Source organism: Heloderma suspectum, chromosome 12 (assembly GCF_057233095.1).
Source record: "Heloderma suspectum isolate Gila_16-S chromosome 12, 16-S_ref, whole genome shotgun sequence".
In the NCBI taxonomy this organism is placed as follows: Eukaryota; Metazoa; Chordata; class Lepidosauria; order Squamata; family Helodermatidae; genus Heloderma; species Heloderma suspectum.
In genome coordinates, this window is record NC_139469.1 from 10,452,881 (window position 1) to 10,591,837 (window position 138,957).

Consider the following 138,957-nt stretch of genomic DNA (forward strand, 5'->3'; position numbering starts at 1 on the left):
GCGACGTCTTCTTGGCTGCGAGACGAGCACATCTGGATCTCCCATCCAGCTCCTTGGGACTGAATCTCATGGAGAGCATGCAAGGGGCAGCCTTCCCCAACCCCGCGCCCTCCAGATGTGTTGGACGACAACTCCCAGCATCCCCTGGCTGGGGGATGCTGGGAGTTGTCCAACACATCTGGGGGGCGCCCGCTTGGGGAAGGCTGCAATAGGGCACAGAGAGAGAGAGAGAGCGCACATTTGTATCTGCCTAGAGGGGGTTTCATTTAATATACTTTTAAACTGCCCGCTAACCAACGTTCTCAGGGCAGCGTACAATACATTAAAAATAGACAGTACAAACATAAAAACAAAACAAAAACCAGCACAAAATAAAATCCGCAAAGAATAAAACCATTACAGCATCACACACACAAATTATAACCAGCACCAGAATAGAGTACTAAAAGCACTAAACACAGTTCTTAAAATGCCTGGGAGAACGAAAAGGGCTTCACCTGGTGCCAGAAAGCAGGCGCCATAACATAGGCCCCAGACCAGCCTCTCTAGGGAGAGCTTTTGAGAAATGGGGTGCCACTGCTGAAAAGGCCCTTTCTCTTGTAGCCCCCTCGCCTCATTTAACGGGGCATTTGAAAGAGGGCCTCAGACATGATCTTAATGTCTGGGTAAATGTGGGAGGAGACATTCCTTCAGGTAACCTGGCCCCTAAACCTGGTTTGGGGTTTTAAAGGTTAAAACTTGAATTGGGCCCAGAAATGGACTAGCAGCCAGTGCTGATGGAGGAGTACTGGCATTATATGATCACATCAGCTAATCCCAGTTTGCAGTCTAGCTGCTTTATTTTGGACTAACTGAAGTTTCCGGAGCATTTCCAAAGACCATTTTAACTGTTTTTGTTTTTATATTATGTTTTAATTAAGATTTCATTTTTAGCCTGCATTGTATTATTGTTAGGTGCCCCGAGCACCACGTTTCGGCAGTAAGGTGGGATATAGATTAAATAAATAAATAAAATTTGACATGGGAAGAAAACAGAGTGAGGAGAGGGGAAGACAGTAGGGCGGGGAGGGTGTGTGTGTGTGTGTGATTTTAGTCCCGAGCGGCTGTTTTTCCTTCAAAATAAAACTGGCCACGTTAAACACAGTGTGTTAAAAGCTTGACTAACGTCACTTGTAGTTTGGCCCGTCATGGGGTTGGGCTGGAGGTTTCATGGAAAAGGGTGGTTTTGAGGAGGGATGTTAGGGAAGGAAGAGAGGTGGCATCTTTCAGGCTTCCTGGGAGGCAGTTCCAGGCAGAAGGGGCAGAAAGGGAGAAAGGATGGAGTCGTTTGAGGGAGGAGTAAACCTTCCAAGGGTGGTGGAATTGGAGAGGTGGGCAGGGATAGAATCAGGATATGGAAGAGGAGAGAGAAGGGGGGCAAGCCAAGGACATCATGCCATGGAGGGTTTTGAAGGTAAAGCCAAGAGGTTTGTGTTCCTTCTGGGGACAGGAAGCCTAGTTTGGAATCTGAGGGAGACATAACTTAACTTGATCTGCTGGTGGCACCCTGGCTGTGGAATGAGCTCCCTAGAGAGGTTCGCCTAGCGCCTAAATTGTTCTCCTTTCCCTGCCAGGTGAAGCCCTTTTTATTCTCCCAGCATTCTAGTTTTTTAGCTCTGCTGTTTTAAATCTGTATTTTAAATCTCTGCAATTTTGCAAGGTTTTATTCTGGTTGTACTTTTATATTGTAGTTTTAAGTTTTCCTGTTTTTTATTGTTTTATGTTGTTCCTTGTAGTTTTAATTTTTGTCAGCTGCCCAGTGAGCTTTGGCTATTGGGCGGTATAGAAATGAAATAAATAAAATAATAATAATAATAATAATAATAATAATAATAATAATAATAAAAATACTGGTTTCAGTAGTGTTCAGGGTAGTTAGATTAAAGTGATTAAAGGCAGCCGCCGGCGAGATCACATCACTCCAGTGCTGAAGGAGTTGCACTGGTTACCAGTTGTTTTCCGGGCCAAATTCAAGGTGTTGGTTTTGACCTTTAAAACCCTATATGGTTCCGGCCTAGCCTATCTTAAGGAGCGCCTCCAGCAACACCAGACAGGCCGCTTAACAAGATCAGCCTCGGATGGCCTTCCCTCTGTCCCATCAGCCAGGACAGCTAGACTGGTGGGGACGAGGGAGAGGGCCTTCTCTGTGGTGGCCCCCACTCTGTGGCACTCCCTCCCTAGGGAACTCCGTCATGCCCCCTCTTTAATGAGCTTCCGTCGTGCATTAAAAACATGGTTGTTCAGGCAGGCATTTGGGGTGGGTTAGGGTATTTAAAAAAAAAAAATTATGGTAGAATTTTATTGTTTTAAATTGTTTTATGGTGTGTTGTACATCGCCCAGAGTGGCTGGGTGACCAGCCAGATGGGCGATTAATACATTTAATAAATTAATTAAATAAATAAATAAATAAATAAATAGTTAGTACAAACAAACATTTAGTATGTGGCAGCTTATTATGGTGGGTGCTCGGTGAGCTGGTTATCAGGGATGTAACAGCAACTTTTGAAGTGTAGGCGCTCATCATGACAGCGCCCATAGCCACACAGAGTCCAAGGAAGTGTTGTTCCATATAAACTATCCAGTTCTAGCAGTTTTCATCTCCCTTAGGAGCAGACCTTTTGTAAAGCGAATGGGTCTTAATTGCCCATTCCAGAGCAAGCCACCCGAAAACTGCATTAAAAGAGGGCTACTCATAACAGCTACCATGAGAGCTGTTAAACTTAAACCCAGAGCCTGAGAGGGGTGGCAAAAAGGGGAAGGTCTTTTACGCTGATTTTAATTTGCATTGCAAGTTGTAATTTGTAGATGAATCAACTGAAGCTTTAGTTGATTCATCAGATGGGGGTCGTATGAATTGTGCCCTTCACAATTATTAATTGCTTCACATGTTTATTTCTGGGACTCTCTTGGCTTCCACATGTTACCGCCGTAGTAAGTGATGACATTTTTTAAAAAGATGACCTTTGCTTTCAACAATGAGTGATAGCTTTGTTTATTAAATTGTTAAGTAATCTCAGACTTCTTTCCAGATCAGGAAGAGGCTCCCACATGGAAGCTTTGGTAATATGCAAATGTATTTCAGTTTAATTGATCAGTAGAAAGACAGGTCATGAATGCTTTAATTGATCGAGTGCCCTAATTTACATTTGTTTTATGGTACATGAAACATGATTGTAAGCTGTTTGGAGGGCTTCTGTTAGGGCCAAAAGGTTGGGGTATACATTGAAAATTACAAAACCAGGTGCAGAAATCCAGGCCACGTGTTTGTTGTCTGTGGGTACAAGCATTTATTAATATGGGGCACATATATGTGTTAAGATAACCAACATTATCTAAACACACATACATCTGGTGTACAATACATCTGGATCTCCAATCCAGTTAGTTGGGACTAAATCTCATTGAAAGCTTGCAATAGGATATATGGAGAGGGAGGGTGGGAGGGAGGGAAGGAGCGCACATTTGTATCTGTCCCAAGGGGCTTACAATCTAAAATGTAATAGAATTGTTTGTTTCTTTTATTGGAGTGTTTTTGTTTTTAGTTTCATTTACTGTATTTTTTTACACACACACACCCGATAACCAATGTTCTCTGGATGGTTTACAGTACATCTGGATCTCCATGGCTGGCTAGGGAATGCTGGGAGTTGTAGGACTTTTTTTTCTGTCAGACCATGCATAGGATGACACCCTTATTTATTACAACTATTTATATGCTGCCTTTCTGGATACAATCTTCCCAAGGCAACTTACAAGCAACATAACATTGGACGGGTGGAGAGTGAGAGAGAGAACCACAGTACACAAAATAAAATTAATTTTTTTTATAAAATCATCAGGATCCTTCCCACAGGGGCATTGGTGGAAGATGTTGCCCCCTCTGGGGGGATAGGGAGACTCCAGCTGGAACAGGAGCAGGTATCATTCTGCCTCCTTCTCTTTCTCCTAGAATCCTTCCCACAGGGCACTTGATAGCAGATGGTTTGGGGGTTGGGGCGGGGGGAGTTCAACAGCAGGCCCTGAAGTCTTTTTTGCTGGCCTCTCTTTACCTGAAACAGACTCTCACTAGTTGATCTGGGTCTACCAAACTTCTGGTCCTGCTGCATTGGATCCAATACTAGGGCGGCCACCCGTCCTCTTTTACAAAGGACAATCCTCTATTTGAAGGGCTGTCCCATCAAATTCTGGTTTAAAGATAAAGAACCATAAGATCTGTTGCTCATCCGTAGTGAGCACCTGGACAGACAGGCAAAAATGTCGCCTGGTCACACATTATGGTGGGATTTACTGTGTTTCTGTTTACAGTATAGTAATTTGCATCTGTACATATACATTAGCATATGAAAATGTTATGCAAAATTGTGCCAAATTCTAGCCACACACTTCGAGGGTTCCTAGGAAAGAAGAAAGCAGTTCCTTGTTCTCTACGTTCTCCCTCAGAGCTGGCGCTTCCATAAGTCTCAGGCAGCTGATCTGGGGTTTCATGAAAGGGCAGCAAAGAGATACTTAATCTAAAGTATTAATGTTGTTGTTGTTTTTTACTGCCAAGGACAGGGAGAGGCATCTGTGGGATTTTTTTTTTTTTGTGGCTCAGGTACCAAAATGTAACTTGAACAGCCTTGGTTCTTAGGCACTTTGGGTAAAATCCAACACAAGTCCTACTTAGAGTAGACCCATTGAAATGAGTGGGATTTAGTCATGACTAACTTTAGTTCTATTCTTCCTTGACTTGGAAGGTGAGGGGTGGGGTCAGAGGTGCCGTTTGCTGCTCTGCCTCAGACAGCAAAATGCCCAAAGTATCTTGGGCTGTTCCTGGCTACAATGGAATGTCTTTGTATAATTCAAGCCTTAAGGAGCTTGCCAACATTTGACACTTCTCCCCCCACCCCATTTCTGAAGACGAAGAAGAAGAACAGCAGCAGCAAGGGTCTGGGGGAGGCAAGAACTGAACCTGGCCTAACACATTTTTACACAATTGAGGCGAGTTCCTCAAAGTACATTTTTTGACAAGCATGACTGCTTGGAATGTCGACTGGTCCAAACAAGTTCCACTAGTTTCTTCATAAGCCCAAGGGGCTGGAAAGAATGAATGGTGAAATGCAGGCTGTTTTTAGTCTCATGTATCTTTCTGCAAAACCAAGGTGTGAGGCAGGGATAAATAAAAATATCAGATGCCCTTGTCTGCATTCCACTGTGATCTAAGGTATGGCAGGATGGGGCCTTTTTGGTTGCAGCATCACAATTGAAGGATTTCCCCCCACTCCCGCTGCGGGAGAAACCAGTCCGACCCCATCTTTGCTGTGAGGTCAAAGCATGGATCTTTCACAGTGCATGTATACACATTGCAGAAGATTCACCCTTCATGGAGGCGCCCCACTGCTGCTAACACCAAAATCTGGAACACCCCATGTAGGTTATCTCACCATTCACTTCCACCGCTGTCATAAATCTACACCCCTTTTTTTTAGTGTTTGAATGCTTTATTAACTCTTCTTAGAGATATTTTTAAAGGCAGGAAGGTGGTAGATAAATGCTTCTATAAATAAGAATGTAAAACCACTGGTCTGTTATCTTGCCAGCTTTGGGGTTGCAGAGAATCCTTTCTTAGGCAGAAAATGATCTATATCACTTGGCTGGGGGGGCAGATGTCCTACTTTAAAGGACAGTCCTCTATTTGAAATTGTCCTTTATTTGAAAGGCTGCCCAGTCCAAGTCTGGTTTAAAGTCAAAGAACCCAAAGAAGGGAGAACAAGGGCCTTGAAGGTGCCCGGCAGCTCTTAACACTTTGGACAGGAAACTGAGCAGCAGGCACACAGGTCAGCCTTTCCCATTATGCTGAGATGTATGGTTTATTATTATAGTAGTAGTATTAATATTAGTATTATTTTCCTGCTTTTTTCCTCCAAGGAACTTAAGGCGGCTTACATGATCCTCCTCCTCTCCACTTTGTCCTCACAACAACAACCCTGTGAGGTAGGTTAGGCTGAGAGTCAGTGACTGGCTCAAACTCACACAGTGAACTTCATGGCTGAGTGTGGACTAGAACCCAGGTCTCTCTTGACCCAGTCCAACACTTTAACCACTACACCACACTGGCTTTCAATGTATTTAAACTATAGTGATTATGTATACATTTTTCATTTATACATATTGTGGAAGATCACTCTTCACTGGGGCATCCCACTGGTACAAACACCAAAATGTAGAAGACACCCCACGTAGGTTACCTCAGGTAGATTATACCTAGAAGAGACGGCTATCAATGGCTACTAGTCCTGATGGCTATCTGCTACCTCCAGTATCAAAGGCAGTGTGCTTATGTACACCAGTTGCTGGGGAACATGGGCAGGAGGGTGCTGTTGCACTCATGTCCTGCTTGTGGGTTTCCTGTGGGCAGCTGGTCGGCCACTGTGTGAACAGAATGCTGGACTCGATAGACCTTTGGTCTGATCCAGCAGGGCTCTTCTTATGTTCTTGTCTCACCATTCACTTCCACTGCCCTCATAAATCTACACCCCTTTATTTAATATACGTCTTCTACTTAAGGTAGCTGGTTTCACACACAATACAAAGACCTCAAACTTTTACCTCACAAAAATCAGTTTCTTCACATGTGTACATTAACATATGCAAATCTTACACAAATCGGTGCCCTCTTTTTTGGCAATGTGTAAGTGGTCACCCTACCCTTGGCGGAGAAGCCCCCCCAAATTCTGGATCTGGGACTGCTTCAGGGCCCGCTCCTCCAGGGAATGACACCTACAGATTTGCCCCCCGAGGCAGAAAGTACTTGCAGAACACAGAGCAACTTTCTCTTGAGAAGAATTTAGCCAGTTTAGCTGGGAAAGGACTACAGCAGTGGATGAGAGGAAAGGGCGGGTGGGGGAGAAATGTTGAAAGCTACAACACCATAAACTTAATAAGCTCCAGAGCTTAATTTGCAATGCCAGACAGAGCTCAACTGGTCCTTGTGCACAAACAGATGCTAAGCTCAAGAAAATAGGAGCTGAATTGACAATTTGGATCAGAAAGAAGGAAAAGATGGCAAAGGCTGTTCCAGCAGCTGACCTGAAGCGGAAATAGTTTTCTCCTCGCTGACTTCTATAATTATGAAGGATTATAAAGTACTGAAGTGTTGTCTGGAACCCACAGCAGATAGGACCAGCATGGGATTAAAGCATTACTGGACACCAAGACATGGCCTAGAAAGAGAAGCAGAGTTTTTAAATACTTCCTCCAAGGAACAGATCTCTGCTATTTAAGAAACCCAACGTTAAAAACAGATTGAGTCTGGTGTTACTGGAGCTTACAGGATTTCACAAACCAAGTGGAAAAGGAACATATCAGTAGCAGAGGAAAATATCTCTGAAGCAGCACATACAGCCCTTCAGGAGCCCCGAAAGATGTTTCTTAGGAGAGGGGAGGCTTTTGCCAGTCCCAACACATTCTTGAATGAGGACTCCAGCCTGTATGTGGTAAAGGCTTTATATTTTTGGGAGCTGAACCCTTAGCAGAACAGTTTGTCCTCAAAGAAGGGCGGGTGAAGGGGAGAAGGAGGGTCAAGGAAGGGAACTGGGTTAGAGTGTAGAATGTGACGGTTGCAACATCAGATGGGTAAGAGGATGGGAATGCAATCCCGTGGCTTCCGAGCTTCTTCTCAAGCAACTCTTAAGGGTCTTTATTCATCCGGCTAGGCCTGGTGCCTGTGAATGATCTTAACTGTTTATGCGTGAAGACAAACATCATATTTAAAGAGAAGTCACAGCTGGTTTTTCACTGCTGTGCGAGCCCAGCATGTTCCTGGCTATGCAATTTGCATGGCAGATTTACATTCTGTCAAGTGAAACACTGGGTCAGCCACCAGTTGTGCCCCTCCCATGATGCTTTGGGTGGGCTGGCTGATAAATAAATGCGCAGTGTGTACAGTTATACGTTCATTTAATTAATTTTTTTTAAAGAAAGGAAATGTTTTAAACACGGTTGCAAAATTGCTAGAGGATTGGGCCAGAAGTGTCTTGGTGACATCACAGCTGCTAGCCAATCCGCTCTCTTCACAGCCAGCTTTCACTGCAGACCTGCACAACGGTGGGGGGGTTTTCCGTCTCCAAGAGCTTGATCCTGGAGATGAAAAGGTACGTTTGCACTGTACACAGTAAGGATGCTTCCATACAGACCCCACTATACAAACACTGCATCTGGTTTCACTCTATGTCCAGACATTATGAAGAGCAAAGGGGGTGGCCCAACTGCACAAGCAACTCAAGTCGTTCCTTGAGGTCCCAGTTTTTCTTTTGTAGGGCCCCCCGTGAAGCAGCGTATGAGCCGAAGTATGCCACCCCAGTGTCTCTCGCAAAGCTCCAGATGGTGCTAGAGCTCCCAGCCTCAAATCATGCTCAGTAGAAGCAGGCTGTGTTGATGTAACAAGCAGCATCTCTGCCTGTTATGCAGGAGACCTGCATTTGTTTCCCGTGCTTTAAAAAATCATTTATTTATTTAAAGCATTTTTATCCTGCTCCTCAGCCAAAATAAACTCCCAGTGTGCCTTATGTACAGCTAATACAAACAAGACAGTCCCTGCCCACAGTCTTGGAGCATTTCTACACAAGGCTTTTATTGCACGCTCATGATTGGTCACTCACAGAAGTTTGCGGGTCCTTTACACAACATTGTCAACTTCCAGGGTGTCTCCTGCGCTTTCTGACCTTTATCCCACTTTTTAAAAGATCGGAGATAATCCGATAAGAAATGTTAATCTGATATATCAGGTGTGTGTAATGACAGAGCTTGGCTATAACTACAGCACCATCTAGTGGCTGTACATGAAACATATAGAACTTGCAGAGACAGACAGCCCTGAAAAAAAACAGCCTGCGCCAGCCTGCGCAAGGACCTGATCTTAATCCTGCAAAGAATCTGGAAGCAGAAGCCCCAGTAAGTTGTAGGATAAAAAGCCTGATGCAGTGAAGCCCTTACAATCTGAAAGACACAACACAAAAGGAAAATGGGATGAGGAGGGAAGAGGGAAAAAGCAAACTCAGGCCCCAGTTCTTGAAGCTTTTATGGGGAGGGACCATAGCCCAGTGGCAGAGTACGTAAGAGAATAAGAACTCTCTCTTTCTCTCTCTCTCTCACATGCACACACACAACTAACACATTACAGCTACATTCCTTAACTTGGGAATACGCCTCCTTGAACTCAGAGGGATTTATCTCCAAGTAAACATTGGACTGAACCATCTGCAATATTGTCAAAACTCTGCAGAAAACAAGGATGCTCTTGGGGAGAGATAATATGCAGCTTGGGATGGGAGGCAAATAACCCTTTCCCACTGGGCAGAACAATTAGGTGTCAGCCCTTGGGACTCCCCAAATGAAAAACACACCTGTCATTATCCTAATCAGTCCTTAGAGAGACAACATGATTATTCCCAGTAACACAGCTATTAGGGACTCATTTACCTGACTGTTTAAAAAAAATGAAGGAAATTTAATTCTTAAAAAACTAAGGCAGGCTTCTCCAACCTGCTGCCCCTCCAGATATTTTGGACTTCAACTCCATCAGTCCCATGGTCAGGAATGCTGGGAGCTGTAGTCTAAAACATCTGGAGGGCATCTCCAAGCTTTATCCCTAGCATGGCCAGCCCTGCCATTAGGCAGAGTGAAGCAGTTGCTTCAGGCGGCAGATGCTGAGAGGCGGCAGCACAGTGTTGGAGGAGAGGCCTGTGGATCACACAGCTTGCCCTGCACCCCAAAACTAGGCTGTGGCCTTCAGGTGTAGTGGAAGATGCTGTCCCATTAATGAAGAAAGAGTAAACGACCCATCCAGTCGATTTTTGGCCATGGAATGAGAGCAGGTGCCATCTTGTACTTTTTTGGCCATGAAGCGGGAGTGGGCGCCATCTTATTTATTTATTTATTTATTTATTTATTTATTTCATTTCTATACCGCCCAATAGCCGAAGCTCTCTGAAGCTCAAAGTACAAATCTTGTACTTTGCCTCAGGCGGCAACATAGCTCAGACCAGTCCTGATCCCTAACAACACTTGGATTGAAAATAACATAATTTTACTTCAGTAAACGTTTGACTCAGCACTGGTGGGGCCTCCGTTTGGAGCGGGGAGCTCCTTGTGAGCAGTGCATAAAGACAAAAGGTGTTCTTTCCTTGCTCCAACACAAGCTGGCTTCTGACACCTAACATTTGTTGTTTATTGCATTTATATTGGGGTGCCGAACTCAGGCCCAGGAGCCAAATCCAGGCCCCTGGGATTTCCCAGAGGGCACTGCCCCCTTCCCCACAACCACCAAACGTTTGGAGGTTTCTGGCTTTTGTGCAGTATTCTCCTCGTTCTGAAAGGCTGAAATGTTTCCCGGAAGGCTTAGGGTGCAATCCTATGCATGTTTAGACAGACAAAAGTCCTCCGACTCCTGGCTGGGGAATGCTGGGAGTGGGAGGATTTTCGTCTGTCTAAACATGCATAGGATTGCAGCCTGAGTTCTATTTTTATTATTACACTTTTATTATTATATTTTTACACACACCCCTTTTCCTCTTGCAAGGAACCCAAGGCAGCATACATGGTCTTAGTGGCAAACTTTAAGATGAAGTTTGCAGATATTTTGGCTTTCTGCCCCCCTCCTTTGGCCTAGCCCCCCCCACACTGGAATGCAGCCCCCCACCCCACCCCCAGCTTCTCCTAAATGGAATTCATCCCTCCGTCTGAAAGGGATTCTGCCTGTGATTTAGAGAAAGCATCAACATGTATTAGGATGACCAATACATGACAGGGCTCAACACCCCCTTCTCTGGCCAGAACTGCCAAGCACTGAAGGAGCCACGGCTACTTTCATATTTGCTTGAGGAGAATTCCCTACAATTCTCTTCAAGGAACAATACAACCCTGTCTCCCAACCAGCTCTTGCTTCTGCCCAAAGAAACTGGGTGTTGCCTTCCTTTTGTATCCAAACTCCCCAAGGTATGGCAAGGAGGTGTAGGCTGTTCCAGACAAAGTGAAGTGCCCACGTTCTGGCTCCTGTGCATCAGTACAAAAGGCAGCTCTCGGTCTCCCTGGCTGTATGCACAGGTAACAGGCTGGGGCTGTTTAGGGCTTCCTCCTCTTCCAGCTTAAGGAGCCTGTTGGTAAAATCCATCCGAGAGAGAGAGATTCTCAAGCTGACTCCCCCATCTCACCGCCAGTGTCCCCAGCTGCTCTTGTTTCTCCTCCTTCTCCTTCCCATCATTGCTCCCGCTTGCTGGCTTGGCAGACAGGGAGCAAGTCGGCCATGGCATCTCCTGCTCTTTCTTCTCGCCAGCACCATGATCTGGGCCGGAGCAAGAGGCAAGTGGACAAGCAGGTTGCAATGGTGAGGAAGAGCAAGACTAGGGGATTTTTGTCAGTGGGCCCCTGCTGGGGTGTGGGTCCTAGGCAGTTGCCCAACTATACCTACCCTTGACGCTGGCCCTGGCAGCAACAGTGCACTGCCGGAGGTAAGTGGTGTGTGGCGGGGAGGTCCTACGAAGCGGTACATTATCCCATGGAAAATGGTTGCCTGTCTTCCCCCTTGGAAGACTATAGCTTTGTACTTTTAGCACACAATCCTATACATGTTTAGACAGAAAGAAGTCCTACAACTCCCAGCATTCCCCAGCCAGCACTGCTGGGAGTTGTAGGACTTTTTCTGGGAGTTGTAGGATGTTTTCTGTTGTAGGACATTTTCTGTCTAAATATGCCTAGGATTGCATCCTTAGAAGGTGTAAACGAGTGAGAATGACCTGCCCTCTGAGTTAATCCACCCTTAGTGTTTCTGCAAAAATCGTCAACTTGTGTGACTCCTTATAGGTGGGAGACAAGCCCAGAGCAGTGACTCCTTCAGAGATGCAACAGGCAGCCGCCTCTGATCGTAGCTAATTCTAATAGGCTTTTGCACTGGTTGTGATTGAATAATCGAATAACATCCAAAGCGAAGATGCAGAAAAATTACCAGCCTCATCAGGGGAGGCTGACTGGAAAGAGGCAAGGTCAAAGGAGTGAACACCTGCAGAGATGCAACAGGGAGCCTCCACAAGTGGGCAGGTAATTTGGTATCGCAGGAGCCTTCCAGGATTTCATTTCTTGCATAACAGTAGCCGTTCTCTCTCAGCACACTCTTCTGACCTGGCATACACCGTGTGACTACGGACTTAGAGGGTGTTAGGAGGTGCTGGGGCTAGAACTGGGGACCTATGAATCTGGGAGCTGCTACTGCTTCATGTGGGGAACCATGAGGGTTGCTCCCTGGCCAGCGAAGACAGCATTCATAGATTCCAAGTTGACTTCGTCCACGCAGGCCGACCATTGGCAACCCCCTGACCTGGAAGGGCTGTAGGGGCTTCCAAGTCAGGCTGGGACTTGGTGTGGGCAACAATGGCATTCAGTGTACCTGGCTCCTGGCTTGTGATTCCTGGCTCCTTCTTCTTCCTGGCTCTCACGCTGTAACTGCCTCTGGCTCAGCACTGACAGTAGATGAGAAAGGTGGTGCCTCTTTCCTCAGTACATGACATGATCCAGCCCAACTCTCCCTATGTACTAGTAGGGCCAATCCTTACTTTTTGCTCCCTGTTCCTAGTAAAATACTGACTCTGTTTTTGTCTGTATGATTGCCTTTTGCAGGTGTCTTATTAAAACTTGGTCAGGGAGAGTTGCTAGGGTTGCAGTTCTTCAGGTACCAGCCCCTCCCTGGTCTCTAGCAGTTCAATTTCTGAATGGGGTGGGTGACAGGAATGCATCTTGTCTCTAGGGCACATGCATCTCAGCTGCATGCACATGAACATTAAGGCATTACGTAGTGCACAGCCCGCCACAATCTGCAATGCAGCTGCCAATGTATATCACTCCCTCCAACAGCAAATGCAGATAGTGCGTGCCAAGAGAAAAGGAGCCAAAAGAGGGCCGCTGAGAAACAGCTTCCAGGGTCCATGGTGGAAGCTGCTCATATTGCAAGTTTTGTGTGTGTGCAGCCTGTTGCTGGTTACTTTCATTTTCTTTCTCTCCGGGGCTAAGCGGATGATTGCAGAAGGCTCTCTCGTCTGCAGAAAGCCTTGGAGTCAGCACTTCTTCCTAGGAAGGCGGTAAAGCGCACAGAGAGAATAACTGGCTGTGGTCACACGCTGCAGGAGGAGGGGGTGGCAGCGGCAGAGAAATCTATCATCTGTAGCTGAGCCCCTTTAGGGGAATTCAAATAACATGTTCGTGCAACGTATCCATTACCTGCAATCCCATGCCAAAAGCTACCGAAGCACTTCTGCTATGCCAACCAAGCCCCCACTGGGACCTGGCACCGTTTCAGTTTCCAAATATTCCGAACCCCTTTCCGTTGGTAAGGAAACCGCAGGGAGATCTATGGCCAGCGAACCTGACTCTTGGCCACAGCTAACCATAGAGCAGCTGCACTTAATCACAGAACGGCTGCGGACGTTCTGAAGAAGTAGCGGGAGTGGAAGCGCAAATGAGTTGTGCTTCCAATGCAACTCAATGTTGCATTCAGGGAATGCACAAACTTCCGTTGTGGAAGCGGACAGCATGACAGCACATGTTATTTGTGGAAAGTTACACTGCAACACTGACTGGCAGCAGCGGCTGTCCAGGATTTCAGGCAGGATTCTTTCCTAGCCCTACCTGGAGATGCTGGGGATTGAACCTGGGACCTTTGGCATGCAAAGCGGGGGCTCTACCACTGAGCTACGGTCTTTGCCCAAGGAAAAATGTGACTGAACAGCAGTTCCCTCAGAGCCAGCTCTGCCATTAGGCAGAATGAGGCTGCCACCCCAGGTATCATGAAAAGGCAGCAAATTGTTAGTTATTTAATTTGTTATTATTGTATCTGAACTGCCAGGGAGGGGAGAAGTGCTTGTGTGCAATTTTCTTCCTCGGGTACCAAATTAACATGGCTCCAGTACTACACAACTTGACTGCCACACCTCAGGCAGCAAAATGTCTTGGGTTGGACCTGCTCCCATCTGAGGGTTACCAGGTCTATTCTGGTTGTAGTAGGAAGATGGGAACGCATTCAATAGATTAAGTAAGAAACACGTAGTAGCAATCAGCTTTGAGAGCCAGTGTCGTGCAGCAGATAGAGCAAGTGTTCAACTTAGTGAAGACCTACGTATGGAATCCCTGCTTAGCTAAGTACTTTTCAGCATCAAAATTTCTCTCTCTCAGCCTAACCTACTTCACATTCTTTTTGCCATGAGGATAAAATGGGATAACCCCCATCTATGCTGCTTTGGCTTCCTTGGGGTTGTGATTTTTTTCTCACAGCTGTTGTTGTTAGGTCATCAATGTGCATGACTCTTTCCAGAATCACAAGAAGACAGGTCTCTGCCCCCAAGGAGTTTACAAACTCAAATTCCACACCAGGGAGGTAACAAAGGGAGGGAGGAAAGCAGAGGCAAGGCTAAACAGGAGGAGAATATGCATTCAGTTCAGCCACACATACACAGGCAGGGATTAGGACAAATTAATCATAATCATCTTCACAGCACTTTCAAGTGTTCAAAGCACTTCACATGCATTATCTTTACAACAGCCCTGGAAGGAAAGTCGGTCTTATTATCCCCTCCCATACTGCAGATGAGAGGACTGAGGCTAGGGGAAAATGGCGTACCTAAGGCCTAGTGAGTGTAGAGCAGAAGCAAGATTCAATCCGTTACGAATTGGTGCCAGAGTTTTTTTGTTTTCCTTTCCCCCCCCATCCCTTTTCCCTTTTGTGTCAGGTCTCTTTAGACTGCAAGTCGGAAGGCAAGGAGTGTTTTGTTTTTATTGATCTGGGAGTAGAGTGGCAACTTGTGAACCACCAAAAAAGAGGACACGCATCTCCAAAAAGGGAGGACACATATTTGCACATGCTAATTCATATGTATAAATGCAAATGTTGGAATAATAATTATACTTGAAATAGAAATACAGTACATCTCACCATAGTGTGGACAATTGCAACCAGTTGATCTGTGTGTCTTGCTCAGTCTGCTGTCCAGCTGCTATTAATGGGCAATTTCAAGGCCCAGCTCTTCCTTCTGATTGTTTTTTTTTTTACTTTAAACCAGACTTGGGCCACGTTTCCACAAAAATGGAAGAGAGACGCAAACAAAGGAATAATGGAGTTTTCATGAAATTGGCATGGCTCCGCGCATGGCTCCACGAAGGACTGCACCGCATCATTATAAATCCCTGACAGAAACAAACTTCCGGGTGGGGTGGGGGGATTGGAAGTGAATGTCACCAGACTGGCAGGGGCTGCTCAACCAATAGGAGAGGCTCCCCCCTCCAGGCTCTACTCCCCTTAATGGCAATCTTGGGAACAAGCCTCAATGGCTGCAATGGGATTTACTTCTGAGTAGACTTCCCAGACCCATGCCCTATTCTGCCCATGTTTTTTTCCTTTCCCTCTAAATACCAGGCTACCGCATTAGCAGGCACCCTTGAATAAATGTGTGATAGCGCAAATGCGTGATAGTGCATTTTCAAGGACAAACCTCACTGAGTACAACAGAAGTCAACAGTCGCCCTTGAACTAATGCACTAATGCGCTATTGCGTGATTGTGCTATCATGTGATAGCGCAAATGCATGTTAGTGCCATTTCGTGATAGAGTGATAGAGCAATAGCAAGATACTGACATGGAGGGTATGCGCCTTAGCATGTAATATATGAAAGCTGAACTATGACGCTTGCGAAAGGGGTCCGAGGGACACAAAGGAATATTAGCTGTGGATCCTCCCTACATGTAGTTTTGGGGAAGTGACCTGAGATAAAACTTATTTCCAGGCTGTAGTGGGAGCACTTGATAACCCACTTATACACACTAGTGATCTTGCGCTTATTTTCAATGTATTTTTTTAAAGTTGGTCCCTCAGTGTCCTGCTCCAAAATGGTGTTGAAACTTCCGGAAAACAGGGATGGAAAGGATTGGGTCAGTGAGGTCACAGGCAGGTGAGCGACACACCCCCATGGGCAGGACTATGCGAGTGATGGAACACACTCCAACAGGACCATAACCGAGCCAAAGTAAAGAGGAAAAGTCGGACTATAAACAGTCTCAGAAGAACCAGTTTTTCTGCGATAAACTCTGGGATGCCTGCTGGATGGCCACGATGTCATGTAAACCGCGCGACCTCAACACGCAGCCAGGCTGGAGTAAATCGCCGGTGAAAACACACCCTTGGACTGGGCAGCCCCTCAAACAGAGGACTGTCTTTTGTAAAAGAAGATACATGGCCACCTTATGACTGGGAGCCTTTTAATGGTCTGGGAGCCTGGAAAGAGTGAGATATAAATGCTTTAGGGCGCAATCCTATCCAGATAGTCGGCAGCCTCTGAACTCAGAAGCTGCTGAGTATCCAGTGCAGGGCAGGAGGAGAGCAGCAGCTCCACGCTCCAGCTGCCCTGCTTTTCTGCTAGACAGGCAATTTTGCCTGTCTAGCAGCGGCACCTCGGAGCTAGAGGGAAGGAGATTCATGCCCTGCTTGTGGGTTCCCAGTTGACAGCTGGCTGGCCACTGTGTGAACAGAACACTGGACTAGATGGACCCTTGGTCTGATCCAGCAGGGCTCTTCTGATATTCTTATGAGGTTGGGGTGGCCATACGAAATGGCGTAAGTCAGCCACCCTGGTCTCCTCCCCTCCCTGCCCCCAGGAATGCCCCCTTTCACCATCTCCGCAATCCATTTTCCAAGTGCGGAGAGGTAGCCAGCGTGGTTGTCTCCGCACTGGCTACAAGGGGGAGGGGGCAGGGAGTGCAGTTTCCTGGCTCCGAGCTGGAAACCGAACTATCCTATCCCCCCCGCTCCCGCCCCACCCCTCCTCTCCCAGAAGCGACTGCTCTTCCTCAGAATCAGAACTACTCTGGGATTCTATGGGCTTAGTGTCCACCCTGACACAGACGCTGTCTAGGGGGCATAGGATCACTCTCCCCGATAGATAAAGCATGGACTACCTGATTTTCAGGCCATCTGTCAGCCAATACACTGCGCCAGCCTTACCAAAGGCATCATGGAAAAATGGTGAGATACAAATGTAATAAACAAACACAGGTGGTTGTTTTGACTTATAAAAGCTCCTCGAAAGTCTAGAGCTGATACATACATGAGAAAGCGTATCTCCACATATTATTATTTGCTATTACCTTTGTATCCTGCTACATTTCCAGTAGAGCAGATGAGATGCACTTCTTGCTTTCGGGTGTCGGCTAGGGAGTCCCTGGTTGAAATCTCTTCTTTGTATGAACTAAGAAGTGGTAGGGTGTTGTTTACAGGGCCTCCAGTGAGGCCAATCCAGTCCAAATCCTTAGAATGCTTTGTCTACGGAGGTCCATCTGAGCCTGGCCCTGCAGGTATTTAGAAAGGCAGCAAACATATTTCTGTTCAGACAGGCATTTCAGGAGGGGGTGGAGGCTGGATGGGCTGGAAGATTTATTATACCTGGGCCATAGACTTTTTTTGTAGATAGAGACTGCATATTCCTCCAAAAATAAAAAAAAATAAAGATCACATTTCAAAAGCAAAATATTAAAACATTAGAAGAATTAAAAAGTTGCACTGGAGTTTGGGGTGGGGGTGGGCAAACTCTGCATTTGTACAGCAACTTGTCATTTCAGATCTAATTCTGGGTGTTGGCATTCCAAAGAGGTTCTGGGGAAAGCGCCTGTCTCAAATTAAACCCTCCTTAGACCTGGAAAGAAAGAAAAAACATGCCAATTGTGTAAGAGTCATTCCTTGGCTCCTGAACTTTGTCATGCAATTTACAGATCAAAGGTGCTTCATTTATCAATAAAACTATTTTTTATTGTTTCCTGAGAGCCAAGGATCCATATCTTATTCCAACTCCCTTTGGCAGACCTTCAAACTCCTACCTCTTAGGGCTTATCTAACCCCCTTACCACACTGGAACCTTATCTCCCGCCTGGCAATTTGTTTTTGGTCTACACTGTTTCCTTTGAAGTGTGCACAGCTGCCACTGAAGTTCTGTAATCAGTAATATAACTGGCACTGAAAATAAAGCAAGAGCACCTTGCAAGAGCTCAGCTGCCAAGATCAAATCAGAGCTCTCCTTGCATGAGCTCACCTGCAAGTCAGGATGAACATCACAACTTGTATATAGCTGTTCTGTTTTATCTGCTGCTGGTGCTGCTGCTGTTTTTTCTAACTGGCTATTTTATAGGTCCATTTTTCATCTGCTTATTTTACATACTGTTTTATATTTTATACAATTGTATGTATACACACACACGTGTGCACACACACACATATGTGTTATTAGCTGCCTTTGGCACCATTGTTTTGAAAGGTGGGATACACATTTAAATAATCACTCCCTCTAATAGTGGATTCAGGTGGTGAGTGCCAACAGGAATGAAGCCAAAATTTGGGGTAACACTGAAGTTTGCAACATGGGGAAGACAAAAACATGGAAGAGGTCACCACTCCAACCCAAAACAGGCCAATGAGTACTGAGCATGCTCAGTAACCACTGAGTGTCAGCTGAAAAAGAAAAATGGAAGGAGTGGAATGCCTGGCTGGCTGGAAGCCTGAACAGGAGCAGTGTTGTTAAGAGGGAGTCTTTATTTATTTATTTATTTATTGCATTTATACCCCGCCTTTTTTCCTCTTGCAAGGAACCCAAGGCGGCTTACATTATCCTCCTCCTCTCCATTTTATCCTCACAACAACAACCCTGTGAGGTGGGTTGGGCTGAGAACGTGTGACTGGCCCAAAGTCACCCAGTGAGCTTCCATGGCCGAATGGGGACTAGAACCCGGATCTCCCAGCTCCTAATCCAACACTCTTGCCACTACACCACACTGGCTCTTAATACAATATTAGTTGATAACAACAACAAAAACAATAAACAGAGCAGAAGAATACTCCAATACGTTGCTTAGCCTCAAATTATTGCACTAGGTAGAGTATAACTTTTTTTGTTGCTCTTAGCATATATTAAGGAATATAAACTGAAAACATTATCTGAATGCCAAATATTAAAACAGCAATTACTGTTGCACTTGTCTCAGTGTGAGTCAGAGGGCTTTAGGTTCGATGGGGAATTTCAGGTGTGCTGTTCCTGCTGAAAGCTAAAATTTGGCACCAGTATAGTCTAAAACACCTCGATTACTCAGGAAAAAAAAACCCAACCCTGAAAGGTAGCAGGATTAATTCATCTTTCTCCTAAAGCGGAAACATGAAATGCACCAAAAATGTTTAAGGCACTTCCATATCACCTGCAGAAGCTGAACTGTGGTACACATGTAGTCCTTTACACCCTAATAAGTAGATAAGTCGGAAAAGGTGCCATGTGTACATCTCTCCCTCTAATGAAGAACACAAAAGTTCTCTCTCTGAGCCCCCAATGGTTAAGCTACTGTCCACCACACCGGCTGAAATTTGGTAGATATACAGACCCCATGATTTCTAATATCTGAAAATTGGGGACGGGGGTATGTCTAGCAATCCAGTTTAAAACATGAGGTTTGCCTCACAATAGTGGGCAGCCCTCCGAGCAAAACAACCCATGTGACAGAACGCTGGGCTGTGGGCACTCCATTGCCCATTCATGCCCTTGAAACTGAGAGAAGGGGATTTCTAACACTGTGTCCAGAAAGGGAATTTGTAACACTGTGCCACGCTCAAAGAACAGTGTAGACCAGGGATGGGGAACCCTTTTTCCAGAGGCCACATGCCGGGTGGACCCAGAGCAAAACGTGGGCAGAAGCAGACCCAAAAGTGAGTGTGTGCTTCTCTCTCTCTCTCTCTCTCTCTCTCTCTCTGCCACTTCCGGGGTCTTGAGGGCCCTTGGGCAAGACACACTCAATGAGCCCCCTCCCACAGTGAGTCTACTTTCCCACCACCATTGTCGCCCTCCTCCTTCTCATCATTGCCACCACTTGCTTGCCATGCAGAGAGCCAGTATACAAGCAGGCACTGCTGCTTCTCCTTCTCACCATCACCATTGCCTGGGCCAGAACGAGAGGCAGCTGAAGAAGCAGGTTACAATGGTGAAATATTGTTAATGGGCCCCTGCTGGGGTACAGGCCCTTGACAAGTGCCCAACCATACCTAACCGTGCTCTCTTCCAGCCCCTTCTCTCGGGCGCTCTCTCTCTCTCTCTCTCTCTCGCTGCTACCCCTTTTTTCTCCCTCCTTCTTCCTCCCCTCCTAGCAGGTTGCTAAGGAAGAGACAGATTACTCTTGCCAGAGGTCTGAACTGATCACTTGCAGGGGGCTTCCTCCCTCTCTTCCATCATTCCATCCATTTCAGCCTCCCCATTCTCCATTTGCCCCCTTCCTTGCAAGAGGTCTGAACTGATCGCTTGCAAGAGGGCTTTCCCCTTCTTCCCTCTATCACTCCTCCGTTTAGGGTTTTTTCCCACTGTTTTCTCCCCCTCCCTCCCTTCGCTCTGGGCTCCCCACACCTGCCTGAAATGAGGTCGAGGCTCACAGGGTGAGCACCCCTGGTGTAGACAAACTGAAATGGGTTCAGAGGAGGGCAATGAAAATGGTCTGTGATCTGGAAAATGAATCCTCTTAGCAAAGGCCGAAGGGCCTGGGTATGTGTTGCCTGGAGAAGAGAAGACTGAAGGGGGACACGATAAAAGGTAAAGGTGTCCCCACCCAGTCGTGTCCGACTCTAGGGTGCGGTGCTCATCCCCGTTTCTAAGCCGAAGAGCCAGCGCTGTCCGAAGACGCTTCCGTGGTCATGTGGCCGGCATGACTGAACACCGAGGTGCACGGAACGCTGTTACCTTTCCCGCCGAAGCGGCACCTATTTATCTACTTGCAATTTCTTGCTTTCGAACTGCTAGGTTGGCAGAAGCTGGGACTGAAGATGGGAGCTCACTCCGTCACGCAGCACTCGGGTCTCGAACTGCTGTCCTGCCGACCTTCCAGTCTGCAGTTCAGCGTCTTAACCACTAGGCCCCTTCAAAGACCTGAAGCAGGGCCAGCGTCAAAGGTAGGCACGGTTGGGCACATGCCGAGGTCCCAGTCCGCAGCAGGGGCCCACTGGCAAGATCCTCCTGGACTTGCTCCTCCTCTGCACCATTGTGAGCTGCTTGTTCTCCTGCCCCTTGCTCTGGCCTGGACAATGGTGGTGGGGAGGGGGAGGAGCAGGAGATGCCATGGCCTACTTGCTCCATGGCTCCCTGGCTGTCAAGCAAGCAAGTGGTACCCATGATGAGAAAGACGATGAGGAGCAAGAGCAGCTGGTGACAGTGGTGGTGAGAAGGTAGACTCCCTTAGGGAGGTGGCCCACTGAGAGTGTCTTCCCCAAGGGCCCTCAGAAAGGTGGAGCCAGCACTGACCTGAAGGGTTGTCGTATAGAAGAGGGCAGAGGCGTATGCTCTGCTGCCCCAGAAGGCAGGACTTAGATCTAATGGGCTTCAGTTACAGGAAGGTAGATTTCAGTTGAACGTTAGCAGAAACATCTTAACAGAAATAATCTCTTGGGGATGTTCTAGCTTTGGATTTTCTGCACACAACAAGACCTCCTCCGACTCTGTGATTCCAGCAGCAGCCGGGAAGATGGATCTATGCATTGCAGAATGCAAGCTTTAGGGCACGATCCTATTGGGATGCCCATCAGCCACCGAGTTTGGAGGCTGACGGGCATCCTATGCAGAGTGGGAAGAACATGGAGGCGATCTTCACCTCCACACTCCTCCCACTCTGCATTTTTGCTAGATGGGTTTTTTCATTCGTCTAGCTGGGACTCTGTGGAGCAGGAGGGAGGGAAGCTGGGGAGGCCTGCAGAGTCTTCATAAGCCAGTCTCCCCAGTCCCCTCCCCTCCCAAACCACCCCCTTTCCCTCCTCTCCAAGGTCGCAATCTTGGAGAGGCAGCCAGCGCAGTTCTCTCTGCACTGGCTGCAAGGAGTAGGGGCAGGGGTGGGGAACTCAGACTGCTAAATCTGAGGTCGGAGTACTGTCTCCAACCTCTGATGCAGGAATCTGAACTATCCTATGACCTCCCAGACGCTGTCTAGGAGTCATAGGATTGCTCTCTAAATTTATTAGACCAATAATATTACTAACAGCACGAAAAAGAGGAAAGAATCAGCCTTAATATAGTATTTTTCTTGAGTTACCCTAGTAATCTTTACAAAACTAGCCTGCTCCCGTCCCCATGTTGCAAACATTTTTCTTTCTAAAATTTACCTTTATTCAAAAATATATGTCAGTACAACAGAAGGCATCCGCCTTTAAGAGAAATAAACCCTTTCATTTCACATGCCAGTTTAAAATATTGCAAAAACAGCTATATACACTGATACCTATATTATAGTTTCACTTTCAAAAATTAGGAAAAGAATGCCAAATCTTAACAAATCTTTTCATGCTTTGTCTTCAGTTTCTTAATTGAAAGATTTTGTTCAATTTACATATATAGTACTACTTGCTATACACTGGCAATCCCATTCCCTACTTGAAGCGATGGTATTGTTGGATTTTTCCAGGTTTTATCTACAACAATTTTCTTTACTTTTTTTTACAGCTGTCAATGGCTTAGTTATGACAGGATAGCGCGTTTTGGGGATGGATGCATTTAAAAGCCCAAACAAACCCATTTTGGGATTTAAACTGTTACATGTTTTAATAATTTATTGTGGCCAGTTTCAAGCTTTCGAAATGACTTAGAACTTTAAATGTCAAGACATCCTGCATAGAGTCAGTCAGATGGTGTTTGCTCTCTATCCTATAGCCTCTAGTGACATCTGCTGGACCTTAGTTCTGTTAATTGTTTAGTCTGTAATTCTTGTAGCTGAAGTAGAGGAAGAAGACTAGCCAGCCGTGGGAAGGGTACAGGGATTCCCATTCATTGCTTTCTCCCCTGCCCCCTCCAGTTGTTTCCAACACAGATGTATAAACACTGCAACAGCAGCAAGGGCAAGAACATACCCCAGTACATCTCTGGCCATAGCTGAGTGTATTCAGCACTAAAAATCAATGAAAATTCTGCACCACAATAACTGAAATTCTTCATTAAAAAAAAAAGACCCGAATTCTGTGACCTATATAAATGTATGTATTTTATTTGTTTGTTTATTTATTTAACTTTTTTTTAAAAAATCCCATTCCTCAGCCAAAAAAGGCTCCCTTGTCTAAACCTTGTCTTTTGATTCAGAGGCTACCTAACATGACAATCTAAAAAAAACAACAACACCACAATAATAAAAAGGATAATAACAAAACAACAGGAGTCAAAGGGCCATAACTCTTAAGATCAGTAAATAAATGAACTGAGCAGCAAAAACCAATTGAGCAGGTGGGATGGGTTCAATAGCTAGTAGCTACCAGTCATCAAAAGCCAACGGTGCACTTTCTAGCCATCAGTGTCCATTAAAGAACCATCTTTAGGAAACAGCTATAAGCTTAGAGAAAAGTCATATTTTCCCTGTTGTTGTTTTTAGAACCCAGGGATCTACAAACCTCCTCGGGCAAGCGTTCCCAAATGTTGGTGCTACCACTTAGAAGACCCTGCCTCACCATACCATTGACACCCCAAGCTGGCCCTTTGAACATAGAATGCTGCCTGTTACCATGACTGGGTTCAGACAACATGATAACCCACACTCAAGGGTTGAGTATGGGTTGATTGTGGGTTGTCCTTGAACCATGAGTTGCTGTTGAAATATGGGTTATTGTTTTGTCCAAACCCAGCTGTGCTAATGACGATGGTTTGTTAACCACAAACAAACCATGAAGAGAACCCATGGTTTGTTGTTGGGTTGCGAACTGTGGGTTGTTCATAGTTAACAATCCATGGTTTGTTAGTGTGGCTGGGTTCAGACAACAAATAACCCACATTTCAACAACAACCCCACAGTTCAACAACAACCCACGCTCAACCCTCGAGTATGGGTTATCGTGTTGTCTGAACCCACTCGATGCGAGACTTTTTCCTCCTAAATATTGTCTACTCTACTGGCAGCAGCTTTACAGGGTCTCAAGCAGAGAAGGGTCTTTCCCATGCTCCATTATCTGATCGATTTTGCCAACTGGACCTAGGAAATTCCTCATGCAAAGCAGGTGCCCTACCGCTGAGCTGAGAAAGACATTAGTCAATTATCCTAGAGCAGGGATGTGTTGAACCTCAGGTATGCAGGCCAATTCCAGCCTGCCTGAGGTCCCAATCCAGCCCTCCGGGATTCCCATGGCCCCACTTTCTTTCCCCTGAGCACCAATCACTTGCTGTTTTCCCAGTTTTTCCATGCCTCCACTCCCCATTCTAAGAGGTTGAAATGGCTCCCCTAAAGCTTAGTTACGGGCAGCAAGAGCTTTAAGCTAAAATATGCTGGGTTTTGGCCCCACCCCTTTTGTCTTTGGCCATGCCCACCACTGGAATGCGGCCCCCGAGAGCTTCTCCAAAATGGAGTTCAGCCATCGGGTGGAAAGACATTGAACATCTCTAATTTAGCGGTTAAAAAACAACATCTGGGCTTGGAAACATGTTGAACCGTGACTGGAAATGAACTGGAAGCCAATGCCATTATTGAAAAATGGGTATTAGCAGCCACTTCCTGCACTAGTTGTAGTTTCCACACGCTGTTCAAAAACAGCCCTGCAAATATTATGTTATAGTAATCTAGGGTGCTTCCAGATGGAGGGCTCCTAGGGCTACCTTCACACGGAGCTTTTATCCTGCCATTGAGATTGCTCCGTCATGGAAGTTTGTGGGCCCTTTAGATGATGTCGTGAACCTCCAGGGCGTCTCCCCCGCTAAATGACCTTTATTCCGTTTCTAAATAGATCGGTGATAATGAGCCATCAAATTACCCCCCTTGTGTTCCGCTTGAGTTCCCTCTGTGAAAAAGGAAAAGCTGCAAGGAAAGGGGCTAGACCAATAAAACATATGGAAGACTCAGATAAGGGGGAGAAGGAGGGGGAAAGGGGGGCGGGGAAAGGAAGCACACGTAAAGGGAGTCCATCGTGGTCCTGCATTTAAAACAGAAGCAGAAAGCCTTGTTTTAAATGCAGGATTTTAGGCTGGTGTAGAGATGCTGCTAGTGTTACTGATTAGAAAGCAGTGTGCAACTATTCCCTCTTTTTCTCCTTGACGGATTTTCTGTGGTAAGAAAAAAGATGAGAGAAGTGGGTAAGAAAACACTGGAGGGTTTCAAGTGGAAAATGACGATGTCTGCACCGCCCCACCCCCTGTGAAATTCTGTCAATGAGGCAGGGTCATGGGAGTGATAAACGCCTTCTTTGGAAGCTCCCCTAATCTGGACAGTGCTGGATCCAGGCTTCTGAGGGCCCTTGAGCAAGATACCCTTAATGGGCCCCCTTCCTCTATAAGTTTACCTTCTCACCACCATGGTGACCAGCTGCTCTTGCTCCTCATCGTTTTTCTCATCATTGCTAGCGAGTGGTTGCTTGACAGGTGGAGAGCCAAGGAGCGAGGAGGACGTGCATCCTCTGCTCTTCCCTCTCACCACCTCCGTTGTCTGGGCCAGAGCAAGAGGCAAGGCAACAAGCAGGTTGCAAAGGTGGGAAGGAGGAGCAAGTCCAGGGGGCTCTCGTCCGTGGGTCCATTTTGGGGTGTGGGCCCTCGGCACGTGCCTTGACGTCAGCCCTGATTCCAGCCATTTCCAGGGCATGGGTGACTATGGCTTAGAGGTCATTCCTCAGCAAGGAAAGGATGAAGCGGGTGAATTGGCCGGAGCTGGAACAATGACCGTCGGTACCTTAAAATGGTTACGGTACTTAACCATTTTAAGGTAAATGGTACTTTGTCAGCACCCACAAAGCTAAATGCTGCCACCTCCGCATAATCTAGGTCAGCTTTCCTCAACCCGGTGCCTTCTAGATGTGTTTCCCTCCAGCATCCCTAATGGCCAACACATCTGGAGGGCGCCACGTTGGGGAAGGCTGATGTAGATAAATCAGACATGGTTTATATTCCTTCTGCTAGTCACGGGGAAGAGCAACGTGGCGCGTCAGGCAGGGAAGCTTCAGCCTCCAACTCCTGCAACTCTTATCCAGTCATTCAAGATGTGGACCTCTCTTGCAGTGTTCTCGTAAAGGGAGCAAAACTAGGCCATTGTATCTGAGGGAAGTGCAGCCAAATTACAAGTGCGAGGAAAACGGGGGGCGGGGAGGGGGAGGGGAGCTGTTTATCCAGAGCTGTTTCTGATTTTCCTCATTCAGATATCAGCAGGTTCGCTGGGCCCAGCTTCATTATGCAGACAGAAGCAATTAGAGGCCTCCCTCCACCCGCCCCCCCTTCACCCGTCTCGGCATGTGATGCGGGTTTTCATTCTCTCAGACCATTCCTCCCTCCTGATACATGAGATGAATAAGAAGATGATTTACGTGGCTATTGGCTCGCTCCCTCTGCCTGTGGCTCACATTACTCCTGTACAATGCCATTTGTGAAAATAAACATTAAAAAAAAATACTCACATCTGACCCCGTCCATTTAATCAGGGTTTTTAGGGGCAGGGCTTGTAGACTGAAGGTACAAGGCGGGTGCTGTTAGAGGGAGGGGGAAAGAGCGGGATTTGCTCGGGCAGGTAGTAATTTAGGTTTGCCTGCTTACAAGATACTTCTTGATAAGAGAGAAGCTCCAAGATACAAATATTCAAGTTGAGCAGAGGTGGAGAGAGCAATCAAATACCTGGAATGTGCTAGTCTTTAAAGCAACATCAAGTTCCCTAAAATTGCCTTGAAGCTTCCTGGCACGGCCAAAGCTACTGCCCACCCCACCCTAGCTAGCTGCAAGATTCAGACTTCTCTCCGCTGACTAGGCTTTCTTCACACCAAGCTTTTATCCTGTGATTGAGATGGCTCCTTCACAGAAGTTTGCGGGCTCTTCACATAATGCTGTGACCCTCCAGGCCATCTCCTGCACTAAATGCCCTTTGTTCCGTTTTTAAACAGATCGCAGATAATGAGCTATCAAATTACCCTCGCTTGTGTTCCACTTCAGTTTCCTCCATGAAAAGAGTTAAAGCGGCAAGAATAAGACTGAGATCAATGAAAGATAATGGAAGACTCAGATACGGGGAGAAGGAGGGGGAAAGGGGAGGGGGGAAAGGAAGCAGGTGAAAAGGGGAGTCATGATCCTGCATTTAAAACGGAAGCAGAAGACCCCATTTAAAATGCAGGATTTTAGGCTAGTGTAGAGAGGCCCCATATTCCCCCCCTACCAAAACTGTTTCTCGCAGCACCCTCTCTGAACGGGTGTGATATGTTCAATAGCTAGTAGCCACCAGTTCAGAAAGCCTTCAGTGCTTATAATAAACAACCATCGAGTCCTAGCTATCAATACCCTTTAAAGAAGCATCTTTAAAGACACTGTAGGAAAACGTAGAGAAAAATAGCCCCATGTCGGCTATAAATATGGTCCAGTGCCCCACGTCCCAACCCACATCAGGTCTGCGATTGTCACAGGGCACTTAGAGATGGGAACTCTTCACAAGCACATTTCTCATTTCAAGACTAATGAAACAGGCTCAGGTTAGCAGCTCTTTTAGCGTAAGACTAACGTATGCCCTTAATTGCGACGGTTGAGCAAAACCATGTACCGTTTAGAATCTTAATTTTGCCTCCAGGTTTCTCATCTCCGTTAGGGTGGCATCCATATTCATCAACCCCATTACCCCAGCATGCAGCTTGTGATTATCCTGCTACCTTTGCTCTCTTTCCCTGTGCATTTCAAACACACCAAAAAAGCCGCATACATAAAGCACATTGTGCATGCAAATAATGCTTCCCTCCCCCCACACACACACCCTCCCCCGTTTGATCTCTCTCCAGAGTCCCTTTTTAACACAACTATAGATCGGTAAGTCAGCCAAGATCTGCCATGCCAAGCAAACTTTGCTGCCTATAAGAAGAGGTTGGGGAGGGTCTTTACTTTGCCTCCGAGAGTCATTAGCTCTGCACATTTGCATTTTGCAAGGCGTAGCCAAAAAACAAACAAACTATGCTTTCTACAAATTGGGCAATGGTATTCCCATGCAGGGATGAAGAGTGATCAGAAAGCTTAGACCTCAGTGCTACACAAAGGCCTGAGCGCTATGACCAGAACCCACCCACCCCCTACCAAAAAAAGAAAAGAAAAAGCAGCCTCTGTTATTGAGAATCTGTCCTTGAAAACTGTCATGAACGAGTTTCAACTCCTGTGGAATCCACAGCCCATCTCCATTTCTTCTTTTGGGGGGGATGCTTAAGAGGCCACTAGGGTGGTCAGGTCTCCTCTTTAACCAACGGAGGAGAGTCCTGTGTATGAAAGGCTGCCAAAGGATCGTCCTCTACTTGGAGGCATCCTCTATTTGAAGGGCTGTCCTGGCCAATTCTAGTTTAAAGATAAAGAACCATAAGACCCTGTGGAGGCTGGTGCTTGTCGGGGCTCGTGGGGCAGAGGGCAGGACAGATACTCAATGTTCTACTGAAATTGTTGGAGGAGGACAGAAGGTCACACGTGGCACTCCGCAGTTGCATGCCATGCATGGAAGCAAATATACCTGGTTGTGCGGGGATTTCTCTGCCATAAATGGATGGGGAGAGGTAGAGGGTCGCTGCCCCATTTGCCCCAAATATAGAACCGCCTCTGATAAGAGCTATTGCCTATCTGCAGCGAGCAGCTGGACAGGCAGACAAACAGGTCACCAGCTCACACTCTTCCACAATATGGGAAGATGTACTGTATTTCTATTTAAATTGTAATATTTATTTCAAAATTTGCATCTCTGTTTGTTTGTTTGTTTGTTTGTTTCTATACTTCCCAATAACCGAAGCTCTATGGGCGGTTCGCAAAAACAAAAAACGCAGGATAAAACAATATAAAATATAAAAGCAATAAAGCCACAATACAACAACACAACCAAAATAAAACCTAGCAGCAATGCAGAGATTTAAAATATAGATTTAAAACACCAAAGCTAAAAGACTAGGAAGCTAAAATGCCAAAATACTGGGAGAATAAAAAAGGTCTTCACCTGGCACCAGAAGGAGCACAACATAGGTGCCAGGTGAACCTCTCTAGGGAGCTCGTTCCACAGCTGGGGTGCCACAGCAGAAAATACCCTCTTCCGGGTAGCCACCCGCCTCACTTCCTTTGGCAGGAGCTCACGGAGAAGGACGGCTGAGGATGATCTTAGGGTCCGGGCAGCCACACATGGGGGGAGGCGATCCTTCAGATAACCTGGTCCCAAGCCGTTTAGGGCTTTGAATGTTAATACCGGCACTTTGAATCAGGCCCAGAAATGGACTGGCGGCAGTGCAGCTGGAAAAGTACTGGAGTAATGGCCAGTCACTGTTAACAATCTTGCTGCCCTATTTTGGAGCAGCTGAAGTTTCCAGACCATTTTCAAAGGCAGCCTCACATATAATGCATTGCAGTAATCCAGACCATTGCAGTAATCCAGAACATGGATAACTGTAGCTAGGTTATCTCTGTCCAGATAAGGGTATAGTTGGTATACCAGTCTAAGCTGATAAATTATAAATTAGCACATCCAAAACTTACACAAATGTGTGTCCTCTTTATTAGCGACACATTTCCTCTTTTTTGACGATGCGCACGTAGCCACACTATTAGGTAAAGTGAGGTGGACGCCTCAGGCAGCTGATTATGGGTGTCTGAAAAAAGCAGCAAATTGTTAGTGATTTAATTTATGATTTTTACTGCCAGGGAGGGGTAAACACATTTGTAGGATTTTCTCCTTCAGGTGCTAAAATAATTTGACAGCAATATGTCTCAGGCCGGCCCTGTCCAGACCCTAGACAGCAGGTAACCAGAGTAGACAAGACTGAGCTAAGTGGTCTAATGGTTAAATCAGTGACCTGGTTGGCACATAATGCTCACCCATGATTTATTTAATGATCAACCAAACCGTGGTTTGTTTTCTCAATCACTGGGTTGTTTGTTCCCCTCCTCCTTTACCTGCTCCCTCCCTGTATCCCAAATACCTTTGTGGCACTGTTGTACTGGCATGTAGAGTGTCCATTGGGGGTGGGGGTACCACTCTTGCCTGCCACCTCTGTAGCTTGGTGAAACAACCCATGAACAACCCATGATTCTAGGCTCACATGTAACAACAATCCATAATTTTAAAAAAACCAGAGTTCACAACCCAACAAACCATGGGTTCTCTTTCTGGGCTGTTCATGGTTAACAAACCATGGTTTGCTAGCACAGCTCGGTTTACACATCACGACAACTCGGAATTCAACAACCCATAGCCTAAATAAGCCATAGGTTAGCTTTCTGTGCAAACCAGGTCAGTATAAGTAAGTTTCGTATGGTGAATTCCATTCCCTCACTATTCTTCAGCAGTTGTTGAAGACGGTCTGATTTTGGCAGGCTTTTTGTATACGTCTGTATGTTTTGGTTTTCACTGCCAGCCCTGGCTGATTGTTTTATATTGACAAGGTAGAAATAAAGAAATAAATAAGTTCAAGTACGAGATTGGGCACCTTTCAGTATAGTGCAAAGACCTAACCATCTAGGCTGGTCTTTGGGGGCTCAAGCCTAATGAAACTGGCCTCCCGCCATCGTAAAACAAAAGTAAATAATAAATCCAGTAACTACCAATTTCCCGCCCTTTGAAATAAGGCCCCAAATCGCATGCCTGAGGTGGACGCCTCACCACAGTGTCAAACAGGACCCCAAAGCTTCACATCGTGCCTCAGACTACCTCATAATAGGTCTAGCTCTGTCAGGAACAGAGCACAAGCAAAAGAAAGAAAGAAAAAGGGTTGTACCCTACATGTACAACATGTAGGTGACCTGGTTTTGCACATATTTCACTTACTGTGATTTACTGAGTATCCCCACCCTTCACGAAGGGTACTTTTACTTGATGACCTAGTATCAGGCAGGTAGACAGAAGGCCTCAGGAAAGAGTGAACAAAAATGAACATTGTACTATATCTTGAGTCCTTTATTTTTTTTTCTCCCCCTCCCCGCAAATTACATATATAAGACACAGCTGGCGCTTCTCTGAACAATGAAAATAACAAGGGAGAAAGGCGAGCGCAGTTAAGTCGAGGCTTGCGTGTCTGTTAACAGTTGTCAAATCATTTCTGGGATGGGGCAGGAGTCAAGGGAGGTTACCAATCAACCAGGCCCAAACCAGACAAAACTATTTCCACATGCCAACAAAACAAAACACACCCGCATGCACACGCAAAACACAGTGTGAGAAGGATTTTCTGGAACCGTTTTGGAGAGTTCCTGCACTGCTTTTCAAACACACGCACACACAAAACCCAAGAATGGCTGGAAAATCCGCCCAAACAACATTTAAGGGTTGGAATCTGACCGCTGCTTGGTTTCCCACACTTCTGCTTTTCCTCCCATTTCAGGGAGGCAAGTGGAGATTCCTGCCTTACATAAGGCTCCCAATCTGGAATCTGAGGAGATTATAGATATAGATAAAATGTAGTTATTGTCTGAGGCCTACATTTGAGCATGCAAGTTGACCAGTACTGGGACTGGAAATCTGCTTCTTTTATTTCTTCAGTGGATTCAAAGCATGGGAGTGCTTGGATTGAAACAAGACCAAACTTGCTAAAGGTTGAGAGGGAGAGAGAGAAGAAAGAAATGCTTAGTGGCATTTCTCCAGGTCATTTCACTGCCATGTGTCCAACGCCTTATCACGCTTTCTCAGGACTGAGGGCTTTTTGGCTTTATTAACTTCATTTGGTTTGCAAAAGCAGCTGGCTGACAAGTGGGCTTTTTATTTTATTGTTTTGGCTCCTGAACTTTGCCTCCATTTTACTGTGGAACTTGAGTGGCTGTGTGTCCTACTTTACATACAACAGTCCTCAATTTGAAGGCTGCTATTTGAGTAAGGTGCGGGGGAACCACACAGGGGTAGCAGTGTAAAAAATTGTGCAAGATGTGAAGAAAGTAGATCAGGAGAAGTTTTTCTTCCTCTCTTACAAGACTAGAAATGTCCCATGAAAGTGAGTGGTGGGAGTTCAGGACAGATAAAAGAAAGTCTTTCTTCACACTGCGCATAGTTAAACTATGGAATTTGCTACTACAAGATGCAGTGATGGCCACCAACGTGGATGGCTTTAAAAGGGTACTGGATAAATTCATGGATGGCTACTAGTCATGATTGCTATATATTACCTCCGGTAACAGAGCAAGAATTCCTGTGAACATCAGTTGATGGAGATCACAACCAGGAGCGTGCTGTTGTGCTCATATCTTGCTGGTGGGCTTCCCTGAGGTATCTGGTTGGCCACTGTGTGAACAGAATGCTGGACTAGATGGACCCTTGGTCTGATCCAGCATGGCTCTTCTTATGTCCTTATGAGTTTTGGGTGCTATTTAGGGTGGCCACATGAATCGCCAAAAAAAGCGGGCAAAAGAGGACGGTGGTTTGCATAACATATGCTAATCTATATGTATAGACCCAAATTTAGAAAGACCTATTATAATTTAAACAGAAATACAATAAATATCACCATAGTACAGAAGACTGTGACCAGGGGACCTGGGTGCCTGCTTCTTCAGTCTGCTGTCCAGGTGCTAACTCTGGATGGGCAACAGTTCTTATAGCTTTTTAAATCTTTAAACTAGATTTAGACAGGACAGCTCTCCAAGCAGAGGATGGTTCTCTGGCAGCCCTTCAAACAGAAGATGGTGCTCTGTAACAGAGGCCACCTAGCCACCCTAGCTGCCATTTTAAGGGCAGCAAAGTAAGAAACAGACAGATGTGACTTAATGGGACAGATCTACCACTGGTGTAGGGGAATATGCCTTATAGCATGTAGAGTTCATAAGAATGTATTGTATTTTGTAGACAGGACTAGTTCTATGTCTGTGTTATGAGATAACTATGCGTAATGGATTGTATTCTTGGAAATTAAGGAAGGCTGCCATGTGTGGGTCGGTCAAGGAGAGAAAGCCGTCAGCTGCTCAGCTTACCGGGAAAGCTCCTATCTAGGTGTTGCTGGTGTCGATGGCAGACCCATCTGTGTGGAGAACAGTGGGAATACTGGTACGACCAGGTCTGAAACCATGGGTGAGGTCATCAACATCGTAGGGCTTGTAATAGACCAGGCTTAGATTTGCTTAGCAGAGAGATCCTGGGAGAACGAGACACCTGCCATTCGTGCTTAGGCTGGCTTCACCCACCATGCCTTCCATTTAAGTAATTATGGAACTTTGATACTGACTATTAGATTGAGAGGAACCTAGGTTTACTATGCTAACAATATGCTGGCTACTATTTTCATTATACTTTTAATGATCATAACTTGTGTGCATTTAGGGATGTTTGTAATCTGCCTCATCTTAGCTAAAGCTTGTTATTTTCTAAGCCTGTTTGAGCAATTATTATATTCCTTAATACCAGCTTTGTGTTGTCTGTCTTGAGAGAAGTTTCAGGGACCACTACCCATGAAGTGGGCTCTCCCACGCTGGAGGCATTCAAGATGAGGCTGGACAGCCACCTGTCAGGGATGCTCTGACTTGTATTCCTGCATTGAGCAGGGGGTTGGACTCGATGGCCTTGTAGACCCCTTCCAACCCTACTATTCTATGATTCTATGAAGCTCAAAGCACTCGGTTGTAAATCTATCACCGACTGGGGTCTGTCCTTAAAGCCGCTGTACGCTCTCTTGATCTGGTGAGTCTCAGACACACCTGCTCAAGGTTGGGAAACAAGCTAGCCAGATGGATGGAGGGAGAAGAACGTACTCGTCTCACTGGGACGTCTTCTGCACAAGCCACATTGGAACACATGGATGATGTGCAACAGCATGGTACCCCATTCCAATTCGTGGGAGAGGGTGCCATTTGTGTGTGTGTGTGTGTTTTAACTTCAGGTAATAAGATGTCTTGGCTGGCCCTGAAAAGTTTGGTTCCACCCCCCCCCCCCCTATTCCAAGATGAATCGCCATTGTGTGAGAGTCCTGGTGCAAGAACTGCAACTTCCTCTCTGTCATTCAGTCAAACACTGTCTGTAAAAATTATGTAAAAGCAGAGGGCTTTCTAAAAAAAGAAAACAGATGCTGCCCCTGAACCCAGCTGCCATAAATTGCTGGGGAAGAAAATTGGGGCACCATTCTCGGTGTCTCTGGAGCAATAAATCCTGAGAAGCGTCAGACTGGAGATGCATGTTGTTAAAGGCCCCTCCCCAAATCAATTGTTTTACAGCCATAAATTGCACCCAGCAACACTCAACACTTAACACCGGCTACTTCAAATTGCCAAACAGCAATCACACGCAAGAGAGTAGCCCAGGGCTGTGTCCACCTTGTCCTGCTAAAACAAAATTCCACAACAATTTAAGTCAAGTTTTTGGCTAAGGAAATGGCTCAGCAACAATTTGCCCCCATCTGAAGGCTGTTTGGAAACTGCAGCTGGTACCTAGAATGCCTATTGGAAGGTGTGGAATAGTAAGAATGCAAAACATCTGCTCTGAAATACCTGCGCTGGTTACAGTTTAAAGAGCTGGTTTTGACTTCTACAGAGCCTTCTGTGGCACAGAGTGGTAGGCAGCAGTATTGCAACTGAAACTCTCCCCATGACCTGAGTTCGATCCCAGCGGAAGCTGGGTCTCAGGTAGCCAGCTCAGGTCAACTCAGCCTTCCATCCTTCCGAGGTTGGTAAAATGAGTACCCAGCTTGCTGGGGGGAAAGGTAGTCACGACTGGGGAAGGCCATGGCAAAGCACCCCGCTATAGTCTGCCATGAAAACGTCGGCGTAAGCGGTGTCCCTCTAGGGGTCAGTAATGACCCGGTGCTTGCACAGGAGGAACCTTTCTTCTTTGACTTTTACAGCCTTAGGTAATCTGGACTCAAAATATCTCAAGGAATGCCTTCTCCTTTACTACTTGACTAGAGTTTTAAGCTCTGGCAATAATCCAGGCTCTTTCCTCTGAGGTAAGATTGCTATCTTTCCCAGTAGTAATGTATGGCTATGAGAGCTGGACTATAAGGAAGGCTGAGTGCCGAAGAATGGATGCTTTCGAACTGTGGTGCTGGAGAAGACTCTTACGAGTCCCCTGGACTGCAAGGAGGTCAAATCAGTCAATCCTAAAGCAAATCAACCCTGACTGCTCATTGGAAGGACAGAGACTGAAGCTGAAGCTCAAATATTTTGGCCACCTAATGTGAAGAGAAAACTCCCTGCAAAAGACCCTGATGCTGCGAAAGACTGAAGGCAAAAGGAGAAGGGGACGGCAGAGGATGAGATGGCTAGATAGCATCACCAATGCAATGAATATGAACTTGAGCACACTCTGGGAGACAGTGCAGTGCAGGACAGGAAGGCCTGGCGTGCTATGGTCCATGGGGTCACAAAGAGTCGGACACAACTGAACGACTGAACAACAACAGCACAAGATTGCTATCAGCAGAGCCTGCTTCTGTGGTGGCCCCAGAATTCTAGGAATGTGTTCCCCTGGCTGTCACCGAGAAGTCCCTATGTATTCTCTTCCTGGTCCCTTTTTGAAGGCAGGCAATTCTTTTTTGAGATGTTTGGAGATTTTTACACTTACTTTTATGTAGTTTTAAATAAGAAGAGCTGTAGCTCAGTGGTAGAACACCTGCTTTAAGGCCCCAGGTTCGATCCCTGGCAACTCCTGGTATGGTTAAGAAAAGAATCCTGCCTGAAACCCTGGAAGAGGTGCTGCCAGTCAGTGTTGACAATACTGGGCAATGGTCTGACTCAGTATAAGGCAGCTTCCTATGTTCTAAAACGCCTGCATTTAAAGATAGTTTAAGTCTACAATCCTAGGCATGTTTAGACAGAAAAAAGTCCTGCATCTTCCAGCATTCCCCAGATAGCCACGCTGGTAGTTGAAGGTCTTTTTTTCTGTCTAAACATGCCTAGGATTGTGCCTGAATTTGATTTATTTGATACTTGTGCTTCTAATTTTTTGTAAATTTACCTTGTCAACATTCTTGTCAAAAGGCAGCCTAGAAATACTACAAATAAAGACATAAAAGTGCCTCTGTGTTGGGCTTCCAGCTAGATCTCATCCCTGAAGCCCAGCAGAGCTGCTTCTGCTTTCCACACTGAGAGCAGGGGGGCTGAAGAGCGTGTTGCTGGGGCATTAGAGCTAAAACAGACCAGCAGAGGCCTCATATGTTGCATCTCTTGATGGGCCACTCTGTTTCATGCCACAGGTGTGCGATCAAGTAGGTTAGCCTATTCCTGGACACGTTAGAGCACCCTTCCCCAACCTGGACCCCCTCCAAATGCATTAGAATACAGATCCCATTATCCTTAGCCAGCAAAAACCTTTGCCAGCCTGGCACCCTCCAGATGTTGCTGGACTTACCACCATTCTCCCTCACTGTTGTTGGCTAAGGCTGATGGGAGCTGTAGTCCAGCAACATCTGGAGGGCCACATGTTCCCCACCCTATGCTAGACACACACACCCCCGCCGCCACCTCATAGGGTAGCCATGTGTCTTTCTTTGCAGTCCTCTATTTGAAGGCATCCTCCTATATTTGCAGGGCTGTCTGTTCCAAGACTTCTTTATGTCTGTCCCAAATCTCCTGCCATTCAGCTGCATTGGATGAGCCTGGGTTCTAGTAGGATGAGAGACAGGGGAAACCTTTCTCTATCCCCTTTTGCCACAGCAAGCATAATGTTATGAACCTCTATTATCATGTCTCCCCTCACTTGCCTTTTTCCTAAACTAAAATTCCCCAAACATTGCAACCTTTCCTCATCAGGGCGTTGTTCCAGGTGGTAGTTCCACCTGGGTCCAGAGGGAGCAATACAAGTGAACAGACCGTGGTGAGGAGCAGGTGTGCCCACTCCTTAGAATATCTTACCCAAGGGCTCCCCACTGCCCCCCAAAAATCTTGAACTGGCACAGGCTGCTGCTTGTATAGACCAGGCTGTGAGTAAATGGCATATAGTAAGAGTTGTCCATTGCTCAATTCAAAGTGACGGTTTTAACCTGTAAAGCACAGGTGCAGATCCTCAAGCTCGTGGACCAAATCAGGCCCACTTTAGGCCAAATCCAGCCATCTGGGTTCCGGACACAACCCTTTCCTGCAACCACCGACCTTTTGGTGGTTTCCCAGCTATTGCTAATTTCCTTCCCCTCTAAAAGGTTCATGCTTCTCCTAAGGCTGCGTTACTGGCAGTCAGAGCTTTAAGCTACAATATGCTGGTCTTTTTGTGCTTTTGGCCCATCACTGCAATGCAGCCCCTGAGAGCATCTCCAAAATTGAATTTGGCCCTCAGGCTGAAAGAGGTTCAACACCCCTGCTATAAAGCCCTTCATGGCTTGGGGACACAGTATAAGAACATAAGAAGAGCCCTGCTGGATCAGACCAAAGGTCCATCTAGTCCAGCATTCTGTTCCCACACTGGCCAACCAGCTGCCCATGGAAAACCCACAAGTAGGACATGAGTGCAACAGCACCCTCCTGCCCATGTTCCCTAGCAACTGGTGTACATAGGCATACAGCCTCTGATACTGGAGGTAGCACATAGCCACCAGGACTAGTAGCCACTGATAAAAGGGAAAAGCTCATAAGAATGTAAGAAGAGCCATGCTGGATAAATACAAGGGTCCATCTAGTCCAGTATTCTGTTCACACAGTGGCCAACCAGCTGCCCATAGGAAACCCACAGGCAGGGCATGAGTACAACAGCATCCTCCTGCCCATGTCCCCTAGCAACTGGTGTACACAGGTATACTGCCTCCAATAGTGGAGGTAGCATATAGCCATCAGGTCTAGTAGCTATCGATCGCCTTCTCCTCCAGGAATTTCTCCAATCCCTTTTTAAAGCCATCCAAAGTGGTGACCATCACCAATTCTAAAGGAATACCTCTTCCTATATCTCCCTGCCTGTGCCCTGAGATTGTCATCTGAAGCCCTGCTTTGAGTGTCCCCATATTCTGACATTGGATGGGTGGATACATATGAGCGGGCCTTTTTTTGTGGTGGGTCCAAACCATGGTTGTGGCCTTCCAATGGTAGGGGCCTTCCCTAGAGAGGTCCACCTGGTGCCAACTTAGTGGACGTTCTGGTGCCAGGCAAGGAGATTTTTATTTTCTCAGGCCTTTAAAAATGTTTTCGCTTGCTACTTGTTTTACCCTCCATGATCCGTTCTAAAGCTGCATTGTAAAATTGCCCTTCTCCGTGTCACCTTGGTATTTACCTTCTGCTTTTACAATGTTATTATTGCTGCTTTGAATCTTTTTGTTTTTAAGTGATGTTATTGGTTTTATTGTGTTTCTTTTTATTATGTATGTTGCCCTGAGAGCTTTGTCTATAAGGAGAGTCATAAAATCAATCAATCAATCAATCAATCAGGAAAGTCCTGTTTGGCAGTGGTGTAGGACAGCCAGGGCTCCCAGAGTTGAAACACCAGGGCTTTTTGATTAGCAATGATGATTTTGTCATCTGCCACCCACTCAGGCTTCCCTGTTCCCTCTGAACCTAGCAGCAATCCTCACAATAGCTGGGGAGAAATGATTTTTCCCAGCAACAAGGTATTGTTCCCTGTTGTAATGCAAAGTATTTTGGGGTGGGTTAGTCATGAATGCGCAACTAAGAGCCATTAGCTTTACAAAAGACCTCCTTCCCATGGTGATAAAAACTGCTATAACTGGTTTGTGGACTTTGAGTTAAAATGCTTTTTCTTGATGCTGGGAAAATGAACTCCTGGAAAATATTGAGCTGGTGGTGTTGTGCTGTTTGGGCAGATGTTGACCAGATTCGGAAAATCAAACAACCCATGGTTAACAAACCATGGGTCGTGAGCAAGTGTGCGTCAGAGAGCGTACTAGTTCTTGCCTGCTTCCGCTTTCTGAAACAACCCAGGAAAACTCATGGTGTATTGTTGGATTAAACCTTTTAATACAGCTAGGCTCCTGGGTTGTTTCGGAAAGCAGAAGCAACAAGTGCAAAGAAGGCAGCACGCTCGCTAGCCTCTGCACAGCCACAACGAACTATTTCATTTTGAAATAAAGTTAACAAAATAAAGGCAACAAAAAGAAGAACGTACATAATAATAAATCAAAATCACTAAAGAAACAAAGGAATCCCCTAATTATACATCGTAGTCCATAACTGATATGCTTGTGGAACATCTACAGTAAAACAGCCTAAGGAGGAGCTCAGTACCTAATGAAGGTAAAAATAAAAGTCATACAACATCTAAAAGGAGCATGTGTGAGTGTATGTCATTTTGTGCCTGTGTATATATTAATCATAGACAACTGTACTTGGCTGGGATTTATCAAAAGTTTGAAGGGCTTCAACACAGGAAATAAATGGAAACCACGGTGCCATGATATCATTCTTCGAGTTACGATTCCCAGAGTTTTAACCCAACAACAAACCCTGGGTGTTCCTGGGTTAGCCGTTATGTGTGACTCGGGATGTTGTGTCCCCCTCTTTCCCTTGTTCATGCAATCTTGGGTCTCTCCAGCCGAAATCCAGCCTGCCACCCACTACACTGAACTTTGCCGACTCGCTATTCTGTTGCTGTCAGTTCATCCTAATAAATTGGGTTTTATGCTCTCTACTGCTGCTCTTTGCGGGGGTGGTGTGTGTGTTCGCATGTGTATACACACATCTAGATACGGATCAACACATCTTGATACATAATACATCTTGTGCATCATCTTGCCCCCTGCTAGGCACTACATGCTAGATGTGCTAGCTCACATCTCCCTATTTACAGACGCAGCATGGAGGGTACGCATGTTCTCAGCGCTCCTGCAGGCGAAGGGGATACTTCCTTCATATTAAGTACCTTATCAAATTGGCACCGGTGGACGCACATCCTCCGCTCCACTTCGCACCAGCTGATGACTTAATAACAGGCAGTGCTGGCTCAAGGTTCGCGGGGCCCCTTGGGCAAGGCACCCCTCCCTCAATGAGTCTGCCTTCTCATCACCAGTGTCACCAGCTGTTCTTGGTCTTCCTCCTCTTTCTCACTGTTGCTCCCACTGGCTTGTTCGACAGACAGAGAGCCAGGGAGAAAGCAGGCCGTGGCATCTACTGCTTCTCCTTCTCCCTACCACCCTTGTCTAGGCCAGAACGAAAGGCGGGCGAACAAGCAGGCCGCAGTGGTGAAGAGGAGACGAGCGAGTCCAGGGGGCTCTTGTCAGTGGGCCCCTGCTGGGATGTGGGCCCTTGGCAGGTGCCCAACCATGCTTGCCGTTGACCCGACACCACTACAAAAACCTGTGGAAGCAGCAATTGTTCCTCACAATGCTGTGAGAATTGTGGACCTCCAGAGTGTTGTTGACAACAGAGATGGGGATTGACCGGAGCAGACAAGACTTCTTTAAAAGGATGGGGGTCCAGTCAGGCAGTAGCAGGACTCTGGCAGCTGCCCAAGGATGTTGCCCCCTGATGCTGGACCTGTACAGAGTTCCTTCTGGTCCAAAGCAGAGCCTCTCCCACTGACTCCAGTGGATGGGCAGGAGTATATGGAAGAAGGAGCCCCTTTAGGTATCCAGGACTTGGGCTGTTTTAGGGCTTTAATTGGGCCACTCCGATTGAGCAAGAACAGACGTCATATGCTCCCTGTGGTCTGACCCCACTAAAAGACTGGTTGCAGAATTCTGCACCTGTTGCAGAACTGTCTTCAAGGGCAGCCCCACATACAGAGCGTTGCACTGCTCCAAACACAGGAGTTTACTGACACGTGGATGACTGTAGCAAGCTCTGCATCTGAGAGAATGCAGGGGGTTGGTTAGCTAGGCAATCAGCTGTGGCTAAGCACTGGAACTGGACATGGGTTGTGGGGCTGAACACAAGCTCCGATTAAGCCCTGGTCTCCAGCCAGGTCATGCCATGCTCTCAGATAGCCTCTCTGAGCGGAGAGCTTTTTTGACTCTCTGGGCAGAGGAGGCGACCTCCTAGGGCTGCACAATTCAAGGGGCGCTCAGCATGCCTTGCTGAATTGAATCGCTAGGACCCATGGCTGGATGCAACACCACTGAGGGCTCTCGGGCAGGGGGGCGCTTCCAGCTTGCATGTGGCTGACCTTGCCAGCCTGCTCAGGATGATCAAAACCCTTGGCCCCTCTCTGCTCTGATTTAAGCCAGGCTGCTCAGACTCTACGACGTTTCCCCAGCCCCCAGAAAAAAGGAGCATAATATGGAAGAGAGAATGACTTCGTTCTCACTACTCCTCTAGGCTACATGAACCACAGAATTTTTCTTTCTCCTTGCCCCCCCCCTTTTGGGGGGTTAACAATTAAACTTAAATGTTCCCAGCCTTTGGAGGTGATGAAGACTCCCCCTGGCCTGGGGTCAGCCAGCTTTTGCGCTGTCAGGAGGTTATTGCAGCCCAAAGGACAATTTAACCAGACATTTTTGCAAATGGAAAGTTCCTACCACAGGGCTATTAAAATTCCTTCTGACAATGAAATCCCCAAAGCTTTCATTTGTAAAAGAAGCCAGGGCAGCGATTGCTTCCTCTGCTTCTCCACTGCCTCTTTTTTCCTTTCTCTTTTCTTCAAGCCCCCTCAGTTTCACTTTCATAAACGCCAACTGTTTCCTGGGGAATGCCCTGATTCTCACTTCTACATTTTGGGGATGCTTTATTTAAAATGTTACTAGTGTGACTTGGTAGTTAACACACTGAGCGGATTGGCAAGTGCATCTTGACTCTAGTGCACATGTAGGTAAATATGTGCGCAGGAATGCTAAAGCATGACCCCCTACTGCACCGGCTGCAACTTTCCATCTTGCAGCTAGAAGCATAGAATCATAGAAGAGTAGGGTTGGAAGGGGCCTACAAGACCATCAAGTCCAACCCCCTGCTCAGTGCAGGAATCCAAGTCAGAGCATCCCCGACAGATGGCTGCTGAGTTATATTTTTTGAACTTGCTCCTGGTGGTTCCACATGGACCTATGCCCTGACTGGAGTCCACCAGGAGAAGAGCCTTTAGCGTGGCAGCCCCCTTTCTTTGGAACTCCCTGCCCCTGAAAGTCAGGCAGGCACCAACACTGCGTTGTTTCCAGCACCTCCTGAAAACAGCACTCTTCCAGGAGGCATTCCTTAATGGGCCAGTTACAGTTTTTATTGGCATTGTGTTTTTAAACTCTTAATGTGGTGTTTTTAATCTTTTTATGCTTTTACCGCTTTATCTTTTGTGTTCACCGCTCCGATATCTGTTCTAGCTATGGAGCGGTATAGAAATATTGTAAGTAAGTAAATACATAAATAAACTGCTGGTAACATACTGGCCTCAGTTGGCCATCAATGGAATAAATACATTAATTAATTAATTAATTAATTAATTAATTAATTGGGGGGGGGACAATTCTCACAACCCAGGATAACTGCTTCAAGGATTTCCTCTCATTATTGCACGTTGCTGAAGGCTCTGTCCTCCCATACTGTTTAACTTTGCTGCAGCCTGCTCTACACTAATTAAAAATGTAAGAAGAGCCATGAATGTAAGAAGAACATAAACAACGTAAAGAACATAAAGAAAATAAGAGGAACATAAAGAATGTAAGAAGAAGAGCCGTGCTGGATCAGACCAAGGGTCCATCTAGTCTGGCATTCTGTTCACACAGTGGCCAACCAGCTGCCCACGGGGAACCCGCAAGCAGGACAGGAGTGCAACAGCACCCTCCTGCCCATGTTCCCCAGCAACTGGTGTATATAGGCATACTGCCTCTGGTACTGGAAGTAGCATGTAGCCATCAGGACTAGTAGCCATTCATAGCCCTCTCCAGGAATTTGTCCAATTCCTTTTTAAAGCCATCCAAATTTATGGCCATCACTACGTCTTGTGGAAGTGAGTTCCATAGTTTAACTCTGCGCTGGGTGAAGAAGACCTTCCTTTTACCTGTGTTGAATCTCCCTCTAATCAGCTTCATGGGAAAGCAAAAACAATCTTTGTTCTTTGGGTTAAGTATATCTTAACCCAAAAGAGCCAGTGTGGTGTAGTGGCTAGAGTGTTGGACCGGGAGCTGGGTTCTTGTCCCCACTCGGCCATGAAGCTCATTGGGTGACTTTGGGCCAGTCACAGACTCTCAGCCCAACCAACCTCACAGGGTTGTTGTTGTGAAGATAAAATGGAGAGGAGGAGGATTATGTATGCCGCCTTGGGTTCCTTAAGGAGGAAAAAAGAGAAAAACATAGTTGTCCTACAATGGCTGAATTCAGCCTACACAGACACTCCCCCCACCCTACATAAGAGAGAATGACTTCCACTTACTTCTATGAGAGAAAGTAAATAAGTTGCAAACAGTGGCATGAGTTTGAATCCTGTCGCCTTGCCCCTGACGTCTGGGGACATCAGCATCCTGGTATCCATAATTGCTGCTCCTTTATTTATTTCCCACTAGAGGGGAGCAATCCTGTGGCCCTTAGACAGCCTCTGAGGGGCCATAGGATATTCCGGATGCCCAGCTCCGAGGTCAGGGACAGCGCTCCAGCCCTCTGGGACCACCAATCATTTGCTGGTTTCCTGGCTTTTCTGCAGCCCAGCCCCGCCCCAATTGTAAAAGGCTGAAATACCTCTCCTATGGCTTAGTTCCAGCAGTGAGAGCTTTATGCTAAAATAAGCTGGTATTCTTGATATGTTGGTCGCACCCACCAATGGAATACACCCCATAAGAGCTTTTCCAAAAATGTCATTTGGCCCTCGGCCTGAAAGTGGTTCAAGGCCTTGCCTTTACTTCTTTTAAACTTCTGGGGGCATTTCCACAGGAGTCCAGCATTCCATCAAAGCCTAAATGGACAGTTGGGTTTTTTTACATCTTCTAGCAAGGACACATTTCTCCAGAACTGTCACCACCGAGTTTGATCCAAGAGCTCTAAAAGAAACAAGAGCCACAGGAAGAACTACTTTAAAATGATCCTGTTGGCACAGGCCAAGGTTCTGGGTTCTGAATTTAGTTTGCATTTAGGGAAAGGATTGTAGCTCAGTGGTAAAGCATGCACTCTGCAGCAGGAGACCCCAGGTCCGATCAATAGCATGGCAACTCTAGTTGAAATGGGCCAATGGCAACTCTTCAAATGGGAAACGCAAGTTATGTAGATAACCCCTGCCTGATTTCTTAGAGAAGCACTGACAGAACAAAATAATCCTCAACGAAATGGACAAATGGTCTGACCTGGTATAAGGCAATTTCCCATGAGTTCCCCCTGGTTAATCTGGGCATGAAGCCCTTTTCAAGAAAGTGTGTGAGTGAGAAACCTACTCTTGGCTGGATCTTTTGTATGAACATGGGTGCAATGCCACTAGCCATTCAGACATGAACAACTTATGTTTTCACAGGCCAAGATTATGGACAAGAAGCAGACAAAGGGGCTGTTCACACAACACGCTAAGCCACACTCAGTGGTTGAGTGTGGGTTGTTGTTGAACTGTGGGCTATTTGTTGAACCGTGGGTTAGTGTGTTGTCTGAACCCAGCACATTTTCCGCAGGGTGGCTTGTTAACCATGCAGGGTGGCTTGTTCACCATGCGCAGACATTGGTTTCATTTCGGTGCCAAGTTAAATCATGGTTTTTCACTAAAGCCTTTGAGGATTAATTGAGTTCCCTAAAGTTGCACACTGTTTTAACTGTTTTATTGTTTTAGATAGCTGTTTAAATTATTAATTGCTTTATATTGTTTAAATTGATTTTATCTGTATGCCACCCTGAGATCTTAATGATACAGGGCGGGATGCAAATGTTTAAAATAAATAAATGTAGTGTGGCTTGTTAACCACCCTGATCAACCCAGCAACAAACCATGGGTTTTCACAGTGGCTTGTTCGAGAAAAATAAGCCACACTGCAGAAAATGTCCTGGGTTCAGACAACATGGTAACCCACAGTTTGACAAACAACCCGGAGTTCAACAAACGACCCACACTCAACCACTGAGCGTGGCTTAGCATATTGCGTGAACCCAGTAATTGATAATATTTTAAAAAGAGATTTAGATTTGCTTAGGCAGGTGGCTTTTTTCACTATTTGGTTAAGGTGGGAATACCAAGCAAGGCCCTCCAAGTGTATTTGTTCTAAATGTGCTTTTTTTCAGGTCATTTCAACAACAATAACGTCTGAAGCGGCTTCAGTCGCCTGGTGCTAGGCTGCTCAGGTGCTGGGACAACTTACCTGTGTTTCTTCTGCAGCCATCAGGTGTCCCCTTCCAGGTTGGGAAAGGCTGGAGAGACACCTAGGGTGGCCAGATGTCCTTTAACAGATGACAATCCTCTGTTTGAAGAGCTGTCCTGTCCAATCCCAGTTTAAAGATAAACAACCGTAAGAACTGTTGCCTGAACAACAGATGGAACAGGCAGGCAGTCAAGTCACCTGGTCGTAGTCATCCATGCTGCAACAGGATGGACTTTATTTTCATTTAAATTGTAATAATTATTTCTAAATTGGCATCTTTACATATACATTAGCATATGCAAATTTTATGCAAGTCGCCACCCTCTTTGGGGGGCAATTCGTAAGTGGCACCCCTAAAGAAATCAGGAACAGAAACAAGCTCACCTTCCCACCTCTTTTGGGGGAAAGGGTGACCACCCACTCCTCACATCAGTACTGCATGCAGAAAGAGCGATAATGTGTATCGGACCTCACTCTAGATTTTTAGGGCTGTTTTACTGATTCCTGTTCTGTTTGTTGTTTTGCACTGTGTTGTATTTTATTATTTTTAATATTTGTATTGTATTTTATATTTTTAACTGTTCTAGGGCACTGCTAGCAATCTGCCCAGAGAACATTAGTGATAGGGCGGATTAGAAATGTAATAAATAAAATCAGCCACATACCTGCATTTACACACAGATGCAAGTTCCTGCAAGCTGCATGTAGGGTTAAAAGCAGGCTTCAGTCCTCATTAAAAAACTCATCTTCAGGTTCTTGGCTGTTTTCTTAATTTTTTAAACAGCCCTTCAAAATAAAAGCTTGCTTTTCAAATTCAAAGCATTTACTGTTTCTGCTACACATTCCCTGGGAAAGCTGCTCTAATATAAACACACACACACACACACACACTCATATATATACCTACACACACGCGCGCGCGTGTACATTTAAAACAGCTCCATACAATAGCTTGTATTTATACTTCAAAACAGCTGTATAATTGTAATCCCCTCCCAACTCACCCTTTATTACAATGACTAATTAGCCAGTTTCCAGCTTGGTACCCTGTAAACAAAATATATTTTTTACCAACTTGCAAATCACTTTTGCATAAGGGGCCTGGAACACTCTGGCCTGTTTGATGCATTCTGACATTAATTTGATAACAGTGTCTTAACAAGAAATCTAGTCTCCCTGGCTATAAATATATGTTGCCTTCCCCACGTACTTTTATCTGTCCTGTGAAATAACATTATCCCCCCCCCGCTGTAATAACAAACACCCAGCCCACTTATGAATGCCCTTCATGTCTTCTTTCCATGTTTCAAAGCAGATGGTAAATACAACACTTATTTAGGATTACCCTTATTTTTTTAAACAACAGTAACAACAACAAAAGTGGAGTGTGTGTGTGGAAATAGCAGCAATGTTCCAGATCCCTGATGATTGTGAGTAGGGTGGCCATATATGAATAGCTTAATGAGAGGAAAAACATCACACACACACCCCCCCGAAAGAACAAAAAGATACAAATGTGTATAACATTTGCATATGCTAATTTGTCTAGCCATAGGTGCACATTTAGAAGTAGTTACTATAATTTAAATAGAAGTACAATACATCTTACCATAGTGCCCTCTGTGCCTGCTCAGTCTTTTGTCCAGGTGCTGCTAACTATTGATGGACAATTTAGGAATACTGACTGGGTTCACATGGTCGGAAGGCACATGAGGCAGCCACCATGCTGAAGCTAAGCAGGTCTGGGTCTGGGTGGTGCTTGGAGGGGAGACCACCTGGGAACCGCATGTAGCCCCCTTGAGTTCCACGATGGAAGAAAGGGGGGACATAAATGTAATAAATACAGTGATCTGGGTAAGAATCCACCCAGAACCCATGTTACTCATCGCAACAAGCCCCCCTGACCAGGTTCTCACGCACACATACCAGGGGGAGGAATAAACCATTGTGGCTTATTTCTCCCTCTGTGATCCTGCAAACCAATTTACAGAGTCATGCCTTTGGTACATCTAGCCCAGTACGGTCAACACTGACAGGCAACAGCTGTCTAGGGGTTAAGACAGGATTCTTTCCTAGCCCTGCCTGGAGATGCCAGGGATCAAACCTGGACCTTCTGCATGCAAAGCAGGGGCTCTACCCCTGAGCCACGGCCCCTCCCAACTTCAAGGCTCCTGCTGCTCTCTCTTCAGATGGCTCTGAAGACTTTAAACCAGACTTGGTCTTGGCAGCCCATCCAATAAGCAACAGCACCCTGCCAGCTCTCCAAAATACAGGAGTGTCCTCCGTACAGTAAATCACCCAGCCACCCTAGTCTGAGAGCAGGACAGGGAAGAGCTCCACAGTGTCAAAGGGATGGCTAAAGGCGCAACCCTACTGCTCCTTTGAGCACACTTTGCTTCTTCACATGAAAACCACAGGCATGGTCTTTTCTGTGGTGGCTACAGACATGGTCTATTCTGTGGTGACGCCACAGTTGTGTGACATGCCTGGGTGACATGTGTGCCTGCTCAGTCTGCTGTCTAGGTGCTAACTGTGGATGAACAACATTAACACTTCTGCTCTCCCTTCTTAGGGTACTTTAGGTTTTAAACCTCACATTGACTGAACAGCCCCGCAAAATAGAGGACTGTCCTATACAAAGTGGGACATATGGTTCCCTGTTGCTTTGAAGCGGCACACCTCTGCTCAAAGGCCGCCTCTCCCTCTCTGGTGTTTGGCCTGTAACAGTGCAATACTAGTCATGTCTACTCAGAAGTAAGTTCAATTGAATCCACTGGGGTTTATTTCCAGATGAGTGGGTATAGGCTTACAATGAGTGAGCTTACAATAAACACATAAAAGCAATTTAAATAAAAAATAGAACTTACAGCCATCATATTAAAAGCATCATAAAATACAACAGTGAAACAAAACTCACACAGCACCCCAAAATTACAGCACATATTTTAAAACTGAAAGGCCCAGACTGCAGGAGTTTGTTTGTTTATTTATTTACTTATAGAATCATAGAATCATAGAGTTGGAAGGGGTCTACGAGACCCTCGAGTCCAACCCCCTGCTCAGTGCAGGAAGCCTGATTCCCAAGCGGTCTCCCATCCAAGTACTCACCAGGGCTGACCCTGCTTAGCTTCCGAGATCAGGCACAATAGCTGCATAATAGGCACATTTACAACATTTGTGTACCACTCCACATCCAAACATTTTGGGGTGGTGAACGGCAGATAGGATAAAAGAATACAAACACCATGTTAAAATAATTACTATTTTTTAAAAAGAAACAGAGTTCTGATAAAAAAAAACGAGTTCTAATAAAACTGCAGCTCAAGGAAGAATCACTTAAAAGGCCTAGGTGAACAGAAAAGGCTTCCCCTGGCGCTACGGTGGCCAGGTGTCCTCTTTTACAGGGTACAGTCCTCTGTTTGAAGGTGTTCTCTGTTTGCAGCGCCGTCCTGTCCCATTTTGGTTTTAAGAGAAAGAACCACCAGAACTGTTGCCCATCCACAGTTAAGCTCCTGGACAGCAGACTGAACAGGAAGGCACACAGGTAACCTAGTCACGGTTTTCCAAATATGGTGAGATACACTGTATTACTATTTACATTACAATAATTATTTCTAAATTTGCATCCATACATATAAATTAGCATATGCAATTTGAATGCACATTGGTATCCCCCTTTCCCTCTTTTTGGGGCAATTCATGAGTCCCCCCCCCCAATAACACAGGTGCCATGTGAACCTTTCTGGGAAAGCTGCTTTAATTAATTTAGGCTGCAATTCTATATACACATACCTGGGAGTAAGGCCAGTTGCTCTCAATGGAACTTACCGTTGAGCAGACATGTAGAGGATTGCACTGTTAATGAATTAACAGCACAGTCCTATGCATGTCTCGTCAAAAGTAACTTAGCCCCACTGAGTTAATTCGACTTATTCCCAGGAGTTTATCTAGCAGCAGGCCAGGCCCACGCACAGCAGAACTGAGAGCAGGCAAATGCGTGTTTCCCAGCCCAGAGCAGAGCTCGGGGAGCTCTGAAATGCAGTGCAGGAGCGAGAGGGCCCTGCTCCGTTAACCAGGCAACGGCTGCTAGCATTTATCCAGGACCCAGCCAATCCGGATGCTTCATACTGGCTGCCAATCCCAGGAGACAAACTTGCATAGCCTTCTGCACCTGAATAATAATAAAAATAATAATTATATTATTATTATTATTATTATTATTATTATTATTATTATTATTATTAACATGTCTATACCGCCCCATAGCCGAAGCTCTGAAAAGGCCTCTGACAGTCAAGTGACATGTTACTTTTAATATGTAGTATGCAGCTGTGTCTGTACTTTGAGGTGAGCGGACACAAACCCCAATGTGACGAGACAGGGCATCTGTCCCCATGTCTGCCCCATTCACATATACAGCAGGCAGTGGCCTAGGGTGGCTGGGTGGCCTATTTTACAGAAGGCAGTCCCCTATTTTGGGGGTGCAGAACCTCCGGCCAAGGGGCCAAATCTAGCCTCTTGGGGTTCCTTAGAAGGCCCTGCCTCCTTCCCCAGCCTCCACCTTTCCTCCAAACAACAATCTTTGGGGCTTTTGTTTCCTGGCTTTTGTGCAGGTTTCCTACCATTCTAAAAGGTCAAAATGCCTCTCCGAAGGCTCAGTGACTGGCAGGAAGATCTTGAAGCTGAAATATGCTGGTAGTGTTGGTTTTTTGGCCCCGCCCACCCCTTTTGCCTTTGGCCATGCCCACCTCTGGAATGTGGCCCCCGAGGGCTTCTCCAAATGGATTCGGCTCTCAGGCTGAAAGCGTCTCTTTGCTGGCATCCTCTCTTTGAAGGGCTTTCCTGCCCAAGCCTGGTTTAAAGATGAAGAATGCAGAGAAAGGAGAGCAGAGCAGAGGCCTTGAATTTGCCCACCCCCAGCCAGCACCTGGGCAGCAGACAAAGCAGGAGGCACACAGCTCACCTGGTCACAGTCTTCCCCACTAGGCTGAGATGGACTGTCTTTCTGTTTCAGTGACAATGCATCTAGATATATAAATTAGGGAGCAATCCTATTGGGACAGGCGGCCGCCTCCAAACTCGGAGGAGACCGCCTCTCCAATGCACGGCAGGCGGAGCGTGGAGGGGATCTTCTCCTCCGCGCTCCAGCCACCCTGCATTTGCGGCTAGATGGCCAATTTCGGCTGTCCAGCTGCCGGACTTTGGAGCAGGGTGGAGGGGGAGGCCAGATGACATATAGGAAGCGTTGTACCCATACTTCTGCACTCCCTGCCCATAAGAGTGCCCCCTTTTGCCCCGCTCCACGTTGCTCATCCGAGCGCGGAGCCTAGGGATGATCCGCGCCGCCTACGAGGCGGCGGGGGAGGGGGCAGGGAGGAGGTTTTCCAGGAACTGAATAATCGCAGGCTCCAAGGTTGGTTCCTGGAAACTGAACAGTCCTACAGCCGTCTAGCTACCGTCTAGCGGCCAAAGGGCTGCACCCTTAACATATGCAAATGTTATGCAAAGTGGCATCCACTTTTGTCCTTTTTTTTTTTACTGATACTTAACTGGCCACCCTGACGGGTGCTGATTTGTATGTGAACGGGGCAGAGATGTGTTGTGGGCAGGTGTGGGCGGGGTCTATTTGCTAATATGAAAAGGGGCCAATGAGAGAGAAGAGTGACATCTGGGTCCTCCGTCCCGCCTTATCTCGCTGTGCTCCATGACATTAATTTAAGCAGGTCCTGCCCAGTAGGGATGTACGAAAGTCACTTACCGTTTCGTGGATTCATTCGTGGCGGGGGGGAGGCACTCCGTCCCTCCCCCCGGAATTCTTGACAGGGGGAGGAGCACCAGTCGCCCCCCCGGAATCCTTCCCAGCCGGCTCCGCTCCGCGGCAATTCCGCGGAGCCGCCAGCCGGCTCCGCCCACGGCCAGACATCTGGCCGCTGGGCAGCAGGGATGCAAATGGCAGTGGCCGTAGCCGCCGCCACTTGCGTCCCTGTAGTGAGCCGTGATAGGCTACATAAGTATTTACGTAGCCTATCACGGCAGGCTTTAAAAACAAAACCATGTACACAAATGGCGGCGGCTACAGCGGCCGCCATTTGCATTCTGTATTTTTCGCCGTTTTAGCCTACGTAAATATTTACATAGGCTATTACGGCGAAATAAAGGGGAACGCAAATGACGTCGTGGGCGCCATTTGTGTTCCCCTTTTTTTGGCCATAATAGCCTGCATAGATATTTATGTAGGCTAAAACGGTGAAAAATACAGAACGCAAATGGCGGCCGCTGTAGCCGCTGCCATTTGTGTATGCGGTTTTTTTTTTAAAAGCCTGCCGTGATAGGCTATGTAAATACTTACGTAGCCTATCACGGCCTCCGCAGGGACGCAAAAGGCATCCCTGCGTTAGCCGTGATAGGCTACGTAAATACATATGTAGCCTATCACGGCCGTGAAGAAGAAGTGGATGGCGGCCGCAGGGTGGCCGCCATTCGCAAGTTGGCGCCGACGGGAGCAGGTAAGTGCTCTGTTTCACGCAACTTTCGTGGGTTGGGAGGGCAGGGGCTTCATCCCGCCCGACTTTCGTGGGTTGGGGGAGGCGGGGGCTTCATTCCGCGATGGATTTCGGGGGGCTGAATGCACTTGCATTCGGCCTCACCGAGATCCGTCGCAGAACTCTCTGACATCCCTACGCCCAAGGTATTTCCCTGCCTGAGGTGGAGCAGCAAACGGCATCTCCCCACCCACCCAAAATACCCGTAGTCCCTCTAGCATAATTCCCAAAGCCAGGTGAGTTATTTTGGCACGTGAGATGGAGACATCCCACAAGCACCATTCCCCATCTCTGGCAATAACAATGCACTGATAACAAACCGGTCAGCTAACAACTTGCCGCCCTTTCACGACACTGAAAATCAGCAGCCTTGAGATGGCCGCTTCACTCTGCCTCCCTGTAGGACATGTCCCTAGGGTGGCCAGGTGGCCTACTTTGCAGAGGACAGTCCTCTGTTTGATGGGCTGCCCCATCCAGCTTAAAGCCAAAGAACTCTAAGAAGAGAGAGCAGAACAGAGGCCTTGAAGTTGACCAACCGCAGGCACACAGGTCATCCAGTCAAGTTTCTCCACTGTAGTTGAATGTCTTGTATTTCTGTTTAAGTAAAGGCATGATCCTATGCATGTTTAGACAGAAAGAAGTCCTACAACTCCCAGCATTCTGCAGCCAACCATGCTGGGAGTTGTAGGACATTTTTCAGTCTAAACACGCATAGGATTGCACCCTCAATTACTATTGCTAAATCTGCACATATACATATACATTTGCATGTGCAAATGTTATGCAAATTGGTGTCCTCTTTCCTGGTGATGCATTTCCTCTTTTTTTGGCAATGCATAGCCAGCCCTGAATTCAGGAAAGGCTTTTATCACTTGATTTTGCAGCTTGTATAAACTGGTCCTAGGATATGCTGTGACCTGGCCGATCCCTATACAATATTGAATGTGAAGAGAAGGCAATGGAAGTCAAATGCATACCAACTAACCGTTTTAGGGTATAATCCTATATATGTTTAGACGGAAAAAAGTCCTACAACTCCCAGCATTCCTGGGAGCTGTCGGGCTTTTTTTCTGTCTAAACAAGCACAGGGTTGCACTCTTAGGGTGCAATCCTATGTGTGTTTAGACAGAAAAATGTCCTACAACTCCCAGCATTCCCCAGCCAGTAATGCTGGCTGGGGAATGCTGAGAGTTGTAGGACTTTTTTCTTTCTAAACATGCATAGGATTGCATCCTTAAGCTTTTATAAAAATTCACTGCCCGTCAAATAGAGGCATTTTTGAGCATTCTAGCCTGTGAATATAAAGCTAATCCTTTTAAACACAAAAACCTCACAGCAATTTTCAGAGTTTTCACTGACCTCATCCCCGAACCACCACACACACACACACACACACACACTTCTCCCACCACCTTGGGAAGGAGCAGAGTACCTTCCTTTACTTCAAGGAGGTGGAGTGGGGGGAGAATGCCGACTTCACAAATACAGAAAGAAAGCAAGCCCAAATCCAATGTCCTCATGGTTTTGCACTATGTTACTTGTCCAATGGATTAGCAATGCCCAATTTAACATTCACAGTGCGTAGATGGAGGTTCAGGAAGAAAAAGCTCTCTTTTTTTTTTTTAAGGCAAAGGGGATTAACTTAAATAAATAATTTAAAACCAAGGCAGCAAGCATGCAGGCTTCCATCGAATTAACATAAAAACGCTACACTTGAGCGTTTGAAAGCTAAATGGAAAAACCCACAGCAATTAAATTGCGATCCCTCTGCCTGGCTTCAGAACTAACTGTGCGGAATTTTCTTGGGGCTTAAATGTGACTTTGGAGGTCATTGCTGGTGTGCTGTGGATCTTTTGAGTGCCAGGTAACATCAGCAGAGAATATGATAACATGGCTCCAACTCCTCCCCTTTTCTGCAGCTTCTCCTTCATAAATCCCCTTCATAAATCCTTCATAAACAGCCACTGTTTTGTCCTGATTTTATTTGCCTGTTCGAAATGCCTTGTTAAGATATAGTCAGTCAGAGCGCTTGGGGCCAAAGGAGCAGATGCTTTACATCAGGGGTGTGGAACCTGTTCGAGCCCAAGAGCTGAATACCATTTCAGAGAAGCTCCTGGGCGCTGCATTCTAGTGGTGTGCAGGGCCAAAGGTAAAAGGGGCAGGATCAAAAGTACAAGCGTAGTGTAGTTTAAGGGTGCAGTCCTATGCATGTTTAGACAGAAAAAAGTCCTACAACTCCCAGCATTCCCCAGCCAGCCATGCTGGGAACTGTAGGACTTTCTTCTGTCTAAATATGCATGGGATTGTGCCTTAAAGCTCCTCCTGCCGGTAACGAAGCCTTAGGAGAGGCATTTCAACCTTTTAAAATGGGGAAAACTGCACAAAAGATGGGAAGCCACCAAACCGTTGACTGTCAGGGGAAAGGGGTGTGTGGCTCTCTGGGGAATCCTAGAGGTACTCTTGGAGGGCCGGGTTTGGCTCCTACACCGGAGGTTCTGCACCTCTGTGCTAAACTTAGGATTGCGATTAATGTATCTAGTTTTACATATTTAAAGAGCAGCCGTGCCCAGGGTGGGGGAAGAGAGGCAATCACAAGTGTGGCACACAGACAGGTGTGTATGTGTGTGATGCTTTCCCCCACACCATAAATCCCACCAACAAAACCCTACGCACCTGGGAGTAGGGTGGACACTTACGTATTATCCCCAGAATGGGAAATGCATCACCACTACCCCTCCCCGAAAAAAAAGATGTGCAATTTTAATGCAAATTTATAGATTAAAATTTAGTAATTTCTAAATTTGCATGTATATATATAGATGCAAATTTGGAAATGCTAAATTTTAATGTATATGTATCGATACAAATTTGGAAATAATTCCTGAAATTGGAACAGAAATACAAGACATCTGTGATGTTCCTGCCCCAGGTTAAACCTTCTTCAGCTTCCACCTCTTGAAACTGAAAAAGGCCCCCACCCCCCTGGACACCTGCCTCCACTGCGGTCAGCTGTCCTCACTGACGCACACAACTTCAGCCTCTTTTACCCTCTGGGTTAAGGAGACACCCAGCTTGCCTAACTGGTTCCCTCTACCCAATACAGAAGTAACAACGACATAGGCTTTCTAATGGTAGCACAATAAGCCAGACAAACACATGGGATTTTGTATTAAAGACAAACAAACAAATTGTATTGAAAACAAAAAAGGGTTAAATATACTACTATGAATACGTCTGTATTTGGCCCTAAACTACCTACTTTACTCCTTCTAAATCCTGGTTCCAAACCCCCACTAACGAGATGTAGCATCTTCCATCCCTAAGGCCTTCTCTGACTAACTAACTTGCAGCTCTCTCCTTTTATACCTCCGAATCTCACCCAAGCCCTGCCCACCTTTCACTCACTCTCCAACTCTCTAGTCACCCTAACGTACCTGCGTCACACGTAACAACGCAAGCGCATGCATGAATATGACAAGCATATGTCACAACATCTCACAGTAGCGGGAATGACTGCGACCAGGTGAGCTCTGTGCCTGCTGCTCCGTCCGCCGCTGTCCAGATGTTGCTAACTGTGGATGGGCAGCTTCAAAGTCCCTGCTGTTCTCCCTTCTTAAGCTTCTTTATCTCTGAAATGGACTTGCACCGGACCACCCTTCAAATAGAGACATAGGGCACATGGCCACCAAACCCAGGAGCAGAGCCGCCATTGGTGGCCCGATGGCAGCTTCCCTCCAGCAGCACATAACAGCTTTTCTGGTCAGGGGGCTTTTGTCAAGACCAAGGCAGGGGAGAAGAATTAACCCCCCTCCTCGCACACCATAGTCCTGGTTCTGATCCATTCCCGCACGGCCAGTTAAAAAAAAAAACTAAACTAGATATGTTCAGTGCATTTAACATACCGTCTAGCTAACAGCTGTCGTTTTTCAGGCTTCCCGAGACCTCGAGAAGTGGACAACGCATTGTCATTCCTTCTTTCGGAGGTTTACCTGCGAGTGCTGCCATTTATGTAGCCAAAATGGTACCACCAATGCGCAAGATACAGAGGTACCAGCAGGCCCTGGGGTTCCAAAAATCTGCGAGGGAAATTCACCCACCCCTGCAAGTGGTGTGGAAGCAAAAACTATCCAATGAGGAATGAGTGTGCAGCAGCCACAGAATGCTGGCTGACTGATAGGGGGTGAGGGAAGAGAGATGGAATGACAGGGGATGGAGGAATGAATGGAACAGAGTGGCTGCAATCCCAATCACGCTGCAATATTTTGTGGCCGGTCTCATAGAATAATAGGGTTGGAAGGGGCCTACAAGACCATCAAGTCCAACCCCCTGCTCACTTTGATTCCCCCCCCTCCCATGCACATAAATGCATACGCATGAGCATTAAGGTGTCTTGCACTGGTCAACCTGCCATTTCACATACTGGAGCGGGAAGGCTCTACACTTTACTATGTGGAAAGGTTACAACATCTGAGACCTAAAGGAAAGGCGAGTGAGGGGAGACATGATAGGAGTGTTCAAAATTATGCATGGTGAGGAGAAAGTGGATAGGGAGACATTTTTCTCTCCCTCTCCTTCTCTCTCGCATAATATTAGAACCCAGTGGGGTCCTCCCATGAAGCTGATTAGTGCAAGCTTCAGGACAGATCAAAGGAAAGACTTCTTCACACAGAGAATAGCTAAACTATGGAATTTGCTACCGCAAGATGTAGTGATGGCCACCAATTTGGATGGCTTTGAAAGGGGATTAGACAAATTCGTGGAGAAGAAGGCTTTCAATGACTGCTAGTCCTGATGGCTGTATGTTACCTCCAGTATCAGAGGCAGTCTGCCTATGTGCACCAGTTGCTGAGGAACATGGGTGGGAGGGTGCTGTTGCACTCTTGTCCTGCTTGTGGGCTTCCCTGTGGGCCGCTGGTTGGCCACTGTGTGAACAGAATGCTGGACTAGGGTTGGTCTGATCCAGCAGGGCTCTTCTGATGTTCTTATGAGCTTATTCCCTTCTATGGATGGCTACTAGTCCTCATGGCTCTGTGCTACCTCCAGTTCCAGGGGCAGTATGGCTATGTACACCAGTTGCTGGGGAATATGGACTGGAGGGTGCTGCTGCACTCATGTCCTGCTTGTGGGTTTCCCTGTGGGCAGCTGGTTGGCCACTGTGTAAACAGAACGCTGAACTAGATGGACCCTTGGTCTGATCCAGCAGGCCTCTTCTGATGTTCTTTGCTTTGGCAATGCAGGAGACGCAACTGTGGAGTGCAAGAATACAGCATACAAAGCTGAGCCTTCAGTAATGTGTGTGTGGTGTGTGTGCTCAGATGGTGAGCCTTGCCGTGAGAATGGGGGCATTACAACTTGAAGCAAGTCTCTCTTTTTGCCAGCAAAACATCTTGAGACATTTGCCAGTATGAACTGAACCTTTGCATCAAGTGTCAAAGCCAGGGGTGGGGAGAGGGGGGAGAAAGAGAGAGAAGGGAGAATGGGGGGGAGGTAAGAGAATGGGTGGTGGAGGTGACGAGCATGTCAGAGGTCAGCCCTATTGAAAACAACACACATCGGCACCGATATTTCATTTCAAACTCACGAAGGTCAGACTCCCCCCTTGTTGCTTTATGGCTGAACTCCCTGCTGTTAACCACCAGCAATAATGTAAAATGGCAAAGGCTTTGCTTGTCCTTTTTATTATTAATTTCAACCACAAGGAGCGGGGGGAGCAGGGGGAGGGGGGGCGAAGAAGCCTTCAAAGGAAAGCTAGAGTGTTGTTGTTTTTTAAAGCGGGCGGTAGGGCATGCGGGAAGAAAGGAAAGAAAAAAAGCAGACGATGGTAGGGAAAATGCTGTCTGGGAAATTAATGGGTAAAATGGTTTTCATTAGTTTCAGAGGTGCGTGCCTCCTGCCGCCCCCCTCCACATGCAGCTGCAGCCTGTGTTCTGCTTTGGCCCTCTCTGCCCCCTAAAAAATTAAAGAGGACCCAAGGCAGCCTCCCTCGGCTATTCATCATGACTCCCTGGGTCTCATCCCATCATCCCGTTTCTATGGAAATGAGGGTTTTGCCGGAGAGCTGCCGGGTCCGTCTATCGCATCCGATCGACCATCTCACGGACCTTGCAATGAAGGGCAGCTTCCCCTGGCAATATCCGAGAGGCATGAAGAATATTGCTCCTTTGACAGGCTTGGAGGAGGGGTGAAAAGGTGGAGGCGCACACGGGCAGGCCCAGCTGTGAACAGGGCATGATGAATATGGATTGGAGCATTGATAAGATGACCCTGTGTCCTTTCCACATCTCCAGAGTTTGGCTCAAGCAAACCCATGACTTTTGCAGTAGAACCTGGTAACCTGGAAACAGGCCAGAGGCTGGGCAAAGACCAAGCACCTGTTAAAGCAGCAATGGGGAACCTCTGGATGTAGCCCTTGGAGAATTCCCATCTGGACCTCAAGGCCTCTCCTCCTTGGCTTCTGTGCTGGCCGAAGAGTGGTGTGCGTGTGGCTTCTCTTCCTCTCCAGCCAAACTGGAAATGCAGCAAAGTGCAGGTGCTGGGCCCCCAATCTGAATCGTGCTCCTGGCAAGGTGGTGGTGGTGGTGGGTTAATCTTTTGTTATTAGCCTGGCCACATCTACTTTTTAATATAGTTCTGGCCTATGGGGGGGCACTTAATGAATCACCAAAGAGGATAGCAATTTGCATAAAATTTCCATGGGCTAATTTATCTGTACAGATGCGAATTTAGAAATGATTATGATAATTTAAATAGAAATGCAGTAAACCTCACCATAGTGAGAAAGGCTGTGACCAGGTGACCTGGGTGCCTAACTGTTCAAGCCTGCTGTTCAGGTGTTAACTGTTACCTGTCCAAAATGTCGACCCCGTGTGTGGGTGCTGGACAAAAGGCAAACTCCATAATCAGAAAAGGAATTGAGAATAAAACTGCCGATATCGTAGTGCCTTTATACAAATCTATGGTGCGACCAAACTTAGAATACTGTGTAGAGTTCTGGTCACCGTACCTAACAAAATATGTTGTAGAGCTGGAAAAAGTGCAGAAAAGGGCAACTAAAACGATCAAGGGGCTGGAGCATCTCCTCTATGAGGAACGGTTACAACAGCTGGGATTGTTTAGCCTGGAGAAAAAAGGAGAGTAAAGGGAGACATGATAGAGGTGTACAAAATTATGCTTCGTGTGGAGAATGTGGATAGGGAGAGATCTTTCTCCGTCTCTGAAAATACTAGAACCCAATGGAGTCCTCCCATGAAGCTGATTGGTGGGAGATTCAGGACAGATAAAAGGCAGGACTTCTTCGCACAGTGCATAGTTAAACTATGGAACTCGCTACCACAGGATGTAGTGACGGCCACCAGTTTGGAAGGCTTTGAAAGGGAGTTAGACAAATTCCTGGAGCAGAAGGCTATCAATGGCTTGTAGTCCTGATGGCTGTATGCAAGCTCCAGTACCAGAGGCAGTATGCCTATGTACACCAATTGTGGGGACTATGGGCACTGTGTACTTGTGTCCTGCTTGTGGTTTCCTGGTCAACAGCTGGTTGGCCACTGTGGGGACAGAATGCTGGACTAGACGGATCCTTGGTCTGATCCAGCAGGACTCTTCTTGTGTTCTTATATTCAGGTTTTAAGTGTTCTTTATCTTTAAACTGGAATTGGACTGGACCTTCAAATAGAGGATAACTTCAAATAGAGGATGGTCCTCTGGCAGCCGTTCAAAGAGGGCACCCGGCCACCCTATAATCTGGCCACACTCACCCCTACCCACTGCTGGCATGTGGGGCCCCCAACGCATTACCCCGTGGGAATGTGGCCCTTGGGAAGGCGGAGGGGAGGAAGGTTCCCTACCCTTGCTCTAAAGGGGGAGATCTATTTCTCCCAAGCACCTGACATTGTCTGGCATGGAGACAGGCCCTTCTTGCAGACGTACCCTTGAAATATTGGAAGGAGTTCTAGCTCAGTGGTAGAACCCAAGCTTTGCATGAGCATGGGCCCAGGTCCAAGTCCTGGCACCTCCTGGTAGGCAAGTTGGGAAAGACCCCTGGGGGATACCCTGGAAAGCAGTGTAGACAATACTGGGCGAGATGGACAAATATCCCCAGTCACGCTAAGGCAGCTTCCTATGCTCCCATCTGGTGCACCTCCAAACTTTGGGGCACAGGGGGCACGACAGATGCTCAAGGGGGTTATATGGGAATAGAGTTATGAGTGGACACAAGTGATTCCTCTTTCTTCTGGAGGTGGCAGTAAAGATAGGTTTCTGTTTAAAATATGAGCTCAATCAAGCATCTACTTGGGTCAATCCCCCATGGGGCTGAGTTCAGGGGTGCAGAACCTGAGTCCCGGGGTCCCAATCTGGCCCACTGGGGTTCCCCAGAAGGCCACGCCCTTTCCCCGACCATCACTGGTTTGTTGTTTTTCTGGCTTTTGCTCAGAAAACCCCCATTGTAAAAGGTTGAAATGCTTCTCCTACGGCTTAATTACTGGCAGTAAGCGCTGTAAGCTAAACTGTGCTGGTGTTTTGGGAATTTTGGCCTCAGTCCTTTTGCCTTTGGCCCTGCACACCCCTGAAATGCAGACCTGCCTCGCCGAGAGCTTCTCCAAAATTAACTTCCGCCCTAGGGCTGAAAGAGGTTCAACATCACTGTCTTAGAGGCTGGGAGCTCCTATTTCAGTGGGGTGGTGAATCCGCTCTGGGTTTCACTCAGAACTCTAAAGGAGCTATCCATGGTGTTGAACCCATTTTGGGGATAGGGTTCTGCACTTTGGATAGCTCCTATAGAGGTCCAGCTGAAACCCAGAGTGGATGCAGCGCCCCACTGAAATAGGAGCTCCCAGCCTCCGCTGCTTAGAGGGTAAAAGGGGGAAAGCCGCTTTTCATAGAAATCAACCCAAGCACAAAAAAGGAAAGTGGAGAAACACACACACACTCCCCCAAAACAACGCCTGCACCTCACTGCTGACTCCACTTGGCATCCCATCCTCTTCTCGGCACTCTGAACATATGGCGTTGTGCTTAACAGCCCTCGCCCCATCAATTGGGGACCATTAGGGTGGGTTCTTTTCCCAGCGTAAATGTTGCCGAATATAAATTGTAATTAACACCGATGCCAAAATGGCACTTAGAGAAAATAAGCACATTATTAACATCTGCTGAATCCTGCCTGGAGAGCAGCAGCGGCAGCCGAAACACTCCTTTGCATTAAGAGGATTTGTGGCAGGGACTGCGCACAGGGTAAGGGTGGGCAGGGACAGAGTTCTCTCTTCAGTTACCTTGGTGTTGCGTGCACACTGCTGTATTGAGGCACTGGTGTGCTCCAACGTGTAGTCAAATAGTGAATTTTTCTCTTCTTTTTAAAAGAAGGACATGCTTATAGTTATTTATTTATTGCATTTATATCCTGCCTTTTTTTCCTCCTTAAGGAAGCCCCAAGGCAGCTTACATTATCCTCCTCCTCTCCATTTTATCCTCACAACAACCCTGTGAGGTAGGTTGGGCTGAGAGTCTGTGACTGGCCCAAAGTCACCCAGTAAGCTTCCATGGCCGAGTGGGGACTAGAACCTGGATCTCCCGACTCCCAGTCCAACACTCTCACCACTACACCACACTGTACAATTTCCACTAACAAGACAGTCTATAAAGATAGGGCAAACAGCACCCCCCCCTTTTTTCCCTCCACTTCTAAACCAAACCACCTTTGTTTTGCCATGACTGACAAAAAGAAGCTTCACACAACATGCAATTAACTTATGGAACTCACTCCCACAAGAAACGGCCTCTAGCTTAGAAGCGTGTCGTTTTAGGCAATGTCACGAGAATAAGGTCTAGCAATGGTTATGAGCTGTGCAAGTTCAAAAATGGAACCTCCACTTACCAAGGCAGCCTACCTTTGAATACTAGATGCAGGACAAACAACAGGGGAAGGATATCATCTTTGTGCCCTGAAGCATCTGGCAAGCCATTGTCAGAAACAGAGCGCCAGTCTCAGATGGACTTTGGGTTTGATTCAGCAAGCAGTGCTGAAAAGCAGTCTAGCTTACACCAGCCTTTCCTGACCCAGGTGTCTCCAGATGTGTTGGTCTATACAACTCCCCTTGAACTCAGCCTAGCATGGTCAGTGCTCAGGGATGATGGGAGTTGTGGGTCCTCTGGAGATGTTTTGGCCCACAATAGGGAGGCTGTTCTACACAAAGCTCGCTTAAACTCCACAAGAGCAAAAGCGGAATTTGGGGGAACTGCAGAAAGTAAGCAAAGTGATGAGATTACTAGTTGGCAGAATTTGTTTTTGTAATTTTTTTCACCACATTGCATGAACATTCTCCGCTTTTGCTATTCAGGGAGGAGGAGGAGCAAATCCAAAACGAAGAAAGATGACATATGGTGCTTTTTTTCTTTAGAAAAAAAAGGAAAGTAAGGCAATGAGTACTGCGTCCAGTTCTGGGCACCACACTTTAAGAAGGATGCAGACAAACTGGAGAGGGCAACGAAGATGATCAGGGGACTGGAAACAAAGCCCTATGAGGAGAGACTTAAAGAATGGGGCATGTTTATCCTTGAGAAGAGAAGACTGAGGGGAGATATAATAGCGCTCTTCAAGTACTTGGAAGGCTGTCACAGAGAGGAAGGCCAGCATCTCTTCTCTATCATCCCAGAGTGCAGGACATGTAATAATGGGCCCAAGTTACAGGAAGCCAGATTCCGGCTGAACATCAGGAAAAACTTCCTGTTAGAGCAATATGACAATGGAACCACTTACCTAGGAAGGTGGTGGGCTCTCCCACACTGGAGGCCTTCAACATGAAGCTGGACAGCCATCAGTCAGGGATGCTTTGACTTAGATTCCTGCACTGAGCAGGGGGTTGGACTCAGTGGTCTTATAGGCCCCTTCTAACCCTACTCTTTTATGATTCTTCTATAATACTGGTTGATAAATTTACATGCGGGACCTGCAGCAAAATGTTGCAGCATGGAGTATTCCTGTTTAGGGTTCCAGCCCTGCCCACTTGCAGGGTACTCCATTGCATTACCCCTCTCTCCTTCCCCCTGACCCCGGTTTTCCATTTCTCCTTTAACAATCAATTGGCATTCTGTGCCCACTGAGCATGCTCAGTCTTAATTGGGCTACTTTGGGATCCCCCCCCCCGTAAGGATTTTTCTAGTTTTTTATACTTCTGCAAACTTGGGGGTCATCCAAGCCTGACAATACCTCCCTCTCGTGCATGGATGGTGCCGTTTTGGCTATGTAAGGTCTGGCACTTGAATGAGTTCAGTATTAGGATATAATAGGATGTGTGGTGTGGCGCACGTACACGCATGCACACACAGAGAAATGTTTTTTGCCCTCTCTCATGATACTTGAACTTGGGGTCTTCCAATGAAGCTGAATGGTGGGAGATTCAGGACAAACAAGGAAGTATTTATTCACACAAATATGGAATACTCTATCACAAGATGTGGTAACAGCCACCAACGTGGACGGCTTTAAATGGGGATTAGACAAATTCATGTAGGAGAAGGCTACCAATGATGGCTCTATCGAACGACAGTTGCTGGGGAACAGCAGCAGTTGAGGGCTCTTGCCCTCAAGTCCTGCTTGCGGGCTTCCCATTGGGGGGCATCCAGTGGCCACCGCAGGAAACAGGATGCTGAACTAGGATGGTCTGATCCAGCAAGGCTCTTCTTACGAGAGAAGGAGATATGCAAGACGCTCAAACCACATCCTCTGAGTGCTGGAGGTCTTATTCCACTGCTCTGGCTGCTGAGATTGTATCAGGCACAGCCCAGGCCCTTTCAAACAAGCTTCAACACCAGAAGGACTAGAAACTTAGTTTCATTTGGGAGGAACGGCTCAATACCACCCTTCCACAATGTTGTGCTCCCAAAGTAAATCACACCCTGCCCCCAGAAGCTGCTGCTAACTCTTTAAAAAATAATAATAAGCCGTGAGAGATCCTATTCACAGATCTCCCAAATCATGACTAGTTGAGCCCCAAGATTCTCGGGAAACTGAATCTTGCAGCTAACACCACATCCTGGGCCCTGGCTGTGCTCTCACAGATTTGCAGAATACACACTCCCCTGCCCAAGACCCACCCCTGTGCATATGTGAGCACAGCAAAGTTCAGCACGCTGCAGCGGAGGCTGGTGGCTCCGATGTCAGTGGGACAGTGAATCCGCTCCTTCAGAGTTCTGACTGAAACCTGGAGCGGATTCAATGCCCCACTGACATTGGAGCCACCAGCCTCTGCTGGCACACCGGGAGTAACTGCCCTGCAACCAGGAGAAGCCCAAGACCTGCCCCCCGCCCCCCGCCCATCAGAGAAAGCTGCAAAAGCAAGAGATTTCTGACGGAAGGGTTAGGCAAGCGATCGGCTGGTGCCCAACCTCACCCCACACGAACCCTAGCCCAGCAGGAAACCACGTGCTTTGTCCGTTCAACCTCTGGCATCTCCAGAGATAAGGATCAGGCAGCTGAAGGCAGAAAAGCCTTCTGCCGATTGCAGCAGACAGTACTGGGCGAGTTGGACTAATGGATGTGACTTGATAGGAGGCAACTTCCTCTGGTTTCTCTCCTCCCACACCCCAGTAAAAAAGGTTACTAAGATAGCCAAGGTGTGGACAGAAGTGTTTATATACCATCTTGACAGGTAAATCCACTGTTAATCCAATTAACACAGATAACCAGCGTCACATTCGAACACACACATTGTTACAGATACTCAAGCTGGCCCATGACTTCAAGCACAGAGTAGCAGAAGCAAGGCATTGAGAAAAAGGGGCAAGGGAGACAGCTGCCTCTCCCCGCCCACGCTGCGGCCCCCTTTGCAAACCATGCCCTCGCTGACTGTCCTTTCCAGAACACCTAACTCTGCATCCAGGAGAAGCGGCGAGCACGGTGATGCTGCTGCTGTCGTTGGCCTGCGGTTGAAGCCAGCTCTTCCCATGGGACACAGAAAGCCAAAGGGTATTTTAAAGGATTGCAAAGGTCAGCATGGCAAGTGCTGGATAACACAACAGGACGTCCCCTGGAGGGGAAAATCAGCCCTGAGTTATCCTTATGGCAAACGGTTAAATGCTTAAACGCCCCCATGAAGGGGTGCTCAGCAAAGGCGGCATTTTGGCAAGACGTAAATAAAATGGAGTCAGCCCAAGACACACTCTCAAGCGCTACAGACTTCTGAAAAGAGAACGGTGCCTGCTTTCAAAAAGCTCAGCGAGAAAGGATTTATGATTTGGGGCTGTAGGAAGGAGGGGGCTCTGCTCACACTAGCAATTTGGAAGCAGACCTTAATACTGCCAGCCCCTGAGACAAGAAACCATCCTCTTTTAAAGCTCAAGGTTGTTGCCAAATGATAGGAGGCCCTTGGAGATGCACTGGGTAACATTCGGAGAAGTTCTCTTGTGGGAGCCCCACTGGGAGGAATGGGCGAAGCACAAGAGCCCTCTTTCACACAGCACCCATGTCTTTCAGTGGGGCTGGGGCAGGAGGATTTCTTGGTGCTTTGCACCCACGCGTGAAACAAAAAGCCAAGCTGGAAAGGGAAAGCAAACTTTGGAATGACAGAGAAATCTTTTAAGCGTCCGTTTTGTGTGGCCAGTGTTTGCACTGCTCCTTCCGAGCATTCATCTTAAGGCCCACTTTAACTAGGAGGACATTAACACCAGGTTGGAACTTCCTAGGACTCTCCAGCACGGCAGCTGACTGCTCTCCAGGCTGGTTTCTCTAGCACCCAAGCAGAGGAATGTCCCAGGAAAAGGCAGCTGCCTCTGGATATCCACCGGGCTAAAAAGCTGAAAACTGGATTTGCACCCAGCATAGCATCACCTACCTGTGTAACCATCCCTGTCAAGACATGTGGACAGGTAGTGGACTGGTTGTGCAATTCAAGCACGTCTGAATCCCCGATAAATAAAGTTTAGACACATCCTCCCTTTGCATTTATGTATGAAGCCCCTTAAGACCCTCAAGCAAAGAATAATCCTTGAAGCACCAAATGAAAAACCAACTGGATCCAAGAACAAGTGACCATGGGGAAGAGGAAAAGGGGAGTACATTCTTTCAAGTTAAATTCCTCTTACCTTTCGCTACGCTTAAAGTTAAACAAGAGTTTATATATTAAATAGCAAGGAAATAACCCTGAACGGAAGGCTCCAATGTTTTCCAATTGCAACCCACCCTGAGTTCTTTGGGGACAGGGATGGGCTAGAAATTAAAATGAATAAATATTAGATTTCTTTTTTTCAAGGGCAAATTTTGCCCAAAAGGGATCTGTAGGCCTGCTCAGTGTCCTGGCAAGTTGGCCCTGCAGCAGCACCAAAATTGCACAGCATTCGAACGAGGTGGCCACAAGGCTCACAAATGGGAACTCCCAGCCAAGGAGAAGCAAGCTTGCTCGTGCTCGCACCAAACGCCCTGCACCGCTGCCATCACCACCACAGGTTTGGCGGCTCCTCGGCCACCCGGCTTTTGAACAAGGTGATCTCGTCCAGGTGCATCATGGGGACATCTCGGATGACCTCAGTCAAGTCCTCGTGCAGGAGAGGGAACACGACGACATTCAGGGCGGGCCGGTCGGCCTGAAAGCTGAACCAGACACAGAAAATATTAGGGCCGGAAAGGGAAGGAGAAAGGCAGACTGCGGAGGAAGGGGGCCGGCAGTCTCAAGGAAGTGTTTGCCTGGGGAACTGGAAGTTTGGGAGGCCCCCAGCTTTTATACGGTGTGAGAAAAGGGGTGAGCGTTTACCCACCATCGGAGGAGCCCACCCTCTGCCTTTCCTGGAAGCATCAGTGACCTGGTTTGCATGTAATGACAACCCTGCCGTAGAACCAGGTCAGGCCCTTTGTCCGCCTCACCTAGTGTGGCCTACTGGGACTGGCAGTGGCTCTCCAGGGTGCCCCTGGCATAGGTGTCCTTTGTCGCCTGCTACCCAGTCCCAGCCAGCCATACTTTCCTCCAGGAAATTCTATTCCATTCTTCTGCCACCTCAAGATGCTTAGCATTCTGCACCCATGGAGCATACTCAATGGTGTGTGTGTGTGTGGCCGGGGGGGGGGGGGGGAGGGTAGGGTTATGACATGGGTGGACAACCTTCAGCACGCGGTGGTTCCCAATCTGGACTGCAGAGAGCTGAGCCTGTGGAGGCTGACGGCTCTGATTTCAGTGATGCTATGCATCCATTCCAGGTTTCAGACAGAACCAGTCAGAACTCTACAGGAGCTTTCCAAGGCCCTTCTGTAGGCAAAACAGCTTTTCTACCATTCAGCTCTAGGCCCAGCCGTGAATCCTGGCCTAGGTGTGTGAATTCTCTTCCTACTCCCCCCACCCCCACCTGCTACTAGTCCCTATTCGTGATATTTTATTCATTGCCCCCTCAATTCTGTCTCCCTTCCACAACTCTAGTACCTTCTGTCCCTGATTTTCTACCATGCCGCTAATTTTACGTTATTAAAACAAAAAAGTGGACCACCATAAATCTCCCCCCTCCCCTCCCCACCCAGCCCCTGCCAACTGTGGATGTAGAATTAATGCAAGAAGACTGCACCAGCAGGGTTGTAATTGCAGAGGCAAAGAAAAGGACTGCTGCAGTTAAATCCATACACAATATTTACCAAAAGGAAAGGGGGGGAAATCATAATTTAAAGCTGGCTTAGACAGCAAGCCCTATATAATGATAGTCACATAGAGAGGCAATAGGACACACAGCAGGAGGCTGAAGATAAGGCATGCTGGGAAAGAGAAAGCGGGCTCACACAAAGCAAGTTAAAATATTTGGTATTGATCGCCAGAGGCGACAACTGTGGGTCACGTCTATTTCAGCAGGGGAAGAGAAAGCTGCGACAACCAGAGTGTTGGGAAAATACCATGGGGCTATCGTCACTTGTCGGACTACAGCACCAGCTCCCCCAGCCAACGCTGATTCTTCTCCAAACTGCTGAAAGCTGGATACACACTTCTCCTCCTCCCTCAAATGAATATTGGAAACGTGTGTGGCTCTGCCACAAGGAAGGCTGGATTCTTTGGGAGCAGGATGGAGAAAACAACTGCCTGCCATCATGGGAACTTGCTCCTTGTGGCTTTTCTGCATGAGTCACTGTTCTGGAGCAGGCATGCAACAGAGGAGAGCCTCCTCCTCCTTTGAGGGCAGGATTCTGCTGCATTGGCGGTGGCTGAACGATCCAATCACATCTTATGCGGGATGATCATGCAGGACTACCCACCCCCAGAGTTGCAAAAGGCACCCTCCTCTCAGGGCTTTCTGGAGCCTGGCATTACTGAATCCCTCTCTTGGAGGACAGAGTTTGGGAATTACTGCTTTAACTCTTGCAAACCTGCCCAGGGAGAGCTTGGTCAGGCTCGTCCATTCTGTAGCAGGTTCGCGTCTGCAAATTCCATCTCTGCCTTCAGTCTGTCTCATTAACGACACAAGACACACGCACACACGCTAACGCATGCATCTTGCTATTTTCAGACAGGCAGGGAGGAAAAAAGAACATTTTTTCCTATACTGCAAATTTCAAAATACTTATTTAACAAGCTGCTCCTGCCAAAACATGGATTATACTCAAGGATATGTATGCTACGCCCTACCGTTTGGTTCCAAGAAAAGTCACATTCTACAACCCATATAAATGATACCATTGGAGCAATAACTCAATTTGCATAATTTATTCTGTGATTTTTATAATTTTGCATAACTTATTCTGGTTTCCCAAGTCACAGGACAGGCAAGGACCCTGAAGCCAACAGCTACACCTCTTAACTGCTGAAAACCTTAGTCACCTCTCTGGCTTCTGAGATTTCAGCAGAGATTTCAGCAGGCACTGCGTACCTCTGCAGACATGAGGTCTAGAAGCTTGTGATCGCATTTTTACATGGAAGCTGAGATTGCTCAGAAAGCTCTATTTGGTGCCACTACTCACCACCACATTCTACACAACTCCAAAATCACAGCATGCACACAACATACGCCTGATTATGGTTGCCCCATAGTCTCTAAATTTCCTAAGATTTATTTGTTTTGATCAAAGGCCATTGCTTGAACTTAAAGATACTGCGTATGAGAAACAAATTCTTCAAACTCTAGAAGGAAATGCTGTCTTTCATCTTTCTCTGGGGACTCTAGATTAAGTGCACAGTGACTACTGGGCTAGTGTTATAAACCAACCCAAAGGCACACGGAAGTGAAAAGGAAGAGGCAGAATATCTGTTCTAATCTCTCCTTGGGAGCTGGCTCTTTCCTCCACACCTGGATGAGTTTCAAGCAGGATCCGCCTCCTCAAGCAGGCAGCAGGCCAGGAAAGCCTGCCAGCACGTGGATGCAGGCGGGTGAATGCCACACCTTTGGCCACACTTCTGCCCCGAGGGAAGCCAGCCAGAAGTGGCAAGTGCTGCTTTCTCACATGGCCTCGGCTCGCCAAACCCAAACCCAAAAGATAAGCGTTGCCAGCTGAACTTCACAACTCTATTTTCCTCCTTGAGTAAAAGGGAGGAAGTATCGGGATAATGGGACCCCACACACAAAAGGGCAGGACTTCACGATTGAAGAACGATGCAGTAGCCCCATGTCAACAGCAGCCCCATGTCAAATTCTCCCTCTCCATAGCACACACTTAGAGCATGTCCTGATGTCATTGTGCTGTGCTTTTTCCATGCTCCCACCCAAGCAGCAGCCAATGCTATGGAGCGGGGCAGGGAAATGCATAACGTGGCGACGTCATGACACGGGGCATGTTGCGCTACACATTACAGGGGAAGAAGGGATGAGCACAGGGCTGCTGCTTTCAGCAGCAGCCCTGCGATTCTTATAAGGTGAGTCCCAGCTCACAGAGCGGACTTCCCCAAACTGGCACCCTCCAGGTGTGTTGGACTACAACTCCCATCATCTGTTGGCTGGGGATGATGGTGCTTGCAGTCCAACACCCCCAGAGGGCACCAGGTTGGGGGACAGCTGCCTGAGAGACTCTCTTCTGCTACTACAAAAGCAGGGCTCAGCAAGCTGGTGCCCTCCAGCTGGTTTGGGTTCCCACAATCCCTGGCACACTGGTCATGCTAGCTGGGGCTGATAGGAGCTGTAGTCCAAAACCTCTGGAGGCCACCAGGTTGCCTATCCCTGAACATTGACCAAGAATACGCTTTTAAATAGGGTTAAACAGCATGCCATACAACAAACAGCAAGAGACGAGGAGGGACACGGGACACCAAGTTATATTTTAGACTTATTCTGGCCTTTAGATTCTAAGATTTGGGGGAGAAGAGGAGGGAAGAAAGTAGGCAAGTTCATTCTCAAATAGAGAATATGAAAGGGGCTGCCTGGTGATCCAAGTATAATTCTGCTAGGAATCCATTAGAGAGAGATCCGGTAGACAATGTGCTAACTTCAGCACAAAAAGAAAACGAAAAAGTGTTAAGCTAAAACCTGGAAAGAATCCCACTCTACTGAATGAATGGATGATCGAACTCTGGGGCAGTGTGTATGGTCCAGCTAATGCATTTAATTTAGGTACAAAAGGGAGAGTTTCCTCTTTCTTTAAATAAATGCACTAAGTTCTTGGCCTTCTGGAACACACTCAAGATTCTTGAGCGCATCTACTACAAAATGGTAAACGGATCTTTAGCTTACACATTTTTGTGATCTTTTGATTGGCGTAATAAAGATATTATATTAATTCGGATTTGACAATTGATCTTTAACAGTATAACACTCATAATTGGTCTTTAACACTCGGATTTCATTAGGTTTGGAAAGAGTTGCTCGCCTGAAGTAAGAGTTCAGGTGACTGAAGAGGGAGAATTTACTTAAAATACCACCACAACCAGTGATATATGTCATCATTCGCCAGCATTCTACATAGGACAAATAGGTCAGTCTCTACATAAAATAATAGACACAAATCTGATATCAGGATTGGAAATATTCAAAAACCAAAAGGGGAACCTTTCAACTCCCAGGACACCCTGTCAACCACCTTAGGGCGGCCATTCTTGAATAAAGGAATTCCAAAGACAGATATCAACATGAAATTGCTGAAGTACAACTCATCAGGAGATGCAACTCTATTCCTGTGGTTTGAATAAAGACAAAGGAGTTTTTAAAATCACATTAATATGTTAATTGGTTCACCATTGCAATGATGTCTGCGCTATCACGCAATAACCTTTCGCGAAAGGCAACTGTTAAGATAATTATCACTGTCTGTACTTTTTGCATTTTGATTCCCTCTGACAACAGTTTACACCTCCCTACTCCCACCACTGCCAGAATGTGTATGTGTATCTTCAAATTTCAGGAAAACACTTCATTCATCTTATGAAGTGGGCTACAGTCGATGAAAACGTATGCCAGAATGAACCTGTTAGTCTTTAAGGTGCCACAAGACCCTTTGTTGTTTTTTCTGCAATAGACTAACACGGCTTTCCCTCTGGAAATTGTCACAAGACTCTTCACTGTTCATGTCCAAAGTTAGGTATATACAAGTGGCAGGTGTGCCAAGTACTAGGTGCTTGTTGGACTACCAAATCCTTACTTTCAAGGATGGGTTGCCATGTAAAGAGTAGAGGCAAGGACTAAACACATCACACTTTCTATTCAGCACAACCATAAGAAGCAATGAGTGTTACACACAACGCATGCTAGTTCGCTTCAGCTGTTTAACAGCTCCGTCTTGAATGGTACCCACAAACCCTGGAGATAGGGCAGCCCCACACACTATTATGCTGCAAGCACAACAGCTGCATGTACACTGGCATTTCTCACTGCAAACCTTGAGTCTCAGAGTTGGAAGGGACCTTGGAGATCATCTAGTCCAACCCCCTGCTCAATCCAGGCTCTGCACTGCAGGGTGCAGCTACAGTGTCCCTGACACATGGCCATCTAGTTTCTGCTTAAATATCTCCAGTGAAGGAGAACCCGCCACCTCCCAAGGCAGTCTGGTCCATTGCTGAACAGCTCTGTTAGGAAATTTTTCCTAATGTTAAGCCGAAATCTGCTTCCCTGTGATTTCCATCTGTTGGTTTTAGTAGGAACAACGATAAAATCTGCTTCATCTGCATGACAGCCTTTCCAATATTTGAAAACCACTATCATGTCTACTCTCTTCTCCAGGCTAAACATACTCAGCTCTTTCAACTGTTCCTCACAGGCCTTGGTTTCCAGACCCCCTCATCATCCAGGTTGGTCTTCTCTGGATACGCTCCAACTTGCTAACATCCTTCTTAAAATGGGGCACCCAGAACTAGACACACTACTCTAAGTGCGCCCTAACACAGAAAACATGTGGAACTATTACTTCCCATGGTCTGGACACTATGCTCCTGTTAATGAAGCCCAAGATTGCATTAGCTTTCTTAGCTGCCGTATCACGTTGCTGGCTCATATACAGTTTGTGATCCACATAGACACCCAGGTTCTTTTCACAGGTACAGCTGCCATGCCAGATCCCCCCCATACTATACTTGCATCTTTCATTTTTTGTACCTATGTGCAGGACTTTATCTCTCTAGAATCTTATCTCGTTAGATTCAGCCCAGCGTTCTAGCCTGTCTAGATCCTTTTGAATATTGGTCATGTCTTCTATGGTGTTAGCTTGTGAGGTCCCAGAGGTGTTTACACGGATACAGGTCCACAAGTGTGTGATACTCACACTGCATCTGAAAATATTGCTGTTCATACCGGTGCTTGCCCTGTAATGTATGGAACTGCCCTTGCACACTCGTAAAAACTAACTGGATTGTCACTGGCAGATCTGTTCACTGGCCTGCAGCCTCAGAGACACTCTCACGATTGCTTACATTTCATATCCCCCCTAACACGTTTGTGGTCATGTATTTGAGATGAGTGAAGTGTGGCAAAGATGTGGATTATTTCCACTCTATCGCAGCAGTGCCTGGCAGGGTGTAGAATGAGGACTCTCTTCATCTCTCTCGGTGACTGCAAGGACAGAACCCAGCTGTGCTGTTATACACGATTAATGCATACAGAATAATAATGTTCAAAAGAGGCTATAAACCCGCTCTAAAATAAAGAACTGATGGGAGCTGGGAAAACCCAAGTTCTCCATCAAAATGTTAAGCCTATGTTTCAGTTGTAGGAATTCTTGTCACAAAATTGCAGTCTTGAAAGGCGGCTAAGAAATGCATTAAACTACATAAATTAAATTCAGACCGCCAGGGGGTGGGGGTGGGTGGGAGAGGGAAGCTCATAGGATGGATTTTTACAGAATTATTATTAGTGCATTTTTATGTTGCTTGTCCCATAATGATGCTCAATGCGGCTTGCAGGGAGAGTCGATATATAAATTGTCATAAATATATCAAATCCATTAAACACATTTCATAAACATTTCAGGCTGGCTGACGTGTTAGTCTGTTGCAGCAAAAACAACAAGAGGGTCTTGTGGTACCTTAAAGGTGAACACATTTATTCTGGCATAAGCTTTCATGGGCACTACCCACTTTATCAGATGCACAAAGGGGTAACCTCACGTTGGCAGGTTTATATACACATGCTGGGGCGTGTATGTGTGTATTGCAAACAGTGTGATCAGAAGGAATTTCATAAACTAGCATTTCTGGAATGCTTCCTCATATTGAAGAGTTCCCTGCATACAGAAAACCAGCACGTCAGGGAGAAGACTTCTAGCCCAAGCTTCTCCCTAATATGCACAGGGACTATTTCTTTATTTGGTACAAAGGAGCATTCAGTCGTACCGCTTCAGCGAACCCAAGGCCTAAGGCTGCCGGGAGCCCCCTAATCACATTCAGTCTCCTCCTAATTTTTGTTTGACACATATTGGTGGGGTGGGGGGAGTATCCAGTAAGGATTCCCAGGGGAGGGGGGAGCTTCTGAGGAAGTTATGAGAGAGTGGGATACTGCCAGAGCTTAGATTTGCAAGCCTAATATCCAATTCATACCCAAAATATAGATGTTGATAGCTCCAATCCATCCTCCAAACCGTATTTAACTAGGGAGCCCACGATCAGCCCAATACCCCCAAACATTCAACATGTTGCATTTGTGTTTAGAAAGCAAATAAGAGATCCCTAAGCAGTCTCAGCACAGTGCAGACTATTTACCAGTTAAATTCAGTGCTGGGTCTACTTTGGGGTGAACAAAATGCATAAATTTTGGGAGCTCTGCAAATATGGACGTTAAGCTGATCCATACATATTTGCGAATTTTGCATCATTGTCCCCACCTCTGCTAGACACTGGGGTGGGAGCACAAGATGCCATACAGGGAACAGATACTTGAAATCCTACTCATCTGTACTCTGGCCTGACATTTCACCTGGCAGATTTGCACCCATTAAAAAAAAGACTAGAAACCTAATTTTACAGGGGTGGGAGAGAACAGGTTGCAAATTCCACACCTGCGTGGAGGGAATGGCAGGAGAATACACATAGAGCCCTGGCTACATTGCGGGCTCCTGGTAAGACATCACTCCTTTCAATAGCAAACTCTGCTGGTGAGTGCCAACAGGATTGCAGCCAAAATGGGGCCACTGAGAAAGAAGAGAGCAGTATCAGCATTCCTGGGAGAACCCTGAGGTTTGCAGAAGTACCAAAAAATAGTTCCATAAAAAGGCCTAAGGAGGCAAAAGCATCCCAAAACAGTCCAATGAGGACTGAGCGTGCTCAGTAGCCATAGAACATCGATTGTCAACTGGAAAAAATGGAATACTGGAAGAAAAGGAGAAAAGAACAGAATGGCATGCTTGAGGAGGGTATGGCTGGCAGGAACCTGAAACAGGAGTACTCCTATTAGGAGGTGAGAATACATTTCAATGCTTTGTTGCTGGTGGCCTATTTGCATATAGCTGGTCAGCAGATCTGAGCCTGCTTTTGGTGGAAGGGGCAGAATTCCAAATAAGTTAAACCATCAACCAGACAGAAAACCCAATAAGCACAAGGCCTCAAGTTGCAGTCCACCTGTCACCATCAGCTATCCTGACCTCTTAGTGGGGAAAAACAATGCCGTATTGAACCCAAAACACCACAATTGGTCTTCCAAACCTGGATCCTGTCTTGTCCGTCCCTTGCATTAACTAATTGAAACATTCTAGCACAATCCTGAAAGTGCCTCCTCTTGGGAGGCAAAGAGCTCCAATTTCCCCCTAACAGTGCCGCATAACATGCCCCCACAAGACGCTGGGGAATGATGGCTGGCCTGGGAGCCATTGCAGCACAAGCCAATTCCCCTGGGGCTGGCATTGTCCTATGGACTTCTTTGGAAAGTGCATGCAGGGTACGGTCCAGCAGCTAGCCCTTTAGAACAGGGGTGGGAGCCTCTTTCAGTCTGAGGGCTGCATGCAATTTCAGGGAAGCTCTCGGGGGCCACATTCCAGTGGTGGGTAGGGCCGAACGTAAAAGGGGTGGGGCAACCCACCCCACCCCAGTATATTTTAGCTTAAAGCTTTAGGAGAGGCATCTCCACCTTTTAGGGAAAAAACTGAACAAAAGTCGGGAAACCACCAAATGATCGGTGGTTGGAGGAAAGGGGGTGGGGCCGGTGAAGTGGGCGTGGCCATCTGGGGAACCCTGGAATGCCCGACTGGGACCCCAGGTGGGCCAGATTTGGTCCCAGGTGCTGAGGTTCCCCACCCCTGCTTTAAAGTAGGAGCCTTGCCTAGCTGCATTTATAAATTCATCAGTCGCCTTTCGGTTCAGCTAGCTGCCCCTACCCACGGGGACTTGCAATTAAAAACTTAAAACCATGTTAAAGGTTTAAAAAATCCTGGGCCCATTAAAGCGTTACCACCATTGCTGCCTTTCAAACACGAGTGCACATGGCTTGTGGAGGGACCAAAATGCATGCAGATTCATTAAGGTTGACAACCACTTAAAAAAAAAAGTTTAGTTGATTAAAGTTAGTGCTGCAACGTCTAGGTGATTAATCAGAGACGTGAATTAATTTTTTAAAACCTTTTGATTGATTAAAAACATACCCTTGATTAATCGGCAGCAGATTTTAATTTTTAAAAAATAATTAATAGAACATACTAAAACTGGGGCCACGGTGGCTTAGTGGTTAAGACACTGAACTGCAGACCGGAAGGTCGGCAGGACAGCAGTTCGAGACCCGGGTGCCGCGTGACGGAGTGAGCTCCAGTCTTCAGTCCCAGCTCCTGCCAAACTAGCAGTTCGAAAGCAAGAATTTGCAAGTAGATAAATAGGTACCGCTTTGGCGGGAAAGGTAACAGCGTTCTGTGCACCTTGGTGTTCAGTCATGCCGGCCACATGACCACGGAAGTGTCTTCAGACAGCGCTGGCTCTTCGGCTTAGAAATGGAGATGAGCACCACACCCTAGAGTCGGTCACGACTGGGTGGGGACACCTTTACCTTTACTAAAACTGTGGGTGGCAGGCACCATCTCAGAAAAAGTATTTCCTTGAGAAGAGGCATCCCTACTTCTCTGTCTAACTCAAACAGCAGGGAATGCCTCTTCTGAGTTGCTGCCTGCTGTGAAGTGTGCATGCACCAAGTGAAGGATGCTCTTTGCTTCCCTTCAGCAGCATAGTGTTATTCAGATGAAGAGCCAGTGTGGTGTAGTGGTTAGAGTGTTAGACTGGCACTCAGGAGACCTGATTTCTAGTCCCCACTCTGCCATGAAGCTCACTGGGTAACTTTGGGCCAGTCACTGACTCCCAGCCTAGTCTACCTCACAGGCTTGTTGTGAGGATAAAATGGAGAAAAGGTTCATGTACACTGCCTCAGGCTCCTTGGGGGAAAGGCAGGATTTAAATGTAACAAATAAATAATAAATATATATTCCATAAAACATCTAAGGGCACAATCCTATGGCCGCTAGACAGTGGCTAGATGGCCATAGGATTGGTCAGTTCCCAGAGAACCGCCTCCCCGCCCCAACCCACCACCTCGTAGGCGATGTGGATCGTCCCCAGGTTCCGGGCTCGTAAGAGCAGCACAGAACAGGGCAAAAGGGAGCGTTCCCAGGGGCGGGGAGTGTGGAAGTGCCGGTACGACACTTCCTATGCACTGTCCAGCCTCCCCCAACCCATTCTGAAGTCCAGCAGCTAAACAGCCAAAAAAAGGCCATCTAGCCACGAATGCAAGGTGGCTGAGCATGGAGGACAAGATCCCCTCTGCACTCCTCCCACTGTGTATTGGACAGGCGGTCACCTCCAAGTTCAGAAACAGCCACCTCTCCATATAGGATTGATCGACTGATTTCTTTAATTGGGTGACAGCACTGATTAAATTTCTTTCAACCAATTTAATCATTTTTTTAAAAAAAACTGTCACTAATCAATAAATGATACATTTAAAATGTGGCTATTGCCAAAAAATCAGCCTATCTGAATCTGGGAAGAGAACCTGGGATGAGAACCTGGGATTTCAGTAGCAGTATTCCTCAAGGATCACAACCCTATTCAAGTCATCCTATTGCTACTTCCAGGCGGGCTGGGGGGCGGGTGGGGGGAGAAAATTGGGAGTTGGCCTTGGATGTAGAAATTGCTCATTACATAACTGGTTGATTGCACAGGTGCTAAGCCTCAAGCATGGGAAACTGCTACCTTGGCTCAAGGAATGTCTTCACGGATACAGATGTGCATACTTCTGTCTCTCTCTGCCAGTTCAACTACCCACCCACTGCTAGCAATGGCGTCATGGTGATTTCTTACAGGCAAAACGCTTCGAGGATAAATGGCGCTGGACAAGCGCCAAGTAGGATACCCAATAACCGCACCCCGAGAAGCCAAACGGGAGCAGGTGACTGGGGAGAGCAAGGATCAAAGGGAAGCAGCCAAAACAGCCCGACCGAGTCACAAGGCCAGGTTTTGCCACAACAAGCTCAAACACACTGGGAAGTTGTTTTCCAACATCTTCCGCAAATTAAGAAGTTATTTCAATAATTGGCCAATTACGCTTAATTTCTACTTGGGAAACACATTACCGCGACGGTTGATGTCTCTTGTTCTGCCCTCCCTTCCTGCATACATAGTGGCACACGTTTACAGAAACAAGGCGCAACGGCAAAGTTTCTGACGTGGAGGAAGGAGGGGGACCGGGAGAGAGAGATGGGGGGACGGGACACACCATGGAATGCCCACTGTGTTATTCCACTGCCTTGTAAACTTTGCCATCCAAAATTCCTTTGCAGAGTCCCTTCCATAGAGCACATGTGGAAAGGTGGAAGGATAACAGAACACAGGAAGCTGCCTTCCACTGCCTTCCACTGGTTCATCTAGCCCAGTATTGCTGACACTGGCTGGCAGCAATGTCTCTCCAGGGTTTCAGGCAGGATTCGTTCCTAGCCCTACCTGGAGATGCCAGGGATCAAACCTGGGGCCTTCTGCATGCAAAGCATGTGCTCTGTCACATTGAGCTATGGCTAACAGGTGAGGAGCATCTGCAAAGGGCACAGAAACCCCGAAGAGGGCCAGGGAGAAGCTGAATATGTAACCCAGGAGCAAGTGGTGGGCACCTCTGGCTCCTCAGTTTATCTCAAACCGGGAACAGGCCGCAGAGGAAGCCAGCCTCAGGCAGCCAGCATCCATCTGCTTTGCAGGAGCACTATGCATGTGTCCCGCTCCTGTGCAAAACAAGGCACTCTTCTCAAAGGACCCGGCAGGATGCATGCATAGCTGCCAGCGGCCCACTGGAACTATGTGCTATTAGCAGTGTACTTTAGCAACTCCTGGGCAGGGCTTCTAGAAGTCAAGACCTGCTGGATTTTGCACTCTTTGTCCTTCTTGTTGCTCCTTCTATTTACCACCCCCTAAAACACTTCCTTGTTGTCCACAAGTATTGCAAAGCACTGTCTGTCTGCAGGTATTGCAAGTCCCAGCCAAAAATATTGCAAAAATTAGAAACACAACTGGAATACACGCAAGAGCTTTGTGTCTTTTGTTCTGGTTGCAGAACCAGTTTGGAGGGGGTTCTGTCAACCTGATTCAATGTGAAATTTATTTTTATTCCCTTCCTTCCAAGAAGCTCATAGGAGAGAACACAACATCTCTCTCCCTCTCTCTCTCTCTCTCACACACACACACACACACACACACACACACCTTGCATTGTAACCTCACAACAACCCTGTAAAGCAGGCCAGGCCGAGACTGTGCACAACTGGCCCAAAGTCACCCACTGAGCTTCAAGGCTGATCTGGGATTTGGACCCAGATCACCCCCAAATCCAACAACTCTAATCAGTAGTACCACGCTGGCGTTTCAATGACCAGGGGCTGCTATATGCTTTGGTGCCTCCAAAAGAGACCTGCCCATCCCTCAGCACGACTGCACCCCTTGCTCACTTCCATGGTCCTTAAGCCACTCTCCCAAGCGTTGGAAGATAGATTAGGGGCTGAGCGAAGCGTGGGATATCGGAGGGGGGTAATTTAACCCTTCATCCCCTTCACAAAAGTGCTCTGCTCTTCCAGTTGCAGACACCTTGGGATGAAAGGTGGATCTCATTCATATCCTTGGGATGAAAAGGTGGATCTACAGATGTGCTTTACACACTCCCCAAACAGCTGAGCAAGAAATGCTCATTAACTAAGACATCTAAACCTTCCACAGAGCTTGTCTCCCAATTTCTTTCAGCCACCCTACCCCTTCCCTGCCCCGCTGCAAGCAGAAGGTTATCAGCTTTGCCGACTCGCACACCCAGAGCAGAGTCAGATTTCAACAAGTGATCCAACCTTCGAGTAAGGCAAGCCAAGGAGGAGGCCCTGGCGTTTATTATTAATTCAAACTGACAGGCTGATTCGAGGGTTCCAAGAGAGCAGGAAGCCAAACAGACAATGAAAGCTGGAACGAGATCTTAAATGATTCACTACGCCAGCCGAGCGATACATTAAGCCTTCCACAATTGGAGGTGGGGACCTGGCCAGGAGACATGCTTAGGCTAGCAAAGTGGGATTGGCAGCTAACATGCCAACGATGGGCTCGTTGCAAGCTGCAATGGAGAACAGCAGCAGGAGCTGTTTCAAGGTCAGGAAGAAGCAGAGGAGATGGAGGAGGAGGCGGAAGGGGGGCACTATGGCAAAATGAGTTGTTCGCTTTTAACATGAACCCAATCCCAAGGGCCAACGCCCCATTCTTTATGACAGGGGTGCAGAACGTCTTTCACCCCGAGGGCCAAATGCCATTTAGGAGAAGTTCTTGGGGACCACGTTCCAGTGGTGGGCGGGGCCAGAGGCAAAGGGAGGGGCCAAAACACCCCAAATACCAGGATATTTTATCTTAAAGCTCTCACTGCCAATAACTAAGCTTTGGAAAGGCATTTCTACCTTTTAGAAAAAGAGAAACTGCATAAAATCTGGGAAAACACGGAAGAATTGGTAGCTGAGGGAAAGGGGGAAAGACCAGGGGAAGGGGGGCATGGGCTCCTGGGGAGGGTCAGATTTGGCTCTGTAACCCTGCTTGATAGCACTGAAGGATTTGCTCTTGTCAGGCGCTATGCAGCTTTAACTGGGAGTCTAGAATACCATCTCCTACTTCCTGGGTGGAAAAAACAGAACTGCAGGCTGTCGAGTCAGGACGGTCGCACCACTAACCACAGTCCTCTTGGTGCCGGGAAATCAGAACCCCAGAAACCCACTACCTGCTCTAAAAGTGCCTGGGTCTGCCACGGTTCCTCCATCCAGGCAACCGATTGCTAAGGGAGGCTACGTACGAAGCGGCCAGCATTTGGACCTGAACGCCAAACAGGCACTCTTATTCATCTCTTTTCCCACTTTCCTTATACACCCATATAGTCATGTGAAAAAAGAAAGTACACCCCCTTTGAGTTCTATGGTTTTACGTATCAGGACATAATAAAAATCATCTGGTCCTTAGCAGGTCTTAAAATTAGGTAAATACAACCTCAGATGAACAACAACACATGACATATTACGCTGTGTCATCATTTATTTTACGGAAATAACGCCAAAATGGAGAAGCTATGTGTGAAAAACTAAGTACACCCTTACTGCTTCCATAGGTATGAAGAGGCCAAGTAGCAGCCAGGTGCTGCTAATCAAATGCCCTTGATTAATTGATCATCAGCAAGTGTGACCACCTCTATAAAAGCCGGAAGTCTCAGGAGTTTGCTGGTCTTGAGCATTCAGGTCTGTGTTAAAGACATCAGCAATGATCTTTGAGAAGCAGTTGTTGCTGCCCATCAATCTGGGAAGGGTTATAAGGCCATTTCCAAACAATTTGAAGTCCATCATTCTACAGTGAGGAAGATTATTCACAAGTGGAAAACATTCAAGACAGTTGCCAATCTTCCCAGGAGTGGACGTCCCAGCAAATTCACCCCAAGGGCAGACTGTGCAATGCTCAGAGAAACTGCAAAACATCCAAGAGTTACATCTCAGACTCTACAGACCTCAGTTAGCATGTTAAATGTTAAAGTTCATGACAGACTAGAAAAAGACTGAACAACTATGGTTTGTTTGGAAAGGTTGCCAGGAGAAAGCTTCTTCTCTCTAAAAAGAACATGGCAGCATGGCTTAGGTTTGCAAAGTTGCATCTGAACAAATCACAAGACTTCTGAAACAATGTCCTTTGGACAGACGAGACCAAAGTGGAGATGTTTGGCCATAATGCGCAGCACCACGTTTGGCAAAAACGAAACACAGCATATCAGCACAAACATCTCATACCAACTGTCAAGCACGGTGGTGGAGGGGTGATGATTTGGGCTTGTTTTGCAGCCACAGGACCTGGGCACCTTGCATCGAATCGACCATGACCTCCTCTGTATACCAAAGTATTCTAGAGTCAAATGTGAGGCCATCTGTCCGACAGCTAAAGCTTGGCCAAAATTGGGGCATGTTACAGGACAATGATCCCAAGCACACCAGCAAATCTACAACAGAACGGCTGGAAAAGAATCAAGGTGTTGCAATGGCCCAGTCAAAGTCCAGACCTCAACCCGATTGAAATGCTGTGGCGGGACCTTAAGAGAGCTGTGCATAAACAAATGCCCGCAAACCTGAATGAACTGAAGCAATGCTGTAAAGAAGAGTGGCCCAAAATTCCTCCACAATGATGTGGGAGACTGTATAAGTCATACAGAAAATGATTACTTCAAGTTATTGCTGCTAAATAAACAAGTAAATAAACCCCTCCGCCTGGAAGGTTTTAAAACTGCTGCCTTACTGCTGCTCACCCAGAGAGAAACTATGATCCAGAGTCCAAGGCTCAACCAAGAGGAATAAAAGCCCAAGTTCAGGGACATCTCACTAGAAACTGGTTGCCGAACAAGAGAGGCCATTTCAGAGAAGAGGAGACGGGGATGATTAATGAACTGGAAGGACTAACTCTGGGAAGAAGGGGGGGGGGAGAGAAAAATTAAATATTTACAGCTTGACTAAACGACAATTAAAGGGAGTGGGCAAGGGGGGAGGGAAGGAAGATAAATATTTTAAAGGTCTGATCACTGCAGTGGGGGGGAGTGGGGAGATGGAGGAATTGTTTAGGTTAGGACAAGTGACGGAGATGGAGCTAGAACAGAAGAACTGTAAGCTATGAAGGCAAAAGAAAAACCCTTTCCTTTTACTTTACAGGCAGTGCTGCCTGCATTTCTAGAAAGGCGATGGAAACACCGCCCTCTGGACCTGGACACAAGTCATCAGAATCCCTTCTTCTTGGGGGATTCTCTTGACTGACTCAAAGGTGAGGGAAATGCATTATCTACTCTCATGTCATCTTGCTTTGGGAGTGAGCCCTGGCACAAAGCGGAAGCCCAGCTTATTGGGCTCCCAAGGGAGACCATCAGAAGTTACCACCGTTGGATCCAGCAACCCACAGCCCTTGTCCACAGCTAGCTACCGGGGCTACCGGCTGGAACGTCTCCCTGGGCAAGGAAGAGTTCCCAGGCACTGGACCCGGGCTGGCCATTGGCTCCCTCCAACAGGAAGGCCTCAGAAGACTTCCCTTCCTTTGGGGCAGGGTCAGAGCTCAGTGGTGGTACACATGAGGCTCCAAGTTCATTCTCAGGTACCTCCTCCAAGTAGGGCTGGGAAAGACCCCTGTGCAAAACCTTCCAGAGTCAGCATGGACCCACCCTCCCCAACCTGCTGCCCTCCAGAGGACTATAACACCCCTAATCCCCAACCATTGCCTATGCTAGCTGATAAGCGTTGTGGTCCAGAAACACCTGGTTGTGAAAGGCTGGCGTCGAGAACACTGAACTAGGTGAACGAATGGTCTGACTCAGTATCAGGCAACTTCCCATGCTCAGGTTAGGACTTGCCTATGGAAGGGGAGTCCTTCCTGGCTCTGGCGTGACCTCCCAATTCTTGGTTCGACCTTCCAAGCTCTTGGCTCCCCTTTGATGGCTGCCTCTGGCTCAGCTCTGTAGAGATCGAGGAGCAGGCATTCAACTGCCCTGCAGCTCTTCAGTGGCAGAGCCAGGTCTGTAAACCAGAACATCTGGGCTCTAAATCTGGGGCAGGAGCAGCCAACTTCATCCACCCCACCCTGCAAACCTCACGGCCCAGGCAGGCTAGATCCAGCACCCACTGGGTCTCCAGGATGCCAAGTCTGACACGAGCTCTTTCTTGTGCAAGCACACGATGAAATCACGGGATGCTCTTGCCAAGCAGGCGGAGGTTTGGACCAGGAAAGCCTCAAAGAAGACACACAGTGCCAGGAAAAGGACCCAGAGGCAATTCTGCACAGCTTCTCCCTCCGTTTTTCCTCGAGCGAGCAAAGTAGCACAGCTCCAAGACCAGTGTCGCATGTGGGAAGGGCTCTGCACCCTGCCCAAAGCACCGAATCAAAGAGCCAGACAGAACCATTGGCCAGAGGGGAAGGCTGCACCACTCTCCAGAAGAGGCAGTCTGGACAGGGGTGGGAAATAAGTGGCTGAATTGCTGAAGCCAGGGAAATAGGAGAGGCTTGAAGGGTCAGGGAAAGGGCTGTAGCTCCGTGGCAAGAGTGCTGGCCGATCATGCAGAAGGTCCCAGGTTCAACCCCTGGCACCCCCAGGTTAGACAGCAGCTGGTGGGAAAAGCTTTCACCTACCCGAGACTCTGGAGAGCCACTGCCAGGCAGAGCAGACAAGAGCATGACAGGAAGCCAGTAGATGCAAGGAAAGGTAGCAGGAACTAGGGAGACTCATAGAATCATAGAATAGTAGGGTTGGAAGGGGCCTACAAGGCCGAGTCCAACCCCCTGCTCAATGCAGGAATCCAAGTCAGAGCATCCCTGGCAGATGGCTGCCCAGCCTTGTCTTGAATGCCTCCAGTGTGGGAGAGGCCACCACCTCCCCAGGTAATTGGTTCCATTGTCGTATTGCTCTAACAGTCAGGAAGTTTTTCCTGATGTTCAGCTGGAATCTGGCTTCTTGTCACTTGAGCCCAATATTCCGTGTCCTGCATTCTGGGATGATCGAGAAAAGATCCTGGCCTTCCTATCTGTGACAGCCCTTCAAGTACTTGAAGACCATTATCATATCTCCGTCAGATTTATGCCACAAAAACCTAGATGAATGTCGAGCTACATACTTCCACTGCCGTGTGTGTGTATATATCGCTTAGGTTATGAGTGGGCACAGGATCTGGCCCAGTGAGATATTCACAGTTTATTTAAATCATGGGCTGGATTGCAAGCATCTTGAGGCTCAGATTGCCTTGTACCTTTCATGCCAAGTAATGCTAGCTTACTGTCCTGGTTGAAATCTCAGTGCACATTGTGGAATCCAGCTTTGACTGCAGTTATATAGCACATCCATCTGATCCCAGAGACAGACAGATTTTCTTTTGCAAAAGAGCAAGTTTCTGACTCTCATGGTTCCAGGGATAAGTGTGGAACACGATGGCGGTGTCTTCAGAGACCTTCATTATCTCTAAATTTTTCAAGACCTACAGCCCCTATTTAACTCTATTTTGTGCATTCCCTTGAATCAAGAAAGTCTTAAGAAATAGATAAAAAGCATGTGTATGTGTGGGGGGGGTAGTGCGACCCACCTTCGCGATATGACCACTCAGTTGAGGGCCCTGACCCTCCAGTTGAGGGCCAACCCTCTAGAAAAGGGGTTTGGACAAAGCTCTTGGCACTCTGCAGTAGAGATACACAAGAAATTCAGCACGGTGTGGAGAAAGGTTTTCTCTCTCTATCATATCGCTACAGCTCAGGAGCACCCAATGAAATTGACTGGCAGCAGAGTTGTGACAGACCAAAGGAGAGTCCTCCTTTACATTGTGTGACATTTAATCTACGGAATCCACTGCCACAAAAGGTACTGTTGGCCACGGACTCAGATGGCTTTAAAATGGGATTAGAGAAATTGATGGAGGAGGAGGAAGTGGTCTGTGGTAGAGCACCTGCTTTGCACAGAGAAGGTCCCAGGTTCAATCCCTGGCATCTCCAGGTAGGGTGGGAAAATCTCCGGCCTGAAAGCCTGGAGAGCCACTGCTGCCAGTCAGTGTCGACAATACTGGGCTGGATGGACCAATAGGGTGACTCCATATAAGGCAGCTTCCTATGTTCCTATCGGATGTCTATCAAGAGCTATCAATAATAATGGAACCCACACGTTCTGAGGCACCAAATACCATTTGTTGCGGAGGAAGAGAGGACTTATGGCTTCCTCCCAGGCATCCCAGAAGCGCCTGGTTGGTATCCGGGGTAAGCAGGTTGCTGAATTAGCTGGGATCTTTGGCCTGACTCAGCAAAGCAAATCTTATGTTCGTACAACAGCTTCCCATCACAATTCCCAATCCTTTCTCTCAGCCCCACCTTTCTTACTCCTCCCTGCCCATCTAGGGATGGCGGAGAATTTCGCCACAGACCCCAATTCTTTGGAATCCGGCCTCCGGAGTCCGTGGCGGAATGGGGCGCTCACTCCACCTCCCTCCGGAATCCGTGTGTGGCCGGCTCCTCAGTGTGGCGATCCTGTGGAGCCGGCGGCCGGCTCCGCATTACTGGCAATACAGCCAGCCGCCATTGCCGTGCCGTATCGCCGGCTGAGTGAGGGGCTGACTGCAGACACAAATGGTGTAGTGGACGCTGTTTGCGGCCGTAAAGCTGTTAGATTAACCTGAATGCAGCCATTTATGGCTGCATTCAGGTTAATCTAACAGCTTTACGGCCGCAAATGGCGTCCACTACGCCATTTGCGCGCCCCTGCAATTTACAACACAGTCTTAGCAGTAGCGAAGGCTACCAATTTGGATGGCTTTAAAAGACGGATTGGACGAATTCCTGGAGGAGAAGTCTATCCATGGCTACCAGTCCTGATGGCTCTATGCCAACTCCAAGATCAGAGGCAGTACACCTATGTACACCAGGTGCTGGGGAACATGGGCAGGAGGGTGCTGTTGCACTCCTGCCCTGCTTGTGGGTTTCCCGTGGGCAGCTGCTTGGCCACCGTGTGAAAAGAATGCTGGACTGGATGGACCCTTGGTCCGATCCAGCAGGGCTCTTCTTGTGTTCTTAGCATCCAACACAGAGCAAGCGGCATCGTAACATACTAGCTGCTCCCTCTGGTTCTGCTGATGCCGAAAGAAGCTTGAGCCTAAATAAGAAGACCAGGCCGTTCAACCAAACCAGGCGTGATGTTTGTGGCACTTATTCTGCTCCTGGTGCGCAACACTCGACTTCTGACTTCCTTGCTCTGCAGAATGCGCATGCTGGATTTGCCATAAGCCAACGTTCTCCAACATCATTTGGCACGTCAACTCCTACCTGACTCCCACTGCATTAGCGGCTTTTTAACACACACACACACACACACACTGTTGCTAATCGCCTATAGGCGAAGCTGGTTTGCTCCCACAAGCACGCTCTCTTGCTGTCTTCCACTGTCCTTGAAAAGACAAGTGTCTGTGAAGCGCCACAAATGCTGCCATGTGATCACAACTGCCTGGGTTAGAAAAAGATGCAGCCTGGAGGTCCAAAAGGACACTTGCTAATGAAAACATTTCTTTTCACATCATCCTCCTCTTCCTGGCATGTTTGGCAAGAGGAGGGAGACCAAGGAGTGGGGGAAGGGCTCTCTTCCTAAGTGTTTGTGCTCATCGACGGACCATGCAGAAATGCTCTAACACAAGTCATCGGAATTCTTTGCTTGGCATGACTCCTGCAGTGAAAAAAATAGCAGCATGGGGGTGAAAAATACTTACCCTGCAGTGCTGGGGGTGGGGTGGGGTGGAGGGAGACATTATGGAGCGTTTAACAAGAAACCACAGCTCCATCTAGGGGAGACTGAAGGGGAAAGCGGCTAACGAAACGTCACACACACCAAGGGAAAAGATGCCGAGCTAAGGATTTGGTGGGAAATGCGGGGTCACCTCTCTGCCGCAAAGCAGCAGGTGGGACGGGAAGCGACTTGCAGGGGAGAGGCAGCAGGTGGGACGGGAAGCGACTTGCAGGGGAGAGGCAGCAGGTGGGACGGGAAGCGACTTGAGGGGGAGAGGCAGCAGGTGGGACGGGAAGCAACTTGCAGGGGAGAGGCAGCAGGTGGGGTTTATACAGCATTCACTCACTTAAGAATTTAAGAGCCCTTCAGGATGGACTAAAGGCCTATCTAGTCTGGCATTCTGTGCCCCACAATGGCCAACCAGCTGCCTCTGGGAAGGAAGCTAAGCATGAAGGCAATAAACCATTTCCTTACAGCCAGGTGATGGGATCTGGTGGCACACCACCTCTGAAGAGGAAGAACATAGCTCAGTGGTAAAAGCTCCTGCTTAACCTGAAGAGGGTCCAAAGTTCAGTCCCTTGCATCTCCAGTTAAAGCTTCAGGTACCAGATAACAGGAAAAACCCTCTCTCTGAGACCCTGGCAAGCTACTGGCAACCAGGGCTACACAATACTGGGGCTGGGTGGACCACTAGTCTGAACTGGGCTAAAGAGGCTTCCTATGTTCCTAAGAAGAGTCTCTGTCAATCCGCAGCATCTCCAGGGAAGGCTGGGAAAGAAACCTGCCTGACACCCTGGAGAGCTGCTGCCGCGCAGTGTCAACAATACTGAGCTAGATGGACTCTTCAGAATGCAGCTTCCTATGTCTCTGGCTAAGCTCATCCTCCATGAATTAGTCAACCCCCTTTAAAGCCATCTAAGCTAGTGGCCATTGCCATAATGTGTGGCAGTGGATTCCATGAGAGAGGCCGAGGCCAGGCCCAGAAATACAGGGCACAATATCTGCTTTTCAGAAAAAGGAGAAATATAATAAGTGCGGAAGGAAGGAAGGAAGGAAGGAAGGAAGGAAGGAAGGAAGGAAGGAAGGGAGTTTCTAGCCCCTTTGCTTGCAGAGGTATGAGGAACTGTGCCAGCAATATGCCATTTCCCTCTGCAAATTACATAGGAAGCTGCCTTCTACCGAGCCAGACCCTTGGTCCATCTAATCCAGTATTGTCAACACTGACTGGCAACAGTGGCTCTCTAGGGTTTCAGGAAGGATTTTTTCTTAGCCCTACCTGGAGATACTGCGGATCAAACCAGATAATGCAGGATGTTGTTTTTAATGAATTGTTGGTAAGCTGCCTTGAATGCCATTCTCAACAGAAAAGCCACATGCAATTTAAACACAATGAGTGTGGGCTCCTTGGAGGAAGGGTATGGCACATATGTGAATAAGAAACACATAAAACACACACATGCAGATAGATACACACTTAACTTTTGGAGGCCCTGCTCTCAGCAGACAAAATACACCCTATCATATGGGCCTTGCAGAAAGATGTCCAGAAGGACAGGCAGCTGCCATTCAGATGCCAGCCCCAGGAAGAAGAGCAGCCAACAAGGGCACCACCAGGGTGACTGACCTCCAGTCGGGACAAAGACCTCCGCAGCTTGGCTGAAAATGTGCTCCCACTGCCTGGCTTTCCTTTTGAAGTTGCAATCTTTCACAGCATCACAACCAGTCCCAAGGCCAACAATGACAATATATGATGATGGCAAGGTAGAGAAACCATAAGCAGAAGCAGTTGCTCTCAAATGAATGTCCCCCGTTGAAAATACAAGGCCGGAGAATGGATGGGGAGCAGGGGAGACGCCTGGAGAGCAGATTAAAATCCAAAACTATTGCCAGTTTCTACACTGTTTGTTAGCTACTTCCTATAAAGTTACTGGGTGTTGAGAGATGGAGAAAGGAAGGTAGAGTGGGGGAGAAAGGACTTGATAGAAGTTTATAAAGTTATCAGAAGCATGGAGCAAGCGGACAAACACAACTTTATCCCCCGCTCTCTCACAATGCTAGCTCTCAGGATCACCCACTGAAGTTGATCTGCAAGTAAAAGGAAGTACTTCATGACACCTCTTGTGGGCTTCCCGCAAGCAGCTGGTTGGCCACTGTATGAACAGAACGCTGGACTAGACTGGCCTTTGGTCAGATTCAGCAGGGCTGTTTTTATGTATGCTTTGCCAATTTTATGGCAGCCTTGGAAATAAGCCCACAGAAGTTAGAAGCCTGCAAAAAGTTTTGCTAGGAACAATGGAAGCAGCCTTATACTCAGACCATTGGTCCATCTAACCCAGTATTGTCGATACTGACTGTCAGCAGCTCTCTGGGTTTCAGGCAGGATTCTTTCCTAGCCCTACCTGGAGATGCTGGAGATCGAACCTGGGACTTTCTGCTTGCAGAGCAGGTCCTTGAGCACTGAGCTATGGCCTCTGCCTGTACTAGCCTGCTGCAGTCTAGTAGAGGAGGGACAGAGAGCTCTGTGCCTCCTTCAACAGTCCACTGCACTCCTATGCCAGGCACAGAGAAGGAACAGAGCATTCCACCCCTCTTCCACCAGACCCCAGCAGGATAGTACAGGGAGAGGCCGTGTAGCTGTATCTGAGCACCTGCTTTGCATGCAGAAAGTCCCAGGTTCAATTCCCAAATCTCCAAGTAGGGCTAGGAAAGGATCTTGCCCACTCACTTTCCTGCATGAGATTCCTCGTCACTTACAGCTACCAGGAAAGTGCTTAAAAAAACACACACACACGGCTGATCTATGGAACTCACTACCACAAGCTGTGACGATGGCTACCCGCACAGGTTGCTTTTTTAAAAAGTGGGGGAGCAAGCAAGTTCACAGAGGATGACTCTACCAAGCGCTGCTATCCACAGATGCTAAATTAAGGCAGCCTGTCTCCGATGACCGAACAACCATGGGGATTGCGATCACCGTCATGCCTCCACTTGTTAGCTGGCCAGAGATATCTAGCTGGCCGCAGCTGGAGGACAGAATGCCAGGCTAGATGGATTTGTCTGATCTAGCTGGTCTCTTCTTATGTTTTTCTTCTCCCCACCCCCGCATCTCTCTTTCATACTACCATTTGGACAATGTGAAGCAAAGGGAAATACAGTAGGGCCAAGGGGGGAAAATATTACTTTGCTTGTGCAACCCCCCCCCCCACCACCATTAAAAAAAAGAGACAGAGGTGGGAAAACAGAGGAAGGAGGAATGCCTGTATGAGATGGGAGAAAACAGCTGCGATCTGCTTGCTGGTGAGCGCAAGCCAGCACAGGAAAAAGGATATTAATGTTTAGCTCAGCGCAGTTATGAGATATTGGACAGGCAGAGAATGAGAAAACTGGAGAAGGAATTTCTGGTTCTTATGGGAAAAAATCCCCATAGATGAATTCAATTAAGACATAGAAGAGGGGTCTGTTAAAAAGAATTCCACTGACATCATGGGGAGTTTAACAGCCCTTGTCTTGGCAAGTTTCCCAACTGCTGCAATGCCAAGCGCAGCATGATGCTGAAAGATGCAGTTCTGCAGGCAGCGTTTCCTCTCAAGCAGATTAAGGCGCCCCAAGGTTCGCCAGGATATAATTGTAATATTTCATATTTATACAACCCTTTCCCAAAGCATTCCAAAGCTCTGCGTGAACGTAACTGAAGTAATCCCCACAACAACCCTGCAAGGTAAATCAGCACAACCAGAGAGTGCCAAAGCTAAGAGGCACAATGCTGCCACACAACTAGTCATCTCAGACATTCTGCATGTGTGTGTGTGTGGGGGGGGGGCGTTCCTTACTGATTCTCAGTTCGGTCCGATAGCCACTAACTACACTGCAACAGTTCTTTCAGTCCTCAGAATCTGTTATTTTATTAGGCTCTCAACCCTGCAGCAATTAACCAATTTCGTCAGGGGAGGGGACTGTGCAGCCTTCCAGACTCTGCTATATTTCAGCTCCCATCAGCCTCAGCGAGCACGGCCAATGGTCAAGGATGATGGGAGCAGCGGGCCACAGGTTCCCTGCCACAGTCAGTGGTAGTTTAAGCCACGGGTTCCCAACCTTTTTGGACCCTTGGGCAATGCTTGGGAATTTGAGAAACTGCTGTTTCCCCAAATGGCTCCTACGGAGAAGGTGGCTAGTCACATAATGGCTGCCGTGGGGGCCTGGCTAGTCAAAAGACAAGTAATTCACTTAAGAAACGGAGCACAATTTATTTATTTATTTATTTATTCATTTCATTTCTATACCGCTCAATAGCCGAAGCTCTCTAGGCGGTTCACAAAAATTACAAGCAGAGGAAGGGTCTGCACGTGAAGCCAATCCACATATTTGACCCCCACAGAGACACAACAAAATATCCTTTTAAGGTTGCAATTCTATGCGTGCTTACATGGAACTCCATAGGAGTTACTTCTGAGTAGGCCTACATAGGACTGCTCTGCTCTGCTCATCCTAAACCCTTCCCTAGCCCCAAAGGAAAGGAAAATGCTCCCAGCACCAAAAGGAAAGAAAAAGTTTTCCCTATCTCGACCCCAGGCTCAGCCACTCCCAAAGGGAGTGGGGGAGAGAAATAGCGAGGCTAGACACTGGGAGCGGAGAGAGAAAGAGGTCAGAGTGGAAAGGTCTGTGTGGGCAGAGGAAGATGGGGCAGGGCCAGGAAGCAAGTCTTTCTTTCTCTTCCTGCCTGCCGAAGGATCAGCAGCTGGTTCAGGAAGAGGAAGAACCTGGCACCCAAATGTTTTTCAAGGTGTTTTAATTAAAAATAAATGTTTGAAGCGGGGAGGGAGCGGAGGACTTCCTAGGCACCACTGGAAGTCCCCACGGATGCCACACCGAGGACTCATGGTTTAAGCAATTAAGGGTGCCATCCTATGGCTGCTACTCAGCAGCTAGATGGCCATAGGATAGGCCGGTTCCCGGGAACTGACCTCGGAGCCCGCGCTCCAAAGTTGGTTCCCAGAGAACCGACCCCCACCAGCACCCATGCTGCCTTGTAGGCAGTGCAGATCCGCACTTCGCACTGTGCTCGTAAGAGCAGCGTGGAGCAGCGAAAACGGGGCATTCCCGGGGGCAGGCTGGGGAGGTCAGAAATGCTAGTACAATACATCCTCTGTGTTGTCCAGACGCCGCTTCCAGCACCCTGAGGTCCCGTGGCTGGACAGCCAAAATCGGCTGTCTAGCCACAAAAGCAGGGTGGGGGGAGTGAGGAGGAAATCCGCCCCTCACCACTCCTCCCAGCCTGCACTGGATAGGAGGTCGCCCCTGGGCTCAGAGGCGACCATCGATCTCAATAGGATTGCTCCCTGCAAAGCTGAATTAACTGGGCAACAGGAAATGGCAAGCATCACCTTGGAAGAGGCATTCTGTGTGCGAAGGGGGAATGCCTCAGCTACGATGGTGCCTACTGTGATGCATCTAAAAATTCACAGTGCCATCCTATGCATGCATAATAAGAAATAAGTCCCACTGAGTTCATTAGCCCCTTTCCCAGGTAAGTAGATATAGGATTGCAACCATGGTCAGCTTTTTTCTTTAAAACAAGGATAGGGACTATACAGCTTTCTATATGTTGTTGGGACAGAAACCCCCATCGTCCCCCACCACTGGCTATACTAGCTAAGGCTGATGGGAGCCCATCACATCTGCAGGGTCACACGCTCCCCACCACTGCTTTAGAAGAACTATTTTTTTCTCATATGCGAAATAATGCAGATTGAATCGGTCAATTATGTGACAAACTCATACGACTAAGATTTCTGGAATCGAGTGACACCCAAGTAGTTCCTCTCCCAAGGTTTTCACTGCCTCAGACAAGGGCCTGCCCCTTCTCCATGGTGTCTATTCCGCCCATCATTCGCATGCACTGGGGTGGGGCGGAAGAGGCATCAGGAGGGGTGTCATCCAAAGCGTGGTCATGTGTAATGCAATGCTGTTGTAACTATCTTGGCCATGAAAGTATAAAGTGGGGGAAAAAATACCTTGTAAATGCACAGGGACATATAAAGCCTTGACCAACAAACGCAGAAAACGCATTCAGAGAGGTCGGAGTTCAACAACTGTGAGACTAAACAACATTCAACACCTCCCTGGTTATTGAGCGAAGGGGAACAAGTTGTCATCTGAGTTTAACGGCACCTCTTCACCTTTTTAAAGTTCTCTCTCTCCAAGGCTGTATCCCCACCCTTCCTCCCAAGAAGCTCAGGGCAATGCTGTAGCATTCTATCACAACCCTATGAAGCTAAGAGCGCACCAGTTGCCCAAGACTGCAGGTTGTGCAAAATGTGGCAACCAGATTGATAGTGGGGACCAAATGGTCTGAACATGTCACGCCGATTCTGGCCCACTTGCGCTGGCTGTCTTAGACCTATGAAGCTCTTACCCAGCTTGGGACTGCAATACCTGGCCGCGCGCCTCTCCCAGGATGAACCTACTGTACACTACCATTGACATCTAAGGCCCTTTTATAATGGGTGGCAACCAGGGAGATTGGAGGGTGGCAACCAGGAGAGGGCCTTCTCAGTGGTGGTCCCCCAATTATGGAACAATCTCCCCAGCAAGGTCCACTTGGAGCCAACATTGTCATCTTTCTGGCACCAGGATAACTTTCCTCTCCTCCCAGGCATTTGACAGCATATGAGATTTTTAGCAGTTCCTGGGATTTGTATTGTTGACTGTGCAAAACCGTTATGTTTTTGTATGAGACAAGGATGTGCATTTATAACTATCTTGAAAAATAAGACACGTGGTTGATTTCTTCTCCTGACCATTTAGCCAAGAGAGAGTCAATCGGCAGCCCGAGGCTGGAACCAGGCTCACAACACTGTTCTGTTCACCCCAAACAAACCTGGCAGTGGTTCTTTGCTGCTCTGCCAGGCTCAGAAAACAGGGGAGGATTTGAGGGCAAAAGCACCACCATGCCCTCTTAGCACAGGAGAGGGCAGACCTGAGGCTTGTCCTACTTTGTTTTTCACTGGAACCCCCAAAGTCTACTCAACTAGAGCAGATGCAAAAGGGCGGCTCACAGGATATAGCCAATGGCCTCCTGAACCCCACGAGCCACACACTGACTGGGTTTGCACAACATGCTAACCCACACTCAGTGGTTGAGTGTGGGTTGTTATTGAACCATAGGCTGTTTGCTGAACCGTGGGTTCGCTTGTTGTCTGAACCCAGGACATTTTCTGCAGGGCGGTTTGTTAATGATGCAGTGTGGCTTATTTTTCCTCGAACAAGCCACTGTGAGAACCCATGGTTTGTTGTTGGGTTGTTCAGGGTGGTTAACAAGCCACAGTACATGGTTAACAAGCCACCCTGCAGAAAAGGTCCTGGGCTCAGACAACACACTAACCCATGGTTCAACAACACATAGTTCAACAACAATCCACACTCAGACACTGAGTGTGGGTTAGTGTGTTATGCAAACAGCCTCACTGGGATAACTTGCATGCCCAAATATAAATCTACCTCTGAATTACTACAGGTCAGGGATTCTAATTTGGGCCTAAAAATTGTTACTTTTAGAACAACTGGGAGTTAGGAGATTTTTGCTGATCTACTGCAAATCACTCAGATCTACCAGGAGAACCTGATCTACCTTCTGCCCGTCCCCAACTTAGCATATCTGAGAGCAGAGAGAAAGACAACTGACTTCACTAAAGTTGGCCCAAAGAGGAAGCCGAGGCACTTCAGTTCTCACACTTCTCTCCCCTCTATTCTGAGCCAAATCATGATGTCTCAGCCAAGAAGGGAGAAATGGACAGTATTCAAAGGGATGCTAGTGCTAACATAAACCACGTTGTGCTAGCAGAAGGGACCTCTAGCGCAATGCAAATGGCATTAGCTGGCATGATGGGATTCCCCAGAAAAGCTGTCCTTCTTGCTAGCCCAATGTAATTTAAATTCATGCTAGCGTCTGACTGGATACTGCCCATTTCTCCCTCCTTAATTTACATTGGATACTGCCCATTGGCTATAGCGATCATAGCCTTAAAAGAACAAATCATTGCCATATTAACAGTGTAGGAGGAAGCAGGGGTGGTGTGGAGAACCTGAGGATGTGATCTCCTGCCTGCACTCACCTCCGTATCAGGGACTGTTCGAGGGTTTTGCAAACTGTGAGAGATTCCCCTGTAAACATGTGGCACATGATGACCTCATGGCAAGCAGTCATGAACAACATCACGGCGTCCGACTGCAGGGTCCCGCTCCGAGAGATGATGCAAAGGCGCTGCAGGGAAGAACAGTGGCTCAAGGCCTGGAAGAACTGAGCGCTGGCATTGAAGTAGGGCTGTTCGAGCCTGCAAGAGAAGACAGGGATCAACCAAAGGATGCATGCCTGTGTCTTTCAAGGAAGCGAGACACAGCATTTTGAGGGGCTCTGCAAGGAAGGAAGGAAGATTAAAATTTTGCAAAGCCAGCCAGGGGGGCGGGGGGAGTGACATGACACAGGACTCATTGTCTGCTTTCTACTGAAATTGTCGAAGTCATCTTTGCAAAGGAAGCGACTGGAAAGTTAAAACCAATGATGGGAAGGTGCAACCATCACTTCATCTTTCCACACCCATGACAATGCTCTAAGACCCTGAGCTTCCAAACTAGGATGCTGACGGGGCAACCTGAGACAAGGCTGGAGAGCCTGGCATAATATACTCAATGGTCCCATAACTGGCACTGCTTCTGAAGAGCTACACGCCTGGTTGCCTGGATTAAGAAAGAATTGGCTCCAGGCAACCAAGCAGGAATGAGTGTGAAAGTGATGTGCTTAGGGGTTTTTCTCTCCTCCCACCGTCCTCTCAGGACATCTTCCTGCTACCAACAGTTGAGTCCATCAGAAGGAGAGGAAGCAGCAGTCAGACATCTGTCCATCATGCCTGGTTACAGCGCTAGAGCGCCCCTCCCTCCTGCCACCACCCATTACTGCTGAAGCCATCAGAGGGAGAGGAAGCAGCAGCGCTTCCGCTGTGCCCATGACCTGCTGAACTTTGCAACTAAGAATCTGGTGCCTGAATTTGCTTTTTTCCCTCCCAATCCCCTTTCCTTTTGTGCCATGTCTTTTGGATTGTAAACTTGTGGGGAGGGGACTATCTTATTTCTTATCTTTGTAAGCCACATTGGCAGGCATTTTGGCTAAAGGGTGGGGTAAACAAAAAGCTATAAATAAATATATATGCCACAAATAAGAATTTACACGTGAGAGAACTAGTAATTTGGGTGGGCTTATTTGGAATTTGGTACCACATCACAGATCCCAAACGCTGAGCTCCCAGTTGCTCTGCTGAGTTCCAAGGAGAGGGAAGGGAAAGTGAAGGAGGAACTCCTTACTCAAGTGCCACAGAAATAGTGCCATGGATAGTAATACGGCAACAGTGCAGGGGGGGCTCTGTGCCTGGCCTGCATAAGTCAGGAGTGCAGCATAAACATTTTTCACATGCAGTCATGCACCACACAGGGATGCAAGTAGCCAGGGTTGGGCTCCATAATCCATACAATCATGTAGCCAGCGAGGGTTTCAAAGGCAGAAAGAATACATTAAGGGCGCAATCCTATGCACGTTCAGACAGAGTTGCGGGACTTTTTTCTGTCTAAACATGCATAGATAGGATTGTGCCTTAAGTTACACCCAACAACAGCCAGTTGTGAATACACAACTGCAATACACTACCCAGTCCGCAAGATGACACTGTTGCTTTATTATCCTCTGTAAATACAATCTTTGCCCAGACAATTTCACTGCTTAGCATTTCCACGAACAGTTAAAAAAAAAAGAAGCTTTATGCAGCTAAATGAAATGGGCAGAAGCAATCCCCAGTCACCACCCAGGATCCACTTTGAATCCATCCTCTTATTTTGCACCGGAAAATACATTTTCCTGCACAGGGCACCGAGTTATTTTAGGGGCACCAGAAAAGGAAAGCCCATAACATAGAGGCCCCAGAAATTCCTGTGTTGCCTGGGCTGTGTTCATTTGACCCCAAAGGATGAGCTTCCTAAGGGCCCAGAGGGCAGAGCTGGGAAGTGACTGGGGAAGCAGGGAGAGCAGTAGTGGGGATGAATGGATGCCTCACTGGTGGTCTGGGAGCAGGAAAATGTGGCCTCCTTTTCCCCGGGGTTTTAGGAGCTCATGTAAGAATGAGCCAGGTTGCCCCTCGCAAACAAGTTCAGATTTTGAGGGTGCTGACTACCAGTAGCCATAGGCAGATGTCCTCATTCAAAATGCTGCCATGTCGAGTTTTAAGAGCATGCACTAAACTTCCAGAACAAATGAAGGAAAATGTAGTCGATAGCATCAACCCCAATGTAAGTCGCAGCCTGGGGCACTTCTATGCCAAAGCAAACAAAACCAACAGGGGCTGCGAGCTGGAATCTGCAGATTAATCAACTGACCCCCTGGGGATTAATCAGTGGGTGTCCATTTTTCATTGGTGGGTTTGAGAGTTATGGACATGCTGGTCTGATTTTCTTTAAGGCTTCTTTCTTTCTTTCTTTCTTTCTTTCTTTCTTAATTATATCCTCTTGCAAGGAACCCATGTAGACTTACATGGTTCTTCTCTTTTCCACTTTATCCTCACAATAACCCTATAAGGAAGAAGGGGTGACCCCATCCGCTGCTGGCTTATCATCATTTCAGTCAATGGCTCAACTAGAAACTCTTCGACCGGTTGACTGCTTTTTATTTAAACTGAACATTTAACCATGTCTGCCCATTGCTTCCTTTTTTCCCTCCTTTTCCTGCCAGCTTCTCCTGATCAGCTTCTTTTGCAATCTTCCTCGACGTGCACACATACGAAGCTGCTTTACACTTAATGCTAAGCCAGACGACTGGTCTATCTAACTCAGAGGGCCGCAACCTGGTCCTCACCAGATGTTCTGGGCTACAACTCCCACAAGGCCCAGCCTGTGTGGTTAATGAGCAGGGATTATGGGAGCTGTAGTCCACAATGTCTGAAAAGCAACAGGTCGCCTACTCCTGACCTACCTCAGATTGCCTACTGCTCTGACTGGCAGTCGTTTTCTGGGGCGTCAGGCAAAGAGGGTCATTCCCAGCACTGCTGCTCAAGACGTTTTTAACTGATGTTGCCAGGGACTGAACCTGGAAACTGCAAAGCAGGTGCTCTACCACTGAACCGTAGGCCCCCCTCCTATTTCACAGAAAAACATGTGCTGCTGCTGCTGGAGGCACAACTCGCCTTGGCCAGGGAGGATGATCCACTTGTGTGTCAAAACCTACCAGCTCAAAACCAAGATGGCCAACACGATCTCACCGGGCAGGGGGAAAGGAAGCCGTCGCTTCCAGGGTTTTCTCCCTGCCACAGTGGGATAGATTGCAATGATACTGGGACAATTCAAGAATCGGATCATCTCTACCCCCAAACCAGGAAAAGCAGGGCTGGGAAAAGTCAGGCTCAGGGTCCCAATTCGTCCCCGCAGGGTTTCCAGATGGCTCTGACCCCTTTCTCCTGACCACCACTCACTTGGCGGTTTCCCAGGTTATGTGCATTTTCCCCTTATTCTAAAAGGTTGAAACACCCCTCCTAAGGCCCAGTTACTGTCAGTAAGAGCTTTAAGCTATGGCATGCTGGCGTTCTGGCCCCACCCGCTTGCCTTTGGCTACACCCACCACTGGAATGCAACCCTGAGAACGTCCACATAATTGAACACAGCCCTTGGGCTGGAAGAGGCTCCCCACCCTCGAGGGAGGGACCATAGCTCAGTGTGACAGAGCACTTGCTTTGCATGCAGAGGGTCCCAGGTTCAATGCCCAGCTTCTCCTGCTGGGCTGGCAAAACTCCTGCCTGAAAGCCCAGAGAGCTGCTGCCAGTCAGTGTCGATAACACTGGGCTAGACGAGCCAATGGTCTGACTCAGTATGAGGCTGCTTCCTCTGTTCCTAAAAGCAACAGGAAGGCCAAGCCCGGCATCCTCACCTGAGGTCTCGCAAACATCTGCAGTGCTTCAGCATGTCCAGGAGGGCCGGCATATACATCACTTTGCCCATCAGGCCCAGGTTGGCCAGCGAGAGTGCCCGCAAGCGCTGGCACTGGGCCCCAATGCTCACCAGCCCAGAGCCTGTGAGGATATTGGGCAACTGGGCCAGCGTGAGGCTCTGCAGGAAGGCGAGCTGGCTGATGGCCGCCACTTCCGCGTCGCCCACGAGCTGTGCCCGGCCACAGGGGGGCAGCGAGTTCCGGATGGCTGGCTCGTTCCTAGGCATGGCCGAGGAAAAGCTGGACCCAATCAGCTCCAGCCGCTCCAGGAAGGGAAGGCTTTCCAGGAGAGTCCAGAACATAGAGGATTGGGGCTTGGAAGAGCCCTGCTCAAGGCAGTTCCTGGGGTAGGTCTGCACCCCAATCCGGACTTTTTTCCCAAAGCCTTGGGAGGCTGCGCTGGTCACCGGCTGCACAGACGGCTTGTCGGCAGTCACTGCAGAAACATCCGCGACGGCACAGACGGGCAAGGCCAGAGAGAGGAGGCGTTTCAGGCGAGCCAGCAGCTGGCACAAGTGCTTGCCCAAGCCATCGGAGCTGTGGTGGTGGGCGGCTGAGAGGTTCAGGTGCCGCAGGTTGCAGCAGGAGGCCACGAGGGTCTCCGCGATGACGCTGTCAATATCGTCCTCCGCCTTCCGCAGCGCCGAGTCCGGAGACAGGCAGTGGATGCAGCCGCTCAGGTTCAAGCCCACCAAGCTGCGAAGGTCCTTGCCACCGTTCAGGACCCTCTGAACCAGCTGGCTGCCCGATAAGCTGCAGCGGCTGAAGCTGAAGTAGAACGGGTTGCTGAACTTCAAGTGCTGGAGGAGGCTGGAGCCGTTCATCCAGGACTTGGGGAGCTGCAAGGCGTCCAACGTCACATTCCTGGCCATGGAGTCCAAGAGGTTTTTCACGGCACAGCTCTGAGCGAAGCCACCGGGGGCGGAGATGAGGAAGGCGTGCAGCTTCTCGGGCGTCCGATCACTCAGCACCGCCAAATAGAGCCTCACCACCTCCTGGTTGACCGGTCCAGGAGCCAGCCGAGCATAGAAGACCCGGAGGTTCTGGTAGTGGGGCACGTTGCTCTCGCCCACCATCAGCTGGCCGGAGATGATCAAACCCTCTCGTGACCGGTCGAGGATCTCAAAGTACAAGAGGAGTTTCTCGAGGCTGCTGCAACAAGGCACCACCCCGTAGGAAGGCGTGTAAAGCGTCTGCTTGAGCTCCTGCACGCGGCTCAGCGTGGCTTTGCACTCGCTGCTCAAGTGGGAGGCGTCAAAGCCCGGGTTCACATCGATGGCCAGCGAGTGCAGGTGCTGCAAGGCGGACAGCATCTTCGAGAGGCGGAGGGAGGTGAGGCGGCAGCCGGACAAGTTCAGCTTCACCAGGTTCTTGCAGCAGACCACGTGGTCAATGGTGGAGCCAGGCAACCAATAGCAGCCAGTCATGTTCAGCTCGTGAATCTCTTTGCCTATTTCTCTCATGAGCTGCTTCGCCTTGTCTTTGTCCACCTGCATTGAAACAGCCACAGGAAAAACAACCTGAGCAGTCCTTATTAGGCAGGGGTGGACAACCGGTGGCCCTCCAGATGTTTTGGTCTACAACTCCCATTGTTATGTATGTATGTATGTATTATTTCATTTACATACTCCCCAACAACCAAGGCTCTCTGGGCAGTTCACAACAATTAAAACCATAAAACACAACACCTAATGTAAGTCTTTAAAAGTAGCATGTAAAAGCAAAACCCAACAGCGGTTACAACCCAGGGAAAGCCTGGGTGAAAAGGTGCGGTTTTAGGAGGCGCATGAAAGATGCCACATTTTCTGCCTCCTGAATTGCATGGGGGAGTGTTTTCCAGAGGGAGGGTGCCTCTACAGAGAAGGCCCACTGTGGAGGTTCTTCGTGGTGACATTGTTTCCATTTCTGAATGACCAGCAAGGCCCCGCCAATGATCTCAGATGTCACCTGGGTATATATAAGGGAAGGCGGTCTGCTATGTATTCCTCATCACTAGTTATAAGGCAGGGTGGACAACTTGTGGCCCTCTAGACATTTCAGCCTACAGCACCTATTATCCCTCACCACTGGTTGTGCTGACTAGGGCTGATGGAAGTTCTAGGCCAAAACATCTGGAGGGCCAGACATTACCCACTCCTGTTATAACGGTGTCTAAATTACACTGCGTCTTAGTACGGACACCTGGCACTGTTCATTGCATGTCCCTCATTTGAACACATTAAGCGAGAACTTCCAAGCAGCACGGGACACAATATATGGCTGGGGTGGGCAGAAAGTAAACCTCCAGATGGTTTGGACATCAACTCCCAGCATTCCTGACCAGCAGCCATGCTGGCAGGGGCTTCTGGGAGTTGAAGTCCAAAACATTTGGAGATCTACCTTCTGCCCACTTCTGCTACGCAAGTGCACCCAAAAGTGGCACGCCATTCCTGAGCCTACTGGCGGCGCCTCTTCCTTCTTCGTCTGGGAACAGACACACATAGCCGAAGGCCGGGCTGGGGAATGTGCAACCCTTCAAGTGTTGTTGGGCTGCTGCAACTCCCATCATCCCTCACTGCTGGCTAGGGCTGATGGGAGTTGGCGGACCAAGAACATCTGGAGGGCCACATGTTCCCCACCCCTGCCCTCAGGACTTCTGCGGTGGCACAGAGGCCTCCAGAATGTCTCTCTGAGAGCCCAAAGGGCTGAGGAGCTGTTTAGAAGCAGCACCTCAAACACAGCTGTTAGCCCAGGAAGGGAGAAGCCAGAATTCCTTCCAGCGTGAGAGGAGAGGGCACTCCAGAGACCTCTTCCTCCGAAACAGCCTCTTCTTTCAAGCTGAGAGCAGCGCATTCCAGTGGCTTCAGCCTGGGAGACCAGATTGTCTTGCAGAAGGTAGGAGGATGTCATTGCGTGTATGTTTCAGGGGAGGTGGTTCGGCCTCCAAGCAGCTGGGTCAGGGAGAATCCGGCCCCTAAGACTGATGAAAGACACTGGCCAGTCCTGGCTTAGGGTATTAAAAAATTGTTGTCAACCACCCAGAGAGCTTCAGCTATTGGGCGGTATAGAAACAAAATAAATAAAAACATAATAAAATAAAAGGGAAACAGTCAGAGGGGAAGAGAGTTTGAGAGAGTGCCTGAGGATGGGTTGAGGACAATGCTGAGAAGCACCAGACTACAGAGTTCTCTCTCTCTGCCTCTCTCTCTGCCAGAACATAGCAATAGTGGAAAACAAGTGCTGCAAAATTCCCACCCCTTTGGAAGCCAGAATAAAGGACAAAGTAAGGGAATTCTCCCCTGCCTCCCCCCAAAACAGGAAGCACCTTCACAGTAGTGCCCTTTCACTTAAAATCCTAATTTCCTCTCACCCCACCCCCGCACCCCAGTGCACAACAAGGAAACCTTTAAATAAGATGCAGTATTTCGGAAGACACAAGTCAACCAGCTCCATCCTGCTTCTGCAACTGCCTCACAGCTCCTCCTCACCTGATAGTCCTTATGTAGGATCACGGTGTGGGTGAGGCTCTTGTCAACACTAAGGACAGAAAGTTTCCGGCAGACACTCCGGACATTCAGGACCAGATCCGAGATCGGAGTGTATCTCAGGATGTGCAAGAGGATCTCATCTGAGAACTCCATTAAGTTCATGCTGTCGCTCTCCTCCCCGCTCTCCTCGCTTGTTACTTCCTGCAAGGAGAGAGGGAGATAAGGCAACAGCGCTCAGAAGCTCTAAAAGAAACAGTTTTGAAAGGTTACTAAAAAGATCCAATCCATAAAGACAGCAATATTTTATAAGTTTACATGTGTGCTTCCAAACTATGCTCCGTGGCAGGAGTGTTGAACCTCTTTCAGCCGAAGGGCTGAATTCAATTTCAGAGTTGTTCTCAGGGGCCACATTCTGGTGGTGAGTGCAGCCAAAGGGAAAAAGGGAGGGGCATATAATACCATGCTCTTCCACCCAGTAAGTAAGCTTTAGGAGAGGCATTTCAACCTTTCAGAATGGGAGAAAACTGCACAAAAGCTAGGAAACCACCCAATGGTCAGTGGTTGAGGGAAAAGGGAAAGGGGACATCTGGAGAACCCTGTAGCATCAGATTGGGACCCCAGGACAACCACACTAATTTGATGGCGTTTGATTTAATTAATTGTATTACAGGACTTTACTGCTCATGGAAGAAAAGGCTCCGATGTTTCGGCTGTATGTGCCACACAGCACAGATGCATCAGTGCAAAATCAGCCTCCTAAGGACCCTGACAATAATTTTTAATGAAGGCTTCTAACCCCTACGTTATTTACAGCCCAATACTACATCATTTCATGAGCAAGCTCCACTGAGTACAATAGGGCTCAGTTCCCACTTTGGAAGGGCAACACTCCCTTCCATCCTGTTTCTTAGGCCATAATCCTATACGCATTTACTAAGGAGTTAAGTACCATTGAACTCCATGAGACTTACTTCTGAGTAGACATCCACAGGATTGCACAGTTACCATCGTCTGCCTTCAACATGTGAATGATGTGTTATATTTTTCTCCACACTACTACGAGATATCGTAGGCTTAGAAAAAAAAAAAATACACCCTGCAATGACCTTCAACTGACATCTTGCATATGTGAATCAGCCATTACAACAAAGCGCTCTTATCTCCCCAAACACAACACTTCTCAAAAGAGCTAACATCACATGTCAGCAGTGAACCATCAGGCACTGAGATGTCAGGTGATATACAACCATGTGAGAACCAGCCCCAGAGTGAGAGCACCTGGCTGTTGCATCCTGGGAAAGGGCAGTCTAGGAAAAGGCACCTAGCCTGAAGCACTTCCAACTTGGGGAAGGCTGGGTGGTGAACCTGAATCAGCGGAGGCCCGATATATGTGTGCGCATGTGTGTGTGTGTGTGGGTAAATAGAAAGAAGCCCTTGAGAGAAAATGCAAAGGGTCTAGAGGTGGGAAAAGAAGATATGAGATGGTACACGCTTAGGAATTGGGGCAGAGGGTGTAAAGAGGAGTGACAGGGAAGAAAAACATGGGCAAAACCACAGCATTGGATGAAAGTGATAGATATAAATACAAGCAAGATGAAAGGGGGGGGCAGTGGTGAGAAGTAGATGGATCCTCCTATAACAGGGGTGTTGAACCTCTTTCATCCCAAGGGCCAGATTCCATTTCGGGGAAGCTCTCAGGGGCCGCATTCCAGTGGTAGGTGGGGCCAAAGGAGCGGGGCCAAAAATACAAGGGTACTGCAGCTTAATGCTCTTTGTGCCAGTAACTGAGCCTTAGGAGAGGCATGTCAACCTTTTAGAATGGGTAAAAAAACTGCACAAAACCCAGGAAACCACCAAACGAGCAGCAGCCAGGGGAAAGGGGCCTGGGCCTTCTGGGGGACCTCAGAGGTCCAGACAGAGACCCCAGGCCTGAGTTGCTGCACCCCTGTAATGGTTAAGTTTGCTAGCGGAGGTGCGGGGGATGACACATGCTCAGGCAGCATCTCAAGTAAGACCTAAAGGAAGGGGCACAGCTTTGGTGGTGAAGCATCTACTTCCCACGGAGAAGGTCCCAAGCTGAATGTTGGAGAGTTAATGGTTGTTGAGTGGAGAGTGCTCACTGCTGGAGAAGAAAGTTCAATCTCAGGAGACCTGTTTTAAATCTGTTATTGTGTTTTAAACCTCTGCCTGCCTGCGAGGTGTTATTCTGTTTTTTACTTCATTTTATACTGTAATTTTATACTTCAATTTTTATACTGTATTTTATGGTTTTAATTGTTGCGAACCGCCCGAAGAGCCTCAGCTATAGAGAGGTACAGAAATGTAGTAAATAAATAAACAAACAACCCTCCACGTCTCGGGTTAGGAGGGCTTCTGGAAGCAGAGCTACAAAAGCCCCCCAGCCTGTGAACTTGGATTGCTGCCGCCGCCGGTCGGCGCAAGACGGTTCTGGGCTAGATGCAGCAAAGGCATAAGGAAGCCTTCCTGCTGGAGAGGGCCCTTAGCCGGGGGACGGGGCCCCAGGCCCCATCCCTGGCATCTCCTCCAGCCCAAAGGAACAGCGTGAGCAACGATGGCGGGAGGCCCCTCTCCGCCTGTGGCCCCGGGGAGTTGCTGCTGCGCCGCCAAGCAGAGTACACGCTACTCTGCTTACCCTGACACGGGACATGGCGGGTTCACACGTTCAACACGCACGAAGCAAAGCGCGGCCTGTGGGGCGTGAAGATGGCTGGAGCCGTTGCTGTGGGCACGCGGGGATACGTATGAAGCGGGGAGGAGGGGGGAGAAAGGAGCGAAGGCCGTGGTTGCCATGGAAACCAAGGGCTTGGGGGGGTGGCGGCGGCGTTTACCTCTCCGGGGCAGGCCATGGTCCGCCGGCCTCAGCCTCGGCCTCCGCGCCCGCTTCTGCACCAGCGAGCCAAAGATGCTCTCGCAAACCTTCTCTTCTCACACGGCTTCTTCCCAGCCGGCACAGGACCACTGCGGCGTTTCCGGCGCACTGCTGACCTCACTTCCGCCCTCACTCGCTTCGCGGCTTGGGGACGCCTTTCGGCGCCGCCATTTTGGGAGAGGCCGACGGCGCCATCTTGGGAGCGACCCCCTCCCCCCGCGAAGCCCTCACGGCCCACGCTGGCCGCCATCTTGAAGGCGGCATCGCCAGATGCGGCTTGTTTGCTCCGCCGCTCCGCCCTCAAGTATAGCTTCGTGGCCGCCATCTTGGGAGTGGCGCCGGCTGCAGGGAGGTTTCCCATACATTACATTCATTCGGCTTAGGAGTTGCCCTCTAGCCAAAGCTCTCGGGGAAGCGAGAATAAAACTAACGGTAAAACCACATAAAACAAACAAACAAACACATTAAGAAGTATTATTTTGAAAAGCAGTAACAAAAATTCCCCATTTAAAAGAGACCAATATCCAAGCGGCTGAAACCTGGAAACCAATGATTTTAAAATGCAGCATCAAACATGTCAGATCATGACAAAATAAAATAAGCAGCAGTTTTTTTAAAAAAAATCTTTTTAAAAGCCTGGGGAAATAAGGTCTTTGCCTGGCTCCGCAAAACCAATGCAGTAAGCACCAGGTGGACCTCTCTAGGGAAGGGCATTTCACAATTTGGGGGCTACAACAGAAAAGGCCCACTCGCAAGTAGCCACCCACCAAATCTCAAAGTGCAGGGGCACTCAGAGCAGGACTTCAGAGGATGATCTCAGGGCACAGGCAGGAACATATGAGAAGTGATGGTCCTTTACTGTGGCCACAAGATGTGAAGGGTTTTATAAGTTAACACCAGCCCCTTGAATGGGGCCCAGAAATGAACTGGGAACTAGTAAAGATGGTACAGTACTGGAATAATATGTCCATAACACCCAGTTCCATTGGTACTCGAATTGCTGTATTTGTACTAACTGAAGTCTTCAAGGGCAGTCCCACGTACAACAGGTTGCAGTAACACAACCGGAAGGTTACCAGGGCATGTGAAGCCAGGCTGTCGCTATCCAGGTGGGGTCATAGCTGGCGTACGAACCCAAGCTGGAAATGGGATGCTGGACTACGTGATGGTGATGACCCCAGCTGAGATAGTTTTAACAGGTGATTAGACAAAATCATGGTCAAGTCTATCAATGGCTACTAGTCATGATGGCCAAATGGAATCTCCAAATGCAATATGTTGGGGAGAAACATCGGGAGAGGGCAATTGCCCTCAAGCGGGGGCAGTCTGCATGCTGGCTGAGGATGATGGGAGTTGTAGTCCAACTCATCTGGAGGACATGGGATTGGGGAAGGGTGTACCTCACACACACACACACACACCCAGCTACTCAATGCAGGAAATCCAGAGCCAGATCACCCCTAAATGGTCTGCTGCTTGAACTCCTCCATCATGGGCCTATGGCCCAATTGGAGTCCACCCAGAGAAGAGCCTTCAGTGTGGTGGCCCCATTTCTTTGGAACTCCCTTCCCCTGAAGGTCAGGCAGGCACCAACACTTTGTTGCTTCTGGCACCTCCTGAAAACAGTTCTGTTCCGGTAAGCATTCCTTAAATGACCAGCCACAGTTTTTATTGGTATCCTGTTTTAATAATTTTGATATGGTGTTTTAATCTTTTGTCCTTTTAAATATTGTACCTCTTATGTTCACCGCTCCGGAATCTGTTTCAAATGGGGAGTGCTATACAAATGTTGTAAATAAATAATAAATGAGGGAAAGCCCCTCTTGGTAACTGATTCCTTTGTCAAACGGCTCTTACCATCAAGACATTTCTCCTAATGTTTAACTGAAACCTACCTTCCTGTAACTTGGGCCCATCAGATGTAGCGCTGCCATCTGGGACAGAAGAAAATGAGTCTTTGCCCTCCTCTGTGTGACAACCCTCCAGGTCTTAGAAGAGCTCTCACACGACCCCCCTCAGTCTTCTCTAGGCTAAACATAACCATTTCCTTCAACATGAGCCTCCCCTTCACGATGCTGATAGCGTGAACTGGGCCATTGTCATGAGCTGCCCAATTTGGGTGACTTTTAGGTTTTGTTTTTAGAGAGAGAAATCACAAACCAAACTCCTGCACAATTGGGCGTTCACACAAAGGACCCAGTTCATACTGGGGCTAACTACACAGTGGAGGGCAAGGCCTCACACAGTTCCTCCATCATACTCTTTCAAAGTCGTTCCTATATGAATTCATGGACTGGAACCGAGACATTGCCAGGCATTACAAGCACACTTTCTAATCATAAGACGCACACGCACATACATATACATATATACACATACACATATCCCAGCTTGAATCTACCTGTACACTACGATCATCATCTGAGGCCCTCCTTTAGGTTCCTCCTCCAGGGGAGGTTCGCAGGATAGCAACAAGGGAGAGGGCCTTTTCGGTGGTGGTCCCAACTGTGGAACACTCTCCTCAATGAAGCCTGCCTGGCTGGGGCATGCTGGGAGTTGTAGGACTTTTGTCTGTCTAAGCATGCATAGGATTGTGCCCCAAATCTTTCCTCTATTCCCAGGCATTTGACAGCATATGATAAGGTTTTAGCTGGTCCTGGGATTTTTTAATTATTATTGTGGAGTGCTTTTAACTGTTTTGTAAACGGTTTTTAAATTATGTTTTATATTGTACTTTTAAGATTTTAATCTTTTGCAAACCGCCCAGAGAGCTTTGGCTATCGGGCGGCATAGAAATGTAAATAAATAAATAAACAAACACGTGTACAAAAAGCAAAGATACTCCCAAAACGGAATTCTGGATCCAATATGACATTCATTCTGCAGGTTATTTGGGCTTCTGTAGAATTGTACTGTGGACACACACCTGCATCAGTAAGCAAGAGTCCTGCTGGATCAAACATCAATGTCGTCCAGCATTCCGCTTCCCACATTAGCCAACCAGAAGCTTCTGAGAAGGCCACCAAAATGGCAACTTCTCTCCCAAACTGCTGGACCTTAGCAACTGGTACTTGGTGCTAAACTGCATCTGAACTTGGGAGGTTCCAATAACCATCATGTCTAATAGCTATTGAGAGATGCATCCTCTGTGGATTTGCCTAATCGCCTTCCGAGGCCACCTTAATTTAAGGGCCATCACCATCTAGGGTAACAAACAACACATTCCACATGAATTATGTGTTGTGTGACTACCGTGAAGAACTTTCTTCTGTCTGCCCTAAACCTGCTGCTAATTCATTAGATGACTCCCCCACACCTAGATCTAGTATTATAAGAAGTGTGTAAACGCGGGGGGTGGGGGGGGACTTCTTTCATTCTGCTTCTTTTGATCGTCACTAGAAAAAACTAGGACACTTTTTGAGGTGGAAGACAAATGTGACCAGTAGTAGCGGAGCAGCCTATTTCATTCTTTAAATATTATTTTCTGTTACACAGCATTCTTCGTTCAGCAGGCGGCCTGTAAGGTAAGATTAGTCTCTTTTTGTAAAACAGAGAAAATAGCTAATGCATTTAATCTTTCACCAATATCATATGCTTACCTGGAGGGAGGGCGGGTTGGGTGTGTGGGGAGAAAAGGAACAAACAAACATGTTATTTAAAAGTCTGTAAGCTCTTCCAAGTCGGAATGAGATCCTTATTTCTTCGGTTCAACTTAGAGACGTAGAGAAAATTTGCTAAAAGGGCAACCCAAAACGATCAAGACACTGGAGCAACTCCCACATTAGGAAAAGTTACAACATTTTGCGCTTTTTATCTTAGAAAGAAAGGTGAGTAAGGGGGAACATGATAGAGGTGTACAAAATTATGCGTGGTGTGAAGAAAGTGAATAAGGAGATGTTTTTCTCCCTCTGTCATAATAATAGAAACCGGGCTCACCCAGTGAAGATATGACAAGAGAGTCAGGGCAGATAGTTATAACAATGGAATTCGCTACCACATTCATGTAGCGATGACCACCAGCTTGGGACAGTTAAAAGGAAATTAGACAAATTCGTGGAGAAGGCTATCAATGGCTACTAGTCCTGATGGCTGTATATTACCTACAGTACCAGAAGACGTATGCCTCTCAGCACCAGTTGCTGGGGCGCATGAGGGTGTTATTACATCCATGTCCTGCTTGTGGGCTTCCCATTGGGTCATCAGGTTGGCCACTGTGCGAACAGAATGCTGGACTAGATAGACTCTCGGGCTGATCCAGCACAACTCTCCTGATGTTCTTAAGGACATGAGCAGCCTACTGGATCAGACGAAAGTATAGATCTCATCTAGGATCCCATTTCTTACGGCGGCCCCCCAGCCATCTCTGAGAAGCCACTTTTGGGTCCCCCAACAACTAAGAACATAAGAGGAGCCATGCTGGATGAGACCAAGGGTCCATCTAGTCCAGCGTTCTGTTTACACAGTGGCCAACCAGCTGCCTGAGGGAAAGTCACAAGTAGGAACACAGAACTCCCCAGGCAACAGCACCCTCCCACCCATGTTCCCCAGGAACTGGTGTGCATAGGCAGACTGCCTCTAGTAGCAGGACTAGTAGCCACTGATGGCTTCCTCCAGGAATTCCTCCAGCCCCCTTTTAAACCCATCCAAATTGGTGGCCATCATATCTGGTGGAAGTGAATTCCATAGTTTAACTCTGCTGTGTGAAGAAGTCCTTCCCTTCATCTAACCTGAATCTCCCACCAATCAGCTTGATGGGAGGACCCCACCGGGTTCTGGTATTACGAGGGTCTCCCTGTCCACTTTCTCCATACCAGGCATCCTTTGTACACCTCTCTCATGTCCACTGGTATTCTATGACATATTGCCTCTGTCTAGAGCCATCGTCATGACCGGTAATCATTAATCAACCCCATCTCATGCATGAATTTGCCCAATCCCTTTAAGGACATTTAAAACAATGGCCATCACATCTTGTCAGAACAAAGAGGTATTTTCTCCCTCCCATCTGTCCACCCACATCCGTAAGAGCCCAAAACTCTGCCGGGCAAAATAAGTGGCCTAAAATAAACCCAGTGCCTAGGGAGGCAAAGACAGAGGAGAGTTCAGCCAAAGCCACCCGGAAGGGAAACATGTATTAAGTAAGTCACCCTCTACTCAGAAAAATCAGCATCTGTCTCCCATTTAGTGAAATGTGTTACATCAGGGGGGAAAAGAGGGAAGGCCCCAATGAACGTTAGCCATAAGAGCCCCGAAAGTGGATTGAACGCATGAAAGAGTTCAACTGCCACTAGGGGAGAGCAAGACGCAGGTTGTAGCCAATCAGAGCCTCCACGTTTCAGAGCAGTCTATCTGAATACTAGGCACTGGGGACAAACCAATAGGATCAGGCCAGTCACTTCATACGCTGCTTCTAGGCTTCCTAGACATCTTGGCTGGCTCCCAGTTGACCTTATATCTGATCCAGAAAAGCGATCCTATTCTTCCAAGAAATATTAGCGCATTAAGGAGAAAAGACAAGTGCTCGCTCTAGCTAGCAAGCACCACTATGTCCATTCAGCATTTCTCACCGTTGTCTGCGCTGGTTCCAACCACGTCTTCCCTATGCCACTCTTCTGGAGCTCATTTGGTAGAACCTAGCACTACTGCGATTGTTTATCAGCAATCAGAGCAAGGGCTGGTGAGCTGCTTTGCCAAGTAGGGATGGATAAGATGCTCCCAACTGCATTGCTCGAGAGCCACCTCAAAAATGATAGCTTTCAGTACCTGCAGTTCAACAATTGCAAGACAAGACAGTAGCAACCTTAACTCTGAACTCAAGCCGATCCACCAATATAGAAGCACGTAGGTGTCAGCATTAAATACACTCCCCTCCATCACCAAACTGAAAGCCAGGCCATCAGAGGAAAGAGTCTGGGCTTTAAGCCTTTCTCTTCTCAGCAGTTGTTTTGTCCTGGCCTACCCATCCATGGAGCATTCTGCACCCCCTTCTACACAGGGGGGGACAAAAAGAACAACTCTGTTTCGGGACTTCCAGCATTCCTGATCATTGGCTATGTTTGCTGGGGTTGATGGGAACTGAAGTCCAAAACACCTGGAGATCTCATTTCTGCCCATCTGTTCTACCTGCAGTCTGAACTCATGCAGGAATTAATCCCATGGCTTTTGCTGCTGTGAAGCAAACCTTCCCAGCATAGGCTCCAGCCCTTAAACAGGCAACCTCCCACATGGCTTGGCCAGTTGGCTTCCACAGGCCTTGTTTTTATCAGCCTTCCCCAGCCTGGTGCCCTCTAGTTGTTTTGGGCCAGTTCCTGACCTTTAGCAATGCTGACTTGGGTTGATGGGACTTGAAACCCACAACATCAGAAGGGTACCAGGTAGGGGAGAAAACTGGGCTATATATTACACTCCTGTATTTCCCCCCCTCTTGGGCCTATGAGCAAATAAAATAGACCTATAGGGGGCATTTGAACTACTGGAGTAATTCGGTGCTTGCACCAAGGTCCAAAATATAGCCTTTTGCAGTTGTTGGAACCACAACTCCTATCATCCCTGACCATTGGCCATGCTGGCTAGGGAAGATGGGACAGAGTCCAGCACCACCTAGGGCTCCAAGATTGGGAAAGCTGGTCTAATCAGTCATTGCAGCCAAGTTTTTTGTTGGGGCCAGGGGAATAATAGAATAGTAGTGTTGGAAGGGGCCTACAAGGCCATCGAGTCCAACCCCCTGCTCAGTGCAGGAATCCAGGTCAGAGCACCCCCGACAGATGGCTGTCCAGAAGCATAAGAAAGAATGTAAGCACGCAGACGGGCTCCTGGTTTGTATGGAGTACAGCATCCTAGTACAGCATGGAGGCAACTATTGGGCAGAGCTTTCCCGTAGCATCAGAAGCATCCCTGGCGACAGCCAGCCTCCAGAATATTGTCTCCCCACCCACCCTTTGAATTACAGGCATCAAGGCCACATTGGTACCCGTTTCCCTCCTACAGGTTTTGCAGCCAAGGAGCTAGTAACATGAAGAGCCAGACAGCCAAAGTCTGTTGTGTGCATCTTTATTTGAACTGTTCTTTTAAGTCAGTGTACAGTTTTGCTCCCCCACCCCACTGTATCCCGTATACATACTGGCACCAAATGTGGGTAAGGGCTCCCCTATGGGAGGGGAAGGGGGATAGACTGTAAGCCTTCACATCTAGACTGGGAAGAAGAGAAACACATACAGCCCATTATTATTTTTTGCTTGACCAAAAAAAAAAAAATAATAAAAAAAAAAGAGGACCAAGTGTTTTTTTTGTTTTAAGGCGCAAGATACAGAAAAGACACTTGTTGGATTACATGATAATACATACAAGCAATACTTTCTAGAACACCAGAAAGGTATTTCTGCTCCTTTGAGCCGGGCTGTTGCCTTCATAGAGGCTGGTTTAACTTCCTCTCAATGCATGATACAATATTTGGAATGACTATTTAAAAAAAGAACACAAATGTACAATCAAAGTCCTCCGATGCATTGTAGAACTTTGGGGGACGTTCGCTCCGACACAATTTTTTTTAATTTTTTTTTTTTTTTTTTTTAAGACTGCCGCCGTCAACTTTTCACCGTTCCAGTTTTTATATCCTGAGTCAAGCGCCAAAAAAAAACAAATAAAGCCATGCCAATCTCAACTCGTTTTATGCGCAGTTATGGGGGGATTTTTGTCAAAAAGAGAAAAAAATGTTATTGTGGTAACTAGTCCTTGTTTTTAGAAGCATTTGCGGTGGACAATGGAAGGCCCGGATTCGTCATACTCCTGCTTGCTGATCCACATCTGCTGGAAGGTGGACAGGGAGGCTAGGATAGAGCCACCGATCCAGACAGAGTATTTACGCTCCGGAGGGGCGATGATCTACAGAAAAATCAGAAATCATTAGAACTCTGGACTGTAAAGCAAGGTCAAGCAGTTCGCCATCAGAAAGGCTTTAGGCAGAGTTTGTGTGCTGTCCATTCAGGAAACGGCCAACTGATAGCCCCTCCTATCAGGTATATTGCATCCAGGCCACATGAATTTCACATCAGCGGTTTGCCTAACAAGGAGAGCGGCTGATTGGCATCCATCTCAAAACCTGGTATGTTCTCTTGGGGCAACATTATTGCTCCAAATGAGATACTGTTAAAACAAAACCATACACAGTCATCTAAGGCAACAAGGCCATCTACACAGGGCCTGTGCCAAGGGTAGGCATGCTTGGGCACCTGCAGAGGGCCCACACCCCAGCTGGGGCTGACTGAGACTTGGTTCTCCTCTTCGCTATTGCAATCTGCTTGTTCACCTGCCTCTCGCTCTGGCCCAGAAAATGGTGGTGGAGGAGGAGCAGCAGATGCCCCGGCCTATTTACTCACTGGCTCTCTGCCTGTCAAGCAAGCGAGTGGGAGCCACGATAGAAAAAGAGGATGAGGAGCAACAGAAGATCCTGACAACAACAGTGAGAAGGTGGATTTCTCTGAGTGAGGAAAGCCTATTGAGGTCTCAGAAACCTGGAGCTGGCACTGTGTCGACAGAAAGAAGCACTTACAGCAGGACCCGTTTCTGCTTCCCTTGCAAGAGCAACACGCTCAAGGAGCGAACGCTGTCCAAAAAATTGAGGCTTACCTTGATTTTCATTGTGCTGGGAGCCAGGGCTGTGATCTCCTTCTGCATTCTGTCAGCGATGCCCGGGTACATGGTGGTGCCGCCAGAGAGGACGGTGTTGGCGTACAGGTCTTTACGGATATCCACGTCGCACTTCATGATGGAGTTGAAGGTGGTTTCGTGGATGCCGCAAGATTCCATTCCTGCAAGGAAGGTAGCAAGCAGGAGATGTTAGAGCTGGAAAGACGCTCCCGCAATCAAGACCGAGCCCGCCCACCAAGGTCTCTGCTCCAAGAAGCAATATGATCAAGGTTTGAGACTTCATCTATCTTGCAGGATCCATTAGCCTCCAGATGTTTGGGCCTACAACTCCCATCAGCTCTAGTCAGCATAGCAAGTGGTGAGGGATGCTGGGAGTTGTAGGCCAAACCACCTGGATCCCCGATCCATATGAAGGTGACATTTGAAGGGGAGCAGCCTTTAAGAATAAATGCTTACCCAAGAAAGATGGCTGGAAGAGGGCTTCTGGGCACCTGAACCTCTCATTGCCGATGGTGATGACTTGCCCGTCGGGCAGTTCGTAGCTCTTTTCCAGGGAAGAACTGGATGCGGCCGTGGCCATCTCCTGCTCGAAGTCCAATGCAACGTAGCACAGTTTCTCTTTGATGTCGCGCACGATTTCCCTCTCAGCCGTGGTGGTGAAGCTGTAGCCTCTTTCAGTCAAAATCTTCATGAGGTAGTCGGTCAAGTCACGGCCAGCCAGATCCAGACGGAGGATGGCATGGGGCAGAGCGTAACCTTCATAGATGGGCACAGTGTGGGTGACACCATCACCAGAGTCCATCACTATACCAGTGGTACGGCCAGAGGCGTACAGAGACAGCACTGCCTGGATAGCAACGTACATGGCCGGGGTGTTGAAAGTCTCGAACATGATCTAGAAGGCAGAAAAAAATGAGCCAAATGCAGTTGAGGAACCTGGGAGGCTATGGTAGGCTTGACTCATGCTCAAAGGGGAAGTCGAATCACTGGGAAGGTCAGCTCATGCTTGTCAGATATGGGGCTACACAACAGACCCAAGTGGTTAAGGAGGACCCTGCCACTTCCCAGCTTGCATTGTGTCAACCCCACACCCCAATCCATTTCACAACACAAGAAATGTTACAGGAGTCACTGAAAACAAGTCAAAGTTAGTTGAAAAAAGCAGCCGCTCAAGTGATGTTTAGCAAGTCAGAAAAGAGAAGGCCAATTTGGCGAAAGGGCAGATAAAAACCTTTCAAGATCCAGCAAGAGATTCAGACCAGAAAGGAAAACCCTGCAGAGATGAGCAAAATAAAAAAGAAAGAAAAAGAGGTGAACAAGAAAAAAATGAAATGCCAACTTATATAGATTGGAAGAAGGAGTGTTTGCAGGAGGGCATGTGTCCATACCTGTGTCATCTTTTCTCTGTTGGCTTTGGGGTTCAGGGGAGCCTCTGTCAGCAGCACAGGGTGTTCTTCAGGGGCAACTCTAAGCTCGTTGTAGAAGGTGTGGTGCCAGATCTTTTCCATGTCGTCCCAGTTGGTGACAATGCCGTGTTCGATGGGATACTTCAGGGTCAGGATACCTCTTTTACTCTGCGCCTCATCACCAACATAGCTGTCTTTCTGGCCCATACCAACCATCACACCCTAGAAGGGGGGGAAGGCAGGCATCAAGCAGGTTCCAACTTTTAATGAACATTGTATGAGTAGCCAGCGTACCATCTCATGGGTGGCAGAAGCATCACGCCACAACCACAAAAGGCTGCCAGATACAACCCGTTTTAAAGCTTCCAGCTCTCAGGAGGCAAGAAGGCAAAACTGGTAGCATTTGGATAGGAACAACTTCTGCACCCCTCACAGCCAGCAACTTCATTTACAGTATATGTTGCTTCTCAGTGTGCATGCGGACTTTTGGAAAAGCAACGAACAAGGAATGGGCGTCTTGAGTTTCACGTGTTGGCACAGAGGATGAGTGTTCCTGGCTAAAGTGCTTGCCCAAAAGAAAGCTTTGCAACTGTCTACTGCACGGGTGGGCAATTTGCAGCCCTCCAGATGTCTTGGCCTACAACTCCTCTCACCATTGGCTATGTTGGCTAGGGCTGATGGGAGTTGCAGTCCAACAACATCTGGAAAGCCACAAGGTGCCCACCCCCGCTGTAACTGCTTCAAATTACTTCAACTCACTTTAGTATTTATTACATTTATATACTGCCCAACAGCAGATGTTCTGTCTTTGTTAGACTGCCATTTTATTCCACACTCATAGGCAGCAATTGTGCGCAGCAAGAATCACTTCTGGATTACCAAGAAAAGTTTATGTGATGGGGGAGACTTTAAGGGGAGTGGCCAAAGCTCAGTTTTGCACTGAAGTCCCCAGATTTCATCGTCGGCATCTCCAGTTGCAGGGCTGCCGAGTTCTTGGGGTAAGCCACTCCCAATCAAGAGTAGATGCTACTGGACAAGACGGATAGACAGCTTGGGAATGATCCAATGCCAGGCTGCTTCAGTCAAATTCTTGACGGCTGGTCATGTGCCACATCCAGGCTACTTAAGAAGAGCTAGCAGTTGAGCAACTTGGGGACTCGGTCCCAAGCGTGCTCCGTTGGAAGAGCTGTGATGACGCTGCCTTTAGGCCGTGAGTCTAGAAGGCTGTGATGAGCAAAACCAGGACCCCTCAGAAGGACATACCTGGTGTCTCGGGCGACCGACAATAGAGGGGAACACGGCACGAGGAGCATCATCCCCAGCAAAACCAGCTTTGCACATTCCGGAGCCATTGTCAACAACGAGCGCAGCAATATCATCATCCATGGCGATCTGTAAGTGGAGAAGGGGGAAAAACGGCAATTAAAGAGCTTGGCCTCGGACAGCCGACATGCAAAGATCTGTCTTCTGCTGCAGAATTTCTCTTCCACTCTTATGCCTCCGGTCCGGAGAGCATGATGCGCTAGGTGGGACCAGCCCACCCACTTCCTGCCCAGCTTCCTGTTTTGTCATCGCGCTGCGCTTCCCGCTTCGGCCACTGGAGGGTGCACGCCGGTGCCTTCATACAGATTTGGGACACAAAGGAAGTCCTTTGCTCCAGTCCCACGTTATTACCATAAAAGGCAATGGTTTGAGCAAGGAGAGATGCACAGCCAGCTTTCGGAGGGCTTGTTCAGCGAGGCCACGCCCTTCCTCTATCCCACCCCCTTCCATCCAAAGAGAGAAATGAGCATATGTCTGGAAGCCACTCTCAGAGAGGGGGGGGCACCACTAAGAGCTTCATGTGAAACCCCATCTTAGACAAGACGGGACCTTTGTGGTCAAAGAAAGCTTGCAACTAGGTTACGTTACCCAGACCCTTTATTTAAAAAAAATAATTAAAAAAAGGAGCTCGCCCCAGGTCCTTCTTGGACCAGTTTGCCAATTTGTTAATCTCGTTAGTCTTGCAAGCCAAGTTTAGATGAAGATGCATTTAAAGAGGTTATGAAGGCAAGATGCATGCTGCATTCCCAAGGGTTTTTTTTTTTTTTTTTAAATGAGGGACCCAGCATTTTTTTTTTTTTTGAAGTTGAGATAACAGCCTTTCACCTTCCCCAGTAAGGAACAGGGTGATCTGTACATCTGCCACAGGGTCAGGATTTGAGCTGCTGTACAGTTGTTGTGCACTATACCTAACTAGCTAGGACACGAGGAGGAAGTATAGTTTGCAGGATGGAGGAAGAGGGTTTTGCTTGCTACTTAAAAAAAATAATGTAGGTTTCACATTACGAAATTGCTTGGGAGTAATCCAGAAGATTTGTTTTTAATGGGAAGTTTCCACACTTCAGACCCCTAAATACTAAGTGCCTGGCTCCAGTAGGACCCCACCCTTTCCTAGAACAACCTGTTGACCAGTGAGGTTTGGCTTCTTCACCCTGTTCATGAGGACTAGCCACCTGCCATTTCTATGTTAGGAATATTCTTGGGTCTAAGGCAGCTACTCCCTCAATAAGTAGCAGAGGGAAGAGGAGAAAAATCCCCTTCAACACAGAAATGCGCATTTTATACGATGTAGGGGGTTATATCCCCTTGAAGAGGGCTCCAGAAACCTCTAGGGTAGCCAGCCACCCCCAGAAAACAGACATCCCAGCTTCTCTTCCTCCTTCACCCCCTCCCCACCCCATAGAAAGATCCAGAGTGAGTTCAAGGAAACAAAGAGCCCCTCAGCCATGGGAGGGGCAGCCCCTCAGCCAAAGGCTGGCTCATGACTGATTTTCATCCCCTCCCCGAAACGCCCCACCCACCACCACCCTCCACCCATGTGCTCGACAGATACAATGGAAATGCCGGCTCCTACCACCGGAAACGCCCCCCTCCTCTCTCTAGTCACACCCTTGCAGGTCTGAATGCTCCCCAGCCCTGACTTTACAAGAAGGGGGGGGGGAAGAAAACTGCACTCCAACACCCCCCTCCATTAAAGGTAGTTGCATACTCGGAAGATCGGTCCCTCTCCAATCTCCTTCTTATGAACAGCAGCTGAGTGCAAAATATTAAAAGGAGTCTCCCCCCTCCCTCCAAGCAACCAGCCACCCGCAGTTGGACAATAAATCCTCTTAGGGACGGGCCACGAACGCGTAAAACCGGATTAGCGAGTCCGGAAATCCAGCCGCCGCCGCCACCATTGTGTGCGCGCAAATGAAACTGACAAGAGGAATTCCACAGCGCGGCCCTCCCGGTTTCGATTTAGGGCGCAACCCTTCCAAGTTTAGACAGAAAAAAGTCCTACAACTTCCAGCATCCCTCAGCCAGCCTTGCTGGGGATGCTGGGAGTTGTAGGGCTCTCTTCTGTCTAAACATCCACGGATTGCGCCTTTACGCACCCTGGGAAACCCCCAACTCGATCGTCCTTTCCTTTTAAACTATGGACTCTTGCCTTTAGCTAGGCCAGTCGATCATGGCAAGATCCCCTTCCTCTTTTCCCCTTCCTTTCCTCCAAGGCATTCCTAACATGCTCTATGAGCCGAAATCCGATTATAAACCTCCCAAAAGGAGCTTCTTTTACCTCTACCAGTTCTATCCCCCTCCTCGGCGTCTTTGAAACAAAGCTGCCCAAATGCAAGCAAGAGATGCATTGCTTCACCCTGCTTTTCGTTAGGCTTCTTCCAAGGCTGCAAAGCTTCCACGCTTACTGAAAGGTAACCCTCCGGGACTTCCGTCCCCATTTCTCTTAAAACAACAATAATTACACAAGACCAGTAGACACGTTCTACATTTCGCTTACACACATACGGGCGCGATTCAGACAAGAGTACGCGAGGCAAGTTAAGCCATGGGGCTTACTCCCGAGTAAACCCAGGAATCCACTGATTTCAACCGAAGGCTGACGCACAACGTTTCGCAATGACACATTTATTTAAAACGGGCCAGCCCCAGAGCATGATCCAGGCTTTACGCTATTTGCCGGCTCAGATATTAAAAAATATGAAAACCTCCATCTCAACTTAATGCTGCAAAGGCACACGTATTTCTGATCCTTCCAACTCAAAAAGGGTTTACGGCCAAGGCTACATAGGAGGATGCTATACGCTTCGTTCTCTTTTTAAGCGAGCCAGGAAGAATTTTAAGCAATCCACGAACAAACGTGAACAACTGACCAAGAAAATAACGTAGACACAAATAAACCTCCCGCCAGGAAAGGAAAAAGAGCACACACGCCCCAATTGCGCGCCGAAAGTCGCTTACCTTTTTTTAGAGGTTGCAAGGTGTTTTTTTCGAAATTAAGTTTTTGCTCTCTTTTTTTGTTGGTTTGTTTAAACCCTTGGGGCGGGGGGAGGAAGCGAGGCGGCTTGGCGATCCACCCGGTGCACGCACACGACCGAGAGCGCTTAACGGCTGCTTTCTCCGGCGCCGCGGCGCCGGGTTTTATACGGGCAGCGCGGCGGAGCTCTCGCCATAAAAGGCAACTTTCGAAACGGGGCCTCCTGATTGGTGGCGCCTCTCTCACTCACTCACGAGTATCCTCGTTGTACATTGCAGCAATTTTTTTTCTCCTTCTACCTTGCAAAGAGAGAGAGAGAGAGAGAGAGAGAGAGAGAGAGAGAGAGAGAGGGGGAGGGAGGGGGAGGTTTCTTTTCTCTTTTTTTGCATTGGGTTGCTTTCATGGGCGCAGTGTCTGCTTTCTTTTTCTGCCCACGTTGGACCGAACCGCACAGTTGCAAGAGTGGAGGACTGTGGATTCCGCGTGTAACATAGAGCGATTACCTTGCAGTAGTTTCTCTCTTCTCCCTCAAATGAATGGGATGGTGGTGGAAGAGGCCTGTGGGGTAACACAGAACTCCCCAGGCAGTTTGGGCCACCAAAGATTTCATTGTTTGATGGCCTGGTATGGTCTCCCTCTCTCTCTCTCTCTCTCTCTCTCTCTCACACACACACACACACACACTGTGGAGTTTACCAGATTCTGAAATAATCAGGACCAGGTTAAGGCTGCCAATCTGTGCACAGGGAGTAACATCCCATTGAACTTGGGGGGGGGGGGAGGAAAGAAAAAGGCCTATAGAGCCATCATCCTGGTAAGGTGTGGGCCTTACTCTGGAGTGAACCTGCGCACAGGATGGGGCTGCATGCCTGGTTGAATTTACAGAGGGGTTTACTTCTGAGTGAACATCCTAAAGCGGGGCTGCAAACGCTGAATAAAGCAGCCTTCCCCATCCCAGCGCCTTCCAATTGTGGTGGCTGGGCATGGTGGAAATAGTAATCCAACACAACCTGGAGCGTATGAGGCTGGTGAAGGCTGAAATAAAGGCTTGCCCAGACTGTGGGCAAGCGTGAAGTTGTGTTGTGCATGTTTTACTGAGTCCTACTGTGTCCAATGGGGCCAAGGATGGCTGTAATCCGAATTCAGGTAACTCGACTTGCCCAAGGATGGCTGTAATCCGAATTCAGGTAACGCGACAGCCCCAGTCAGAGCCTCAGTAAGGTTTATTTCTGAGTAAGCATGCGTACGGTTGTGGTGTGAGAGGCCAACCCTATACCGGCTGACTCAGAAACAAGTCACACCGAATTCTACAGAATGTAACGCCTAGCACAGCTGTGCACTGGAACAGGGCCAGCTTCAGGGGTCTGTGGGCCCTTGAGCAATGGGCCCCCTTCCTCAGCAAGTCTGCCTTCTCACCACCACTTGCACTTGTTCCTCATCCTCTTGCTCATCGTTGCTGCCGCTTACTTGGCAGGCAGGGAGCAAGTCACCACCGCCATCTCCTGGGACAGCGCAAGAGGCCGGTGAACAGGCAGGTTGCAACGGAGAAGAGGAGCAAGTCCGGGGGGCTCGTGTCAGTGGGCCCCTGCTGGGGTGCAGGCCCTCGGCAACTGACTGACCGTGCCTGCCCTTGACACCAGCCCTGCATTGGAAGGCAGCCTGAAATATGTTCCTTCGAAATAAAGGGGCATGTGGGCCCCCCTCCTCCATGACCAGGTGCATGTGAAATGGGCTCTCTGATACCTGCAGGGCAGGTATTCTCATAGCAGCTATGGTGTCCTGTTATAGAGATGCCCCAGTGTGGTCAGACCTGGTTTGTTTTGCCAAATTCAACCAGTCATGAGGTTTGATGCCACCAAATCATGTGGGGGAAAGCACATGCCTAAAACAAATAACATTCACAGTACAGTCCTAGACACGTTTCTTTGGACATAGGTCCCACGGTGTTCAGTAGGACTTACTCCCTAGTAAGCGTGTCCAAGATTGCAGTGAGCACATTTCTCATGTGAGGAGCCTGTCTCACCCGCAAGATTTCAATCGTCATCCTTGGCAATAACCCTGTAAGGTAGGCCTGTGTTAGTATCCCCCGCGATGATGCAGACGGAGAGCTGAAATGAAGGTTGTTTAAAGCCACTGAGTGAATTCCTGACAGAATTCTGAATTGGGAACTTCCTTCCACTCTGCAGCTGAGGCTCGTTAGCTGATGTGCTGTGCTCTTTCCAAATAAATAATGAGGTGAACATGTATATGTTTGCTCTTGGAAAGACCGCCGCCACGTTCCTGCGGTCCAAAGTTGCTTTGGATTAGTACGGACTTTGCCATGAAGCTATGGGCTATGGGTTGAGTAGGATTCCAAGACATCACACCTATCTTCCTTCTCCCTGCAGAACATGTTGCTCCATTCAGAGTTCAGTCCCTGCGGCTGGAAGTTGCTGTGCGAGATCCAGTGGGTCAGAAAGTAGCTGGAGAGCAACTCTGTGCCATCTCTTACCATACAGAAGCAAAAGCAGAGGAAGTGAAGAGCTGGTGGAACATAGCACTGCCCTATGAGACTGAGCTGTGAAGTAGAAAATCTCTCACCCCTTCAAATATCACCTCTGACTTTAACTTACTAGAGGGATTCAGGCAAGCCACTCCTTGTGGGCCTCCCCCTCCCCCTCGCACCAGCACCATCTGCAGCATGCTGACATACCTTACAGCAGGGGAAGGAAATCTCACCACACCTGAAAGCAGCAAGCTAGCTTAGGGGGCACAGGGCAGGTTGCCTGCACACAGCTCTCTCTTCCAGTGCCTTGCTGCCACCTCTGCAACATCTGCTGGCTGGGGAGCGCACTTCAGGCATGACTAGTTTGTGTTCATTGATCCTAAGTACACACTGTCAGGCCACCTGGATTAGCATGTTATTTGCAAAAATCACAGCAGCCAACAGGTGCTAGATGGAAATTGCCCTGTAAAGAGTGGTTGGCGCTCAGAAACTGCCATCTGCCCACCTGTTTTGAAACTTCTGAATACACTTCATACACCTCATCTAAAAACAAGCATACTCTTTTTTGTTTTTGGTTCAGAACTATTCTTTTTATGCATGCAGATATTTAATGGATTACTTAATTGATCAGTCAACTAAAATTCATACGATTAATCAACCACAGCTCATATGATCGATCAACTAAAATTCATATGACTGATCAGCTCATATGACTAATCAACTAAAGGCTCAATCCTATGCAAGTTTAGACAGAAAAAAATCCTACGACTCCCAGCATTCCCCAGCCAGCATAGGGAATGCTGGGAATTTAGACTTTTTCCTGTCCAAACATGCATCAGATTGCATCCTACAGTTCATATGACTAATTGACTAACTGGTCACTCCTATATGGGTCTACTCAGAAGTAAGCCTCATTGATTTCAATGGACTTACTCCCAGGTAAGTGGGTATAGGTCATACATTTAAGCTCTAACTGAATCATCACCGACTGTAGCTGTTGGCATTTAGTCGCCATTTAATTCCAACTTCTCCATTTCCCTCTTTACATACATGCAAATATAATATATATCCCTGCCAACTGAGGATTAGACATCATGTATCTGATGGTGGACTCTTGTTCATAAATGTGCCAGCCCTTTAGGGGCCACAGACATAACATGGCTAGCCCTCTGGAAAAAGCGCAGACTAGGACTTCCTCTGCGATGGGGAAGTGGATGGGGAAGCCAGTGTATGAAGTTTGCTATAAGAAAAATAAGCAGGAATATAGCCCAATATTTTGTCCAGTAACTGTTAGCAGCCCTGCTACCTTCTTTTTAACTGGAGATGCTGGAAATCAAACCTGGAACCTTCTGCATGCAAAGCTAAGGTATTTTATTATTAATACGATGTCCTAATCTGGGGAGGAAATATACTCCTTAGAAACATAAGAGCAGGGAACCATAGATTTTGACATTAATATTTCAAATTCTCTCACACAGGTCATGCTCCTAGACCCTATGAAAGTGGCCTGTGGCTTGCTCACTACAAAGCTATGAGCTCCTTTGCAGGCCTAAAGCGAACGGTATTTTGTTTCTTCGGCCAGATGTCGAAGGGCAGGTATGCATAGCGTTTTCAGACATAATGAGTTCATACCTGCCTGATGAGGCCATCTATAATAACCAGAGTAATACAGATCAGATGTAAAGCCAGACACAAAGACACGCCCCCGATGATGATGATGATAATATTTATATCCCACCTTTTTCCCAAGACTGGGACTCATGCTTGACTTCGGCAGGCATGCCAAAGTGTCTCCAACAATACTTATGGCCAGAATACATTTAAGGACCAGGGATGTGGTCTACTATAATGATGATGATTTAATATGGTCCACCGTGTTGTAAATTTACAAAGCAAGTGGGCATTCTCAGTATCCCTCAACAGTTAAGGCATCAAGAGTGGGCATGGCTGGGTACCTGCCAAGGGCCCTCACTGCAGCAGGGACCCACCAATAAGAGCTCCCTGGTTCACCTGCCTCTTCCTCTGGTCCAGGTGATGGCTGAGAAGGGGGAGCAGTAGATGCCACTGCCTCCTTGCTCACTGACTCACCACTGGCAGGTGGTGAGTCAGTGATGAGAAAGTGGAGAAGGAGCAAGAGGTGACCATGGTGGTGAGAAGGGATACTCACTCAGGGAGGGGGCAAATTGGGAGGATCCTGCCCAAGGGCCTTGTAGGCTCCTTCCAACCCTACTATGGGCCTTGTAGGCCCCTTCCAACCCTACTATTCTATGATTCTACTATTCTATGATTCTAGGGCCCTCAGAAACCTGGAGCCTGCAGCGGGGATGACTAACCTGGTCTCAGTCTGCACCCTTCCTCAAGAACTTAACGACTGCTACATGGCACCAGACCATGAACCAGTACTAAGAGAGAAACCTGTCCGTCCCATTTCATCCAGAATTCCACAGTGGCCAGCTACGTATCTTGAAGGCGCCCAGGCACTGAGCCACCCAGTGGAATGGGCCAATGTCCACTGGTAGACTGAGATCTATCTACATTCAGCCCATCCATGACTCCTGGGGAGAGAGTTCCAAAGCTGGGGTTCCACCACTAGCAAGGCCCTCTCTCTCTCTGTACTGGTGTGACACCCCGTTTTGAGAAAACTGTGGATAGATCCGGCTCCAGAAGGTGGCCTGGCTGGGCATTTGCCAGGGCCCCAACTGCAGCACAGGGCCCACCCCACTAACAGTGCCAGTACCGTTTCTTCTTTGTCTAGGAGTATTCCCAGTTTGTGCATGTCCCTCTTTGTCCAAGTTGGGGGGGGGGGGCCCTGAGGATGCTGTGCACAAGGGCCCTGGAAGCAGCATTGATCCTGGAGATCCAAGTACCACTAAGCCAGTGAGCAACTTGAAGTGCCACGTCAGAGGTGCCACAGAGGTGCAAGGGTGCCACTTCAGAGGTCTATAAGAGGCAGCAGCAATATTTCATCCCTCAGGAGCGGCAGGAAGCTCATTGCGGAGCCGGCTAATTTGGGTCCAGGTCTTTTAGGAACGAAAACATTCGGCCCTGGAACAGTTTTTGCTGAGGAGCACCTGTGTTTTCCCCTCCTCCACTCACACAGAGGGCTGTGGAATCTCAGTCCTGTCTGGCTCACGTCTTCACCAACTGTAGGAGGACAGGCTGTGCCCTGCTACGGCTGATACCGCTGAAGTCTCCTACTTTGTGGTGAAATTCCACAGTTTAAACTTCATCTCTTTTTTTTCTCTGAGACCAGGTAACTTGTGTCCCTGATTAAAAAAAGGAGAAAATAAATTTGCAAGGGCAGCGTAACTTAGACACGTATTGAACAAAATGCTGCTTATTTTAAACATGTATCCTCTGATGTTTATAACGGGGGTTTAATCTTTTAATTGGGTGCTTGTAATCCGCCTGATGAGTTTCTTACGGTCATCCATAGAAAGCCTCCTTATAGCAGGTTTCTCAAACTGGAGATGAACCTGAGCCCTTCAGCCTGCAAAGCAGCTGCTTTGCCACTGGCTATTGTCCCTCCCGCATAACGGTTTGCATCACATTTGCATATGCTAATTTATATGTACAGATGTTCCTTTAAAAATAGTTCCTGTAATCTAAAGAGAAATACAGTGTATCTCACCAGAGTGGGGAAGACTGTGACCAGGGGGTCTACTGTTGTCCAGGTAGTCATTGTGGATGGGCAATGCCACGGCCCCTAGGCTCTACCTTCTTAGGGTGATTGTTCAGCCAGATGTAGACTGGGCAGTCCATCAAATTGAGGATACCTTCCAATCAGTGGGGGCTGGTGGCTCCGATTTCGGTGGGGCTGTAAATCCACTCTGGGTTTCAGTCAGAACCAGCAAGAACTCTAGAGAGTCATTTTTCTCCCTCTGTCAAAATACTAGAACCTGGGGTCATCCTAGGAAGCTGATTGGTGGGAGATTCAGGACAGATAAAAAGAAGGACTTCTTCACATAGCACATAGTTGAACTATGGAACTCACTACCACAGGATGTAGTGATGGCCACCAGTTTGGATGGCTTTAAAAGGGTGTTATTATATATTTATTACATTTATATCCCACCTTTTTTCCTCTTTAAGTAACCCAAGGTGGTGTACATGATCCTCCTCCTCTCCATTTTATCCTCTCAACAACAACCTTGTGAGGTAGGTTGGGCTGAGCATCTGTGACTGGCCCAAAGTCACCCAGTGAGCTTCCATGGCTGAGTGGGGACTAGAACCCAGATCTCCTGGCTCCCAGTCCAACACTCTTGCCACTACACCACACTGATTAAACAAATTCCTGAAGGAAAACGCTATCAATGGCTACTGGTCTTGATGGCTATGTACTACCTCCAGTACCAAAGGCAGTGAGCTGATATATACCAGTTGCTGGGGAACATGGGTGGGATGGTGCTGTTGCACTCATGCCCTGCTTGTGGGTTCCCGGTTGACAGCTGGTTGGCCACTGTGTGAACAGAATGCTGGATTAGATGGACCCTTGGTCTGATCCAGCATGGCTCTTCTTATGTTCTTACAGGAGCTATCCAAGGTGCTGAACCTATTTTGGGTATAGGGTTCAGAATGTGTACCGCACGGGTGCGCAACCTGTGGGCCTAGGTAAAGACGTGGCCTTCCTCGGCCTAATTTTAAAAGCCCTCTGCAAGCAATGAGTTCAGACCCCTGGCAAGAGCTGCCTGTCCCTCACCTGGCAGCCCACTGGATAGGGAGGAAGAAGAAGACAGACAAAGAGAGGAAAGGGTGGCAGAAAGATAGAGAAGGCATGGTGGTGCCGCCCAGTGCTGGCATGCAGCCCCTGACAAATTATACCTGAGGGAATGCGTCCCTCAGAAGAAAGAAAGGCTTCCTTCCCCCAGTTTAGAGCAAGACTAGAACTACACTACGGCTTTATAACGGTATTGAAGTGCACTGATAACTGTTGGGGCACATTACACACTCGATACACAGCTTTTGTAGTGTTATTTCCTGCTTTTTACTCCACATTTTCCAAAATACCGCAACAAATGTCATTGTGTGTCCTACGAGGTATCAATGCACAAGAGGGATATAGCGTTACCATGATGGGCTGGTAATGATACGACACAAGGTGTAGATCTGGCCCAAGAGCCCGCAATTAGCAATTCCGGGGGTTTTCACAGAGCTACAGCTGACAGCATTGCTATGAGGACAAGCAGGGCCAGCCCTACCAAGAGGCAGAGTGAGGTGGTTGCCTCAGGCAGCAGATGCTGGGAGACGGGCAGCAAGGTGTTGGAGGAGATTGCTGTGTGCCACGTGGCCTTGCGCCCCCTAAACTAGCTTGCTGCTTTCGGGTGCAATGGAAGACTCTGTCCAGCCACCAGTGTTGAGGAAAGATTCAGCTGCCAGTCCAGTCACCTTTTGTACATGGAATGGGGAGGGACGCCATCTTGTTCTTTTGGAAAGGGAATGCCTTTCCCGCCTCCACTTCACTCACTTCCCCAGAATTCATAGTGTGTCATTCTCCCTTTGTAAGAATCTTTGGAGGCCTATGGATTGCTGCCTGAGCCGAACATCTTGGAATAGTAGCCTACTTCCAGGGACTGTGTGAAATGGATCACAGGGATCCTGAGCCTTCAGTACCGTCAGTATCTGAACCAGGGGTGGCTGGTGGCTCCAATTTTGGTGCGTTGGAAATTCCAGTCTGGGTTTTAGTTGCAACCAGCCTGACGTCTAAAGGAGCTATCCAAGGTGCTGGACCCTATCCGCAAAATGGGGCCAGCACCTTGGATGGCTCCTTTAGACTTCTGGCTGGTTGCAAAACCCAGCTAAAACCCAGAATGGAATCTCCACCCCACCAAAATTGGAGCCACCAGCCACCCCTGATCTGAACCAGCACCACCCCTCTAGAGATGTGGAGAGCCCCCTCTCCAATTTGGAGGTAGAAGCCAAGCTCCTGCTTAGTACGAGGGAGTGCCGGCACCGAAAGGTGCAGGTTGGGTAGGCTGCCAGGTGAAGAACTGCCAGCCTCAGGAATAAGACTCCTCGTGAGTAAAGAGTAAAGCCTCTCCTCATGAGTAGACCTTCCCTTCAGGTGACTCTGTTGGCCAGCAGCTGTGCCTTTGCAGGACTCTGAATGCTCAAGCTTAAAAACCTTCAGTTCCAGGCAGAGAGTTGCTGGAACAACGTCTGTACTCTAGCTCCCAGACTTGCATTCGGGGCCAATGTGTCAAGAGTAGGCATGATTGGGCAGCATACTCTGGACAAGGGCCCCCTGGAGTTGCTCCTCCTCCTGTCCATTGCAACCTGCTTGTTCACTTGCCTCTCGCTTCAGCCCAGCCAATGGTGGGTCTCCTCTGTAGGGCAGCCCTTCTCTATAGGGGCACCCACCCTCTGGAAAACCCTCCCTCGTGCAGTCCGGGAGGCAGATAATGTAATATCTTTTAAACACCTCCTGAAAACACACCTTTCATACAGGCTTTTCCTGGGCTCTAACTGCTGCTGGGATTTACTTTGTTTTTACGTGGTACTTTAAAAGGTTTTCTATTATTTATTTATTTTCTTTATTTATTACATTTATATCCCACCTTTTTTCCTCTTTGAGGAACCCAAGGCGGCGTACATAATCCTCCTCCTCTCCATTTTAGCCTCACAACAACAACCCTGTGAGGGAGGCTGGGCTGAGTCTGTGACTGGCCCAAAGTCACCCAGTGAGCTTCCATGACTGAGTGCGGACTAGAACCCAGATCTCCTCACTCCCAGTCCAACACTCTAGCCACTACACCACACTGGCTTGTTCAGCTGCATTTTATGGTTTTCATGGTGAACTGCCTAGAGAGCCTCGGCTATTGGGCAGTATAGAAATGTAAAAAATAAACAGTAAATAAATAAAAGTGGTGGTGAGGAGGAGGAGCAGTAGATGCCACAGCCTACGTGCTCCCTGGGTTTCTTGCACTCTGTGGGATCCTGTGTGCTTGGACGTTTGGACTGCCTTCAGACCTTGCATTCGGTGCTGACCTTTGTTGGTTTCTAGTCTCTCTGTCTTGACACCGTCTGAAGTAGGATACAGTAGGAATTTAATAGGCTCTAGAAGGTATTTGTTCAAAGTTCAAAACATAATTAGGGATAAAACAAACCTCTATGGATTCCATGTGGATAGACATCAAGATCTGGTAGCTGACCAAAATTAGTTTTAGTATGCCCCCGCTGGTCTCTGGCAGCATTTAGAGTGCTTATTTTATGCCCTTTTTCCTGGCAGATAGGATCTCAGTAGAAAAGTTAAACAATACCAGTTATCTGGGCTAATTGGCAACTGCTTGACTTCATTAAAATATTGTGTCCTGCCGGTCACCCGTTGCAGGTTTGCCTTTTTCACTGTAGGATTAGTAAGCATTCCTTCATGTTCCGATAAGGGGGATTTATAAATAAGCACCCATCTTAGCTTTATATGGTGAGGGAAAGTATGAACTTAAATCCTGGGAGATTGGATGCCATGATTTTCAGAAACCCAAGAAGTAGAGTTGATGTACATACAGCACGTGGCCCTAAGGCACTTTTGTTAGGGACTGTGGATCCTTGCTAGAATTCTGAGCATCCTAGCCTGCATTTAAAAAAGAAGCCGCAGCCACTTAAGTTTGTAGTCCTCATGGGTCAAATTTTAAAAGGGTCGAGAAGAAAAGAAGATAAAACTTCAGAAATGTGGAGAATAAAACATCAAATGTACTACTTTCTAAATTTTTATGGTTTCTAAATCTATATAGTATGTTTTCCAGAAGTTCGAAACTTGTCTAGATGGTGAGATCAGACACAGCTCCCTCCTCCTTCTGCCCGCTCAGGCCCATATGTGCTTGCCTTCTCCCGCTCAAGTTCTCCCTTGCTTTCCTTTTTAGCACTAACTCTGGTTATTTTCTTTGTTTGTGCACAATCTTTTTGGCCCCAAGAGCAACATTTGGGGTTGGCTGGGTGGGGGGCGTGGGGAAGGGGCCGTACATGCCTGTGCATGCACACGAACACATCCACTTCTTCCCCTCCCCGCCCCCACACCTCAGCGTGCAGGATGAGCTGGCTATTCCACCTTCCAGGTTTTAGGGGAGCGTTGTTGCCTCAGAGGAGGCCTCTCTTCTGTGTCGCTGTCACCCCAGCCCATTTACTTGCCCTCTTCCTCTGGGCCCAGTCAGGGCTGGTGTGAAGGATTGGCATGGTCGGGCGCTTTCCGAGGGCCCGTGCTCCAGCAGGGGCCCACTGACTAGAGACCCCTGGAGTTGCTCCTCCTCTTCCCAGTCGCAACCTGCTTCTTCACCTACCTCTCGCTCTGGCCCAGACAATGGAGGTAGTGAGAAGGAGCAGTTGGTGACAACGGCAGTGATAAGGCAGACTCACCAAGGGAAGGGGGTTATTAAGGGTGTCTTGCCCAAGGGTCCCCCAAAAGCTGGAGTCAGCACTTGGCCCAGTCTAGAGGTATAGATGCACATTTAGAAATCATGACTATAATTTAAACAGAAATACAATCCATCTCACCATCTTGGGGAAGACAGTGGCCAGGTGACTTGTGTGCCTGCTGCTCAGTGCTGATGGGAAACCTCAAGGCCCCTGTTGCTCTCCTTCCTGAGGGCTCTTCATCATTAAACCGGACTTGCACCGGACAGCCCTTCAAGCACAGCAGTGCTTCCAGTGCAGCCCACAGAGCGGTGGGGACCTCCGCCTAGAGTTTCCCCTGTTAGCCTGGGATTTCCCTTGCCACTGGGAAACAAAGCCCTTCCCTTCCCTCCAACATCCCCTGAGATTGGGAGATTGTGGGAAAGATCCCTGAGTTAAGGGGACTGTTTCCCTTGCCAGCACTAGGAAGGGAAAGCCCTGTCTGGGGGGAGGCAGGAGCGTCTGTGTGTGTCTGTGGCTGGTGCTGGCAAGTCTGGTGTGACTTACAGCAGGGTTGCTTTATACAGAGAAAGTGTGGCAACACAGCATTTAGTATTAGAGGCAATAAACACAGGCTGGAGTTAGTTTAGAAGAAGTTCAAGTCAACTTACTTTATTAGTGCTTTTACACACATTGTCAGAGACGTCTATCTAATACTGTTTAACTACAAGCACCCCCAATGCTGGGAGTATGAGTGTAAATAAATGAAAGCATAAGATATGGTTACTTGCTTCTTTCAAGGAGAGAGACACATGTTGCTTGATGCAGAGGCAAAAGGAGAAGAGGGAAGGGAAGGGAGCAGGGAAAAAGAACTGATCAAGCCACAGGGCAACAAGGGGGATGAACAAGATAAGAGGCTGTTGATGTAACACATCTCCCCCTAGTGCCTGGAAGCTTGCGGAGTTGTTCCTATTATCCAACAGGTATGGGGGGGGCGTATGAGTGTATATGCATCAGGTGTGTTGCTAGGTACTTAAAAGATTCGGGATCCAGGCCCATAAGACACAAATCTGCATATCATTTGCAGATTTATATGTATATGAGCAAATATAGAAATAATTACTACAATATATTTAAATTTCACAGGATGCAATGCCAGCCAATTCATTTCTCATCCAAATAATATCAAATAAAATAAATTCTTCAAGTAATTTGCACCCTGCCCCAGATCATCCCAGACCAATGCAAAAAGTTTTCCTTCTAAGCTTAGAGAGATTGGGGAGGGGTGTTGCAGCATGTGGGAAGGGAAGAGTTAATCCTTCCCTCCCCCACTGCAATCGCTCTTGAAAATCCTCCCCCCCTCCCAGCATGGCAACTAAGCTAAGAAAAAAACTTTCCATTGGTGCCCATGGACACTCAGGACCCTGGGAAATAGATTCGGGGCTCATAAGCATATATGAGTGTGTGAGAGCATGCATGCATGTGTGTGTGTGTGTGCAGGTGTGCCCGTGGCACCAGATGCAGCACATGGGGCTGAAAAGGTTGTGCCCCCCCTTAAATAGAAGAGGCTTGAAATAGAGGACTGTCCTTTGTAAAATAGGACACACGGCCGCCCTACAAGGAGGCTAGAACCCTGAAGTGTTGGACCAAACTCTGAGAGCTGGATACCCCAACTAGGAAACCAGCTGTGGTGCAACTCGTTGTTTATTTTGGACATTCAGTCCAGCCACTTCCCCTACAGATGCAAGGCAGAGGTAGCATTTCTGCTTCCTGACATACTTCCTCTCCCCTCGATCTCTCACATGACCCCACCCCTGCCATCTTATGAAAGATACTTGCACACCCCTTTCCTTTCTGCTTCTACACGGCAGATAGCTGAGGTCAGCAGCTCGGGCCTACACAGTAGAGGAAGCTGCGGCAGGATCTATCAAAACTGACAAGAAAAGGGGGGGCAAAGATGATGGTGGTAAAAACAAGCCAGCCCAATACCATAATAAAGACTTGTTGGGAGTTCAGGAAAAGCAGGGAGGTTGGTCCAATCCTGTGCAAAAAGCTAAGGTGTTGGGAGGTCTTAAATAATGGTTCCCCAAACCTCTGAAGAATGACATTCAAAGACCTCTTTAATTGAAGGCAAAGCCACTCTTGCCCCTCAAAGAGTTTACTTTTAGACTGTTTGAAGGTAAAAATTATCTGCCCTTAGAGAAGTCTACCCTCCCGTGTTTCTGTGCGAGTCACTGTCCTGGGCGCAACCCCGCTGAGGGCAGGTAACTCTGCTGCTTCTCTGAATGATCCAGCCAGAGCAATGCAGAGATATGACAGAATTAACCAGCCTCCATTGGAAGCTGAGTGAAAGAAGCAGTGATGTGCAGAGATGCAACAAGCAACCTCCTTAGAAGGCAGTTTTTTTTTTCGCATGGAGCACAACTGAACAATCCAATCACACCTGATGGAGAGACATGGCAGAATTTACCCACCTGCAATGGAAGCTCACTGGGAAGAGGCAAAGCCAGAGAAGTAAATCACACAGAGGGGCAGCAGACACCCTCCTCTGTGGGTAAGTACTTTGGGAGACTTTTAACTGAAGTATGCCTAGCAGCATACAGCTGGGAGATTATTATTTTATTTAGGCCAGGGCTGGGGAATGTGTGACTCTATAGATGTTGTTGGACTGCAAGTTCTATCACTCGATGGACTCGATGGCCTTGTAGGCCCCTTCTAACCCCACTATTCTATGATTCTATGATCAGCCCTAGCCAGCATAGCTAATCATGAGGGATAGTGGGATTGCAGTCCAACAACATCTGGAAGGACACATGTTCCCCATCCCTGATTTAGACCCTTCCTAGGCTGGATTTTCTTTCTTCAGTTCTCCTAGAATGAATGCCTTTTTCTGGGTAAGGCTCTGTTGTGGGCTGATGCCTTTCCATGCAAAAAGAACTTGCAGGATGTTGCACTAGTTGTAGAATTCAGCTTCTTGGGAACTGTGGCTTAATTTAATGTATTTATTTAATCAATTTGTAGACCGCTTCACTAGATCTCAAAAGACATCTCAAAGTAGTTGGCAACATTTCTATGTTATTTTTGTAAGACAAGTTTCTAGCCCTTATGGCTGCAATGATAGGCTGCATAGTATGTAGGCCTTTCCCGGTGAATTGGGTATATTTTGGGGATATTATTATGTCAGGCGTGTGTGTATTTTATTGTTAAGAGCTGTTAACGAAATAAAATAGCACAAAACATACTTAAGTTTTGACCATTGTTTGTGGGAGATCCCTGAAAAGTAGGCTAGACTGAGCAAAAAGATGCTGAGCAAACCTCTGCCCAGGGATTTGAATACACCTCACTCAAGGTTGAACAATTGCCCCTATTGTATATACCAGCACTTTCTGCACAGTGTGCAAGTGTATGCTATGTGAGAGTCTGCAGTGTGCCTTAAAAAATTCAGCCACCCTGCTAGATTCATCCATGACTCTATGTCTGTCAGAGCGGGGAGGTCTACACAAGACTGATCCCCCTTCTAATATATGAGCTGTGACATCAAGAAAGGGAATAAAGATGCACTTAGATACCTCACTACATAAGGATGTAAGACAAGTCCTGCTGGATTAGATGAGAGATCCAACAAGTCCACATTTTGAGTCCCACACTGGCCAACCAGAGGCCCACAGGGAGGTCCACATTATAGTGACGCATGTGATGGAATCTCAGAAGCAGGGCCAGCTCTACCGTTAGGCAGAATGAGGCAGTTGCCTCAGGCGGCAGATGTGGGGAGACGGCAGCAAGAAGTTGGAGGAGAGAGCTGTGTGTTGCGAGGCCTGCCTTGCACCCCTAAGCCTTCAGATGCAGTGGAGGATGCTGTCCCATGTTGAAGAAAGATTTAACTGCCAGTCCAGTGGGCTGTTGTACTTGGAATGGGAGGGGGTGCCATCTTGTATTTTTCCTCAGGCAGCAAAATATCTTCGCTGGCCGTGCCCAAAAGCTTCTCATTGCGCAGAAATGAATGGCCTCTATAGCTGGGAGGAGACATTAACTGGGATGCCCTGCAGTTTCAAGGAAGATCTCTGCCCATCATTCTGGAAGCTGATTGGGAAATTGTAAAATATAAAATGTAAGAGTGAGGCCTCCAAATTTTAATCCCAATAATAATCCTAATGAACAACTTTGACCGCAGGTAACAAATATCTGGAAAACGACAGTATCCTATATACTGATGTTCTGGACTTCAATTACCATCAGTCTCAGCCAGCATGGCCAATGGTCAGGAATGCTGGCAGTTGTCATCCAAAACATCTGGAGGGCACCAGGTTGGAGAAGGTACTACATACCTTATGATATACTAATAGACAACTCGTTCTCTGAGGGCTGATCTTTAGGTAGCCAAAATGGCACCACCCACCCACGCACAAGAGGGAGTTATTAGCGAGGCTCAGGGGGAACTCCAAGGTTTGCGAAAGTGCACAAAATCTTTAGGGGAGAAAAAAACACTCAAGGGCTGGGAAACCCCCCTAAACAACAGCTCAGTGGACCCAGAATGTTCAGGCGGGGGAACGGAATGGAGTCATCCAGGAAAGGGGATGTGACTGGCTGGAATCCTGAACAGGAGCGCTCCGCATTGCAAGATACCATTGCAGGTGTCACTTTCATTCCCATATTGTGCCGTTAACGCAACTAAGAGGAACCTCCCATTGCCAGTTTCTGAAAAGGGAACCAAAGGGGGTTTGTTGGAGCCCACGTTCCAGCAAAGCCAAAGAGTCTGTTCTTTCTTGCCTCAGACCCCAGCTGCTCAAGGGTTTCCTGTTTCCTTTCCTCCTCTGCTCTGTGAGAGGCAGATGAGAACCAGATCCTATTGGCCAATCTCAGTTACAACTTTCTGTCGCCATTTAAGGCTTATTTCCCGGATGAAACAGGAAGTGGGCTGTGCTAAGAGCAGTCAATTGGCCATTTCCCGAAGTGTGTATTGCACCGTAGAGGCCTATTTGGAAATGGGGTAACTGTGGATCAGTCGGTTCAAAAGAGAAGGACCCCTTGTCCTTGTATTAAACAGCTTTTATTCGGAGGTTGTACCTACATTATAGACATAGAGTGATTTAAAGCAAGAGTGGGCAACTTGTGGCGCTCCAGATGTTTTGGCCTATAACTCCCATCAGCCCTTGCCAGCATAGCTAATGGTGGGGGATCATGGGAGTTGTAGGCAAAAACATCTGGAGGGCCACATGTTGCCTGCCCCTGGTTTAAAGAGTCATTCCTTCTCCCCCATGGAAACATGGGAACTATAATTCTCTGAGGTGGCAAGGTGAATTCTTAGAGAGTTCCCAGCCCCACCCCAACTACAATCCCCAGATTGTGGTGGGCACACTTCCAGCTTATGGGTCTTCTCCTCCTCCTCCTCCTCCTCCTCCTCCTCCAACTCAAACCTCCAGATTCATGGACTGGAGCCAGGTGCAAAGACATGACCCATGCAGGGGGCAATGTAAAGCTAGATACAAAATGGTGGCTTAAGGGGGCAGAGCAAGAAGCAAAATGGTAGCTCAGAGGTGGAGCCAATTAGCTACTGTCCTCCCATGAGCTGTACATTGGGATAACCTACATATACAAGTATAAATCTACATCTGAGGTACTACAGATCACAGATGTTAACCCAAAACTATAAAACTGGCCAGCAGAACTGCACAAAGACCTGGCCAAAGGCATCAATTTATACTTAATTGATTAATTAATAATTAATTAAATTAATATTTTACAGGCGACGAACACTGAGGCTGAGAAGTAGATGTTAGCAAAAGGCCAGCCATGGATGAGTTTTGGAGGTTTTTAAAACAACACGCTAGCAATTTTCCTTGCCATTATCGGGAGTTTGAGATCTTCACTATCTAGGGCAAGTCACCCAGTAATCTACCAGTAGATCCCTCTCTATCTCCTGCCCACCTCTGCATTAGAGGAAGAGATAACAACGGAACTGGCATACAGCTGATGTAAGTAGCAAAGGTGTGACATGTGCTTTACTGAGAAGGGTGGAAAAACAGTGGAGGTGTTTGCTTTCTATTAGATTGAGAGGCAGTGTAGGGTATTAGTTATCTATTTACTGTATTTTTATCCTGCTTTTCAGACTATTATTATCTCCCAAAGCAGCTCACATCAATTAAAAAAAGAGAGTGACGAGCCCTGCCATCAGATGGCTGACAAATTAAAATGACAAGACATACCAGGAAAGAGGAGGGGGGGGGTCAGTTTTTCAAGGCCAGAACAAGGCGGAGGGCAAGAAGCGGGCATTGAAATGTGCTTTGGAGCAGGCTGATCTTCCCTTGCTGGTGTTCCCGCTCGACTAACAATTAGTGGCTCTTGTTCCTTTGGCCGATGGATTGGGCCAGAGCGTTCTTTCCCCTAATATCTGCAGTCCCAGGGTGACTGTCAGCTGGAGCTGAGTGTGCTTTCTGGCACAGAGTGGGAAACTGTCTGCTACTGAGAACCAGCGTGGTGTAGTGGCGAAAGTGCTGAACCGGGAGCCGGGAGATCTGGGTTTGAGTCCCCACTCGGCCATGGAAGCTCCCTGGGTGACTTTGGGCCAGTCACAGACTCTCAGCCCAACCTGCCTCACAGGGTTGCTGTTGTGAGGCTAAAATGGAGAGGAGGAGGATAATGTAAGCCGCCTTGGGTTCCTTGCCAGAGGAAAAAAGGCGGGGTATAAATGCAATAAATAAATAAATAAAATACTGCTTCTTCTCTGGCCGATGGATGGGCCAGGTAGGTCTACCCCTTGGCTCGATGTTATTCTGGGAAGCAGGCGACACAGCATCCCAGCAGCTCTTGGTCCTGTCTGATGGCAGAAGCCTGAGTGTACTCCTCTTCTGCTCTCCAGTCTCAGGTAGGGATGTCAGAGGAATCTGTCCAGTGGGTGTAGGTCACCCAGATTTCATCATCTCGGCCCGCCCCCCCCCCCGCCGGTCTTCGGCTTGTTTCCCCATGAGCTGGCCCATCTTGATTTGCATCAGGTTGGGCCAGCTCACAGATTTTCCTGGGTTTTAAAAATTTGCGTAAATAGAGATGTGTGATGCACTGGTTTACAAAATCTCTGGCTGTGATTTGTGTGAATTGCAGTCAACATTTGTATCGATCATGCAAATTGTGCCCTGCAATTTGCACACATTTCTATTAAGTATTTAAAAACAAACAAACGGGAACAGTTCCAGGATTTTGGGAAAAGTCTTGCAGCTCAGCCCAGAAATACGAACCAAGTTGGGTGCCTGCCATGAATCCTTTGAGCCCCGAAATGGTTGGATTCCACATCAACGAACATCCCTGGTCTCAGGGCAACAATCCGTGGTTTGGCATTCAGGCCACTAGTGAGTTTGCAACTGTGAAGGTTTGAAACTGGGACTTCCACCTCTTCACCGCTCTGCTGCTTTCACTGGCTTCCATTTGCAGTGCAGAACAAGTAAGAGCTGGATTCTTTCTCATCCATGCTCTGTCTCCTTCACTGTAGTGGTTCTCCCAGAATCACCATTTTCTGAATGTGTTTCTGGACACATTCAGCTGACTAGGTCATGAAACACAAAAACAATAATTTATGTAGGTGATGTTATGACTTCCCTGCGGGATTCCTTGTTAGAGGAAGAGCGAGAGCCCTTGGAGTCCAATGCCCCCAAGAAGCAAAGAACTGAGCTTCTGAGGCAGGGGGGAACCCCGAACCACCACCTAGCCCCCAAGAATGCCAGCACCTAAATATCCAGGCTAGGACATTGGGCAGGTGAAGACGTGCCCTGCTGCTGAAGAGGACTCCTCAAGAGTAAAGACCTCCTCGTGAGCATAGCCCTCCTCACAAATAGACTTCTGACAAAGTTCCTGTGATGACCTGCAGCTGAACCTCCTCCCACCACATTATAAAGTGCACCACTGCCACACGACCTCAATGAACGTCCATTTAGTGTTTTTCGGAAGGAGTCCTCCACATGTCCATCAGTGCATGTGGAGAGCTCTACATATGAGAAGGTGTCTTGTATCCCACCACATTCCTAGTAGAATGATCCTGGAATCTGAGGAAACCTCAGAAGAGGAGGAGGGTCCTGCTAATTATCCTAGTGGTTGGGAGGGTCAGGAGAAGTCGGAGGATGCTGATAGTCCTCCTGAGACCGCCACCAGGAGTGATGCCCCACTTGAGGAGGCTGCGGCATTAGAAGAACCGAAGCACCTGCCTGGTCCCGTCTCCCTGCTCCAGGCCCACCAATATCACCCCCAGGAATAAAGGGAGGAGAACATCTAGACAGAAGCCCGGAGTCATGGTGCCCATCTGGCAGTGCGTCAAGTACCCTTGAGGCCTATTCATCAGGAGGAAGCATGTCCTGGATGAGGGCCCTAAATGACAAGCCAAGAAGGGATGGGGAATCACCCCCTATAAAGCTGTTCGGTCAGAGCCTAGCCCTTGCTGAAGCAACACCTTTCTTACAGCGCTCTCTGCTGGACAGCTCCCCAGCTAGCCTGACCTTCCTGATCCTTGAACTACACGACTGCTCATGGTAAGTTGGGAATTGCCCTTCATGGCAGGGTTGGAACAGAAGGACCTTGGCCAGCCAGGGCCCCAGCTTGTGTGTGGGTCCTCTGCACCGAGAACTCCTTCTGGCGAACATCACATGGATGCTCGTCAGAGGAACGTGGCAGCAGCGTGTGGCAATGGTGATGGATGGGCAATGGTATACAAGGATGCAGTG

The 138,957-nt window shown here is 47.8% G+C and overlaps 2 protein-coding genes across 3 annotated transcripts; both read right to left on the reverse strand.

Moving 5' to 3' along the window:
* Positions 1–64,234: 64,234 nt before the first annotated feature.
* FBXL18 (F-box and leucine rich repeat protein 18) lies at positions 64,235–105,209 on the reverse strand. 2 transcript variants are annotated; one of them, XM_084818307.1, is made up of 6 exons: positions 105,059–105,172; positions 103,181–103,282; positions 102,210–102,410; positions 98,683–100,232; positions 94,838–95,056; positions 64,236–66,210 (listed from the first exon to the last, which is right to left on the reverse strand). In XM_084818307.1, exons 3-6 carry the CDS (start codon positions 102,369–102,371, stop codon positions 66,054–66,056), a joined length of 2,088 nt encoding a protein of 695 aa, XP_084674433.1. In that variant the 5' UTR covers positions 102,372–102,410; positions 103,181–103,282; positions 105,059–105,172; the 3' UTR covers positions 64,236–66,053. The 2 variants fall into 2 exon arrangements, with proteins under 2 accessions (XP_084674432.1, XP_084674433.1); XM_084818306.1 differs by lacking the exon at positions 103,181–103,282 and having other exon boundaries at positions 64,235–66,210; positions 105,059–105,209.
* A 6,924-nt stretch (positions 105,210–112,133) lies between these two features.
* Positions 112,134–119,586, reverse strand: ACTB (actin beta). Its single transcript, XM_084818308.1, has 6 exons — positions 119,433–119,586; positions 116,415–116,543; positions 115,134–115,373; positions 114,202–114,640; positions 113,725–113,906; positions 112,134–112,980 (listed from the first exon to the last, which is right to left on the reverse strand). The coding sequence occupies exons 2-6, from the start codon at positions 116,535–116,537 to the stop codon at positions 112,837–112,839; spliced, it is 1,128 nt and encodes a 375-aa protein (XP_084674434.1). The 5' UTR covers positions 116,538–116,543; positions 119,433–119,586; the 3' UTR covers positions 112,134–112,836.
* Positions 119,587–138,957: the final 19,371 nt, after the last annotated feature.

Excerpts from the sequence above, each read along its gene's own strand:
- FBXL18 (XM_084818306.1), bottom strand. Across the intron at positions 95,057-98,682 it reads AGATGTTTGCGAGACCTCAG|GCTCGAACAGCCCTACTTCA; the intron begins GTGAGGATGCCG and ends CTTCTCTTGCAG. Across the intron at positions 66,211-94,837 it reads GAACAGTCCCTGATACGGAG|CTTTCAGGCCGACCGGCCCG; the intron begins GTGAGTGCAGGC and ends TGTCTGGTTCAG.
- ACTB (XM_084818308.1), bottom strand. The coding sequence starts at position 116,537 with ATGGATGATGATATTGCTGCGCTCGTTGTTGACAATGGCTCCGGAATG. Across the intron at positions 115,374-116,414 it reads TCGGTCGCCCGAGACACCAG|GGTGTGATGGTTGGTATGGG; the intron begins GTATGTCCTTCT and ends CCCCCCTTCTAG. Across the intron at positions 112,981-113,724 it reads CCAGCACAATGAAAATCAAG|ATCATCGCCCCTCCGGAGCG; the intron begins GTAAGCCTCAAT and ends ATTTTTCTGTAG.